The following is a 132,716-nucleotide window of genomic DNA, read 5'->3' as shown; positions in this document are numbered from 1 at the left end:
ATGTTAGATAGAATATAAGCGATTACAAAACAAATCAGAATAAAATAGTTAAAGATGAGATACAATCAACACAAAAATTATAAAATATGCTCAAAGTGTCTTTAAAACCAAAAGTACCTAAACATGTACATATTATCCTAAATTTAACCAAACATATTATTGCTAAAAAATAAGATAGAACAATAGGTCACACAAAAATTAAATTATTTAACAAGCCTAGAGGTAATGCACAAAAAAATAAAAATAAAAAATAAAATAAAAAATAAAAATAAAAATTAGACAACAAATTCAAAATGTCTAGAACACATGAAAAATATCATAGGGTTCCAAACATACACCAATTATCCCAGATTTCACTAAACATCTTATTGCTTAGAAATAAGACAAATAAAAAAGTCATGCAAAATGAAATTATTTGACAAGCTTAAATATAAGATAAAATTAAAACAAAAATTACACAACACATTCAAAGGGTGTATAGTATAATAAAATTTTATATGAGGCCTAAAAATGCATCCATTATCCCAAATTTTGAAGAACATTTCACAATGCGAGATTCAAGTCAACACAACAAGTAAGAAAAAATGGAATTAATTCTCAATCTTGGAAGATGATGAGTGAAACCAAAACATAAAACCTCATTTAAGAACTCTAAAATACTGAAAAAATAAAAACCCACGAGTTAGGATTGATTTGTAAAAACGTTTTCGGTGTAAAAAAACAATATAGGCTTTGTATAATTGGAAAAACCAATTTATTTAACAAGCTTAGGAAGGACTTTTTCAACCAAAAAAAAAAAAAAAATTCTTTAATACATTGAAGAAGTCTAAACATCATCCAAGTAAAAAAAGTAAAAGAAATTTATAACAAGCTGAAAAATCTAGATTTAGAAAAACATTTTTGGGGTAAAACACAGAGTAGTAAGTAAGCAAGTTTTGAAATAAAAAAAGGTGGGTCTTATTAATGCCCAAATTAATTTCTATGGATTAATCCACATCTCCAACCTTCTAATGATTAGGTAAGAAAGTTCATGAGGACTAAAGGTGATCTCATTAAATTAAAAATTTTGAGACTTATCCATGTTTCAAAAATCAAGAAAATATGAAAATTATAAGTTTAAAAAATGAGTGATGTAGACCAAAGGAAAGAGCCATTGATCAATCCACTGGGCATTCAATCATTTCCAACACTAAAATGAGTATGAATTTGAACTTATAAGAGACATGGGGGGTTAAATTAGCACTCACACATGAAAAAAGGGATGAAATTCTAAAAAAAAAAAAAAACACCCATAGATGAGGATATTCTAATATGAAATCATGTATTATGTACCAAAGAATATGAACACTATTTATTATACTTAAAATGGCCACAAACTTAAGCCTCAAATGACCATGAAAGAAGGTTCAAATGGGTTGAAAATGATCCTTTAAAATCAGTTTGAAAAACCTTTAAAAAAATCTTAAAAATCATGAGAGCAATTATCAATTTTCTTAAGCATAAAAATAAGGTCAAAGCTTATGGAAGGAGGCTTCACCTTGGGCTATAAAATTAGTCATTAAAATATGCTTGAAACTCAACCAAAGAAGGTGTTTGTAAATAGGTTGTACAACTAGATTTGAAAAAAAAAAACCCAAAAGGATAAAAAAAAGGCTTTAAAAAGTCATTTTTATGGAAATCTCTTTGGTAAATAAACAAATAGTTGGTGGCTTTCAAATTTGATTTTAAAATCAATCAAAAAGACTTCCAAAGCCATTAAAATGAAGGGGAGAAAGCTCTCAAAAGAAAAATAAAGATTTTAAATCTAACAAAGCCTTATTTCATGATTTGATCAATGAATTTGAAAAAGAGTAAAATAACTCAAAAGAGAATAAAACCAAATAAGTGAAATCATCAAAACCCATTGTACAACCAATTATTCAAGGGATCAAGTAGTTTCTTAAATAATCAAGGTGAACAAAGTGAATAAAAGAAGGAGTTCCATAGATGAAGAACAAAATATCCAACAATCAAGTTCATGACCTCCAATATCCACACCCAACAAATAAATATCCTCAAATAAACTATGAATGAAAGTAATTAAATGAAATTAAACCATACTTACAAAGTTTCTCCTTATAAGTGACCAAACTTGTTCTTCAAGTAAGCTTCCCTTCTTCTCCAAGCCACACATTTCTTCCAATCTTCAAAATTTTTCTTCCCAAAAATCTAGCAGAGTTTCCTCTTCCAAAATGATAAAAAAACTCTATTAAATGAGCACCCCAAGACCTCTTTTTATTGGTCAAGGAATGGTGGAAATTTGGATACTTGTCCTCATTTCCTCCAAAGGTTAATTCTCTTTAAAATCCTTTTAAACCAAGCCTAAACTTCCAAAATGCAATAACCTAAGGTTAAGACTCATAAAAACACTATTAAACTAAGTTTAGGAAACTCTAAAAAAAGGAAAAAAACCTAGGGTGTTACTAAAGTCACGCCATGGTAAAAAAAACCCTTCTAAAAGGTATCTAAGAGTGGCTCAAAAGTCAATGTGAAAGCCAAATAACAAGCAAACCACTAGGGAGTGCAAAGAAAAGATATTCCTAAAAGCATCCTATGAACGCATTATGTAAGGGAATGAGCCAAGGAGCACCAAATATGATCAAAATCTATGCTATGGGGACAAAATAAAGGGTTTGAATATATGCCCCTCTTTGATAAAGATCACAAATGTAAGGAATGTGAGCACGAAAGCACAAATAATGGGTGAACTATACTAAAGAACAGAAAGACAAGAATTTTGTCTTAGCACATGCCGTAATAAGCTCAATGGTTCATCACATACAATAAGAAAGGTGAAACTCTAGATAAGGGTGATGAAGCCATATGAGAAAGTGGATGCAATGACCAGTTGTGGGCTATGGATACAATGAACAACTTTGAGCTATGATGAATGCAATGAATAATTCTAGACTGTGATGCAATGAACAACTTAGGGCCGTAAAGAATGCAATGAACAACTCTGGGTTGTGAGCTTTGAACATCAATGTTGTGGGCTTTGAACACCTTAAAGTTGATCGAAAAGGGAGATTGTGACTTGAAACTCCAAGTCAAACCACTTAAGGGTGACTGAAATGATATTCCAATTCATGACGTCGGGTCAAGTCACTTGAAGGTAATTGAAATGATGAGAATGAGATGTAATGAACAACTTTGGGTTGTGATGGAATGAGCAACTTAGGGTGTGATGTAATGAACAACTCAAGGTTGTGATAGAATGAACATCTCATAGGATTTGAATGTCTCAAAATCAATCAAAATTTGCGATTCAAAATTTTGGGTCAAACCACTTAAAGGTAACCAAAATGATAAAAGACTTAAGTCTATGATGGAATGAATAACTTCAGGTTGTGATGTAAGTGATCGCTTAATTTTTCGTCATTTATTGGATCAAAACAAAATTTATAACCTAATTTACTATTCTAAAGTAGCTTGTACTCGATCAAAAAGTGGTTTTAATACAAACTACTATAGTATAGTGGTTTTTAGGTGTCGTTCACTAGGATAGATTGTTCTCGGTAATTAAGACTTGAATGAGAGGATAAGAAATGATTGTAATCAAGTGAAATTGATTTGAAAATTCATAGTGAAAAATCAATGTAACAATGACCTCAAATTGAGAAGAAAAATAAAATGTAAAATAAAAGAAAATTAATAGGAGATGAAATTCTCGGAGTTAGGATTTTCTAGAAAACAATCACCATGGTGAATAGATGTTGAGATATAATTTTCATCAAATTAGATTGAAAACCTAAATTTTCATTTAAACCGATTTTTGATTTAACTTTAGATCTAGATATAATTTCTCTTCAAATTAGGTCATTTAATCCAAGAGATCAATTCAAATCATATATTCAATTCATCTTAAATTATCTTCCAATGATTCACACAATGCAACTATTCAATCTCATCAAATCTAGCTTTAAGAATTTGATGAATCTACCTAGTTTGCATTGTAGTAATCATCCAAGACAATTTGAAGAGAAAAATCATCAAAATTCAATTAATCAATCAATTGAATCAAATTACCTTTGCAATTCAAGCTCATTTATCTAATTTACCATAAATCTTGCCTTTAGATCCTCACTCCTCCGAGAAAAACAAGATTTAGCCACTCATGCTTGGAGATTTGGTCTCATAAGACATGTTTGGCTAGCGAGAAAATGAGAGAAAATGAAGAAAAGTAGAGAATTCTCTAGAGAGAGGAAATATGGAGAATTCTACAATTAGAAATGTCCAAAAGCTCTAAGAGGTCTTCCGAAGGCTTCTTACCAAGAAATATGGAGTTTAGTAATAAAATGGCCATTTCGCACGAGATCCAGCAATTTCACATGATTGTGCGAAGTAAAAAAGCATCAACACTAATTTTCGCCTTCCTGGAGCATTTCACATGACTGTGCGAAATTCACATGGTCATGTGAAATTAGCTTTGAGATTTCCTTTTGATTTACAACAAAAAATGCCTGCTGGTCCATTTCGCATGACTGTGCGAAATTTTCACATGATCATGCAAAATGGAAATACATAATTTTTCAACTCTTTTTTGTTATTTTTTTCATTTATTTCTTTCGAAAGCACCTCAATCACCTCCAAATCCCTGTCTAAACCAATTGCATTACTTATTTCATTATGCATTTGAATCTTCATCAACTTTATTTGTTCTCTTCAATTTGATTCATCTTTTTTGTCACCATTTTATCAAAATCATACCTTAAAATGACTCCAAAACTTCATAAAACTTGTTAGTAACTCTTGCAAGGGCAACAACATGTTAATTGAGTGTTTTAAGCATAATTATTATTCAAAAGATGTGAAACTCATGATAATTATTATTTAAAATATGCTTTTTTTGGGTAGTAATCAGTAAGCCTAAGGGAGATCATGAATCATGGCTTCGAGTCAAACCACTAAAGGGTGACTAAAAATGAGAGGATTTAATGATCTCAAGGAGGAGGCGTACCTTAGATAAAACTCAACTAAAAGGCAATATGCCCTAGATGAAAACTCAACTAAATAGACTAGACAAAATTAAAATGATGACAAACTTAGGGCTAATAAATAATGAACGACTCTAGGTTATGGGCTTTGAATGGTGGAAAACTGTTGAAATGGAGGTCATGATCTGTGACTTCAGGTTAAACTGAGCAAGAGCGACCAAGGATGAAAACTATTTGGTAATCTCAAGGAATGAGGGTATACCCTAGATTCAACTCAATTGAATGGGGAGTGTCCTAGATGAAACCGAGTTGTCAATAAACTTAAGACTAAGATACAATGAATAACTCTAGGCTATGGGCTCCAAATATCGAAAAACTGCTAAAAGGGAGGTCGCGATCCATGACTCTAAGTCAAACCATTCAAGGGCGACTAAGGATGAAAACGATCTAACGATCTCAAGGAATAGGGGTATGCCCTAGATGAAACTCAATAAATAAGGCGGATGCCTCATATGCAACTTAATGAATGGAGGGATGCCTTATAAAACTCGATTGAATGAGAGGATGCCCTAGATAAAACTCGATGAATGAGAGGATGCCTTGAATGAAACCCGATGAATGAGGAAGTATCCTTGGTGAAACTCAAAGTTAAACCACTAAAGGGTGATTGAAATGGATGAAGAGGCTCAAAGGCCTAAAGGTGAAACATAGACTATAAATCTCTAGAGTGAAGGAAAAAAAGAAGGAAAAAAGTCATATGCACTTCTGTCATTGCGGTGCCCTCTCCACCCAAGCTTTCTATTTCTCCTCAATGTTGGGTCGTTTTCTTTGTTGTAAAAGTCATATTCTACACTTCCATTTCACCATCATTGCGATGCCCTCTCCACCCAAGCCTTTCTTTTCTAATCATCGTCGAGGTGTCTTCATCGTTAGCGTTGTGTCCTCGATGACATTTTTAACCTCATCTTTTCATCATTTATTGAATACTTGTAATTTTTCCATTTAAATGTGAGAAATCTTATTTTCTATGACTTCACTTTCTAGGGCTTATTTTGGTACTTGTTTACATCGATTTGAATTTCTAGGGTTTTGACCCACCAAGGTTATGTTATGTTACGGTTTACGATAAGATGATTGTCAATGTTGCGTTGGTATTATTCAACAATAATCATGGAAAGACATTTTTTTTAGTATGTTCAATAAGTTTAAAACTTCAAACTTATATAAGTCAAATATCAAATTCAATGGAAGTTCAAAACCAAGGCTTTAATGTGAAAACACACAAGTTCCAAAAAATGGAAGTTCACAAAAATTTCAAATGTTAAAAAAAATTAGTTATTTAGAAATATGGTTGCAGAAGTGCTAAGTCAGTGTTGACTAAGGCAAGATGAAATTATCGTTAGAGGTTTGGGAAATAATTATGAAGGGGTTTGGTGGGTCTATCAAAGATTAGGGTTTCAAAAAGAGATTTGACTAGTGGGGAATTCTTTTATTTATTTATTTCTTTTGAGTGACTCTCATCATGAAGAGAATATATATTTTACTTATTATAGTTATAAATTTTTATGTGGGAAATGTCCTTAGTTAGGGAGGAAGTAATGTGAATCATTTATAAGTTAAATTGGAATGAGTTGTGTTTATTTTTGTTTATTTTTTCTTTTATTGTTTAAAAAAGTTATTTAGTCAAAGTTCAATTGCCCCTTAGGTATTCCATATTTATTGTTGTTGTTGTTGTTGTTCTGAGGATATGGTGGATACCCGGTTGCTAGCTTTTATTGGTACCATCGTTGCCATGATCGTGCATCTCCGTAAGATTAGTTATATAACATGTATCCCAAAAAATGGGTCTTACTCCATGTGTATAGGTATGAGAATGTTTGGTTGATTTTTTTTTTTTCCAGATTTGAATGACTTCTTTTCCGTTCATAATTTAAACAAAATAATTTTCCTCCATAGTTGAATTGTAGTAAAGGAAAATTGTTCCAATGAAGGGTTTAGCGATTTTTTTGTTATCCTAAAATAATTAAATGGGAAGCCTCAAAGAACTTGCAACATTGGGTTACAGTTTTGCCATATGATTATAGCTTCAAGTTGTCATATCTTTTAATTTTAGCAACTTAGATTTACATATACCCTTGTTGTTGATTTCTTGTTTATGTATATATAATTTTGTGCACATCACTTGGAATGCACTTAATATGTAGATGAATGTTTTTGCCATATGATATAGTTTCAAGTTGTTATATCTTTTAATTTAGCAACTTACGTTACACATGCCTTTGTTGTTGATTCTTGTGTTTATATATATATATATATATATAATATATATATATATATATATATATATAATTGGTGCACATCACTTGGAATGCACTTAATATGTGGATTGAACATCTTTTCCAATGATTATAGTTTCAAGTTGTCATATCTTTAATTTCAACAATTTGAGTTTACACATGCCCTTGTTGTCGATTTCTTACGTTTTATATATAATAATAATATAAATTCACTTTCCTCATAATGGAAAACTATTTGTTGTTATTTATTTATTTATTATTTATTTTTTTCTATCTTTATGCATGTATTCATTTTTGCTTGTGCTCTAGTTTGCCAAATAGACTTTAAACAAGAAATGTTATGAAATTGTAGTATTATATGTCGTATAATCTCATAAAAGTTTGTTTTTCCAAAACTTTCAAGGTAAGAAATAAATAAGGGTGCGATAGGAATGTCCACTTACAACATGAGTACACTAGTAATACAATATATTACAACACCTTATATATTGTAGTGTGAATGGAATTCTAATATGAATCACTAATAATGGTTATTGGAAATAAATAAGGGTACAACACAAATGCCTTACACACAACATAATTACACTAGCAATATAATAAATTACAACAAAACTATATGTATTGTACCTTTGAAATTTTGAATGAGGCTAATCAAGTTCTAACTTAATTTAAATTTTATACCTAGTTTTTATAAATTATATATGATTGAGAAGGTTGGTCATGATGAACATTAACAATACATACGTCATTGGATTATCATGCATCAAACATCCTAAACTTAGTTCCCTAGTAGTACATTGACTTAGTGTGTTTACAATAGTGTGAATGGAATTCCAATAAGGATCACTTTTAGAGGCTGTAAGAAATAAACAAAGGTACAACACAAATGCCCTATACTTACAATATAATTACATTAGTAATACAACAAATTGTAACAATACTTTATGATTGTACTTTTGAAATTTTGAATGAAATTAAATGTTCTCAACTCTCTGTCCATTTACCTAACAAGGTTTATGCCATAAATGGATATTAGAGGGCAAATTAAGTTTTAACTTAATTTAATTTGTATACCTATTTTCATCTAAAGATAATTACTTATATTAATCGCATTCATGGGGTAACTTGCTTCCATACATTTATGATGCATGGATTCAAATTGGATTTGAAATTTGCATCTTAAATATTAATAATCCTTTCGATTAACCTCATTCAACTAGGTCACCACCCTTTTAACGAATTATTTTGTATATAAGTAGAAGACAAACACCCTAAACTTGTTCTCCAATTGTACACTAGCTTAGCATATTTGTAGCAGTGTGAATAGAATTCCAATAGGGATCACTAACACTATCTATAAAAAATAAATGAAGGTATAACACAAATGGCTAACATTTAAAATATAATTATATTAGAAGTACAATAGATTACAATAATACTTTATGTATTGTACTTTTGAAAATTTTGAATGAGGCCAAATCAAGTTTCAACTTAATTTAAATCTCATATCTAGTTTATATAAATATATATGATTGAGAAGGTTGCCCAAGATGAGCATTAACAATGTGTACATCGTAGGATTACCGTCAATCACCTTAAACTTGTTCTCCAATAGTCCACTAGCTTGGTATGCTTATAACAGTGTGAATGGAATTCTAATAAGGATCACTAATAGTAGCAAAATAAATAAGGATACAACAACAAATGCCTTATATTTACAATACAATTACACTAGAAGTACAACAAATTACAACAATATTTTATGTATTGTACTTTTGAAAATTTTGAATGAGGTCAAATCCAGTTCTAACTAAATTTAAGGGCTTGTTTGGTTGCTGTTTTCAAGAACTGTTTTCTGTTCTTGAAAACAAAAAACACTGAAAATGTGTTTGAGAAAGGGGGTGATTTTTGTTTTTGGTGTTTTCTGTGTTCTCGAGAGGCCTCTTTTTAGAGAACAAAAAAAGTTTTTTGGTTGTTTTCTTCACTGTTCAAGGAAGAATTTTCTCCGTGTTTTCTTCTCCTGCTTTTTGTGTTTCCCTACGTGTGGTTTCTCCTTGAGCAACAAGAAATGAAGGTTGTGGAGAATGAAGATGACAACCATGTTGGATGACTATGGTGGTCTTGGCGTGAGTGAATGGTTGTGGGTGTGAAAGACATCGACGACCGTGCGGTGCTTTGAAAGGCAAGGCCACAGAGTGCAGTGCTTTGAAAGGCAAGGCCACAGGTGGAGATGTCGTGAGTGATGATGCGTGGCAGCAGGGTGGAAAACAGTGGTGGCAGGATTCAAAATATCGGTCGAGTCCTTCCCGTCTCGACACTGACCACGCCAAGTCCGATGCTAGGTACGATGAGTCCGATTTCGAGATTCTCAAATCCCAATTTCAAACCATCAATCTTGTCTGTCATGAAGATTAAAGACGAAGAAGAAGAACTATTCTAGTGGATAGTGACTCATCATCACCGATGCCGAGATTGAACTTAAGATTCCTTCTCCAGCTTTGACGACCGTCGACTGTGATTAGGATTTGGGGGAGAGCTTTGGGTTTGGGGATTTGCTGGTGGTTGTTGGGATAGGGAGAACCATATTTAGTAAACTTGTAATTTTATAATTTATAATGCAACATCAAATTAATATTGGGTAAAGTTATATTGGTAATTTATATGTAGCATCAGATTTAATATTTGGTAAAGTAATATTTAGTAGTTGATAATTTATAAATTATAAAAAAAAACTTGTAAATTTTATAATTTATATGTAACATCAAATTAATATTTGGTAATTTATATGCAATACATATTTAATAAATAATAACATGGTTTGTATAAGATACATTATATGTGATCAACTTCTGACATGATTATATGGTAAATAGATTATATTTACATTTGAATCATTTTAATTTATTATATCATGTAATTTTTTTTATCTTAAAATATTTTAAATTGCATTAGGAAATCAATAATTATTTTTAAATGTATAAAAATTATATTTATATTTGAATATTTTTTATTTTATTAATTTTTTACCTTATTTATCTATATCATATTCTATGTTCATATTATCTACTAAAAGTAACAAAAATTATAATTGGTGTAAATAAATTTGAGAATAATTTTTTTAATTTTAATAAAATGTGAATTTAAAAATTATTTATATGCTTACGATATCAAGTTAATTGAAGAAAAAAAACCTTTAAATATGTTTTTATTTTACTGTTCTAAAAAACTTTTTTTATTAACTCAACCAAACATGTTTTTTTTTTTGTTTTTGTTTTTTGTTTTTTTTTTTTGTTTTTGAGAACAAAAACTGTTTCTAGAATCCAATTCCCAAACACAATTTTGTTTCTGAAAACACCAAAAACTGTTCTTAAAAACTATTCTTAAAAACTGTTTTCTAGAACAGTTTTCAAAAACAGCAATCAAACAGGCCCTAAATTTCATACCTAGTCTTTACAAATTATATATCTTTGACAAAGTTACCCATGATGAGCATTGATAATTTGTTTCAAATTCTATAATATAGTTATTACATGACACATGGATTGTAGGAAAACAATAAAGTGATACCACCAAGTTTGAATATTCTTTTAATTAGTACACTTTATTTTCACTGTATTAATGTTTGACATTACTGTTTAATCTTACTATATTAATTTTCATTGTATAATTCGTTTATTTACTTTATAAGAGGTGAAGATAAATAGTAGATGTTCCACAAAAAACTTAGACATCTAATTGGTGATATAAGTGATCTAAGTGATGGGGCAAATACTTAGGGGTTGCTCTTATCACTTCCTCTATGACACAAGTCCTTCTCCTTGCCTATATTAAAGGTTAACTTGAACACTCAACATTTGCACAATGATTGTCTTTTTGTTGTCCATATTTGTATTTGTATTTGTATTTGTATTTGTATTTGTATTTGTTTATCCTCCTTAGGTGCAATCCCCCCTCCTTCATGAATGTAACCATAAATGGAATTTCCTAAGTCCAGTTACAAATGGAAAAGTAAGTCTTCTTTCATCAACAATCGAATCAATCTATTTCACAATATTACAACCAAGGTAAATTTTACAACAAATAGAAAACAAATTAATAAAAATCATAATTAATTGAAAAATATCTTATATCATAAAGAACAATATTTATAGTACATTAAACATGTTAGGGATATATCGAACTAACCCACAACTATCGAGTTTCATAAGAAATTTCAAAATTATATCTTATTGTAATGTTTCATAATGTTATTGTATTTGTACTATAAGTGTAGTTTATTTTTATTTTACCTATGTATTTTTTTATAAAAAAATTAATTTTATAGATGTCTATTTATATATCATTGGATTATGATCATCAATTTCATGTGTTGAAATTACTAACTATTTTTTTTTTAAAAAAAAACATAAAATCATTGTGAATTTGTATTACTACTCCATTTGACTTTCAAAGTTGCTTTATAACATTGAACATACTAGGAATACAACATAATAGCCCACAAATGTCAATTGAGTAAAAAACAGTTCAATATTTTGTCAATTGGATATGTTGTAATGTGTCGTAATGTTAATGTCTTTATATTGTAATTGTAATACATTTGTGTTATGCCTGTATTTTATAACAAAATAATGGTTTACAAAACCTTCAAACTAGTTGCATTCAACATATTACACCAATATAATACTTGTACAAAAGGGTCACAAATTCATAATAAAAATATAATGGTCCTAACTCTTTAACAAATTCATAATAAAAGACAAAGTAGTCTCATACAAAGTGATTTCACTTTTCAATGATAATTTCAATATGTTCATAAATTCACAAACAAAGTGGTCTCAAACAAGTATGAAACAAATGATTTTTTTTCTATGTCATTTCATGCTAATCCCAGCAACAAAGTCAAAGTGAAAACCTTTTCAATGAGAATAAATAATAATCATATCAAACAACCAAAAAAAGAAAAAAAAACCTCCAACCAATACACTCAAAATTACCAAAATCATATTAAACAATCAAGAAAAAATTGACAATATTTTACATAAAAAATAACATTTTTTTCCCTCAAAACATCCTTCAATTTATTAGATCTAATCTCTCTCTCTCTCTCTCTCTCTCTCTCTCTCTATCTCTCTCTCTCATATATATATAGATATTGTTAAGGTAATTGACATTTCATTTCTTAATACAAGTTTTAAACTATTTTTTTTTTCAAAAAAAAAAAAAAATCTTGCATAGGGTAAGGTAATTTTGTGTTTTATCGGTATTTAAAAAAAATATTTCTTCTTACATTTGATAGATTTCTTGCTAGATTCATACAAAAAAACATTTTTTTTTTGGCAAAAATTGAAGTTTATGGACCTAAGGCTTGATTAGAGTGATTTTTCTCTTTGTTTTTATCCTACTTAGTACAACACAAGTAAACAATTCACGAATGCTCTTTTTTTTTTTGTTTTTAAAGGTTGTTTTTGCAATTTAATAAAAATTGGCCTTTGGAGGAATTTGTACAATTTCTCCTTACTCTTCAAAGGACTTATCAAATTGGGTAACCTTTCGAGGTCGTTTTCACCCCCAACCTATCCTATTGGGTAATTCTCCCTAAACTTATTTCATCTCTTTTTAAACTTTTATATTTTGTTTATATTTTAAATATTTTTTAAAATAAACATATTTAGTAGATAAATAAATAATTTACATTTTTATAATTTATTTTATTTGAGAAGTAGATTTGTTATTATTTTATATATTAAAGAAGAAATTAATTAATTAATTGATTAAATTATTTTTAAATTTAAGCATATATATATATATATACATATATATATCAAAGGTGGTTGAGATGAGGTAACACTAAAACTCATCGTAAACCCGCCTTAGGTTTTTTTTTTTTAAAAAAAACTAAAATATGCTTTTAACTAATTTATCTTTATTCCAAATCTGTTCTATTAGAGACAAGTTGGACAAATATTCCAAAAAAATTGTGATCCCTGTTTTTCACCATCTTTGTATTAAAAAAACTAAAATTGGCAAATTATGCATGTATTAGAAATAAAATTATTTTCTTTTATTTTCTTTGTTATGTTTTATTTTATTTTATTTATTTTCTTTTTTACACCTTTTGCATAAAATTTATTGTTTTAATTTTAATAGTTGATAATAAAACTAATTATATTAGTGAAAAATTGCTACTTAAGTAAATTAATACCCAAAGGCAAGAGAATATCAAATAGTTTCATCACTTAATAATGACCTTGATATTTATTATTTGTTTATTGTAGCTTTTCTACTATAATTTGACAAAAAAAAAAAAAACATAGACACTCATTTATTTAAAATTAAATTTATTTATCAAAATGCCATTTTCCCGTTGTGTGAGAATAATTTCAAAATAAACTCACTCTTTACCTTGGCTCATATAAAGAGAGGTGTAGACTCTAAAATTTGTCATAATTTTATTTTTATGATTAATTTTGAGCCCAATTTTATCCTTAGATTTTAAATCCCGATTATATGTGATATTTTTGGCCCACTCACCCTTTAATTCTTAGTTTTTATTATTTTGTAAATTGTTTTATTTATTTATTTATTATTATATTATATATATATATATATATATATATATATATTTCTCTCCTCTTCTTCCTCCCCCTACCCTCACCTACCCCCTATACCAGAGGGCCATACCCCCACGTCCAACCCATACCCATGCTCCTCACTTTCTTTATTATTATTATTATTTTCTTATTCTCTTTCCCCCATTCCCAAGGTGGCTGGCTTCCCATCTCATATTTTTTTTCTTCCTCATGCTAACTCCCACACACTAGTCGAGGGGACTCTTCATTTTTTCCCATTTTATTTTTATTCTCCCTTCAACCCAACACCCACGCTCCATGACCACTTCCAATACACACCAATTACCCCCATTTTTTTTTTCCTTTTTTTTTTTTTTTTTTTTTTTTCCACTTTCTCTTCTTCCTCCACACATTGCCACACACCCACTCATTTCCTTCTTTCCATTTTTTTTTTTCATTTTTTTTCCATTTTTTATTTCCCAAAAATCCATCAATCTCTTATTGCTGTTGGCAGGACCACTGGTCGGTTCACCACTAGCGATCATCTCCCTCATCTCCCACTTTTCTTCCATTTTCTTTCTTTCCCACAATACTCAAACCGACTCCAAAAATTGAGTTAAATTTTTTATTTTTATTTATTTTGTTATTATTATTATTATTGTTGTTGTTGTTGTTGTCATTATATTTATTATTGTTTGATTTATGCAGTAGTGGTTTGGGTATTTTGAGTTTGCTTAATTTATTTAGTTACTTATTTATTAAATTGTGTTTGATTTTGATTGTAAATTGAGATTAGCATAAATTGGGTTGATCTTGATTGTGGATTTAGGTTTATATATTAAATTAGGCTTGGATTATGGGATATTAAATTTAGGCCTAATAAAATTTATTTTAATTTATCATATTTTAGGTTTGATTAATTGAGCTTATATTTTGGCTATTAATTTGGAAATTTTAGATTAGGGCCTATGACATGTGATATATTTTTGTTGGGTTATATTTACTAATTTGGCCCCATTTTGATTGATGAAATTTATCGGACTAATTTGAAGTTTGGATTTGGACTCGAATATTTGTTTTGGACTTTGTACATTTTTTGATATTTACATTTGAGTTATTTTTGTTTTTGCATGGACCCATTATGCAATTATGTTGGCTGAGTACGAATTTATGACATGTGGAGTATGAAATTTCATGAAAGAAAGTGAGACTCGAAAAGTTGTAGGAAGATATTGAGTTTGTTGTAAGCTTATTTGGGTACACGTTTTATTACCTACTTTTATTTTATTTTAATTTTAATGGTTTCTGTAAATATTTGTTTGTATATATTTATTTGTTGTGTACATAATTGGATATCGAACAATAAGAAATTTTGTTTAAATAAGAGGAACAATTTTAAAATATTCTTCTTAATAAAAGAAAGTTTTTTTTTTATTAATAAAATTCAGAAAAATGCTTTTAGAAAAATCCAAAAAAATTGTTTTTAATAGAATTTGAAAAATTGATTTTAATAATGATTGTCTAAAATTTTATTTGTTTAATAAAAATTGTCCAAAATTGTTTTGTAAATAAAGTTGTCTCAAAAATTAATTTTAATTAAAAATTCTTTTGCAAATAAAGTTGTATTTTTTTTAATAATTCGTATAAGTCACTTTTCTTAAATGAAAACAAATTGAAATACTTTTGTAAATAAAATTGTAAAAATTCATTCTTTTCTAGTAAAAGCAAGTAAAAATAATTTTTGTGACCAAATTTTATGAAGGATGTACCAAGGGTTTCAAAGTGCGTTCCGAAGTACAGATCAACCCCAAATCACTTTGTTATGGGGTTTTAAATGAAATTATGGCCCATCTATGCTCAGATGGGGGTCTCGGAAGCACTAGGCTTGGATGTACCAAATTTAATGAAGGGTGTACCAAATTTTGTGAAGGATGTACCAAGGGTCCGAAAGTGCGTTCCAAGGTGGGGATCGACCCTCAATCACTTCCTTATGGGTTTTTAAATGAAATTATGGACCATCCATGTTGAAATGGGGGTCCCGGAAGCACTAGGATCAGATGTACCAAGGGTCTGAAAGTGCGTTCTGAGGTGGGGATCGGCCACCAATTACTTCCTTTTGGGTTACTAAATGAAATTATGGACCATCCGTGTTGAAATGGGGGTCCCGGAAGCTGTCAGATTGGATGTACCAAATTTTGTGAAGGGTGTACCAAGGGTTCCCAAGTGCGATCCGAAGTGGGGATCGACCCTAAATCACTTTGTTATGGGTTTTTAAATGAAATTATGACCCATCCATGCTCAAATGGAGGTTCTTGAAGCACCGGGCTCGGATGTACCAAATTTAATGAAGGATATACCAAATTTTGTGAAGGATGTATCAAGGGTTCGAAAGTTCATTCCAAGGTGGGGATCGGCCCCCAATCACTTTCTTATGGGTTTCTAAATGAAATTATGGACCATCTATGTTGAAATGGGGGTCTCAGAAGCTGTTGGATCGGATATACCAAATTTAATGAGGGATGTACCAAATTTTGTGAAGGATGTACCAAGGGTTCCAAAGTGTGTTCCGAAGTGGGGATCAGCCCCAATTTGCTTTGTTATGGGTTTCTAAATGAAATTATGGACCATCCATGTTGAAATGGGGGTCCCAGAAACTATCAAATCGGATGTACCAAATTTAATGAAGGATGTACCAAAGGTTCCAAAGTGCAATCCGAAGTGGGGATCGGCCCTAAATCACTTTGTTATGGGTTTCTAAATGAAATTATGGCCCATCCATGCTCAGATTTAGGGGTCCCGGAAGCACTAGGCTTGGATCTACCAAATTTAATGAAGGATGTACCAAATTTTGTGAAGAATGTATCAAGGGTCCGAAAGTGCGTTCTGAGGTGGGGATCGGCCACCAATCACTTTGTTATGGGTTTCTAAATAAAATTATGGACCATCCATGTTCAAATGGGGGACCCGAAAGCACTAGGATCAGATGTACCAAATTTAATGAAAGATGTATCAAATTTTGTGAAGAATGTACCAAGGGTCCGAAAGAGCGTTATGAGGTGGGGATCGACCCCTAATCACTTCCTTATGGGTTTCTAAATGAAATTATGGACCATCCATGTTAAAATGTGGGTCCTGAAATCTGTCGGATCGGATGTACCAAATTTAATGAAGAATGTACCAAATTATTGAAGAATGTATCAAATTTTGTGAAGGGTGTACCAAGGGTTCCAAAATGCGATCCGAAGTGGGGATCAACCCCAAATCACTTTGTTATGGGTTTCTAAATGAAATTATGGCCCATCCATGCTTAGATGGGGGTCCCGGAAGCACTAGGCTCAGATGTACCAAGGGTCTGAAAGTGCGTTCCAAGGTGGGGATCGATCCCCACCACGGAATGCACTTTCGGACATTTGGTACATCCTTCACAAAATTTGGTACATCTTTCATTAAATTTGGTGCATCTGATCCTAGGGCTTCCGGGACCCCCATTTCAATATGGATGGTCCATAATTTCATTTAATAACCCATAAGTAAGTGATTGGGGGCCGATCCCCACCTCGGAACGCACTTTCAGACCCTTGGTACATCCTTCACAAAATTTGGTACATCCTTCATTAAATTTGATACATCCAAGCCTAGTGCTTCCAGCACCCCCATCTGAACATGGATGGGCCATAATTTCATTTAGAAACCCATAACAAAGTGATTTGGGGCTGATCCCCACTTCGGTACGCACTTTTGGACCCTTGGTACATCCTTAACAAAATTTGGTACATCCTTCATTAAATTTTGTACATCCAATCTGACAACTTCTGGGACCCCCATTTCAGCATGGATGGTCCATAATTTCATTTAGAAACCCATAAGGAAGTGATTGGGGGCCGATCCCCACCCCAGAACGCACTTTTAGATCCTTGGTACATCCTTCACAAAATTTGGTACATCCTTCATTAAATTTGGTACATCTTATCCTAGTGCTTCCGGGAACCCCATCTGAGCATGGATGAGCCATAATTTCATTTAGAAACCCATAACAAAGTGATTTGGGGCCGATCCCCACTTCGGTACGCACTTTCGGACCCTTGGTACATCCTTAACAAAATTTGGTACATTCTTCATTAAATTTTGTACATCCAATCCGACAGCTTCTGGGACCCCCATTTCAACATGGATGATCCATAATTTCATTTAGAAACCCATAAGGAAGTGATTGGGGGCCAATCCCCACCTCAGAACGCACTTTCGGACCCTTGGTACATCCTTCACAAAATTTGGTACATCCTTAATTAAATTTGGTACATCCTATCGTAGTACTTCTGGGACCCTCATCTGAGCATGGATGGACCATAATTTCATTTAGAAACCCATAACAAGGTGATTTGGGGCTGATCCTCATTTTGGAACGCACTTTGGAACGCTTGGTACATCCTTCAATAAATTTGGTACATCATTCATTAAATTTGGTACATCCGATCCGACAGCTTCCGGGGCCCCCATTTCAACATGGATGGTCCATAATTTCATTTAAAAACCCATAAGGAAGTGATTGGGGGCTGATCCCCACCTCGGAACGCACTTTTAGACCCAAGGGTACCTGAAAAATTATCAACAAATAGGAATGAGCTCAAAGCCCAATAGGGAACATTAATGCAATCCATGGATCAAACATTTCAAAGTCACTTGCAAAATAGGAGACATTATAACTAATTATTCACATAAATCTTTTGAGTCAGTTTTGCCAATACATTCAAAACTTTTAACTGTACACTTTCAATTCTGATTCAAACATTTTCATATCAAATTCAATCAAAACATTCAAAACATTTATTTACTTTGGTCATCAAACATCAAATAGTGCCCAATTAGGTGGAACTTTTCAAATAGGTGGCTAGCCTCAAATTGTTCCTTTAAGGTGGACGGAACTAAACACTACTAATAGTAACCTTTAACCAAACCCCTAGAGTCTGGGATCCAAATCAATTACATTCCCCACCAAGAAATGTAAAGGTCAACTATTATATCCCGTTGACAAGGGCCAAACAAACCAGAGTTAAACACTTATTTCAATTATTCAAATTTGCAAAACATAATATCTCCACATTTCTTTGTTGTAAATAAAATATGGTTTTAACATACTTTTCATGCAAAACATATTTGATCCATGCATAAAACGAATAATAACTCAAAATGTTCCCAAATGATGTATATAAAAATTTGTTTCTAAAAAAAATAATAACTGCATTAATTTCCCTTACCTCAAAAGAAGTCCTCAAAAACTTTGGAGAAAAATAATCCTAAAAATCTACTCTTCATCTAACAAAATATAAGAGAAATAACCATTACTATTTATCTAAAATTATAGGTTTGTCAATCCTAAAATTTTAGGTATTCAAATTAATGTTTTTAATTATGAAAGATAATTTAATCTATTCATATTAAAAAAATTAATAAATTTTTAATTCATATAAAACTTAATTTATTTTTTGGGACACAACTTAATTTAATTAAACTATAATTTATTTCACTAATTAATTTCTATGTTATTTATTAACTTACACTCATCATTAGTATAATTATAATACCAAAAACTTTACTTTCTTTTATTTAAAACTTCTATTCTCTCACTTTTTTTTTTCAAACATAAACTTTATCCCCAATAATTCTTCATTATTGCCAACATAATATATATATATATATATATATATAGATTAACTACCAAACACCATCCATCCGTACACATCTTCTCTTATTATATATATATATATATACATTAACTACCAAACACCATCCATCCGTACACATCTTCTCTTATTATTTATATATATATATATATAATTTTTTTTTTTTACCATTCTCCAACTTTCTTAGGTGTGCACACGCGTTCCTTCCTCTTTTTTTTCTTTTTTCTTTTTAAATATTTCTAATCCCTTAAGCCACAAATAACAATATATTTATTTACTCTCATTTTTTTTTCATCTAAAAACTTAAGATTTCCCAATTTCCAACAATAAATCAAAATCTTAAATTTTCACTATTTTGATATTAAAAACGAAAAAAAAAAATAAACTAACCCTAATCTAGATTTGGGTTTTCCAAAAAATATCTAATGTGCTTAAAATTAACTAATAAATCTAAAATATTAATTTAGGGGTTAGAATCTTACCTACAGAGATATGTTCTTCAAACCCTAAAATTCGACTCCAATCTTATGTTCTCTGGAACTCTCTGCGAACAGGAACGCGTTTAAGAAAAGAATAGGAAGAACATAATTCTTAATTTATACCTAGGGTATTTATTCGTAAAATTACCTTTTCACCCGTCTTCCATTTTATTAAATTAATTAATTAATTAATTTAATATTATTAATATTTTCCTAAATTGCCCCTAAAAAAAAAAAAACTTGGGCATTACACCTTCATCCAAGGGTAGACCCTTACTATGACTACTACACACATAAACAAAACAAATTTCATATTTGTGGTTGTGACCATTAATTTTGAACCTAAGGCTCTACTACTATTTTCCCTAATTCCCACATAAATTCATGTCCGCTTTACTAAATTTGTTTTATTTTCTTCTTCAATTCAACCCTCATTCATTACAAATTCAAAACTTTTATTAAGAAATTTATTCAAACTTTAATCCCAATCATTTTTAAAATTTATACTCATCTACTCATGACTAAACATGAATTCTTTTCCCATGCATTAGATTCACCAATTAACAACTATAAAAAATCACTCAAATTACTCATTTTGGAATCCCATATAAACAACAAAACATCTCGAATCCCATATAAACAACATTAAACAACAAATTGTTTGAACATTCCTAAAAATTGTATTCCCTTCTCATGCAATAGTCATATTTTTCTTATCTTTTCCGTATTCTTCCCAATAACCACATACAACACAAATACAACAATTTAGCTATAAAACAAAATCAATATAGCTTACCACCATCTCATTTTCCCATCATTTATCAAATTTTAAGTCATATTTCATTTCAAATAAACCCTAAATAAATTAAAATATAAATTTAGATACAGTATTAATGAACTTTGAACATGTAGAAATATGCAATGTAATCAAATTTAAATCATAAAATTGCACAAATCACATAATTATGACATTATTCAAATCTCAAAGAATCAAAATGACAAATCAAAATATAAAGTTATTACAAAATTTAATAACACATATATATCACCTGGAAAAACCCTTGCTTTAAAAGTTAAATGCAACTCCAATATTTTTATTCTTCGTTCTCCCGTTCTCTCAATTGCTTTCTTTCTCCTTCTTCGATGTAAAAGCAAAATAGGAAGTACAACAAGGAGAAAAATGACTGTCGGTCCTAAAATGAGAAGAAGGAAATGAGTTTTTTTGTCTACCTGGCCTTTGTTAAGGGGTTCACACTTGGACTTTTGTGTTTCAGATTGATGTTTAGTGGGAAAATGAAGATGTCGTCTTCCTTATGGTGATGGAGGAGAAACAAAATAAGAGATCAAGTTTGGAGGTTCATTTGGGGTTGATGGGTTATTGCGATTTGAGAACCTACCAGATTTTTTATGGATCCTTTCGCCTTGTGATGAGTTGTGCCTGTGAACGAACAAGAAAGAACATGGGTTTTTGGTGTTAGGGTTTGGTTGAAGAAAGAAGAAGACATTTGGGGGTAAATATTTTTTAAAAAATCAATCCATGTGGAGTGTCTAGTTGGCCGGTGACATGTAAATGAGCCATGTCATTGGCTTAAGTGGACAACTGATTTAGACCTTGCTTATATAGCTTTTCCAAGCAACTTATTCAACTAGGAGAGATGTCAAACTATAAGAGGGTATTTTTGGAAGGGCCTCAACATCACTATTACAGTGTATGAAAGGTTGTTTATTTTCCACAAAATCCACTGAATTTGAAAAGTAAAAAGTAAAGTTTCTAAAAGGTAAAATTTTGCCCCTTGGTGTATGGTTACATAAATTCCCCTTGATTTTATACTTACTAGTTTTAAAAAAATCTCAAATTTTATCAAAGAAATTATTAAAATCTTAAAAAATAAAAAAAGGATTTTTTTATGAGATTATTAAAAATTTTCTATTCACATTTCTTATCATTTTTAATTTTTCCTTTTTTTTCTATGTTTTTGGGACATTAGTGGTTTAATTCTATAATCATTTAATTTGTTAAACGATAAGGACAATAATAACTACCTTTTGAATATATCGCCAACTTATTATAATTTATATAGGTAGCCCGTAGCTTTGGCCCCCAAATTGTTAAAACTCTACCAAGGTTCGATTGAATTTTGCCTGTTTTATGGTATTTTCACCTAATTAATACCCTGCAACCCGCATGATCTTGTTTCTTCTGTGGCAGTGGACAATGCTAAAAATGATATTAAAGGATGCCCATGCTCAACGCTCAACTCAACTAGTCTTTCATCGAATTCAGAACCCAGGTACAAGCCCTAGGTCTAGAGGCTTGTTACAGGATCCACTCTCCAACTCCATTGTCTCATCTTTCCCTTCATAGGAGGCCTTGGTACTTGCAATTTTTTCACTCAAGCATGCTGGAAAACTAGCGTTTGAAAACATTTGAAAGGTTCATGGAACCATAATCAAATTTCATACGTTTTCATGCCCAGAAATATGAGCTCTGAGATTGAAGTGATGATCGAGCTAAGCATTGCAGGTGCATGCTAGATTTATGTGGCTGGTAGCCGGTAGGCACCTCAAATTATGGGTTACTCTCCTTCCAAGATGGGACTCAGTCCTCTGGAAATTTGAGGATTAGGTTCATGGAAGATTTGCTGGAGCATGGAAATAGGCAGTCGAGAATGCAGATGAATTGGACCTTTTAAGGCATAGAAAGGATTAGAAGAAAACTGATAAAAGAACGCAAGGAGGGAACACTAAGTTGGAGCTGGGTTGCAGTAGGTTCCCAAGTTTGTAAACTTCTAGTTATTGCCAACTTGCATGCAGTGATTGCTTTTAGGCCTGCATTGACTGCAAACATAGCAGGTCATTGGATCATAGAGGATCTGAAAGTAAGCCATTGATTGACAAATAACTCTCAGGAACTGAACTCGGATCCATCAATTCAGAGGTGGCTTTGGTCCCTGCAAAAAGTATTGGTGAAGAGTCATGAAAGTAATCCCCATTCATTAGGAAATATTAAAAAAATCAGAAACCAAATGTTAAGGTAAAAAACCTCGGTAGCAGTAGAAGAAAGGATTTTCAGCTACCTTCCCATGTCCAAAGTTTTGGTAAGATGACACAGTGAAGCCTGGTAAAAAATGTCTTAGCTATATCCTTCACAGATTCTCCAAGTGAGATGTAGGCTCAATGTTTGGAAACAAAGAGTAAGAGCATATTTCATTCTCCAACTGAGATCTAGGTTCAACATCAGGAAACAAAAAGTAACTGCATATGAAATGGATCATCACCTTTTTGTCCATCAGCTCCTCTGAATGAGGATGCTTAAATGGTTTTGCTATCATAGTTTAGAATGATATTAAATGATCATGTTGTAATGTGTCAGATAAAAAGTTACAAGCATGCAAGTACACACTGGAAAACCATGTATACACAAATTGCATTCTCAGAGAAATTCTGTTGTAAGAAGTTAGTAACCGTCTGATCCCAGTGTGAGTATTCCAATTCCATGTACAAAACATAATCTTGGAGAAGGGATGATTTTGCATGCCCTTCTACTCAAGAAACCAAACAAAAATAGAGTAGACAGTCTTGTATCACCATATGGCACCTCCTTGTCTGCCTCAAAACTGAATATTAAGAAAGAAACGCAGAAACCAAGTATTAAAATGGAAAAACAGAGCCACTTGAACCTGTTAAGTTTTTATGAATTAGAGGGTCTATTTGTTTTAAGGAAATCTCCCTAGTAGATCCAAGTCCACAAACAGATATATTATAACCTCTATAATCAGGAATATTGGCAAAATCAGACTTGGATTCCAAATTTGTGAACTTTAATTCAGTGCTGGTGCCTCCTTTTCTTGGCATCATCAATGTGGAACATAAGCTGCAAAATAACCAAGGCCCTCAATGTTAATAAACCCCAACTAAAGACCCAATGCTTGGGTATGTCATATAATTTACCTTTGTTCCCACATAAAATGTTACAAACATGCCGCCCAGAATTGGAAGTCCTGTAAACATTCAAATTGCTTCAACTTTGCATCTGCATGCATCTAAGAACATAAAAGAGGAATGGGTAAGAAAGATACTGCATACCTTCTTTCTGAAGGAACCGAGAAATAAACCAATTAATGCCTGATGGTCCAATGACGTAGCCAACAAGATTGGCAACCTGTAGAACAAAAAATGAAAAAAAACTTATAAGGTATGTATGCTGATTGTGGAGGTATACTTCTTACAGGACTCCCAGACTGAAAATACTCAAATTCAAGAATGCATGCATGAATACCTATTTGGGCCTGTGTTTAGGATTTCTCTTTCATTCCATTTGAATTTTTTTTTTTTTTTTTGTGTTTTTGTTTTTGTTTTGAGTGGTAACAGGAGGGTGGAAGCTAGTATTTTGGAATTTTTGGTAGTCCATGGAAATTGAATCATTCAAATTTATATGGAAACATAATGATGAATCCATAACTTTGTTGTTCTCTATGTTCTTCAATTTTCTCCCTGTTTTGGTTCCAAGGGGTGAAAGCCCTCAAAACTAAGGGCAGCATGCACACTTGAGTATCGTCCTTAATGATCAACTACTCCCAAGGAGCAGTCCTTGAGGCAGAGATTTGCAAGCCAACTGATAGGTAGTTCTGGTCTCATTAGGTATGGACAACAAGCAGTTCTGTTCTTTGTTAAGAAAGCCTGATGGCTAAAGTTAGTGACCTATGACGATTGAACTCTGAGGGACATTTTCTGATGGGACGATGCTGGAGATAAAGTTAGATGCGCTCACCACCCCTTTTAGGTCTGCACTTCCAAAATCCAAAGACCCAATAGTATAGGTACAAACATCAAAATAGGTCTTTAAGAATCCACCCTTTTGGTTCCACAGTTTAATCATAATTCTCAATAGTACAGGTACTAAGTGATATTACTAGGAAACTAGAAATATACCACCAACATAAGAAATATTAGGTCTTTTTTCCTTTCCCCCTCTTTTTGCCAGGAAACATAAATATCATAATACGCTATGAATTACAAAGGAAATTAAATGCAGATAATTAATTCTAACATAAAATTATTGCTCCAAGTATAAGAAAAAGGGCAAACCATGAGGCAAGTGATTGTGACAGCACCAGCAACTGCACTAAGTTCACGGAAAATAAATTCCCCAAAAGCACTCTCAGCCTGAAAATAAATAAAAAAAGATTACTGCAGTGTTAGTTGAGGAGATGTAAAAAAGACTCTGAAACTAAAGACATGCTGTTTCAAACCTGTCACAGATAGTTAAATATCATGTCATAGCAACTTATCATAAAGGAAGCTGCATAAAACTATGCTACGAAAACATTTAAAAAGATCACTAGCAGCATGCACCATAAACTATAAAACCCAAAAGAACACAAAAAAGCAAAGGAATACTCTCTCTCTATTCATATATCTTTTGGTGATAAAACCTTTAGTCAGAGGATCTCAAGGGCAAGGATGTGCAGTTTGTCTAAGTGGGGTATCTGTGGGTGGGTAACTGTTGATGGGAGATTGGATGCCGGGACTGGATTAGCTGGAGAAAGGGCCCAAGTAGCCTATGGCTATGTTTGGTTCCTGGAAAATTTGAAGGAAAATGCCAGAAAAAGAAAATAGAGAGAAAAAGTAGAAGGAAAAAAAAGAAAGAGTGAAGGAAAATCAAAAAAAGATTTAAGGTCAATATATTATTTTAATATGCTACTTCAAACTCATTTCACAAATGTCAACTCCTCTATATAAAAATTAAATAATTTAATTATGAAAATATTTTTAATTATATTTTATTTTCTTTTGTATTTTCATAATAAAATCTAACATAAGAAAATCATTTTTTTTAATATTTTTTTCTTTCCTTGATACTTTCCTTGAATCAAACATAGTGTAGTGGTTGATGTTATCCATTAATTATGAGAATCCTATGATTATTATTATTATTATTATTATTATTATTATGATTAACTCCTCTATATAAAGATTAAATAATTTAAAATACAAATATTTTTAATTAAATCTAACATAAGAAAATAATTTTTTAAGCATTTTTTTCTTTCTACTTTCCTTGGATCAAACATAGTGTAGTGGTTGATATTATTAATTAATTATTAATTTTTTATTATTATTATTAGCCCAACCATTATTTTGATGAGTAAAGCAAGAGGATGCCATAAAAAAAAAAAAAAAACTCAACAGGGTGCCTTAAAGTACACATGAAGTATACAACGGACACCTAAAGATGCCTCCAAAAAAATAAAGGGGTAACAAAAAACATCACCCTCCTCAATAAGAGTCCAATTGATCAATGCAGGGTGCCTTAAAGTACACATGAAGTATACAACAGACGCCTAAAGATGCCTCCAAAAAAATAAAGGGGTAACAAAAAACATCACCCTCCTAAATAAGAGTCCAATCAATCAACAAAATCTACCATAATAGGAAGACCAAAACATAAAAACAACTTAGGCCAAGCTCATAGATATCATAGAAAATAGTGTTTCAGCCCTTGTACAGAATTCTCCTCATTTTCAAATGATTCACTGTTTCTTTCCTTCCCAATTGTCTAGAATAAGCATAAGGGAGTAGCCCACTGCGCCTTTTTCCACTTTTTACCCACAGAAGAGTCATGCGACACATGCCATCCTACTAGCATCTCTTTGACTATAGAGGGAAGCACCCAAGACATGCAAAACACGGAGAACAATAAATGCCAAAAACCCTAGTCTTGACACAGTGAATAAAGATGTGATCAATGGATTCTTCCTCTAAATGATAAAAGAAACATCTGTTAGCCAAAAACCACTCACTCTTCTTTCAATGATCCAAGATTAAAACCCTTTTCCAATTAGCCTCCCAAGCAAAAAAACCCACCTTCGATGACACCCAAGAGTTCCAAATAACACTTGCCAAAAAAGAAATTGTACTTCCCGACTCCAAAGCCGAGTATAGGGCTTTAACAGAAAACCTACCATTCTTCAACCCTATCCAAATCACTTTATTTTCCTCTTCCCTGCACACCCTCCTCCCTTGCAATCTCAATAGGAAGTGCTCCATAATTTTCACCTCCCAATCATTTAGGAGCCTAGTGAAGCGAAGGGCCCAACAACCCCTTTCATATGATAGTTTCCAAACATCCACCACCCAAGCCTTCTTTGAAATAGCAATAAATGGAGAAGGGAAGGTAGTACATAGTGGTTCATCACCGTACCACTTGACCTTCCAAAATCTCACCCTCCGCCAATTACCAACTAAAAAAGCAACTCTACTAGCCAAAGATTCCAATCCTTTCTAATGGTTTTCTATAACCCTACCCTTATCTTTCTCTCACTTCCTGAAAGTGCCACCCTCCTTTTACCCCGTAATTTCCATAACCCTACCCTATGCAGATTATAGGTCTACATGACTACAAATTTAGGTAAACAACCTATTTAGCTCACTGGTGCTTTTAGGCTCTTAAGCACAAGATCCTAAGTTGGTGGCATATCCTTACTTGTTTCCCTCTTTCCCTACCTGATAAATGCATAATATGCTAACACAAGCACACCCATGTCTCATAGAAGCCAATCCAATGCAAAAGGACATGGTCTAGGGTAAGAATTAGACTTGATTACCTTTGGTTTAGACTAAGTTAAGGTTGAAGCACAGGAGAGCATTAGGTTATTTGGGGATCAAGCTTTGTTGGCCACCAATGTACTCAACTCACACCAGGTACATCCCCAGTCACAACTATGTGGATTTAATTACAATATCGACATTCATTAGCTGCAAATTTATGGTGACAGAATTGGTTCAATCAGAACCTAGTAAGCAAGATAAAACGTTCATAATCAGAGGGAAAATGAAGTAAATTAGAGTAAATAGCAACTCGGAAAATACACATCACCTGAAATGCATTTGCCAATGATTTCAGTATCATCTCTGGAACAAAGAATAAACATGTTAACCATGCCCATGAAAGAAGCTTCCTAAGGTCAAAACCAATACACTGTCAGCTGAGGAATGGGATTTAAAAAATTCATACTTCTTTTTCACTGTCAAGGAAAAAGTGACATTGGAAAACTTGAAAAAGCAAGTAGTACCACTCTAAGTCATGCCATACAGCAACAAATGTGAATATAACCCATATGTTCAGAAGCTTTCTCTGAGAGCCCCCAAGAGGAATGTACATGTACCTAAAAACAAATTTTGCAAGAATACAATAACTATAACCCATATATTCAGAAGCTTTCTCGCAGAGCCCCCAAGAGGAATGTACATGTACTTAAAAACAAATTTTGTAAAAATAAAAATGACAGGAATACAAGATGTGCTAAATGTGAAAAAGTAGAAAGCGTACCTGACAAGCCATTTGTTGAAGGAAGCATGCCAGTTCTTCCAGAAACTTTCCAAATTGTAGCAATTATTGATACACCTTGGCATATTCTCAGGGGCTTCAATGCCACAAATCTACAATCACATAATTATAGAGGAAAAAAATTCTTCCCATGAGTGTTCAGACACCAATCTAAAACTCAAAGTTTGTTACCACTGAAATTTCAGATAAATCTGATCCAATAATAGTCCATCCACAACACAGATTTAATTAAAAACAAAATAAAAGAAAATTATACACTTTCAATGAACATACCAGTGACCATAATCGAAAGTAGCGCCACATCAAAAAGAACTTTAGCCACATGAAGTTTAAAACCTAGAACAAAATAAAAATATACATAAGAGGAAATTCTTATTGCAATGCCACAACTCAAATTTCAGATAAAGTAAGGCCTGCCAGGAGTTTCATCAACAACTTCCAAAAATTAAGGCAGGAATTTCACCAATTTGAAAGGAGTATGCAACACAGAATAGCATGGTTGCCAAGTTTTTGTAGAATTTGAGTGATTGAGACTGATTCCTCAGAGCCTTTGGCATTTGTACACATTCAGAGTTTTCATGTTGTGGATAGAAGTTCCTCACATGTCTTTTGTAGATAGATCCTTACTTCTTGGAAGTTTTGCAGATTTTTATTCTTATCACCAATCCTTTTGGAGTTCTCCATTCCTACAGAAGTAGCAATCTTTTGACAGAAAAGAACATTTATGATCATCCACCAATTCATTGCTGCTTCTACTGAAATAGGGTACAGTTTCTTCCTCACTTATATAATAGATGTGTCATGTCTAAGATACCTGTTTGCATAGTCCATTAAATTACTAGAAATTTAACCTCAAAAGGCATTTTTTATGAAGACGTTGCCATTAGCCACAAAATATGGTTCATTTAAAAGGAGAGGAATCTGAGGGTCAATACAAAATATGGTATTAGAACTTCTAAAAGGATTGTTATAGATATATTACAATATAAATTCTTGAAACTTTTATACATTTATAGAGGTTTCATTTTCAGATTTTCAGAGCCCATGGCTCTGTAATTTCGTCTTACTCATGGTCATTATTCAATCTCCTTATATATTTCCTGCAAATGATTTGTCATTTCTACCCTAAAGTAAATAGATACTCATCTCATTTATTCAACGATCTTAGTTCAACTAATGAAAATAAAACCAACACACTAACATTTAATGAATGCAAACATGTAATATTTTAAAGATCACCTCTTACCCCATAACCAATGATGAAAACATCCATAGGAGACAACTGTTTCCACAAGCCACTGAACAGTGGAATAAAGAGATTCAATCACTGAACAATACATAAAAAATTCACATGCTATGGCGTAGTATTGAGTTTATAACAGTCTTACCTGATAGCAAAGGCATTGTAATAAAACAGATGTGTCATTAGTTCCATTAAGAAAAGACTAAAGAGCCAGCGTGACCCATACCAAGACACATCTCTCACTGAGTAATTATTCTGAGGCACATCTAACTGCAAGAACAGCAAAGGTAAAATTGATGAGGTTCCAAAGGATCATATTCATAAGGATTGAGACATTCAGCATAAACAAAAAATGCAAGTCTGTTAATACTTTAGAATAATAGAGGTATTCACTTTAATGTGGGAAAACAAAAACAAGGCAGTACTGAAGAAAATGGGAGTAATTCACCACAGTTCAGAAGTAATTTCGGACAATCTTACCAATTAGAACAATATTGCTTGGGAGCAATTCAATTTAGAAATGCTCAGAGAATATTGGACTATATTTACTTTTCAATAATCGATTCTAGATCCCCAAGTCATTTGACAAACATTACCCAATGTCAAAGAAATTAAACACATTTTCTATAATAAGTTCTAAACATCATAAAATCAATCACAACCTCCAAAGGAAAAATTATAACCTACAGTTCGTTTTAAACAATCATTTAAAGCAATAACTTGATTCCTATGATACTTGGATCATGCAATTTCATCCAATATACCCATGTCAACATGACATGATATGGGTGTGGGTATGAGATCTTTGTTGCACACTCCTACTTTACTTTGGGTGTAGCTGTTTGATTTTTTTCATTTATATCCTTTTATTCTTTCAACTTTCTTAGCAATAATTACATTAGAGAGAAAGAAGAGTTCACTGAAAAGTGCATTTTTGTAAGAACATTAAGAGATAAGAGGAAAAAAGGGAATTACAGGGAAAAGATGGGAGCTTTCAAAAAGGATATCTTCACTTATATTTTTTTAATTGATTTTTTCACTTACATTTTTTTTAATTGATTTTTCTTTTATAATTCTGTATCCCTGCACCCATGCCCCCTTTTTTGATTCCTTTTAGCAAAGTCCTTGTATCCCAAAATTTGGGTTGTGAAGGATTTGACACTTGGACACATACCTGCATCCAACACTCATAACCAACCCATGCAACATAGCTTGAACCATTCGTGCTTGTTTCATCCCATAAATGCAGGGATTCAGTAACATCTAATAGAAGACTATGAACTTGGCCTTCAAACTACAGCCTCAGTCCCAACATTTAGGAAACTGGAAAATAAAAGTAAAACTATTTTACTGGTTCTAAAAGTAAAAATTAACAGATCTCTAACATCATTGTCTGGATTGTCACCATCAAAACAACAGGAATGGGCTGGGTGGTGGGTTGTGGAGAAGCTCCACACAGGAACAAGAATAATACCAAAACCTCTTTATGCAGACTATTATTGGCTATACACTTCAAATGAAACATAATTATTCAAAAGTAAAAAAGAAAAGAATTCCAAAAGAAATGAACAGACCTGTGAAGCAAAAGCATTGAAGCTGATAATTGGGCCAGCAATGTAAAGCGGTGCATACACCAAATAGCACAAGTATATGCTAAAGGAGAACTTGTCATTCTGGACACTTCTCTCCTGAGGAAGCATAAAAAATCTTCTTAAACAGCCAATATCGTTCCTCACACATACTAGTTACAAGAAGGATACAGCAGCTAACCTGTAAATGCAAGTAACATGCTTTCCCTGCTTTACAAATATGGCAGCGTTGAATGTGCTTCTGCAATCACCAGAAAGGCAAAATATTAGCAACCTAGTATCTAAATAATAAATCCCTAAACAATGGGAGGCTACATGCAAGCATAAAGCAATAAAGAGATTAGCCCTTGGATGAACTTAACCCCCAAAGGGTTACAGGTGGAAAAATGTTTAAAAGACCAAAATACAGGCAAAAATCTATCAATTGATGCAAAATGTGGTCCTAGGATACAAAATGTTAGAAATAAAATAACATAAGCATGAAGTTAACAAGCATGCAAACCTCAACTCAGAAAAACAAATTAGTCTGCTATCAAAGAATAGAAGCATAATCTAATGACAGGATATAAGCTTCAAAGAGATTAGAAGCATAATCCACCAGACATTGGACACAAGAATCAATGTCAGCTTCCTAAAAATGGCTTGGTTACAAAATAGTCTGCTATCAAGGAATAGGAGCATACTCTAATGATAGGATATAATAACCTTCAAAGAGATTAGAAGCATAATCCACCAGACATTGAACACCAGAATCAATGTCAGCTTCCTAAAAATGGCTTGGTCTGTGATACATTTTAGGGAGGGTAAATCCTGACTTTCAGCCTCAGAACAATCTAAACCAACTTTATCTAGCTATAGGTTGTCATTTGTCTCTCTATCTAAATATACTTCCCTTATTTCCTACTCATAAGAACTTCCACATGAATTAGCACATAAGCTAAAAAATAATAACAAAATATTATCTATCTTTTCAAATTTTGGCAGTCTACTACAAATTTAACATAGAATATCTTTTTCCCAAAAGACTACTGATAAACCGTTATAATATAATAATTTTTATCCTAACGTTACATGGACAGTTCTATCACATTTTGCTTTTGAGAAGGATAGCTCATCCTTGTTTTTGTATATTCTTGTGCAATTCAATGATATATAAATTATTTGTTTCTATTTTAGAAAAATAAAAGATAAATAATAGGAAGAAATTCATGAAATATCTCTGATATCTTGAAAAAGTTTCTACAATATTTTTGAAAATTTCCAAAAACTTGCTCTCCAGGGCATAGTTCAATGGTTCTACCCTCTAGCGATGAACCTAAGGTCTTGAATTCAAACTCCCTGGTATTTAGGTGGTGTAGGATAGAGGGGCAAGCCCATGGGTTTGCTTCTTGACATTTGGTATAAGTATCTCAGTAAGAAACTAGGAGAGAAATGTTTGAGTGAAAATGGTATTTCATTGATACTGAGAATGATACATACATACACTACTTATAGGCTATAAAAGACACTAAAAAAGGAACATAATAACTATACAACTTTCCTAATTTATAAAGTTGACATAAAATACAACTAGGTAATCCTTATAGATCAACAATAAATCTCAGCTGAATATTCTTCTTTCCAACAACCTCATTGTTGGGATGGATTCCCCATTATCAAATAAATAAATAAAACATCCAAAATCATAAGATTCATTATTTCTCTCAAAAATTTCAAATTTCTCTCCATGCGGTACCAATGTATTGACTTGCTTTATATTTTATGATATTATAGTATTAAACTATATAATTATCCATCAATACGTTGACTTGACATATGTTTGTTCAAGTTAAAAACACTTCACCTCCTCAACCTTTGGCGTGTTTTACATTTTGTTCCCTCACATTCAAAACTCAACAATTTACCCCCAAAATTTGTTAAAGAGAAATATTTTACCCCCCAAAATTATTAAAAAGTCAATGAACAATTTTTTAAATGGAGAAAGAAGGTTGAAATGCAATGAAAAACATCTATTGTCCAAGTTCGAAGTTGTCACACTTCACAATTGAATTCGAAAATCACAAATAGCCATGCAAACATTTCTCTAAAATCAAAAAAAAAATTGGTAGCTACTATATTTTGAAGACTTATGGGAAATTCCATTTCAATCCTACTATTTCAAAGTTTGTTCTACCCAAGTTCAAACTAGTGTTCAAACTACAATGCAAAAAAGAGTAATCCCTTCAATAATTTTATGGAGGGTTCGTAATTGGGGGCAAAGTGTTGATCTTTAACAAGTTTTGAGGGCAAAACATTGGGTTTTAAATATAAGGGGGCAAAGTGTAAAACTTGCTAAAGGTGGAGGGGATAAAATGTATTTAACCCTATTTGTTCAATGATATTTAGACTCCAATAAGTGTAGTTGACTGAATTCCTAAAGTTTCGTTCCAAAGTATCAAGTTTTGGTGGTATTTTTCATGGGAAACAAACAAGCAAATCATTAATAATCAGAAAAAGTGTAGGAAAGATAAGCTAACATTCTGGCCAAAATAAAGAGAAAGAACAAACAAAAATGAAGTAAATACACCAAAAATGAAACCTACAAGATATCTTTTCAAAAATGTTCTGGTATCGATATTTTCTCAACATTTACTCATATCCAAACAATTGACATTTCCATTTATATTGATATTTTGATCCTCAGGTTAAGATTTGGCTATGATCAATAACTTAATGATGTCTGCGAAAAATTAATGAAGTCTCCCCATTAAAAATTGAAATATCTCTGGAGAGTACTTTTTCCTTTTTGATGAGTATAAGATCAAAAGGCATTAAAACATCACAAGGGGCTATAACCCAAATACAAGTACAGTAAACAAGTTATACAGAAAAATGAAGCAGGAGATGAAAAGGAAAGGGAAAAAAGGTGAAATGGAAGCACTATAAAAAACAAAAAGTACCCTGCCCTCATCCTCAACTCAATCTATCCACAAAATGTAAAGGAGAGTAGCTACAAGGTCAAGTATGCAAACAAATAGAGACAAAAAAATATATCCCTCAGTTTCAAACTGGGCAGTTCTTCATCCTGAAATAGACTCCTCCATTTCCCTCCACCTTCACTCTCTTTGTTAACTTTCATCCTTCGTCATCTGCGCTCTCTTTGTATCTCCAACCGTTAACTGTTCTCACAAAATCATCAGCCATATCCATTTGCCAATCTTGGAAATTCCTAATGCACCTTGGATTCAAACACCTTTCTGTCTCTTATCAACATACCCACTTGCATTCTCCTTTCCTACAATACTAAATAAGTCCAACGCTGAAAAGATTTTCTAATACTCAAAAAACACTATGCATCATGCCATAGCCAACTCTATGGCAAGTAAATTTTGAAATATCCTCCTATCCTCTCCTTATCCCTTTCCAAAGCCCTATCCCATAGGAACTTCAATTTCCTTTAATGCAAACCCTCCTCTCTTCCCATACTTACCTACCACCACTCCCTGCCAAAGGCTTTGCTATCACAGGAATGGGTTTTAGGCAAGGACATATGATAAATTATGACTTATAGAAATAGAACACAACACATCAGATGAAGGTTTAATCTTCTATGTGCAATTTGATATATGGAAGCAAAAAAAGATTATTTTAAAGGTATTAGCCAAAATGGCTTCCCATGCAAAAAAAACCCACTTTGGGATGCACATATGGACTCCATATGATACTCCTCGAAAAAAAGACTGCATTTCCAAGCTCCACTACATTGTATAGAGACTTAACAAAAAAAATCCCACCTTTTGATGGTTTCCAAACCATCTTATCCTCCAAATTTGCGCTTACCCTTTTCCTTTGAATTGTGAAGAGGAGCCATTCCACTAAGTCCACCTCTCAATCATTGAAAGGCCTAGACAAACGAAGACTTTCCTCTCTTCACTGAAGGGTCCCACGCCTCCGCCACCCACTCCTCTTTGGATGCTGCCAAAGCATACAAAGAAGGGAAAGAGTCACACAAAGCCTCATTCGCACACCATTTATCTTTCCAAAATCTAACTCTTCTACCAATACCAATGGAGAACACTATGTTGTTGCTCCACAAAGAACCTTCCCTCCTAATCTCCTTCCACAACCACACCAAACCCTTCTCTCCCATCCCGAGTATGCCATCCCCTTCTTCAACTCCATACTTCCTCCTAATAACTTGCTTCCAAAGAGCCTACTTTTCTTCCACGAAAGGCCAACTCCATTTACACAAGGGGACCCTATTAAGGTTGAAAGGTGTCTAGCTCCCAAACCTCCCTTACTTTTCTTTGAGCAAACAACCTCCCACTTGACAAGATGAGTCTTCCACTCCAAAGCCCCTCCTCCTCGAAGGAATCCCTTTGAGTTTGCTCAAGTCTCAATCTAATTGCTCTAAGCATACGCAAAAGAGACATGTAGTAGACAGGCATGTTGGACAAAGTACTCCGAATGAGAGTGAGTCTTCGTCCTTTACAAATAAATTGCCTCTTCCACAAGGCTAATATCTTCTGAAACCTCTCCTCCACCCCATCCCAAATTGCCACTGATTTATGTGGTGCACCCAAGGGAAGCCCTAAATAAGAGGAAGGAAGCGCCCCCATCTTGCACCCAAGCTCAAGGGCTAACTTCCCCAAATTCTCCACCCTCCCCATTGGTAGAATCTCACTTTTGTCCAAATTAATTCTCAAACCAGAGCTAGCTTCAAACCACATTAAAAATCAACTCAAATAAGCCAACTAGTCCTTGGTAGCTTCACAAAAAATCAGCGTATCATCGACATACAGCAAGCGAGTGATTTGAACCCCCTCATCACCCCTCCTTTTAACCCACCAGCCTGTAAAAAATACCCCAATCTCTACTCTCTTGATGAGGCAGCTTAAAGCCTCCATTCCAATCACAAAAAGATAGGGCAATAGGGAGCCCTCTTGCCTCAATCCCAAAGAGTTGTGAAAGAACCTTGTCGGAGTGCCATTAATCAAAATCGAGAACATGGTAGTAGAAATGCACATTATCCAACCTGTCCATTTCTCACCAAACCCCATTTTTTGCATTACTTGGAGCAAAAAATCCCAATTTAAGTGATCATATGCCTTCTCTATATCCAGTTTACACAATATTTCGCTCTCATTGTTTTTCAACAAAGAATCTATAACCTCATTCACAATCAACGTAGCATCCAAGATTTGCCTCCCCTCAACGAAAGCATTTTGGCCCGAAGATACCCCTTACCCACCACCTTCTTTAACCTATTAGCTAACACCTTTGCCACAAGCTTATACAGCCCACCCACCAAACTAATAGGTTTGACGTCTCTCAAGTCTTCAACTCCTCCCTTTTTTGAGACCAAAACCAGGAAGGTAGTATTGAGGCTTCTTACAAACCAACCGTGCTTATAAAATTCTTGGAAAAAACCCATTACCTCCTCCTTCACAAACTCCCAACTGGCTTGCTAAAAAGCTAAGGGGTAACCATTCGGCCCCAGAGCTTTGTCACCACTCAAATTAAAGAGAGCAGAGACTATCTCTTTGACAAGGAAAGCCTCCTCCAACCTTGCAGCATCCTCCCCTTCAATTATTTCAAACACCAACCCGTTCAAGCTTGGCACCAATCACCAGGATCCATCAACAAGTCCTAAAAAGCTCTGGTTATGCCCTCGTGGATCTCATGCTCTTCAACTAACCAGGTTCCATTAATTTTGATATTGGTAGACAATTCCTCCTTCTATGGCAGTTAGCCATCCTATGGAAAAAACTCTGTATTCCTATCACCTTCCCAAAGCCACGCTTCTTTAGATTTTTGTCTCCAGGAGATTTCCTCCATTAGGACCCATGTTTTGTACTCCTCCCTTGCCTCCTTTCTTGCCTCCATCTCCTCTGCTGACAATACTCTAGACCTCTCCAAATCATCCCAGAAATTTACTTGTTATAGTGCCAAACTCTTTTTAACCTCCACCTTCCCAAACACATCCTTATTCTAGGTTTTCAAATTGTTCCTTAGAGCCTTCAACTTAGCCGCCAATATAAAACTGGAGGAGCCACTGAAATTAAACCCCTGCCACCAACCTTTCAACAGTCCTTGAACCCCTCCTTCTTCAACCACATATTCTCAAAACGAAAAGGGGTGGGGCCTCTCCTCACCCCTCCCCCATCTAATAAAATGGGGCAGTGACCAACACCGGTCTAGGGAGAATGCTTTGCATCACCCCACAAAATGGCCCTCCCAATCTTCAAAAACCAAAAAACGATCCAATCTCGACATAGATTGTCCGTTCAACCCTCCATTCTAGGTAAACATGCCACCCTATTGCAAGCATCCTCCCACCTCTACTGCATTCGCTAAAAAATCTTATCACATTAAAGTCTCCTCCAATGCACCAAGGTCATTCCACAACCCACGAATGACCCTTAAGTCCTCCCAGAACAACCCTCTGCTTCTCTTCAAAGTAGGGCCATAAACCCCCGTAAAGACCCAACTAAAACCATCCTCACAATTTTTAAACGACAAGACTCGAAAACCGGCCCACCTCCATGCCAACCAACTCTAGCACTCTATTATCCAAGAAAACAACCACCCACCAACTACTCCCCTCGCATTTACTGCCCCACACTCCAAAAATCTCCCCACACCAAGGGTTCGTACCACCCCGATGGACATTTCCTGGATTTTAGTCTCTTGCAAACAAACCAAGTCCACCCTTTGAGCCCAAATTAAAGCCTTAATAACTTTCCTCTTAGTGTTGTCCTTAGCCCCTCTTACATTCCAAGATAATAATTTTAACTTCATTTGCAACTCAAGACACTTTACCCCTCCTCCTTTGGCCAACTCACTCTCTCTTGCCCCTCCATTATAATTAATCGACCACTCTAGCTTTTTCAGTTCTCGATCGAACCTTGTAGTCAAAGAAAGACACCTCCTTTGACCATATACTCTTCTATTTTTATCCTCTAAAGCAAGCTTAGAATTTCCCCTTCAAACCCTTCTATGGAGAATCCCAGGAATTTGCTGAACTTCGCCAGACTACCATCCTCCCACCGATCACAGAGACCTCCTGCTTCCTAGCTAACCCGGTAGCTGCAGTCCTCTCTTCAAAATCCCCCACCCACCAACAACCAACACCTCATCCCCCCTATCACAACCTCCCACGCACAGTCTAAACCATCACAATTCACAACAGATCTTGGAATCTTTCTTCTTCCACCACGACCAACCCTCCCAGGCCTGAGGACCTACTCTCCAACAAGGCCCGACCAAAATCAAAAGAAGAAAGGGTAGAAAAAAGAGTGTGAGAACCCACAGAGCCAAGAGGGGGATCATCATACCTGGAAGCTTCATCCAATAGTGCTTTGTTGGTGATTGCAGCCCTAACACTCCCGACATGATTTGCCTTTGCCATGGCAAGCGACGGGTCCAAAGCTAGCATTGGGACCCCCTCGAAGGTACCATCACTGGGCTTTCCTCCTCCATTGTTGCCAAACTGGAGATCTGTCTGAGCCTAAGCTTCAATCGCAGAAGCAGGAGAAGCTACAGCTTCTAAAGGGCCCTCATCTACTAGACCCACCTTAATAGGCTCATCTCCCCCTCCTAACTACTCCTCTCAGCCCACTAAAGAGCTCTTTAAAGCAATGGGCTCAGCAACAAAACCATTTGGGCCCCCCATCTTCAGACAATCTGCACCTCCATTAGCCCAACCCAGTAGGCTCACTCCTTTCACCACTCTACCCACTAACACACCCAAAATGAGGCTTAGAAAAAGGCATGTCAGCCCCTACTCCTCCCCCCTACTCTCAAGGATCACTTCCCCGCCCCCCTTTTCAGTCCCTCCAACAGACGCCTTAGCAGAGGAAGCAGCAGAAAAGGTAGCAATTCTCTTGTACTTCACCTAGAACCACAGACTGCACCTCCCTTCCTCTTTGGAAACCACAGGGAGCAGCACATGGACTTACATCTTCTTCTTCCCTATCCCCTGCAACACCAAACACACTGCTCCCTCTCGTTGGCACCACCTGAACAAACCATGGTGGCATTTTCCACCATAACTGAACAAAAAAACATCCCAACCCCGCCACTATCTCCAACGAACTGGGTAACTCTTTACTAGCCAACTTCACTAAAATCCTGGCCCACTGTAACTCAAAAAAGAATGTTGTATCTTCGTCCAATGCAATAAAACCACCGCAACCATCACCAATTTTTTTGAACACCTCTCAACTCCACAGGTGAAGAGGAAGACCCACCAACCTCACCCAAGCCTCCTTGGCACAATTTCCTTGATGGAAACACCCCACCTCCAGGTTCCATTTTACCAGATGCAAAAAATTCTCCTTAATCCTCCTTTTCCCTCTAGCAAGAACCTGCTTAGCTTCACACAAAGACTCAAACTCGAACAGCAATAACCCTCTTCCCAGCCAGGCAACCTTCAACCTCCCCTTTAGAAACCAATGGTGGATTGCCCATTTCCTCAAAAACTCCAGCTCAGGGAAAGGGACAGAAACCTCACCCCACCAGCCCACCAAACACCGGTCCAACTGTTCCCCCCTCCCCTGCAACTCCCTTTCCCCCAATTCCAGCCAAACTGGATCTCCTATCCTCCCTGTCCTCGGCTTTGCTACCTCTGTGAAAGTCTTTGACATCGACCCCTTCTTCCCTAGAGGAGCCTCTTGATCTCCAGAGACCTGGAACCCTATAGAGGAAACCACTCCAAGGCCTCGCATTTTCTCCACTAGAGTGTTCCAACCTCCAACCAGTCCCTTCCCTTCTCAAGATATCTTACTGAACATAGTAGGAACTATCCCACCTCATTTGAACGACGCTTCAACTTATATTTCCTTCCCCCATCCTCCCAATCAAGAAACCACCTTCTGTTTCCATTCTCTCTACAGCAGGATTCAGCTCCATCTAACAACCGACTTAAACTAACTTCCCCAAACCTTATCCAGGATGAGACTCCTCTACATCTCTCCCAAATGCACCCTCTCAACTTCCCACCCACATCCTCAACCAGAAGTTCAAGAGACTTGCACTCCACTGCAAACCAGCTTCTTCCACACCTACAAACTTCACTCATCTTCTCATCCAAGAAACTTCTATAGTCCTTTCACCTAGACGCTGAGTTCCTGCGACGATGACGAGCATCTCTCCAGAAAGATTGTTGTTGATAAGTCAAAATTTCTGCCGCCAAAAGCCTAGCTTAAAACATTTGCACTTAAAACATTTGCAGTGTCAGTTTCCTAATACACAAGTTACCAAAACTTAAAAACCAGCAGTTGTTTAATTTGGCCAGAATCTAAGCAATCCCTCATACACTCGAGACATTGAGAGCATGAAAGTCACAGCAAAATGAATACCTTCTGATCAAAATGAGAACCTTGATGAGCCCAACAGTAATCATATCCAAAGCTTATCATGCACAAAATAACCGTCATGTAAAATAAACCAGAAACCAAACATGAAAATTTACAAGTTGAAATTTTTTAACATCATGCTTTCCATCTCAAAAACAATAGTTGTATTTTCCAGAAACTTTGAGCATGTATCAGCTACAAGCACAGTTCTTTTGGCAAAAACATTGATGAAAGTCCAAAGCCATAAACCTTATTACTAGTAAATTGTATTTCATATTGTCAAATCTGATAAGAATCATGATTCAGGGTCTAAAATCTATAAGGACTTTCAACAAATTCAGTCTTGCTAACATACTGTCATAGAGTTTCTTGCTGCTCTACTGCCCATCTGAATTAGGAGATCATTTCCTTGTTCAGCAGCTATCTCTGCTTCTTTCCTTATTTTTTTAACAAATTATGTGGCTTAGCATTTTAAGTAATAGGTACTAGATAAACATCCCAATAATTAAAATTGAACCCATGAAGGTGCTATCGAGTTTTGACTAGCAAATATCTCATAAAGCAGGATAGCTATTCAGAATTTCAGACACATTCAACCCATCCAGAAGGCAAACATATTACCTAGAAGCACAAATGTGTGCAGAAAACATCATTATTTATCAATATTCTAGCTTTAGAGAATGAGCAAAATTGTTAATCAATAACACCCTCATCCAAGGAATAAGATCTCAATATCTAATACATCTAATACATGTATTCAACCCCATGATCAAAACGATCCTTGATCTTAGTATTGGTCTAGGTTACAACCATTTGATGAAAAAATTTAAAATAAAATGAAATATTGCTCTCATGTTTCATCATACAAATCCATGTAACTAAAAATAAGTATATATGAACTTAACAAAATAATGAGATCAACACAAAATTATAACAGGAAAAGGGGGCCATGCATCAATGTGAAGCATATCAATTGAAGTGACAACTTTGTTACTAAAAATAGATAAGAACATTTTACATTTTTTATCAAACTCTCATTGTTCACAAAGAAATTTAGCAACAAAAGTACATTCATTGAACTTCAGAAATAAATGAAGTAAAATTTGAAAATAAGGGTTGTTCACACAATGTTGTTACTTTATTAACTAACTCTTAAGTCAAAATCTAACTACAGTAATGGCTAAATTCCTAATACTCTAATTCTTACAATGTTAATGTTACCTCTGGAGAAGATTGATTGGCTTGTGCACCCAGAAAAGATGGCTGATATACTTTGAGATACTGGGCCTAGTTTTTGCTATATTCTTGAGGCACAGGTGAGAGAGACATTTGGCATGAGTATGAGGAAAGATATTAGAAAAGGTTGGAAAGATTTCTGCTATAGGATAGTTATTGGTGTCAAAATGGTAGATGGACAAAATTTTGGTGGGGAGAATCAGTTGAAAGAAGCATTTCCTTTATTGTTCAAGCAAGCTTCTTCTAAGAAAGCTACAGTTGCTGATTTGTGCGAAGGAGGAAACGGAGGCCAAGGATTGGAGCAATTCAAAATTCCCTTCGAAGATTAGGAAGTGGAGGGTGTGACCTAATTGTTGGAGTTTATTTATTTAGTGAGAATGCAAGATAAAGGAGAAAACATCTTAGTATGGAATGAGGATAGGAAAGGAAGTTTTAGAGTGAAGCCATATTATAGTTCCTTGTGCTCTAAAACTAGAGTGGATTTCCCAGCCAAAGAAATTCAAGGCTCTCAAGCTCCCTTGACAATGCTTTTTTTTTCACTTGGGAAGCAATATCAAGGGAAGATCTTAACCGTAGAAATGTTAATGAAGAGGGAGTGGATGATGATCAATAGATGTAGTTTGTGCAAAGCAAGTGCAAAGTCAAATAACCACATTTTGATTCATTGTGAAAGGAGAAGGCAGCTATGGACATTTCTTTTAGCAATCTTCAGCCTGAAATGGGTGTTTCCAGCTCTAATAAAAAATCTCCTCCTCAAGTGGAAGTTTAGACGCCATGTTTGGCAAATGGATCCCCTATGTCTATTATGGTGCATATGGAAAGAGCAGAACCACAGAATTTTTAATGGAGAAGAGCTTTTAAATCAAAGATTAAAGAAGAACTTCATTAAATCACTTTGGGAACGGCCCCATGTTTCATTGAAAATGGGAAATTTTTTACCGATGGAATTCTTAAATAGCCTTAACAGTGGATAGTTTGGGTTTTTTAAGGTAACTTTTTTGTAGATGCCTTTCGGTATTTTTTTTGTTCTATTGTTTTGTTTATACTGCCTATATACATAGGGTTAACCCTTTTTCCTAGGCATTCTTTATTCATAGATGTATATATATATATGCTTGAGGCAACTACAACAATCATATTGCATCCTGTGTACTGTTATACCCATAAGATGCTGTCACATGTTCTTTCCTACTACAACAACCATTTCCTCTACCACTACTACCATCTCAACCTCCTTTGCCAGCATTGGTGCCATATAGATCTCAAGGGGGAAGGATGATACACTGACAGTTTCTTGACAATTTTTTTCCTCCCTCAAATATTGGAATAAGTCGATTGAAATATAAAAGGAGGATCTTTCCCAAGAATAAGAATATGAGGGCATCCATATTCTGGATATCGGGACTACAAACTCACAGATATGATCCTACTCAATAATCTTTCTGCAGCCTTTTGCACTGGGTAAGACAAGAAGAGGAAATCAAGCCACTGGGAGGTAACCTAACTCCTCCAGCAATAATTGTATCCTAGTAAAATGAGGTGATGTATTATCACATTTTCCACATTGATTGATATTCTGAGTCTCTGACAAAGCAAGAATCATTCAAGCTATGTTCCCCATTTGGGATCAAGTATCAGTGATGGCATCCCAAATCTCCCAAGCAGCCTGCAGTCCTTAGAAGGTGAAAGGTACTTCTACTTTCTGGATGAATATGGAAATGCAACCAAGATATTTTCTTGTTACAGAAGCCCACAACCTTAACATCATTTTTTCCTAACAAATATGGATTTCAGGAAAAAGAGGCATTACGAATTATCACCTGTAGCCACAAAAATAACATGATTGGTGAAAGACTTTAACCTTCAATCTAAAAATTCTCAACTGAATGTGATTTTTTGGAAGCACAAAAGGATTATGCAAGATGTGGTGGCCTGAAACAGATTGGTTTTACTGGAAAACACAAAGCCATTATTCTGGGATTTGAATGGAAATTGTCCTTCATAAACATTGAAATTGGTAAAATGAGCCTGCCTTTATCAGAAGCTCAAAATGTTGGAAATCCAGTTTCCTAATAAAAAGGTTTTAAAAAAATAAAAAATAAAAAATGAAGTAGGCATTTAGTGGGGGTAGAGAGCAACCAATCCCTAAAAATACTAATAGATGTTTAGAGAAAGAAAGTCACAGAAAAATGAATACCTTCTGATCAAAATGAGAATCTTGATGTGCCCAATGGAAATCATATCCAAAGCTTATCATGCGCAAAATAACTGTCATACAAAATAAACCTGAAACCATGCTTGAAAAAACAACCGTCTAGACAACCGTCTAGAGAAGTAATATTTGTTGTTCTCTAAATTTACAATTTGGAAAAACTTTAGCAAAATGCTTCCATTTGAATAGCAGAAGTTCTCCAGCACAAATTTTTAAGTAAAAATCAGCTAGAAGTAGTGTTCTTCTAGGAATGCATTTTGATGGAAGTCAAAAATCATAAATTCTTTAGCAATAAGACAAAGCAATGCATAGAGTTGATCCCATTGGAATCATGATTCAGAGTACCAAATCTATCCTCAGGCATTTTTTCCATTTCTGTTGTTGTTCTTTAAAACAGATTCATTCATGCTAACAAACTTTCATTCAGTTTCTTGCCACTCTATTGCATCTCTAGCCAGAGGAGAAACTTTCTTTATTCATCAGCTACCTGTGTCTCTTTCTTTCTTTTTTTTTAACAAAATATTTATCTCGCCACTTAAAGAAAAATAAGCTTGTCACATCCTAGGTAACAGTGAAATATCAAATAGTTCATGAAGATAGCAATGAGGATGCTCTTGAGTATTACCAGCAAATATTAGATAAATCAAAATCAAGTTATCACTGCAAACATGTGAACACTCATTAGAATGAGTCAAAGACCCAGAAGGCAGGCATATAACGATGGAGCACAAACATATTGACATAACATCATGATTCATCAATGTTCTAATCTTAGAGAATGAATTCACAACTCAACAACTGCAGAAGATCAAACATGACACAATCTAGTCAACATAACATGAATTCTTTTATGCAATTCAAATCCATCTAGTGCCATCTTTCATTAAATTCTGAGAAATTTTCTAGGGTCCACAGTCATAAGGAGAGGTTATACTTTGAGATTGTAACCTAATCTCTACCTTTAACATCCCACTTCTCTACGCTTGAGACAGTGTGAAAGATTTGACACCAAACACAACACATGTGGAGTTACTAGTAATAATAATAATAATAATGAAGGCTATTGAGCCCTTTCATTACTCACATTTTGAAGTTACATCATACATATAATTTCTTATTTAAAAAGAGAGAAAAAAAGAAGAAGAAGAAGAAGAATTGAGAGACAGATATAACTTCATCTGTGCATGTGGTGGATAAAGCATTGTGAATACGAACTAGAATCCCAACAAATAAAAGAGGGAAAGGAAATACCAAAGTTGAAACAAATATGCCACCTAAAGGTACCCCGGAAGTTGTCCAAATAAGCCCAATGTTGCCTATGCAAAATAAGCAATTACAATCACAAGTAAGTAGGCATGGGTTGAACATCTGACTACTCAAAGCAACCAAGAATTTGTATCCTAGCTTAGAGAGCTCACCCAAAAGTGCAGAATGAATATCCTTCATTAATACGATTATACATAAGAAAAAATAAGTTGAAAGTCCAAAGTACTAATGAGAAGTACTTTGTTCGTGCAAATATCTGCAGAAACATAAGTCTGGTAAATTAATGTAAGGGAATTGCACAATAACAACATCAACAATGATGTATAACAACAACAACATCAATAAAGAAATAGTGACACATCCAAAACTTTCATGAGACCCACCTTTACGAGAAGAAAATTAGCTGAAGCAATTGATAGGACAAATATGATGCTACCAAAAAGGGGAAAAAAAAAAACATTAAGTAAACAGAAACAGTCCATAAAGGAATTCAATGAACACAGGAATAGATCGTATACCAGGCTCCATGTAGATATGCTAGGTAAATCAAAGATATCAAAAGCCAAACTACCGCCATTCCCCTTGCTTTTAATTGACAATATGCCCTCAACATATTGGCCACAAATGCAAAAATTCCAAAAACAACAGTAAGAATAGGCAAGTTCCCCCGAAAGTTTCTCCATTGAGCATCAGAGACATCCTACAGACAAAAAGGCTACTTTAATCTTACCATTAATAGTGCAAATACTGTCATGGCACTGAATTACAATAAACTAACATTCACATGAGGCCCCAATTAGAATTTAAAATTTTATGGGCCTTTCACTAATTATTTTCTGTTTTCTAAAACAGAAAAATGAAAATGACACAAAATATTTGATACAACAATTTCAAGAAGAATTATAAAAATAAAAATTAAAAATTAAAAAACTTAGAAAATAAGGCCTTGTTTGGCAACTATTTTCAAAAACAGTTTTTTTGTTCTCCAAAAAAAGAAGAAAGGAAAACATTTTTGGCAATCAAAAAACTGTTTTTGTTTTCTGTTCTTCAAAATGGAAAAATAGAGTGTTTTCAGATAATATATTTTAATTTTTTTCAATTGTTTTTACTTGTTTCCTCAAGACTGTTTTAAAAAATATTTATACAAACATAGAAAATGATTAAAAATAAAGCAATAGATATAAAAAAATATATTTTTAAAACATTAACAAAAGGTTAAAAACATTTTAGGTTCTCCAAAAGACTTTTATTCTACAAAACATTAGAGAACAATTTTTTAAAATTGTTTTCAAAAATGTTTTAAAAAATGGTTACCAAACAGACACTAAGCCATTTTTTTTTTCTTAATTTATAGGCTCTTGAATTTGAGTCATTTGTGAAAACATTTCCTCAAAACCAGTTATTTTGCCAAAGGATTTTCTGAAAATGAGTCCTTTTGATCATATTTCCAAAAATGGATCATCTTTTTGGTGACTTTTCCTGAAAATGGGTCCCTTCTGCAAACATACAAAAACCCAATCAAAACAGAAATTGAAACACAAAACTGAAAGTGGTTCAAACACAACTCCTTTGGAAGATATACTTTTTAACATCAAAACCACAAACCTAACAACCTAATTCCCAACAAAATAAATAAAATAAAATAAATCCCAATAGACAAATGAATTAAGGCAAAGACAACATACATTGAGCTGATCAGCAACCCACCCAGGACGCAAACCCAAGACCTTGCGATAATAATCTGCAAAACAACATATAAATATGAGAAATTGTAATTGAAAAGTGAAGATTTAGAAGTCTACCCAGAAAGTACCGCGAGAAATTTGAAGGGAGCGCCGAATGATGACAATGTAGAAAAGGAGAGCATAGAGAATCAGAAATGTGAGTTCTCGTTTCTTCCAACAACTCTTCATGGCTTTTGCCCTTTTCTGTACTACAAAAAATCTGAACCCCTCTTCCTCCTTAGGAATTGCTAGAAGGAAAACAAGAAAGATTTTTTTTTAAAAAATAATAATAAACAAATAGAATCCAAGATGAAAATGTTAAATCTTTTTTATTTTTGAATATATAAATATTAAAAATTGGGGTTTTTAGAAATATTCAAATAAAATAAGAAGGATGAATAATCCTTTTGAAAAAAGATCAACCTCAAAACAAAACATGGATAAAGAGAAATAAGCTATCTAAACAAAAGCTACAAACCTGAGAAGGAAGAAATACCCTACAAAAGACTCTTAACAATTTTGCACAATCACAAATCTAATTTCCATGGACTGCAATTCCCATAAGATACCCATGCTATCACCAAAACCAAGTGTCTCTCTACCATGAGGTTGATGAGGCCCAATCTGCTTGCAATGCATAGGCCTTCTCCCAAAGCAAGGATCTCAGCTTCAAAGACCAATCCCACTCTAGCAAGTTTGGAAGATGCTCTACTCATATGTGCTCTATGTTATCTAAAAACAACACCAATCCTAGTTGTCCTGCATTGCCTACTTACGCTCATCAAGAAATTCTCAATATGCTTCCCCATACTAGGCCACTCATATCATCAATTTCTAGGTTCCTAACAATTGGAAATATGCTGCATGGTTTTCTTTTCCTTTTTGGATAGGAAATAAGCAAACCGCAAGGTTGTTTCCATGGTTTAAATGTGTTTAAATTTCCTGCAACTTGGTAAAGAAATCCCCAACTTGTCCATCTTGATTTCAAATAATCAATAATCCCAATCTCATTCATCACCATGTCACTAACAAACAATCCACCTTTCACTGAACACCACATGGCTATCACAAAAAATCCACATAAAAGTATTTGGAGCATGCATATGCTTGCACGTAAGCAATACCATCACTCTCAGTCTGTGCCAAACCTTCTTGTCAAGATCTCCTATACATTTTAGTTTTTAATAAAGAACTGCAACTGCTAGAAGAAAACCTTTAATATGACTGATTACAACTTATAAGATCATCAACAAAAGAAAGACCCATGATTCTCCATATGCGATTTTCCAGTAAATTGGTTGCTTAATAATCCTTCAGGAGGGGCAAGGAATATGCCCAAATGTCGCTCCATAGATGCAATCCATTGACTTGCATGCTATCTAGAGGGAGATACTCCACTCAACTGGACATAATAGGCTGAAAACTCTGGATCACAAGATAGACCTCTAACTAAACTACTCTAAACAAGGGTGAAATATTCCCCTTCCTTCAAATTTATATGATTTCTTAATAAAAGGGGGAAGGTGAAGGATAAAATGGCCCCCACCCAAAATATTAGTCTTCCATTTTATACAACTAGTAAGTGTACATGTGCCAAAGATCGTCAAAGAATATGAAAAAGGTCAAACAAAAAAATTAGCATGTGAATTTATTCTTTCAAGACTTCCATAGAAATTAAGTAGAGATTCAAAATCAAATAATTGAATTAAACATGAAACCAAATTAAAAAAATAATTAGGATTAGATATAAATAAGATTACACTTTTCGGCACTAAATTTTATCATAATAAAATTATTTTTTAACCAATTTTCTTAGATTAAAAAAATAAATATCACCTTGATCCTTGGCCATAACATTTACCAATTTTAATTTAAACACATTGTTTATTTCTTTTACACTAAATTTGTAAATTTTTTTGTGTTAATTATTTTATGCATAGTTTAAATACCTTTTTCCTTTTATATAAGAGCTTTTTAATAAAAATAAAAACAAAAATGAATTAATTTGAGCAAGAAATTTGTGGATTAAAAAAAATTCTTTAAAAAAAAAAAAAAATCTCAAACCGATAGCATTGTCAGACAGAATCCATTAGAAGAGTTGAAGAGAAAATTTTGAAAAGAATAGAGAATGACAAAAAAAGAGAAAATTTTTGCTTTTCTTCTCTTTCCTTCACTTCTCTCTCCTATTTTCCCTTGCTTCTTCCAGGAATTAAGTATGAACCAGATATGGTGGAAAGCAATAAAAGTAGGGATTAATTTCTAATCTATTGCTACTTGAGAAAACCCACTATCAGACATTATTTCACTTCTTTTCTTCTCCCTTCACTTCCCTTCTTTATTTTCCATTGCTTCTTTTAAGTAACGAACCAAATATAATAAAAAGCAATAAGAGCATGGACTAATTTCAACTTAACTATTCTCTTCATTGCAATTTGAGAAACCCACTATCACAGACTCGTTCTCTAATACATCCAGGATGCTACTATCTTAGGTAGACAATAAAGAAAAATCTATGCATCCAAGAAACCATGCATTTTGATATAGAAGACACAAATGCCCCATGGGAAGCACAGAAACACCCAGGGCTTGTTTGAAAACATTCTTAAAAAGAGTTTTTTGAACAATTCCTAAAAACAGTTCTCAATTGTTTTCAGGAATTTGGAAACTCAAACTTAAAAAACAGTTTTTTTTTTTTACTTATTCTTCATGAAGGTATTGTATTCTCCATTTTTCAATGGTTGCTTAGAAAACTCTATCAAAAACAACTGTTTCAAAATTATTCTAAGAAACAACTTATTATCAAAACAAATTTTGGAAAAAAACTTTTATTTATTAAAAGTTTGCCAAATGTGTTTTCTAAGCAAGACAAAGGTTTTTTTTTAGAAGACCGTTTTCAGAAATACTTACCAAACATGCCCGTATTTTTGTACCATAATCAACTTAAACCAGCTCGAATTCTTTCTGTGACAAATGCCTTCTTTTTAGTCCAAATTAAGATTCAAGATTACCACTTTCGACATATACTATTGACCCAACTTTCTGACAAATTCATGCTTTAACCCAAAGATCCATGTTTCTATTTCACCAATATGCCCTTGTTTTAGCTAATAGAATTAGGCCAAATACACTTGAAACAACATCTATTGATGCTCTAGGAATCAGAACCAATGCTTCACCTAAATATCTATTTTGCAATGGAAAAGATGTCAATTTGGCCATATTTTCTTGCTAAACTACAACTTCCCAGATATGTCCTCACAAAAGCAAGCTTTTTTTTGGGGTGGTTTTGGGCCAGGAAATGCAACCCTTTGAATTTGACCTTGCCTTTGATATTTTTGGGCCAAAAGAGACTTCAATATTGGCTTTGAGCTGCCAAAATTTTGATAAAAAAAAAAAAAAAAAAAAAACCTCCAATACCTAAAACCAATTAAACCATTTCACTTACTTGAAATAATAGTTTTAATTTTTCATGACAATTTAGGAAAAACAGTACTCAAAGTTTTATTTGTTTACTTTCTCTTTCCCTGTTTCTTGAAAACCAATAGAGCCAATCCCCTAAAAGAGATTTGGAGCATATAGGTTCCCATAGTGTTCAACACAAATTACATTAACAATGATCATATCAGAGTTGCAGCCAGCAATATAGCTTTTGGATAACCATTGGATTGGTCAATTCTGTGATTGGAGCTAGCTTAGAATAAGACTCACACTAACGTCATTAAGTCTCAACCCATTGGAGAATACAGTTGGCAGTCTCTTATTTGGTTTCTAATGGGCTTTAGATCATCGCTCACTTGCCTAATGCATACATACAGATTATTAAATCCAGCCCTTAACTGGTTTTATGCAATCCCTCTTCAATCTAATGGCAATCAGCAGTCAAAAGGGGCATGGATGCAGATGACAGCCTATTAATGTCCTGAAACAACTTTGATGAATTGCACCTCTAAAACCAAACTTTTCAGCCTTTCAAAAACCAAGAAGTGCCTTCTAGGTTGCATTCTAAAACTAAAGCACAAAGACCTATTATGCTTAAACTCCAGCTTGCAAGTACTATCTGCAAATGAGTATTCCTCCTTTCACCCCATTCTCTAAGTTTACGAATTGCATGAACCTAACTGACTGAGGGGGAGAGAGAAAGAGAAGGAGGCTCAATCAAGTTAGCAAGTAAATGATCCAGCATCTCTATACTGATATTTCATTTAGTAGAATAGAATAGGATTTGGGCTACTGAACAAACTCCCCAGACCGAAATTGAAAGAAAAGAAAGGAGTTAAGCTTAGCAAAACTCAAGCTCCTGCACCAGCCAGCATTTGATTCTAATTTCCACCCAAAAGGTGGGCCCCACGTGGAAACATGTCAACAAAATTTTACCTCAAACTCTCCGCCTGCCTTGAATGTCCGCCACTTATTATAAGGAAGCAAATTTGATTTCCAAGGAGAATCAGCAGATGGTTTTCTGACCTGCAAAGGGGCAGAATTTACCTCGACTGTCATGGCACACCAACAATAATCAATTCTCAAGAATCCATCATTCTTGTGGTTCAACTCTTGCTTCCAAGTTAGCAATCACCAAATTCCTAAACTTTCCTGGTTTATAGTATCAAAGGCCACAATTTTCCCTGATCAATATAAGAAAATTGTGCTCAAGGGCCCAAAGTTGGTCTCCATTAAGAAGGAACAAGATTCAGTGGATTGCCAATCATTTATCAGACAGCAAAGAGACCAATATGTCCACCCTAGACAAGAAAATGCATAGTATCAGTCCAAAAGACCCTTATCCCTGGAGTGTCTCCTCGCTTTGAAAGGGGCATCACACAACTCTATTCTAGGACTTAAACTTCTAAGCAGAGGACATAAGTTCATGAACACAAACTAAACCCAGATACGCGGGAATGACACTTTCCTCAATTCAACACCAATCTAGTTGGGGAAGATCCCTGGAAACCCTTCACATAGCCACCATGCCTTCCATAGCAAGAAAAGCAAGGCCCCCTGAAGCTTTGATCAATCTCAATATGTGTGTATAGTAAATCATCACCCAGTGCCTAATATAAAACTAAATTCCACACTTCTTTGATGCAAATATGCAAAGATTGTTTATGATTTTCAACGTTTATTATCAAATCCAATCTCAACCTTCAAAAATCCATAATCATTTTCTATATGCCATCCTTGTTTAATTACACTTTCTAAAGCAAATAAACCAATTCAAATCCAAAAACGCAAACTTTAACAAAAACAAAAGCCAACAATGTCCCAAATTCTCCAATCAATCCCAGAAGAAACACCTTCATTTCAGTTAATCAGTCTTGAAAACCAAAAGGAAAATAAATAAAAGAAAAAGATAATAGATTGGAAAAAAATTCGGTGAAATCAGATACGAAACCCTAGTGGCTGCTCTTCACTGACCTGAGAGAATGGAGAGTGTTTGTGGGAGTTCGAGAGAAATCTTGTTGAAGAAGATGCACACGTGTGGAGGTTGTGCTCTCCCCAAAATGACCTTCAAATGTTCCTTTATTATCATTTATGTCACTTTCTTCCTTTTCATTCCCCGACTAATTATCGAAAATAAAAATATTAGGGTACGCACATCAACACAGATAATAAAGTTAATTTGAAAACAGTATTGAAGAGTAATAATTGATAAGAATATATTTCCTAATTTTAAAAACACAATAAATTATTATATTATTTTTATTTCTACAAACTATAATTTTTAATAATAATTATATATTAAAAAGGGAAAAGCGGATTTTGATTTACTAGAATGAAAATATATAAAAAAAAGAACCCCAAATTTTTTAAATTGGTATTATATTCATCCATTTAAAAATAAATTAAAATACATGCACATTCACTTTTTAATGAATCATCTAATTATTTCTTAAAATATCTTTTTTACTTATCATATCATCAAATAATTTGATTCCTTCACGTAAATATTTTTCTTCCTTTCAGATATTATTATTATTATTTTGGATTTTTTTTCCTCTAAAAACAAACACTCATAAAAAAAGTTAAGACTTTTTTTTTCATAAACATCCCATGACAAAAGTAATATAGTTTGAAGAGTGTGAACATTAAAAATAATGAAACATTAAATTTTTGGTCATTGCAAACCGGTCATTAGACATGGTTCACATTTACTAGTTGATTTGAGAGTTGACCACTTTTGGTCATTGCAACGAAAAATGGGGATGGATGTTACAATTTTTTGAGGAAATCCATTCTCCAAAATGGAGGAGTGGCTTTCTTTCATTCTCTTATTCCTTTATTTACCAACGTGGAGGAAGGACAAAAAGGGGATGGATCCTTGAACTTTTTAAGAAATCCATTCACGATAAATGAGTTTCCTATCATTTAGAACAAGAATATGATTTCCACAATAAATCAACCATTTTGTCTAATTTTATATTTTTGGTTTTAGTTAAAAGTTAAACTTGAACAAAAAAAAAAATCATAATTTTTAAAAGAAAATATTAGTATTATAAAATTTTATTGAATAAATTTTTTTATATAAGCCAAAATACAACCTTTATAATTTTTCTTTGTTTTATGACTTTTACATTAAGTATTTTTTTTAAGTACGGAACAAAAGTAATTAATTATATATAAAAGCTCTTATTGAGCTTATTTTTATTTTTATTTTTTTTTAGAATTCCATCAATAGGGCTCACATGGTTTGATTGCCTTTGATTTAGAACTATGATTGAGAGAGAATTGAGTGGCTTTTTTATTAGTATTGAAACCATATCTTGACTTCCCAAATAAGGACTATTGGAGAAGAACTAAAGAGAGTCCAACTTCTCTGTGAACCCTAAATCCTCCATGAAAAATAAAGCCAAACAAAGGCCACAAATCTAAACAAACGAAAGTTTTAATAATTCATACCTGATTTGAAGACATGAATTTGAATACATTCATTGGATTTGAAGAATGTATTTCATCCATGGGAACTCGATTTGAAGAGCACATTTCATCCATAGGAACTTGTGTGCCTGAAGAGAGTAAGTTGTCGAGGGCATTGGAAGGTGGTCAAAGTGATGTTGATAGTCCTTGAAAGGGTCGACAATGATGAGAGCCATAGCGAGACTCAATGAAGATGATATGGTGAGCCCAATAAAATTTCCCCAAATTTTTCTCTTCCCTTTCTCTCCTATTTTCCTAATATATATATATATATATATATATTGTCATTTAGGTATTTTAGCATTGAAGATAATAGAGCTTAATAAAACACTTTGAACTATAAATAATAATAACTATAAAACTTTTATTAACTACTTATATTTTTACCTAAGGTTACATATAACTCCGTTAAAAATTTAATAAGCAAGACATTTGTATTCTAACAATGGTATCACCCTTATATTATCATATAATAAATAACTTTTTAAGTAAATGATCTCATCATTTTCAATTGATTTTATAATTGTTTGAAAAAATCTCAAATTTTATCAAAGAAAGGATTAAAAACCTTTTAAAAGGTTTTTTTTCTAAGATTATTAATAATTTTCTATTCACATTTCTTATCATTTTTATTTGTTTTAAATTTCTCTTGATTTATTTTATTTTATTTTGTAAAATATACTACATTACAAAATTTTATTTGTTTTATTTATTTTATTTTATTTGTTTTATTGCTAGTTTAAGTTTATAATCATTTAATTTGTTAAACAATAAGGAGGATAATAATAATGTATATAGGTAGCCCATAGCTTTGGCCCCAAATTGTTAAAAGTCTACCAAAGCTCGATTGAATTTTGCCTGTTTTATGGTAATTTCACCGAATTAATACCCTGCATTGTCTTGATCCTTTGTGGCAGTGGACGATGCTAAAAATGATATTAAAGGATGCCCATGCTCAACGCTCAATTCAACTAGTCTTTCATCAGATTCAGAACCCACATCCCAGGTTCAAGCTCTTGGTCTAGAGGCTTGTTACAGGATCCACTCTCCGATCCCATTGTCTCATCTTCCCTTCATCGGAGGCCTTGGTACTTGCAATTTTTTCACTCAAGCATGCTGGAAAACTGAAGTTTGAAAACATTTGAGAGGATCATGGAACATAATCAAATTTAATGAGTTTTCGTGCCCACAAATATGAGCTCTGAGTTTGAAGGGATGGTCGAGCTAAGCATTGCAGGTGCATGCTAGATTTATCTGGCTGGTAGGCACCTCAACAAGTTATGGGTTACTCTCCTTCCGAAGATGAGACTCAGTTGTTCGAGAATTAGGTTCATAGAAGATTGATGGAGCATGAAAATAGACAGTTGTTCGAGGATGCAGATGAATTGGACCTTGTATGGCATAGAATGGATAAGAAAACTGATAAAAGAAGCCGAGGGAACACTGACTAGGGTGGAGCTGGGTTGCAGTAGGTTCCCAAGTTTGTAAACTTCCAGCTATTGCCTACTTGCATGCAGTGATTGCTTTTAGGCCTGCATTGACTGCAAACAGAACAGGTCATTGGATTATAGAGAATCTGAAAGTAAGCCATGATTGACAAATGACTATCAGGAACTGAACTCGGACCCATCAATTCAGAGGTGGTTTTCGTTCCTGCAAAAAAAATTGGTGATTAGTCATGAAAGTAATCCCCATTAATTAGGAAATATCAAAAATCAGAAACCAAATGTTGAGGTAAAAAACCTTGGTAGCAGTAGAAGAAAGGATTTTCAGCTACCTTCCCATGTCCACAGTTTTGGAAAGATGACATAGCGAAGCCTGGTAACAAATGTCTTAGCTATATCCTTCACTCCACAGACTCTCCAAGTGAAATCTAGGCCCAACTTTAGAAAACAAAGAGTAAGAGCTTATTTCATTCTCCAACTGAGATCTAGGTTCAACATCAGGAAACAACAAGTAACTGCATATGAAATAGATCATCACCTTTTTGTCCATCAACTCCTCCGAATGATAATGCTTAAATGGTTTTGCTATCATAGTTTAAAATGATATTAAATAATAATGTTATAATGCATCAGATAAAATGTTACAAGCATGCCAGTACACACTGGAAAACCATATATACACAAAACGCATATAAAACACATAATTTTGGAGTTAGTAAGCGTCTGATCCCAGTGTGGATATTCCAATTCCATATACAAGACATAATTTTGGAGAAGGGATGATTTTGCATGCCCTTCTACTTGAGAAACCCAACAACAATAGAGTAGACAGTATTGTGTCACTATATGGCACCTTCCTTATCTGCCTCAAAACTGAATATTAAGAAAGAAACACAGAAAGCAAGTATTAAAATGGAAGAACAGAACCTCTTGAACCTGTTAAGTTTAGAGGGTCTATTTGTTTTAGGAAAATCTCCCTAGTAGCCTCTATAAATCAGCAATATTGGCAAAATCGGACTTGGATTCCAAATTTGTAATCTTTAATTCAGTGCTGTTGCCTCCTTTTCTTGGCATCATCAATGTGGAACATAAGCTGTGAAATAACCAAGGCCCTCAATGTCAATAAACCCTAACCAGAGACCCAATGCTTGGATATGTCATATGATTTACCTTTGTTCCAACATAAAATGTTATAAACATGCCGCCCAGAATTGGAAGTCCTGTAAACATTCAAATTGCATCAACTTTGCATCTGCATGCATCTAAGAACATAAAAGAGGAATGGATAAGAAAGATGCCGCATACCTTCTTTCTGAAGGAACTGAGAAATAAACCAATTAATGCCTGATGGTCCAATGACGTATCCAACAAGATTGGCAACCTGTAGAACAAAAAATGAAAAAAAAAATTATAAGGTATATATGCTGATTCTGGAGGTATACTTCTTAGGGGACTCCCAGACTGAAAATACTCAAATTCAAGAATGCGTGCATTAATTCCTACTTGGGCCTGGGTTTTGGACTTCTCTTTCATTCCATTTTAGTTTTTTTTTTCGTGCTTTTGTTTTTGTTTTGAGTGGTAAACAGGAGGGTGGAACCTGGTATTTTGGAATTTTTGGAAGTCCATGGAAATTGAATCATTCAAATTTATATTGAAACATCACACTGTTCTTCCACTTAGTTTACTTGTTCTTTACCATTACATCAAAAAAGGTCAATCTAAGTTTCCAATTAATGATGACTCCATAACTTTGTTGTTCTCTATGTTCTTCAATTTTCTCCCTGTTTTGGTTCCAAGGGGTAAAAGCCCTCAAAACTAAAAAGACAACTATGAGGACAGCATGCACACTTGAGTATGGTCCTTAATGATCAACTACTCCCAAGGAGCAGTCCTTGAGGCTGAGATCTGCAAGCCAACTGATAGGTAGTTTTGGTCTCATTAGGTATGGACAACAGAGCAGTTCTGTTCTTTGTTAAGGAAGCCTGATGGCTAAAGTTGGGGACCTATGAGGATTGAACTCTGAGGGACATTTTCTAATGGGGCAATGCTGGAGATAAAGTTAGATGTACTCACCACCCCTTTTAAGTCTGCACTTCCATGAGTTAAAAGTGAAAATGCCACTATGACAGATCACTCCCAAAATCCAACAGCTCATTTCATCTCATTTTACCTCCAAAACATGAGGCCTGGATTACCAGGGAATCCTAATTCCATGTTCAGTTTCATGTGAGATAAAGAGGCCTGTATCGCCAGGGGATCCTTATTGTGGAGGAGAGAAGTTGGCAACAGGGTGACTTGTTTCTTGATGTTCAGAAGACCCCAATGAGCTTTCCAAAGGTGAGGTGCCATGGGATTCCTCTGCGACCCTTTGAGTTTTCAATTAAAACTGAGGTCAATCCAGGCAGTCGGATCAAGGAAAAACAAAAAAGAGGTCGACAATTGGAGGGAACATGGTTTGACCAAACTTCTTTTGCACATGTACAATAATGCAACATTGAAAGTGTCTTCCTCCACAAGGTAGCACTATATGAACCTACCATTCCAAGTGAGATTGAGAACCTCATCTGATTTCAAGGAAACAGTTATGTCAAAAAAGTCAAATGAACATTCTAAATATGCATTCAAATGTTGCTCATAATGCAATGGGAAGAAACAACAAGATATGTACTTTTTGGCAACACTATCCCAGCATAGTGGAAACAGCATTCAGATGAGGGCAGGTGGCAAGAAGATCTACCTCCCTTTACTTTATATTGGTATGAGTATCCAGTTCTGGTCTATGCATTTGCAAAGTAATGGCACAGACAATGTATTTCATTGCATTCAATCACTCAAAATGTTTCTTAATACCTAAGTGTCCAAGAACTACAAAGTAGAATATTGCAATTAACTTGCTAGCACATTTCAACTTCACCACTCAGAAAAGGCAAAAACAAGGTTTCTCCTTAATTTATGTTGAAAAAGGAAATAGTGTAGCTTGTTTATCTTAATTTGAATATATAAACTTCATCAAGCTCTTCTTTTTATTTTTATTTTTGATTTTTGATTTTTTACAAATGTCAAAATAGGTCTTTAACAATCCACCCTTTTGGTTCCACAGGTTAATCATAATTCTCAATAGTATAGATACTCAGTGATATTACTAGGAAACTAGAAATATGCCACCAACATAAGAAACATCAGGTCTTTTTTACCTTCCTCTCCACCCCCCCAACCTTTTTGATAGGAAACATAAATATCATAACATCATATGCTATGAAAGATTTCAAAGGAAATTAAATGCAGATAATTAATTCTAAGATAAAATTATTGCTCCTTAAACTATAAGAAAAAGGGCAAACCATGAGGCAAGTGATTGTGACAGAACCAGCAACTGCACTAAGTTCACGGAAAATAAATTCCCCAAAAGCACTCTCAGCCTGAAAAAAAAAAAAAAAAAAAAAAAAGATTAACTAAGAACTTTAATTTTGAACCACAGTGTTAGTTGAGGAGATGTAAAAAAGATTGAGAAACTAAAGACATGCTGTTTCAAACTTGTCATAGATAGTTAAATATCATGTCATAGCAACTTATCATAAAGGAAGCTGCATAAAACTATGCTAGGAAAACATTTAAAATGATCACTAGCAGCATGCGCCATGAACTATAAAACCCAAAAGAACACAAAAAAGCAAGGGAATACTCTCTCTCTCTAGTCATATATATTTTGGTGATAAAACCTTTAGTCAGAGGATCTCAAGGGCAAGGATGTGCATCTGAGTGGGGTATCAGTGGGTAGGTAAGTGTTGATGGGAGATTGGATGAAGGGGCTGGGTTAGCTGGAGAAAGGGCCCAAGCAGCCTATGGCTATGTTTGGTTCTTGTAAAATTTGAAGGAAAATACCAACGAAAGAAAATAGAGAGGAAAAGTAAAATGAAAAAAAAAAAAAAAAAAGTGAGGGGAAGTCAAAAAAAGATTTAAGGTCAATATATTATTTTTATATGCTACTTCAAACTCATTTCACAAATGTTAGCTCCTCTATATAAAGATTAAATAATTTGAAAATGCAAACATTTTTAATTAATTTTAATTATATTTTATTTTCTTTTGTATTTTTCATAATAAAATCTAATATAAAAAAATCATTTTCCTTAGCATTTTTTTTTTTGTTTACTTGATACTTTCCTTGAATCAAACATAGTGTAGTGGTTGATGTTATCCATTACTTATGTGAATCCTATGTAGATTATTATTATTATTATTATTATTATGACTAAAGCAAGAGGATGCCATAAACAAGAAAAGTTAGCAGGGTGCCCCAAAGTACACAGGAAGTATACAACAGGAATCTAAAGACGCCTCCAAAAAAACAGAGAGGCAAAAAACATCACCCCCCTCAATAAGAGTCGAACCAGTCAACAAAATCTACCATAAAAGGAAGACCAAAACATAAAAACAACTTAGACCAAGCTCATGGATATCAGAGAAAATAGTGTTTCAGCCCTTGTATAGAATGGTCCTCATTTTCAAATAATCCACTGTTTCTTTCCTTCCAGATTGTCTACAACAAGCATAAGGGAACAACCCGCCATGCCTTTTTTCACTTTTTACTCATGAAAGAGTCATGTCATCCTACTAGCGTCTCTCCGACTGTAGAGGGAAGCACCTAAGACATGCCAAACATGGAGAACAACAAATGCCAAAAACCCTAGTCTTAACACAATGAATAAGGATGTAATCAATGGATTCTTCCTTTAAATGACAAAAGAAAAATCTATTTGCCAAAGACCACTTTCTCTTCTTTAAATGATCCAAGGTTAAAACCCTTTCCCAATTAGCCTCCCAAGCAAAAAGGCCTACCTTCAATGGCACCCAAGAATTTCAAATAACACTTGTTGGAAAAGAAATTGTACTTCCCGACTCCAAAGTCGAGTATAGGGCTTTAACAAAAAACTTACCATTCTTCAACCCTATCCAAATCACCTTATTTTCCTCTTCCATGCACATCCTCCTCCCTTGCAATTTTGATATTAAGTGTTCCACAATTTCTACCTCCCAATCATTTAGAAGCCTAGTGAAGCGAGGGGCCCAACAACCCCCTTCATATTACAGTTTCGAAACATCCGCCACCCAAGCATCCTTTGACGTAGCAATAGATGGAGAAGGGAAGGTAGTACATAGTGGTTCATCACTACACCACTGGACCTTTCAAAATCTCACCCTCCGCCAATTACCAACTAAAAAAGCAACTCTACTAGCCAAAGATTCCAATCCTTTCTAATGGTTTCCATAACCCTACCCCATATCTTTCTCTCACTTTCCGAGAGTGCTGCCCTCCTTCTACCTTGTACTATCCATAACCCTACCCTATGTAGCTTATAGGTCTACATGACTACAAATTTAGGTAAACAACCTATTTAGCTCACTGATGCTTTTAGGCTCTTAAGCACAAGATCCTAAGTTGGTGGCATATCCTTACTTGTTTCCCTCCTTACCCACTTGATAAACGCATAATATGCTAATGAAAGCACACCCATGTCTCATAGAAGCCAATCCAATGCAAAAGGACATGGTCTAGGGTAAGAATTCGACTTGACTAACTTTGGTTTAGACTAAGTTAAGGTTGAAGCACAGGAGAGCATCAGGTTATTTGGGGATCAAGCTTCGTTGGCCACCAATGTACTCAACTCACACCAGGTACATCCCCAGTCACAACTATGTGGATTTAATTATAATATCGACATTCATTAGCTGCCAATTTATGGTGACAGAATTGGTTCAATCAGAACCTCATAAGCAAGATAAAATGTTTATGATCAGAGGGAAAATGAAGTAAATTAGAGTAAATAGCAACTCGGAAAATACACATCACCTGAAATGCATTTGCCAATGATTTCAGTATCATCTCTGGAACAAAGAATAAACACGTTAACCATGCCCATGAAAGAAGCTTCCTAAGGTCAAAACCAATACACTGTCAGATGAGGAGTAGGATTTAAAATTTTCATACTTCTTTTTCACTGTCAAGGAAAAAGTGACATTGGAAAAATTGAAAAAGCAAGTAGTACCACTCTAAGTCGTGCCATATAGCAACAAATGTGAATATAACCCATATATTTAGAAGCTTTCTCTGAGAGCCCCCAAGAGGAATGTACATGTACCTAAAAACAAATTTTGTAAGAATAAATAACTATAAACCCATATATTCAGAAGCTCTCTCAGAGCCCCCAAGAGGAATGTACATGTACTTAAAAACAAATTTTGTAAAAATAAAAATAACAGGAATACAAGAAATGCTAAAAGTGAAAAAGTAGAAAGCGTACCTGACAAGCCATTTGTTGAAGGAAGCATGCCAGTTCTTCCAGAAACTTTCCAAGTTGTAGCAATTATTGATACACCTTGGCATATTCTCAGGGGCCTCAATGCCACAAATCTACAATCACATAATTATAGAAGAAAAAAATTCTTCCCATGAGTGTTCAGACACCAATTCTAAAACTAAAAGTTTGTTACCACTGAAATTTCAGATAAATATGATCAAATAATAGTCCATCCACAACACAGATTTAATTAGAAACAAAATAAAAGAAAATTATACGCTTTCAATGAACATACCAGTGACCATAATCGAAAGTAGCGCCACATCAAAAAGAACTTTAGCCACATGAAGTTTAAAACCTGGAACAAAATAAGAATATACATAAGAGGAAATTCTTATTACAATGCCACAACTCAAATTTCAGATAAAGTAAGGTCTGCCAGGAGTTTCACCAAAAACTTCCAAAAATTAAGGCAGGAATTTCTCCAACTTGAAAGGAGTATCTGACACAGAATAGCATGGTTGCCAAGTTTTTGTAGAATTTGAGTGATTGATACCAATTCCTTAGACCCTTTGGCATTTTTACACATCCAGAGTTTTCATGTTGTGGATAGAAATTCCTCACATGTCTTTTGTAGATAGGTACTTACTACTTGGAAAGTTTTGCAGATTTTTATTCTAATCACCAATCATTTTGGAGTTCTCTATTCTTACATAAGTAGCAATCTTTCAACAGAAAAGGACATTTATGATCATTCACCAATTCATTGCTGCTTCTTCTACTGAAATAGGGTACAGTTTCATCCTCACTTCTATAATAAATGTGTCATGTCTAAGATACCTGTTTGCATAGTCTGTTAGATTACTAGAAATTTAACCTCAAAAGGCATCTTTTATGGAGACGTAGTTGTTAGCCATAAAATATGGTTCATTTAAAAGGAGAGGAATCCGAGGGTCTTTATATGGAATTAGAACTTCTAAAAGGACTGTAATAGACATATTACGATATAAATTCTTGAAACTTTTATACATTTATAGAGGTTTCATTTTCAGATTTGCAGAGCCCAAGGCTCTGTAATTTGTTCTTACTCATGGTTGTAACTCAATCTCCTTATATATTTCCTGCAAACAATTTGTCATATCTACCCTAAAGTAAATAGATACTCATCTCATTTATTCAACGATCTTAGTTCAACTAATGAAAATAAAACCAACACACTTAACATTTAATGAATGCAAACATGTAATATTTTAAAGATCACCTCTTACCCCATAACCAATGATGAAAACATCCATAGGAGACAACTGTTTCCACAAGCCACTGAACAGTGGAATAAAGAGATTCAATCACTGAACAATACATAAAAAATTCACATGCTATGGCATAGTATTGAGTTTATAACAGTCTTACCTGATTGCAAAGGCATTGTAATAAAACAGATGTGTCATTAGTTCCATTAAGAAAAGACTAAAGAGCCAGCGTAACCCGTACCAAGACACATCTCTCACTGAATAATTATTCTGAGGCATATCTAACTGCAAGAACAGCAGAGGTAAATTGATGAGGTTCCTCAGGATCATATTCATAAAGATTGAGACATTCAGCTTAAACATAAAATGCGTCTGTTAGTAATTGAGAATACTAGAGTTATTCCCTTTAATGTGGGAAAACCAAAACAAGACAGTACAGAGGAAAATGGGAGTAATTCACCACAGTTCAGAAGTAATTTGGACAATCTTAGCAAGTAGAGGAATATTGCTTGGGAGCAATTCAATTTAGAAATGCTCAGAGAATATTGGACTATATTTACTTTTCAATAATCGACTCTAGATCCCCAAGTCATTTGAAAAACGTTACCTGATGTTAAAGAAATTAAACATATTTTCTATAATAAGTTCTTAACATCATAAAATCAATGACAGACTCCAAAGGAAAAATTATAACAACCTACAGTTTGTTTAAACAATCATTTAAAGCAATAACTTGATTCCTATGATACCTGGATCCTTCAATTTCACCCAAAATACCCGTGTCAACATGACATGACATGGGTGTGGGTATAAGATCCTTGTTGGACACTCCTAGTTTACTTTGGGTGTAGCTGTTTTATTTTTTTCATTAATATCCTTTTATTCTTTCAACTTTCTTAGTAATAATTACATCAGAGAAAAAGAAGAGTTCGCTCAAAAGTGCATTTTTGTAAGAACATCTATGGATAAGAGGAAAAAAGGGAATTAGAGGGAAAAGATGGGAGCTTTTAAAAAGGATATCTTCACTTCGATTTTTCTTTATAATTCTGTATCCTAGCACCCATGCCCTATTTTTTTGATTTCGTTCAGCAGAGTACTTGTATCCTAAAATTTGGGTTGTGAAGGATCCAAAACCTAGACACATACCCGCAACCAACACTCATAACCAAACCCATGCAACATAGCTTGAATCATTCATGCTTGTTTCCCAGAAATGCAGGGATTCAGTAACATCTAATAGAAGACTATGAATTTGACCATCAAACTACAGCCATTGAAACAGTATAACTATTTTACTGGTTTAAAAATTAACAGATCTCTAACATCATTCTCTGGATTGTCGCCATTGAAACAGCAGGACTGGGCTCAGTGGTGGGTTGTGGAGAAGCTCCACACAGGGACAAGAATAATACCAAAACCTCTGCATGCAGACTATTATTGGCTATATGCTTCAAATGGAACATAATGATTCAAAAATGAAAAGGAAAAGAATTCCAAAAGAAATTCACAGACCTGTGAAGCAAAAGCATTGAAGCTGATAATTGGGCCAGCAATGTAAAGTGGTGCATACACCAAATAGCACAAGTATATGCTAAAGGAGAACTTGTCATTCTGGACACTTCTCTCCTGAGGAAGCATAAAAAATCTTCTTAAACAACTGATATTGCTCCTCACACATACTAGTTACAAGAAGGATACAGCAGCTAAAGCAATGCTCAAACTCATGCTTAAACAACAGCTAACCTGTAAATGTAAGTAACATGCTTTCCCTGCTTTACAAATATGGCAGCGTTGAATGTGCTTCTGCAATCACCAGAAAGGCAAAATATTAGCAACCTAGCATCTAAATAATAAATAATAAATCCCTAAACAATGGGAGGCATACATGCAACATAAATCAATAAAGAGATTAGCACTTGGATGAACTTAACCCCCAAAGGATTACAGGTGGAAAAATGTTTAAAAGACCAAATTACAGGCAAAGATCTATCAATTGATGCAAAATGTGGTCCTAGGATACATAATGCTAGAAATAAAATAACATAAGCTTGAAGTTAATAAGCATGCAAACCTCAACTCAAAAAAACAAAATAGTTCGCTATCAAGGAATAAAAGCATACTCTAATGACAGGATATAAGCTTCAAAGAGATTAGAAGCATAATCCACCAGACATTGGACACCAGAATCAATGTCAGCTTCCTAAAAATGGCTTGGTTACAAAATAGTCTGCTATCAAGGAATAGAAGCATACTCAAATGACAGGATATAAGTTTCAAAGAAATTAGAAGCATAATCCACCAGACATTGAACACCAAACTCAATGTCAGCTTCCTAAAAATGGCTTGGTCTGTGATTCATTTTAGAAAAGGGTAAACCTTACTTTCAGCCACAGAACAATCTAAACCAACTTAATCTAGCTGCATTGTAGTATGGGTTGTCATTTGCCTCTCTATCTAAATCTAGTTCCCTTATTTCCAAATAAATTAGCACATAAGCTAAAAAAAATAACAAAATATCATCTATATTTTCAAATTTTGGCAGTATACTACAAATTTAACAGAGAATATTTTTTTTCCCAAAAGACTACTAATAAACATTATAATATAATAATTTTTATCCTAACAGCCTTTTCCATGGACAGTTCTATCACATTTTGTTTTTGGGAAGGATAACTCATCCTTGTTTTTGTATGTTCTTGTGCAATTCAATGATATATGAATTATTTGTTTCTAATTTAGAAAAATAAAAGATAAATAATAGGATAAGATCAAACCCTTCATAAAATTATAAAAGGGATTACTTTTTCGCACTCTAGTTTGAATACTAGTTTGAACTTGGGTAGAACTAACTTTGAATTAGCAGCCTTGAAATGGGATTTCCCAAACGTCTTCAAAATATAGTAGCTACCAATTTTTAACAAGTTTAGAGGGCAAAATGTTGGGTTTTAAATATTAGGGGGGCAAAGTGTAAAACACACCAAAGGTTGAGGGGGTAAAATATATTTAACCCTATTTGTTCAATAATATTTAGACTTCAATAAGTGTAGTCAACTGAATTAAATTTTGCTAAAGTTTCATTCCAAAGTATCAAGTTTGTATTTTTCATGGGAAACAAACAAGCAAATCATTAATAGTGAGAAAAAGTACAGGAAAGATGAGCTAACATTCTGGCCAAGATAAAGAGAAAGAACAAACAAAAATGAAGTAAATACACCAAAAATGAAACCTACAAGATATCTTTTCAAAAATGTTCTGATATCGATATTTTCTCAACATTTACTCATATCCAAACAATTGGCATTTCCATTGATATTTGATCCTCAGGTTAGGATTTGGCCATGATTAATAACCTAGTGATGTCTGCGAAAATTTAATGAAGTCTCCCAATTAAAAAATTGCAAAATCTCTGAAGAGTACTTTTTCCTTTTTGGTAAGTATAAGATCAAAATACATTGAAATATCACAAGGGGCTATAACCCAAATACCAGTACAGTAAACAAGTTATACAGAAAAATGAAGCAGGCAATGAAAAGTAAAGGGAAAAATGGTGAAATGGCAGCACTATAAAAAACAAAAAATACACTGCCGTCATCCTCTACTCAATCTATCCACAAAATGTGAAGGAGAGTAGCTACAAGTTCAAGTATGCAAACAAATAAAGATAAAAGAAATATGTCCCTCAGTTTCAAACCAGGCAGTTCTCATCCTGAAATAGACTCCTTCATTTCCCTCCACCTGCACTCTCTTCGTTAACTTCCATCCTTTGTCATCTGCACTCTCTTTGTATCTCCAACTGTTAACTGTTCTCACAAAATCATCAGCCACATCCATTTGCCAATCTTGGAAATTCCTAAGGCACCTTGGATTCAAACACCCTTCTGTCTCTTATCAACATACCCACTTGCATTATCCTTTCCTACAATACTAAATAAGTCCAACTCTGAAAAGATTTTCTAATACTCACAAAGACACCACACAGTGCCATAGCCAACTCTATGGCAAATAAATTTTGAAATATCCTCCTATCCTCTCCTTAACCCTTTCCAGAGCCCCTTCCCATAGGAACTTCAACTTACTTTAATGCAAACCCTCCTCTCTTCCCATACTTACCTACTACCACTCCCTGCCAAAGGCTTTGCTATCACAGGAATGGGTTTCAGGCAAGGACACAAGATAAATTATGACTTATAGAAATAGAACACAACACATCAGAGGAAGGTTTAATCTTCTATGTGCAATTTGATATGTGGAAGCACAAAGATTATTTTAAAGGTATTAGCCAAAATGGCTCAGTTCTAAGGGAAATAGAAGCTATTAATCTAAAGATCTGGATGAAAATTGTTCTCTAGAAAGATTGTTGTGGATAAGTCAAAATTTCCGCCGCCAAAAGTCTATCTTAAAACATTTGCACTTAAAACATTTGCAGTGTCAGTTTCCTAACACACGAGGTACAGAAACTCAAAAACCAGCTGTTGTTTAATTTGGCCAGAATCTAAGCAATCCCTCAGATACACTCAAGACATTCAGAGCATGAAAGTCACAGCAAAATGAATACCTTCTGATCAAAATGAGAACCTTGATGAGCCCAATGGTAATCATATCCAAAGCTTATCATGCGCAAAATAACTGTCATGTAAAATAAACCAGAAACCAAACATGAAAATTTTACAAGTTGAAATTTTAACGTCATGCTTCCATCTCAAAGACAATAATTCTATTTTCCAGAAACTTTGAGCGTGAATCAGCTACAAGCACAGTTCTTTTGGCAAAAACATTGATGAAAGTCCAAAGCCATAAACCTTATTACTAGTAAATTGTATTTCATATTGTCAAATCTGATAAGAATCATGATTCAGGGTCTAAAATCTATAAGGATTTTCAACAAATTCAGTCTTTCTAACATACTGTCATAGAGTTTCTTGCTGCTCCACTGCCCATCTAAATGAGGAGATCATTTCCTTGTTCAGCAGCTATCTCTGCTTCTTTCCTTATTTTTTAACAAATTATGTGGCTTAGCATTTTAAGCAATAGGTACTAGATAAACATCCTAATAATCAAAATTGCAGCCATGAAGATGCTATTTAGTTTTGACTAGCAAATATCTGATAATGCAGGATAGCTATTCAGAATTTCAGACACATTCAACCCATCCAGAAGGCAAACATATTACCTAGAAGCACAAATGTGTGCAGAAAACGTCATTATTTATCAATATTCTAGCTTTAGAGAATGAGCAAAATTGTTAATCAATAACATCCTCATCCAAGGAATAAAATCTCAATATCTAATACATGTATTCAACCCCATGATCAAAACGATCCTTGATCTTAGTATTGGTCTAGGTTACAACCATTTGATGAAAAAATTTGAAATAAAATGAAAAATTGCTCTCACGTTTCAATAGACAAAGCCATGTAACTAAAAATAAGTATATATGAACTTAACAAAATAATGAGATCAACACAAAATTATAACAGGAAAAGGGGGCCATGCATCAATGTGAAGCATATCAATTGAAGTGACAACTTTGTTACTATAAATGGATAAGAACTTTTTACATTTTTTTATCAAACTCCCATTGTTCACAAAGAAATCTAGCCACAAAAGTACATTCATTGAACTCCAGAAATAAATGAAGTAAAATTTGAAAATAACACAATGTTGTTACTTTATTCACTAACTCTCAATCAAAATCTAAGTACAAGAATGGCTAAATTCCTAATACTCTAACTCTTACAATGTTAATATTACCTCCGGAGAAGATTGATTGGCTTGTGCACCCAAAAAAGATGGCTGATATACTTTGAGATACTGGGCCTCTAGTACTAATAACCTTAGCGGACTTAATGACAGAAGGATGAAACTTGGGAAGCAAATCCCAACAAGTTTCTGTAATATTCTTGAGGCACAGGTGAGGGAGACTTTTGGCATGAGTATGAGGAAAGATATTAGAAAAGGTTGGGAAGATTTCTGCTATAGGATAGCTATTTGGGTCAAAAATGGTAGATGGACAAAATTTTGGTGGGGAGAATCAGTTGAAAGAAGCATTTCCTTGGTTGTTCAAACAAGCTTCTTCTAAGAATGCTACAGTTGCTGATTTTGGCAAAGGAGGAAATGGAGGCCAAGGATTGCCGCAATTCAAAATTCCCTTCCAAGATTGGGAAGTGGAGGGTGTGACCCAATTGCTGGAGCTTATTTATTTAGTGAGAATGCAAGATAAGGGAGAAGACATCTCAGTATGGAATGAGGATAGAAAACGAAGTTTTAGTGTGAAACCATATTATAGTTCCTTGTGCTCTAAAACTAGAGAGGATTTCCCAACCAAAGAAATTTAGGACTCTCAAGCTCCCTTGACAATGCTTTTTTTTCACTTGGGAAGCAATATCAAGGGACAATCTTAACCGTAGAAATGTTAATGAAGAGGGAGTGGATGACATTCAATAGATGTAGTTTGTGCAAAGCAAGTAAAAAGTCAACTAACCACATTTTGATTCATTGTGAAAGGACAAGGGAGTCATGGACATTTCTTTTAGCAATCTTCAGCCTGAAATGGGTGTTTCCAGCTATAATAAAAAATCTCCTCCTCGAGTGGAAGTTTAGACGCTATGTCTGGCAAATGGATCCCCTATGTCTATTATGGTGCATATAGAAAGAGCAGAACCGCAGAATTTTTAATGGGGAAGAGCTTTCAAATCAAAGATTAAAGAACTTCATTAAATCGCTTTTGGAATGGTCCCATGTTTCATTGAAAATGGGAAATTTTTTAATGATGGAATTCTTAAATAGTCTTAACAGTGGATAGTTTGGGTTTTTTAAGATTATTTTTTTGTAGATGCCTTTTGGTATTTTTTGTTCTATTTTTTTTTGTGTATACTGCCTATATACATAGGCATACCCCTCTTCCCTAGACATTCTTTATTCACAGATGTATATATATATATATATATATATATATATATATATATATATATATATATATATATATATATATATATTGAGGCAACTACAATTATCATATTGCATCCTGTGTACTGTTATACCCATTAGATGCTGTCACATGTTCTTTCCTACAACAACAACCATTTCTTCTACCACTACTACCATCTCAACCTCCTTTGCTAGTATAGGTGCGCTATAAAGACCTCAAGGGGAAGGATGAGACACTAACAGTTTCTTTACAATTTTCCTCCCTCAAATATTGCAATAAGTCCATTGAAATATAAAAGGAGGATCTTTCCCAAGAATAAGAATCTGAGGGCATCCATATTCTGGATATTGGGACTACAAACTCAAAGATATGAGCCTACTCAATGATCTTTCTGCAGCCTTTTGCACTGGGTAGGACAAAGTTTCTTGACAATTTCCCTATTTCAAATTTTGCAATAAGTCCATTGAAATAAAAGAAGGATCTTACCCAAGAATAAGAATCTGAGGGCATCCATATTCTGGATATCAGGACTACAAAATCAAAGATATGAGCCTACTCAATGATCTTTCTGCAGCCTTTAGCACTGGTTAGGACAAAAAGAGGAAATCAAGCCACTGGGAGGTGACCTAACTCCTCCAGCAATAATTCTATCTGAGTAAATGAGGTGATGTATTATCACATTTTCCACATTGATTGATATTCTGAGTCTCTGACAAAGCAAGAATCATTCAAGCTATGTTCCCCATTTGGGAACAAGTATCAGTGATGGCATCCCAAATCTCCCAAGCAGCCTGCAGTCCTTAGAAGGTGAAAGGTACTTCTACTTTCTGGATGAATATGGAAATGCAACCAAGATATTTTCTTGTTACAGAAGCCTACAACCTTAACATCATTTTTTCTTAACAGATAGGGATTTCAGGAAAAAGAGGCATTATGAATTATCACCTGAAGCCACAAAAATAACAGGATTGGTGAAAGACTCTAATCTTCCATCTAAAACTTTCAACCGAATGTGATTTTTGGAAAGCACAAAAGGATTATGCAAGAGGTGTTGGTTCGAAACAGATTGGTTTTACAAGAAAACATAAAACTATCATTCTGGGGATTTGGATGGAAATTGTCCTTTAGAAACATTGAAATTGGTAAAATGAACCTGCCTTTATCAGAAGCTTAAGATGTTGGAAATCCAGTTTACTAATAAAAAGGTTTTAAAAATTTAGTGGGGGTAGAGAGCAACCAATCCCTAAAAATACTTATAGATGTTTAGAAAAAGAAAGTCACAGAAAAAAGAATATCTTCTGATCAAAATGAGAATCTTGATGTGCCCAATGGAAATCATATCCAAATCTTATCATGCGCAAAATAACTGTCATACAAAATAAACCTGAAACCGGACTTGGAAAAACAACCATATAGAGAAATAATATTTTCCGTTCTCTCAATTTACAATTTGGAAATCTTTAGCAAAATGTTTCCATTTGAATAGCAGAAGTTCTCCACAAATCTTAAGTAAAAATCAGCTAGAAGTAGTGTTCTTCTGATAAACCAGGAATGCATTTTGATGGAAGTAAAAAAATCATAAATTCTTTAGCAATAAGACAAAGCAATGCATATAGTAGATTTCATTGGAATCATGATTCAGAGTACAAAATCTATCCTCAGGTATTTTTTTCCGTTTCTGTTTAAAACAGATTCAATCATGCTAATACACTTTCATTCAGTTTCTTGCTGCTCTACTGCATCTCTAGCCTGAGGGGAAACTTTCTTTGTTCATCAGCTACCTGTGTCTCTTTCTTTCTTTTTAACGAAATATTTCTCTTACCACTTAAAGAAAAATAAGCTTGTCACATCCTAGGTAACAGTTAAATATCAAATAGTTCATGAAGATAGCAACAAAGATACTCTTGAGTATTACCAGCAAATATTAGATAAATGAAAATCAAGTTATCACTGCAAACATGTGAACACTCATTAGAATGAGTCAAAGCACCCAGAAGGCCGACATATAACAATGGAGCACAATCATATTAACATAACATCATGATTCATCAATCTTCTAATCTTAGACAATGAATTCAACACTCAACAACTGCAGAAGGTCAAACATGGCACAATCTAGTCAACATAACATGAATTCTTTTATGCAATTCAAATCCATCTAGTGCCATCTTTTATTAAGTTCCGGGAAATTTTCTAGGATCCAGAGTCATAAGGAGAGGTTATACTTTGAGATTGTTACCTAATCTCTACCTATAACTTGCCACTTCTGTACGCTTGAGACAGTGTGAAAGATTAGACACCAAACACAACACATGTGGAGTTACTAGTAATAATAATAATAATAATAATAATGAAGGCTGTTGAGCCTTTTCATTACTCGCATTTTGAAGTTACATCATACATATAATTTCTTCTTTAAAAAGAAAAATAAAATAAAATAAAAATAAGAAGAGAGACTGATATAACTTCATCTGTGCATGTGGTGGATAAAGCATTATGAAAATTATACGAACTAGAATCCCAACAAATAAAAGAGGGAAAGGAAATACCAAAGTTGAAACAAATATGCCATCTAAAGGTACCCCGGAAGTTGTCCAAATAAGCCCAATGTTGCCTATGCAAAATAAGCAATTACAATCGTAAATGAGTAGGCATGGGTTGAACATCTGACTACTCAAAGCAACCAATAATTTATATCCTAGCTTAGAGAGCTCACCCAAAAGTGGAGAATGAATATCCTTCATGAATACGATTATATATAAGAAAAAATAAGTTGAAAGTCCAAAGTGCTGATGAGAAGTACTTTGTTCGTGCAAATATCTGCAGAAACATAAGTCTAGTAAATTAATGTAAGGGAATTGCAAAATAACAACATCAACAATGATATATAACAACAACAACAACGATAAAGAAACAGTGACACATCCAAAACTTTCATGAGACCCACCTTTACGAGAAGAAAATTAGCTGAAGCAATTGATAGGACAAATATGATGCTACCAAAAAGGGGAAAAAAAAGCATTAAGTTAAAAAAAAAAAAAAGCCCATAAAGGAATTCAACGAACACAGGAATAGATCAAATACCAGGCTCCATGTAGATATGCTAGGTAAATCAAAGATATCAAAAGCCAAACTACTGCCATTCCCTTTGCTTTTAATTGACAACATGCCCTCAACATATTGGCCACAAATGCAAAAATTCCAAAAACAACAGTAAGAATATGCAAGTTCCCCCGAAAGTTTCTCCATTGAGCATCAGAGACATCCTACAGACAAAAAGGCTACTTTAATCTTACCATTAATAGTGTAAATACTGTCATGGCACTGAATTAGAATAAATTAACACTCATATGAGGCCCCATTTAGAATTTAAAATTTTATGGGCCTTTCAGTAATTATTTTCTCTTTTCTAGAACAGAAAAATGAAAATGAGACTAAAAATATTTGATACAACAATTTCAAGAAAAATTCTCAAAAAAAAAAAAAAAAGAAAAAAACCTTAGAATATAAGGTCTTGTTTGGCAACAATTTTCAAAAACTGTTTTTCATTCTTCCAAAAAAAAAAAGAAAAAAGGAAAACATGTCTGGTAATCAGAAAACTGTTTTTGTTTTTTGTTCTTAAAAATGGAAAATAGATTGTTTTCAAATAATATTTTTTAATTGCTTTCAATTGTTTTCACTTATTTTCTTAAGACTGTTTTAAAAAATAATTATACAAACATAGAGAATTATTAAAAATAAAGCAATAGATATAAAAAAAATATTTCTAAAACATTAAAAACAAGTTAAAAACATTTTAGGTTTTCAAATAGACTTTTATTCTACAAAACATTAGAGAACAGTTTTTTAAAATTGTTTTTCAAAACTGTTTTAAAAAACAGTTACCAAATAGACCCTAAGTCATTTTTATTTTTAAAATTTATAGGCTCTAAAATTTGAGTCATTTGTGAAAAAATTTCCTCAAAACCAGTTATTTTGCCAAAGGATTTTCTGAAAATGAGTCGTTTTGATCATATTTCCAGAAAATGGATCAACTTTTGGTGACTTTTCCTGAAAATGGGTCCTTTTGCAAACATGCAAAAACGCAATCAAAACAGAAATTGAAACACAAAACTGAAAGTGGTTCAAACACAACCCCTTTGGAAGACGATTTTTTACCATCAAAACTACAAACCAAACAACCTAGTTCCCAAAAAAATAAATAAAATAAAACAAAATAAAATAAATCCCAATAGACAAATAAATTAAGGCAAAGACAACATACATTGAGCTGATCAGGAACCCACCCAGGACGCAAACCAAAGACCTTGTGAGAATAATCTGCAAAACAACATATAAATATAAGAAATTGTAATTGAAAAGTGAAGATTTAGAAGTCAGCCCAGAAAGTACCATGAGAAATTTGAAGGGAGCGCCGAATGATGATAATGTAGAAAAGGAGAGCATAGAGAATCAGAAATGTGAGTTCTCGTTTCTTCCAACAACTCTTCATGGCTTTTGCCCTTTTCTATACAATAAAAAGCTGTGAGTATGATGATGGATTTGGGTCAGTTTGATTTTTCAGTGGAAATCCTGGGAATGTCTTGTAGCAAAATCTGAACCCCTCTTCCTCAGGAATTGCTAGAAGGAAAAGAAGAAATAATTTTAAAAAAAAAAATAGTAATAAATAAATAAAATTCAAGATGAAAATGTTAAAACTTTTATTTTTGTATATATAAATATTAAAAATTGGGATTTTTAGAAATATTCAAATAAAATAAGAAGGATGAATAATCCTTCAGAAAGAAGAGCAACCTCAAAACAAAACATGGATAAAGAGAAATAAGCTGTCTAAACAAAAGCTACAAACTTGAGAAGGAAGAAATACCCTACAAAAGACTCTAATCAACTTTGCACAATCACAAATCTAATTTCCACGGCCTGCAATTCCCATAAGATACCCATGTTATCACCAAAACCAATACCATGAGGTTGTTGAGGCCCAAATCTGCTTGCAATGCATAGGCCTTCTCCAAAAGCAAGGATCTCAGCTTCAATGACCAATCCCACCCTAGCAAGTTTGGAAGATGCTCTACTCATATGTGCTCTATGTTATCTAAAAACACCACCAATCCTAGTTGTCATGCATTGCCTACTTATGCTCATCAAGAAATTCACAATATGCTTCCCCATACTAGGTCACTCATATCATCAATTTCTAGGTTGCTAAAAATTGAAAATATGCTGCATGGTTTTCTTTTCCTTTTTGGATAGGAAACAAGCAAACTGCAAGGTTGTTTCCATGGTTCAAATGTGTCTAAATTTCCTGCAATTTGGTAAAGAAATCCCCAAGCTTGTCCATCTTGATTTCAAATAATCAATAATCATAATCCCGTTCATCACCATGTCACTAACAAACAATCCACCTTTCACTGAACACCACATGGTATCACAAAAAATCCACACAAAAGTATTTGGAACATGCACATGCTCATGCGTAAGCAATACCATCATTCTCAGTCTGTGCCAAGCTTTTGTGTCAAGATCTCCTATTCATTTTAGTTTTTAATAAAGAACTGCAACTCCTAGAAGAAAACCTTCAATATGACTGGTTACAACTTATAAGATCATCAACAAAAGAAAGACCCGCGATTCTCCATATGTGATTCTCCAGTAAATTGGTTACTTACTAATCCTTCAGGCAGGGGAAGGAATATGCCCAAATGTCGCTCCATAGATGCAATCCATTGAATTGCCTGCTATCTAGAGGGAGATACTCTGTCACTCAACTGGAAATAATGGGCTGAAAACTCTGGATATGATTTCCCTTCAAAATTTATATGATTTCTCAATAAATTTATATGATTTCTCAATAAAAGGGGGAAGGTGAAGGATAAAATGCCCCCCACCCAAAACATTAGTCTTCCATTTTATACAATTAGCCTTTATTCTAAGAGGAGCCTCAGGACCAAGCAGCCACTTTGAGAGGCCAGCATTTTGGATCAAAATAGTGCAGTTCAAGCACAGCAGAACAAACACAGATAACAGAGCCCCAGGAATCAGCAAGCCATCCTCCAATCCCATCAAATCCTCAAAGCTCTGCTGAGACCAGAACAAGCTCTACTGAGAATTGCTTATAAACATGCAGTCCTCCAGCCAATTAGGATTCTCAGCAGCAAAAAAGGTGCTCCCAACCAATAGAGCTCACTACTTGCCACTAACCCTACCAATTTCTACCCTATTCTCCATCCTTCTGGCCCGAAAAGTCATTTCTCTGCCCAGGGATAAAATACGTGTGCACATGCAGATATGATAAATTTATAATTTACAAACAACTTCTATTTCGAGTTCTATTTATAGCAAGAATAGAAGTAACAAGAAAACAAAAATTGAATCTTCAATAAAATCAAGTAGACAGATGAACTTTAGAAAATATATAAGATGATACAAACATGCATTCAAGGCAATTTAACATTCTCTCACAGAAAAATTAAAGATATTTAAAAAAGGCACCAATCAATGAAACCTAACATTAAAAGAAAACCTTAATCACCTTATCGATTGATAAAAAATAATGTGATAAAGGAAATATAACCAAGGCAGTATGCATTGGAGAGATATAGAGGGAGAGGGGAGGGAGAGAGGGGGAGACAGACGGAGCAAGAAGATTGGTAACTTCTCTTTGAGCTCTCAGTTGTGCATCAGGGTGGCTCTTATTGGTTTCCTATTTCTGATTACACTAATATATATGCACATATGTGGGCATCTGTATCCACATGCAAGTGTGTGAGCACGGAATTGTGTGAGAATGCATCGTGTGCGCACACACTTAACCCAATAATGGAAGAAGATTAATTTGACATTTCAATTTAAAACCTGATAGTAAGGTAAATTAGTAAATCTAAAAAGGCAAGGAATTGGTTAGAAAACACCTCTTAACACTAACCACACAAAATCTCCAAGCCCACTATCCAAAGTTCTAACATTTTCTTATAGGTGAATTGGAGATATATTATTAAAAAGACAAAAAAGCATCAGTTAATGAAACCTAATATTAAAAGAAAACCCTAATCACATTGTTGGTTGATTAAAAATGACCTCATAAAGGAAAAGATAACCAAGCGAATATGCGTTGGAGAGAGATAGAGAAAGAGGAGGAGAGACAGGGAGAGGGAGAGGGAGAGAGGGAATGACAGAATTGGGTGCTTCTCTTTCAGCTCTTAGCCATGCAATAAGGAAGCTCTTATTCATTTCCTATTTCTAATTAAACTATATATAGATATGTATGTGTACATGTACATGTGGCCAAGTACACACTTGCATTGTGTGCATTCATGTACACACACCTAACCCAATAGTGGAACTTTTCTAAGGGTAATGGAAAAGGTAAAGAGATACCAAGGATGTTCCTATGATAATCAATTGCCCAAAGAAGGCTAACTTGATGTTTTAACTTAAAACCTCATTAGGGGATAAATTAGTGAATCTAAAAATAGATGAGATTGCTTAGAAAAAGCTTCTTAATGCAAACTATAGAAAATCTCAACACACACACATACACACACATATATATACACTATATAAAAGTATGAAGAGTTTGTAGATGTTTCTTTTCCCTAAATACCTTATTATATCACTTACTTCCCCTCATTGCTCAAATCTTTAATATTTGATCGTAACAATCATAATAAATTCACCTCTCTATTATTTATTAGTTACAATTGATAAAATTAAATCCATTTTGCTTTTTTGCACTTTGAAGTTCTTCCTTGTCTTTTTTGAAGATAAGAGTATTTACATTGGGATTCATTGGCAAAGTAGTGGGTACCATTTATGTTTCCATGGTAAAATCAGTGAGCATTAATTCAAGACAAATCCTTTTTTATATATAATTGTACAAGATGATGTTCCCACATAGTTAATTTTATAAAAATTCTAGCTTCAGCTGAAGTCCAAAATGAAATCCAATTCAAAATTTTTATCAATGACAAATTAATAGTTCCAAGAAAATAGAGGGAAAAAAAGTAATAAAATTTTTCAGTTGTACCTTATATCTCATCTTTTGCTTCCAAAAAAACATCCGATTCTATGTAAAGAGACATTTTTCTGTACTCTGGAAGGAAAATTTTACAATTCAAAATTTTAATTACTTCTCATATTTTCCCCGCACATAAACTAAATCTAACTTCATACAAGAAAACATTCTCAAATGGCAAAGACGGTCAGTCTAACAAAAATTTCGTTGTAATACAAACTTGGTTCCACAGGTTTCCAAAGAGAAACTTTAGAATTCAAAACTTCCAGCAATAGCATTCCCGATTTATAAAGCGTTCAGAGTGAAATCCAAGCCCGCTGTTTGGTCACCAAGAAAATGAAGAAAGCTAAAAGAAAACTAAATCTTGATACCCATGTTATCTCTCACACTTTGTTCGAGGCCAAAAATCCAAAACAAACAAACCAAAGAGTCGTATGAATTATAGATAAAGTTCCATTTTCTGTATTCTGGAGCCCCTAGATTGTGAAATTTTACATTCAAAATTTTGTTTCATTTTCTCATTGTTTTCTCAGCATCCAAACGATTGTATGTAAACTAATTCATTGAATTGGGAGTAGAGATTGGAGCAGCACCTTGATCTCAGAATCGATTGACGTGCTGCGTTTGGAGAAGAAATGTTTGAATGATTTTGCGTAGATCGGGCCCCTGGTCCTGCTACCAAACTGCAAACCTTGAATCTGTCTCTGCAACGTGGGCTTACAATCAGTCCAGCTGATAATGGCCTGGACCTGGACCTGGACCGGGCCATTTCGAACTATCGTTGGGAATGCAAGTTGGGTGGGCTGGGCAGGTTTGGGCAATGATCTTCAATACTCGGGTTGAATTGGGTTAGATTTTTTCAACCCACGCTTAATTTGGGTTGGGTTCAGGCTAATGTTCGAACAACCCAAGCCTAGCTTGAGCCTAACCTCTCCTATATAATAATATTCATCTTCTTTTTCTATTTTTAAGAAAAATATCATATTATATTGTATTATATGTTTTTCATTATTTTTAAGAAAATTATAAATTTATATTTATTTTTTTATATTCATATAAATACATTAAAATAATATCATAAATAAATTTTGAATTATACAACTCGAATTTAATCCGATCAACCTAAGTTTAACTTAAACAACCTGAAATCAACCTGAGTTTTATAAAATGAGATTGGGTTGGAGTTGGGTTAAGTACCTCATGTTAGAGTTTGGGTTAATTATTTTTTAATTCGAGTTGAGCTAGGGTTAGTCATCAACCTAACTGATCGGCCCAAATTGCAGCCCTAACTATTGTACATCATTTCCAATGCATGTCACAAACCTCTTGATCAAATGTTGCAAATTGGATTGTATAACCTCAGGAAAAACTAAGTCAACTTGGTAAATGAGTTTTAGGTTTCACAAGTTTGGCAAATAATAACTATTTTTTTTCCAAATTTATACCTCTTATATTCATTATAATTAAGTATACCCCAATGGATTGTTATTACTCAAATTTATATTATTTTATTTATAGTATAGTAGACATCAAAAGTTTAGTGGATTAAATTACCACTAAATTGATCATAAAAATTTATCACTTTTCGTTTAGTAAAATTTGGGATTGATAAGTAATAAATCTTACACATTGAACATATGATATACAGTTTAAAAGATGACACGTGATGAAATTTGGAAAGTTACAAAATCAAGTCTTGTGAAATCAAACAAAATTAAATAATTAAAGTCAAAAGAAAATTTGTCATGTTGGAAAATTTCATAAACGAAGGAATTAAATTTTTTAATTAAAGTTAAAAGAGAATTAAAAATAAATATTTTCTTGTTGGCAAATTTTTTAAATAAAAAGAGATAAATTGTTAAAATTAAGAAACCAAATTCTTTGAATTCAACAATCAAATTTAGAGTCTGATTGATAGTAATTTTAGAAAGTACTTCTAATACTTAAAAAATTTTATCATTCAAGTGTTAGAAAAATTAAATATTAAAAATATTTTCTAAAATCAATACTAAATGCACTCTTAAATCCCATTTTGCAAGTGATTCTAGAAAGCGTTTTTAATATTTCTAGTACTTGAAAATTTTTATCATTCAAGTGTTAGAAATATTAAAAACACTTTCTAGAACCACTCTCTAACGTACTTTTAGTTCTCCAACTTCACCTATATATAATGATGACTTTTTTCGCTAAAAATGATTTAAAAAAAAAAAAAAAAAAAAAAAAACCTTCATAGAGAAAAAGGTTTTACAAAGAGAAAAATATTTCATAAGATATCCCTACAAGTCCAAAAAATCACAAAAGCACTACACACGTGTTTTTCAACATTCAACGAAAATCATTCAAGAACAAGTCACTCTTGATAAATTTCCTAAATAAAGGAAAAAAGTCTCCTAAATGAAGTCAAAAGAGATAAATACTCTCTTGTTGATCAATTTTTTAAATGAAAAAGATAAGCTACTCAAAGTGAAAAACCAGATTCTTTGAATTAAATAATCAAATCCTAAGAATTCTAAAATTAAATTCTCTAACTTCATTTATAAATAATATGACTTCCTTTAATGGAGAGGATTAGGAAAACAACAACTTCCTATAAAAAAAAAAGTAGAAGTATTATATATACATTCTTCATCATTCAACAAATTCATTTGGAAACTAGTCATTCTAAACCTTCAATCGATCTTCAACCCCAAAAAAACACTTTTATGTCCTTTAAATTGTAATGAAAATGACTAAATCGAAGGAAATAAAAAATATTATCACAAGGATTGTACCATATGATTATTTTAATAATAAAAAAAATTGTTTACATATTTTTCCTATAATTTTGTTTATTTTGCTAAATTTTCCAAAATTTGTGCCTACAAGTTTCAGGCTATTCTAGATATTTTACCCATATTTAATACATTTTTACTAAAAAAGAAATATTATTTAATTACATTCATCTCATTTCAAAATCGTATCTAATTTATATCATTTTATTTAAAAAACCAAAATCTTCATTTTTACATCTTTAAATTATATTTTTGTAAATATATAAAAAAAATACTTTTATAATTTTACATTTATATTATAATAAGATTTAATTTATTATGTATTAGTCCTTTCATTTTTATTCCAATAATTCAAATTTAATTTTTTATTGATTTAATAATTCAAATTTTAAACTAACCCCATCATGTTAAAGTAATTGTTTTAGTTTAATAATTATAGTTTTAAATATTAATATAAATATATAAAAATTATTTTGATAATAATTATAAAATTATTATTTTTGTGTTAATTCTTGTACTAAGACCATCACTCTAAATGCATAAAGTATTATAAAATATTCTATTTATGTCATTAATTCTACTTCTCTTTATTTTGATTTTAACTATTAAAATAAAAAATTTCATTAGTACAATTTTTTCATCTTCCTGAATTTCATTTGACGTGAATAGAACACTTAAAATGCTAAGACCGCCGTTTTTGCGGTTTTAGATTTCTTTTCTTTTTCTTTTTACATATTATTGCAATCCTCTATTACTATTACTTAAAGTAATACCCATTTCTACGTCTTCTTTTCTTCTTTTATGTTTACACTTTCCTATTCATTGTAATGAGTATTTTTTTTCTCCTTTCTTTTTTTTTGAATTTTTCTTTTTACATTTGTTATTGATATGAGAGATTTTTGTGTTTTGAAGTAGTAAGGGTTTTTTTTTTTCTAGTGTTTACCCTTTACGAAGGACTATTTCTCCAGTTTGATTCCTCTTTCTTTTTTTTTGAAATTTTTTTTAGATTTGTCGTTGATATAAGAGAGATTTTTGTGATTTGAAGTGTTAATCCTTAAAAACAAACAAAAACAAATTGTGGGTTGTTATTCTTGCTTTTTGGGTGAAGAAAAATGGTACATCGACAAGTTTTGTTGAGAAAAGTAAGGAGAATTTGTTGTCTAGGAAATGTGGATATCAGAGTTTGGGCTAAATATCAGAGATGAAAGCAAGGTTGCGGCAAGACTAGGACAAGTGGTATAATGGCAACAATTTGCCTTGTGGTCATCCTAAGAATTATTCAACCTTTCATTTTATTATATTTACCATTGTCCAACCTATAATAGGAAAGTAATGGCACTTTAGTAGATATTAAAAAAAACAAAAATAAAAAACTTACAACAAAACCACATTCCAACTTTTATAGTATAAAGATATTCCTTGCACAAGGTATGATAAGTATTTATTCTTCAATTTTTATTTTTTTTTGTTAGTGTGGAGAGATAACTATGGTTTCTAAAGTAAGTTTTGGTCCCATGACTTGGAGTAGAGTAAAAGCTATTTCATTTCCTAAGACAATTATGGTTTTTGAAGCAACTTCTCTCAACAATACAAGATTCTCCTTATAACTCTTGAGGGCAAAGAAAAACATGGTTGAACAAGATGAATCACACCTAGCAAAGTCTCAGGAGGCAACTCTAAAGCTTTCTTATGTTAGAAAAGACAATGAGTCTAGCAGTTGATCTACACCAGCATGTCCACATAAAACTTTAAATAGTTCATCATGTTACTTCTTTTGATTCCAACATGTTTGTCATGAAGGCAAATTCAATTCAACTAGAAGAGTGGATTGCTCAAATGATCAAACAAATTGATATCCTTACAAAAACCACAAACTAAAAAAAATGCTCAAATTGCTCTCCTCATGGGCAAAATCAAAAGTATGAAAGAATCAAGCTAAATGATTGTTGAACCATCAAAAGAAAATACTTCTCATGGTGCAGAGCATTCTAAGCACAAGAACTCTTTGCAAATCTTCAAGTTTTTCCAGAAAGATCAATTTTTGCTAATCAATTAACATAACTCATCTTTTAAGCTCTTAAAAGTAAAGATGAAGGTAGTGTTTTATCTTCTCATACTTACGCTAAGTCTTATTCCTAGAGAACTGAGCAATTAAGAATTCTTATAAGCTTTCAACCATCAAAATTTCAACAATTTGATGGTAAAGAGAACCCAAGACAACATGTCACTCATTTTGTGGAAACCTGTAACAATTCAAGCACTCAATGGGATCTCTTAGTCAAACAATAAGTTTGTTTTTTAAAGGGAAATGCCTTTAGTTGGTATATTGACCTTGAACCTAGCTCTGTAGATAGTTGAGAGAACAACTTGAGCAAGAGTTCTTTATGTAGGGAAATTCAGATATCTTCATTCCTTATCTCAAGACCAAGTTAGCTACATGAAAACTTCCTAAGGTTTCTAAATCCTAAGCAATAGAAGCAAAAATAACAATTTTAACAATCAAAGAATCTAGATGTGTGCATTAGAAAACTTTACCTTTGATTTGGATGTTCCCAAATCAATTGATTACATTGAAAATGTAAATTAAGGTAAACGAAAACCTCATAAACTCACGATCTTCCGCCTAATGACTCAACCTCAATCCTTGGCACTCAACTAGTGGGGTGCTTGAGAAGGTGGATGCTAAAGCTGTTTTTACTTTATGGATAGTGAAAGACGATTAATTGGAAACATTTTAACCCCTAAAGGGGTATTATAAGGCTCCCCACTTGGCTTAAGTGACTTGAACCCATTCAAGGCTTAGGTCATTTAATCTTGCCCCTTTAATTGATTAATTAACCCAATAAGGTTGTCTAATTAATCAATTAGCCCCATCTAGAGATACCATTCGTTAATCCATATGCAACTTTACGTTCCACATGGATATCATGGTACCTCTATTGAGAATATATGTTCCACCAGTCTCCATCAACAATGACCTGATCCATAGGAACATATGAATACATTAGGGTCTCATCCATAGGTCAAAGCCTCATGTGGATTTTGGCAAAAACTCAATATCCTCTCAAGCTTAAGAGTCCATATAGTATTGTAGTTTGGTGAATCATGACAATTGATAGTCTTATGTCATGATTCACTGTATGTTTCATCCAATGTGTAACCATACACGTTAGTGCACTTAACATGGAAAACTCATCTTGACAACAAAGATAAATCATTTTTTTAATTAGGAGGTAGTGCACTACAATCTCTACTAGATTGTCAAAATTCATGACCCTATTATAAACAACTTATCATCTTACAAGGAACACATGATTTGCATCTTTTTTGCAACACTTAATGTGTCTAAGTCATGTGCAATGCAAGTGATATGGGTGTGTATGCTTAAATAACCAATTAATGCAAATGAGATAATAAAGTAAACAAAAAACATAAATAAAGAAATTTAATTATTATTAAAAAAATGGGAAAAAAAAACCTATTACATCATGTCATGTTTTCCAATGCTATATCCCAACACCTTAATTGTTTTTATAGTACATGACACATTGTAAGCATGATAGAGCTCCCAAATACTAGCCAATGGAAGGATGAACCTGTTATTGACTATATCAATAGATGGAGAAACCCAATTCTTAATTATAAGGATAGGTTAAATGAAGCCTTAGCTATTTAGATGTGTACACAAGAAATACATTGAGGTTTACTTTATATTATGGAATAAGACTAAGAACCTTTGAAGAGTTGACAACACAAGCTCATGACATTAAACTTAGCATTACTGCTAATGGAAGCATGGAAAAGCAAGGAGAAGCTTGACACCCACAAATGAGGCAAGGTTTCTCTTAAAACTAGTAGTAAAGAAACTATGACAACAAATATAGCTCCAACCAAACTTCTAAGTATAAAAAATAAAAGAGAGAATGAATGATTATACTAGTACTAAAAATGATGGAGGTAAGAGGAAATTTACTTTAAAAGAAATGTAAAAGAATAAATATCAATTCCTTGACTTTAATGTCCCTGGAATACTTAAAAAGACCTCTTTAAGTTAAAGTTAATTAAACTTCCAAAAATAAAGTATCCTGAGGAGGTTGGTCAAATAGATGATCCAAAATATTGTAAATATCGTTCACTTGTTAGTCACTTTGTTGATCATTACTTTGTTCTAAAAGATAAGATAATAGAATTAGTTCATCAAGGAAAGATTGACCTTGAAGAGGATGTAGTGAATTCTAACTTCATATTAAGAACTTTTTCATATTCTTAGCAAAGAAATCAATCCTACTTACTCTATGTCTTTTGAAGTTCCTCACGTTCTAAACAACATACAAGAACATATTACGATAGGTTTATAAGAAAAAAATATTTGTCAAGATTTTGTAGGTAGATAACAATCTACTCATTAGAAATGATGTAGGGATATTGTCATAAATCAAGATCGGTTTGTCCATGCAATTCTAAATGGAATCTAGAAGATGCGCCATATTTTCTTGGGTTTAAGGTCTTTTAGGACCACAAGAATAGGAAAATTGTACTATGTCACCTATACCGATGAGCATTTGGTCAAGTGCGTAATAAAGGACTACAAGAAAGGTTTGCTACCCCTTAGGTTTAAAGTTGCTATTTCTCAAGATCGATGTCTTTGGACATCTAAGGAGAAAGATCGTGTAAGGCGTTACCCTATGCTTTTGCAATGGTAGCCTTATGTATATGATGTTATGTGTTAAAGTGGATATTTGCTTAATTGTAAGCATTGTGAATAGATATTAGTCAAGTCTAAATCCAAAACATTAGACAGTTGCCAAGCATATACTCAAATATCTTAGGAAAAAAATGGATTATGTGTTTTTGTTTTAAAAGTAGTATTAAGATAGATCAAAATGATGACTTAACATTTTGATAGTTGTCTTCTATGAAAAACCTAGCAAATCCATTCACCAAGACATTAATTGATTAAGAGTATTTAATGATCATAGGGATAACATAGGTTTTAATTGTGTATCTAGAATGCTTTAAGGCATTATGATTTGAGGGACTAGTGAGAAAATATTATAATAGAGTCCTCAAAAGCATGACATGATGTACCAGATTTTGAATTCATTATTCGTTAATGATATTTCAGGTTCACTTTTATATATTTTTATTTCATGCATTACACTTTTGAGTACTCTACCCCAACATTTCTTATATTGTACATAAATTAGGTGCATTAGGGGTAGCATGAAAGATCTAAGTCATGGGTTCTTTGTAAATAAATGATTTGTTCACATCCGATTCATGGAATTAAATAATCTATTTGACGTTGTAGTGCACCACCTCCAAATTTGAGAAAATAATGACTAGTCTTGACCATTGAGATGAGGTTCCCATAGTGAGTGTACTAGTGTGTGATGTGTTGGCTCACAAGTATACGAATTGTTCAAGTAATATAATTGTACCTAAGTACGGATATCAAACCCACAAGGACTATTCTACTAATTACTAAAATTTATTATTTCTACTACTATTTGATCAACCGAATATTTAAAGTTGTAGAAGAAAGCAACTTAAACAATTAAAGAAAATAAATTCAAACTCTTATGATTTAAACGATCTAGGGCTTTTGATTTCACTACAAACACTTTTCATCCAATTGATTGCTTAACCTAATTCCTATTATGCTTTATTTGGAGATTTAATTCCCTAAGCCAACCAATATTTTCTCTCGAAATATATCAGATTGCTCCTTAAATTACTAACCCAACATATCTCTATGTGAATTTAAGTCTAAAGGAGTAATTAAGATCTATGGAATTATTATAGGATTAACTATTAATATCTTAGAACATGGTAATGTATCTTTACTATTCATTCATTCTAACGTAATCTATTATATGGATCTAATTTAGATTCTAACTCTCATTATCAACCTAAATCAAAAAATCAATCCAAACTTGGGCCTTTAAGAATTGAGAGCATTAAGCACAGAATAGATACACAAATAAATTGATGCAAAACAGAGAATTAATTTAAACCAATCAAAAACATAAATCATGATTGAGCTACATCTCATCCCTAAACAAAAGAAATTAGTTCATCTTAAGATGAAGAATAAACATCCTGAATTACAATCATAAAGAAAATGGAAGAATAAACCAGAAAAATAGAAGGAAATCTGCAAATCCCCTTCTTGTTCTCCAAGCTCTTTCTTTTCTTAGGTCTTCAAGATCCCCAAATAAACCCTACTTTCGTCTATTTATAGCCCCTGTATCATAAATTGGCATCCCACCTAATTCGAATCTGAACAAAATGAGATAAGGACGAATAATTTTCAAATTTTAAATATCGGGTCGTGGCACTTAGTGTCTCCCGCCGCAGCGCTTTAGTCTCGGGTCCCAGGATTTCTGAAATTCCTTCGAGCGCCACGGCGGACAAGCTCCTCCAACCGCAATGGCTTTATCTTAGGTCCCCAACTATGATTTTCCACATGCGTACGCCGCAGCGCTAAAGTCCTTCCCGCAACAATGCTTTCCTCTCGGGTGAGTTAGCAAATTGTCACGTAAAAGGTCATCGTGGCGCTTGAGAGCTCCTGCCATGGTAGTTTTCACATTTTCGCCGAACTTCATATTTTTCTTCCAATTTTGCCTTATATTGCTCATTTTTCATACTCTTGGCTATTTAAGACCTAAAATAATAAAAATAATGATTGTTGAGATAAAATTACTCTTAAACTAATGAAATATCAAGTTAAATCATAGATAATAAGTCGCTCTAAATCGACTTATCAGTGTGTATGGTTACACATGAATATAACTTATTGTGAGTCATAACATAAGATTATTAGCTGTGATGATTTCACCAAGCTGTTATACTATATTGTCTCTCAACTTTGAGAGAATAGTAAGTTTGTGTAAAAGTTAGCAATAACTTTGACGGATGGATGAGATCATAAGTTGATCATATATTCCCTATGAATTGGTATTGTTGATGGAAACTAGTAACAATATGTATTTTTAATAGAGACTCGATGATATCTCATGGACTTTAAGGCAATGTGTCTCCTTGAGTGATCCTAAGGACGTGTGATCATGAAATTTGTGGGTCCGTAGTAATTCATTTCGTGGAATTTGACATATCCTCTTAGTGAGTTAGAGCATGTCATTTAATTACATAATAGGGCTTATACTCACTTTTCTCATATTTATATCCTTGTTAGAAGTAAAATTATGGAATAACACCAGGTAGACGAGTTCTAATGAGTCGTCTACAATTTCAAAATCTTCATCTACATCTTCCTCGGCTTGGAATTGATCATCTCGGAACACTCAAATCAAAGGTATATTCATTACTTTTCTAGATTTGTATTATTTTATGGTTTTTGTTGTCATAGTTTTCGTTATAATAGATTTAGTGAAGCCTAGGATGCTAAAACATGTATCCTATAGGATCCAGGGTCAGAGAAAACAGTAATATGGAGTTCCCACCACCAAGATCCATGAAGGGAAAGATTGGGTGGAAGATCATTGGGTAGATAAGATTTATGACGACTACCGTGGTTTTGGAATATTCATTGGATGGGATTCAATATGAAACATCCAAATCACATAGATGATTTCCTATCTCTAGATCTATCTCTATTATGGCACTAGAAAAAGAATGCTTAGATTACCTAAGAAAAAAAAATACACATCATGTTCTCATTGTTGATTACACAGTGGTAGATTTCACCAATTATGATAGATAGATTTTAGGCCCTCTTTTGTAATACTTTACAAGGTTTTCAACAAATAAGAAAGTTAAATGATGAGATTGAACTTACCTTAGCTTCAGTTGCAAGGTTAGTTATGCAAACTAGTAGGAGGTATTACCTCTTTATATGTTGACTCTATTATCACTTTGCCAAGAAATGAGAATAATCAGATCTCGAGAATGAACGTAGGTAATCTAAACATAATCCAAATATTGGTTGGATATATTTATTGAAATTAAGATGGAATTTGATAACCCATTAGGTAAACATATCAATGCACTTCAATTAGATTGAGGTAGTATGTCTAGTAGGTTTGATTCTTTCCATAGAAGTATAGGATTATATCCCAGTTGTATGCACCTAGGACTTTATTGCATAATCAATTAATGGAAAAAAGAAATAGAACTTTGATGGACATATTGAGGTTAATGATTGGTTTCTCATCACTGCCCACACTCATTTGGGATATTCATTGGAAACTGTAACTTACCTTCATTACTAGGTTGGTACCTTTGACTACTAGAGAGATGTGGACAGGCTACAAACATGCCTTATGACATATCCATATATGAGAATATCCAGCACTCATGTTAAACACAAAGGTAGACTTGTTGGAATTAAGGTAAGAGGTATATCATTTATAAGATATCCAAGAGGATTTTTGAGGTTATTACTCTATAGTCAAAATAATCAAAAGGTGTTTGTTGTTAAAAATACTAAAATTTTTAAAAAGACTATATGACAAGTAATAAGGCAAAGAGTGATATAGACTAGAAAAATGCTAGAAAATAGTCCTACAATGCATAAGATACATTGGATTTAAAGATATAGCAACATATCATTCCTATTACTTCTAGTACACGAGTGTCTCATCATGGTAGAAGGTTTATATCCCATGGATTATGATGAAACAATGAGCGTGTTAGTGCTCACAATGTGGCAAGGAGCTATGAAGGGATAATTAGAGTCCTTGTGATTTTAATTAGTCTATTTTCCTGTAGAAGCACTTGAAGGGATAAAATTCATAGATGTAAGTTGGTCTATAAGTGAAACAAAGGAGTAGATGGAAGGGTTGAAATTTATGTGGTTAGGTTGTAACAAAGGATATAGTTTGAAACATTGTTTCAACTGTAAGAAACCTTTTCACTAGTGGTCGTACTCAAGTCCATCAGAGTACTCCTATCCATGGTAGAGCATCTCATTTATGAGATATAACAATAGGATGTCAAGATAGCATTCTTGAACGATTATCTTTGTATCAACATCTACATGATGTTAGCATACATTTTCACAGCAAAGGGGCTAATGTGTATAAGAAGGCGCAGGAAAGCATGGTAGTGCTCTCAAATCTTGTTAAGGTAGATGACAATCCACTCATTAAGAATGATGTTAAAATATTGTCATCAATCAAGACCAATTCATCTACTCAGTTCTTGATGGAAATCTAGAAAATGTATAATATATTTTTAGGTTTAAGGTCTTTTAGAATTGTAAGAATAGGAAAATTGTGTTATATCACTTATACTGATAAGCATTCGGTCAAGTGTGTGATGCAAAACTCTAAGAAAGGTTAATTATCCTTAAGATTTGAAGTTGTCTTTTCTCAAGATAAGTGTTATTGGACATCTAGGAAAAGAAATCACATTAAGACAGTACGTTATGCCTCTATAATGGGTAGCCTTTTATATGTTATGTTATGTGCTAAACTATATATATATATTTTTTTATTCTAGGTATAGTAAGTGGATATCAATCAAATCCAAGTCTAGAATACTGGACATGTATCAAGTCGATACTCAAATATGTTAGGAGAACGAGAGATTATGTGCTTGTGTTTCAAAGTGTTGAAATAGTTTAGAGGGCTGATGTAACGATTGGAAAGATACCCTCTAAAAAGAACTTGACGAATCCCTTCACCAAGACATTGATCGAGAAAATTTTGTTGGTTATAAGGACAACATAAGTTTCAAATGATTATTTAGTATGCTTTGAGGGCTAGTGGGAAAATGTTATAATAGAGCCCTTAAAAGCATAACATAATGTAACAGATTAAAAATTTATTATTAATTTAATGATATTTCAATTTCACATTTTTCTATCCTTATTCCATGTGTTATACTTTATGATCATCACTTAGTATCTCTTGTATTCTACATGACTTAGGCGCATTAGAAGTCGCATGGAAGATCCAAGGCATAAGTTCCTTGCAAGCAGATGATTTGTTCATAAATGGTTCATGAATTTAGGCAATCCATTTGAGGTTGTAGTGCACCACCTCCTAATTGGTGGGATGACTAGTCTTGGCCATTGGGATGAGGTTCCTATGGTAAGTGCAATAGTGTGTATGGTTACGCATTTAATAGGACCTATGGTGAATTATGACATAAGGTTATCAGGTAGTCGTGATTTCACCAGGCTACTATATTGTATTGTCTTTCAACCTTAATAGAACATTAATCTTATGCAAAAATTAGAAGTAGCTTTGATTTATAGATGAGATCCTAAAGTGATCATATATTCCTTATGGATTGGGTTACTATTGATAGAAGCTAGTAGCAATAAATATTCTCAATAGAGGCACCATGATATCTCATGAACTTTGAGACAATGTGTTTTCTTGGGTGATCTTAAGGATGTCTATTCATGAAATTTGTGGGCTCGTAGTAATTCCTTTAATGGAATTTAACACATAATTCTTAGTGAACTAGAGTATGTCATGTGATTACATAATAGAAGGATTTGTAACTCAAAGATGGTAAAAGTAGTCTTGAAAGGCTAGTAGTTTTCACTTTGTTAGACTATGGATGATCAGTTCATGGGAAGACTATATACAATAGATAGCAAGTTACGAATCCGAGCACTTGATGTCTCATTATAATACACATATGATATTGGAGTGTAGTTAACTTTTTATAATGGGATATTGACTCAACTTCAAATTTGGATTCTGAGAGAGCCAATACTTTAATGGAATAACATATATCTTTGATGGAGGTCAAACTTTGATAAGCATTTGCTTTTATATAATATAGTTCAACATAGAAAATTTTTTGTAATCTTATGATGCAATGATATATATATATATATATATGATAAAAACCCAAAAAAGAATGCAAATGAGTAATCTACTTGCTTCTCTATATAAGTTCTCTTCCATGATCTCAAACAAGAATGAAGATAATTCCTCTTTAAACATCACTAATGAAAAACAAATATATATATATATATATATATGAGAGAGAGAGAGAGAGAGAGAGAGAGAGAGAAAGAGATAATGAAAATGAGTCATCTACTTTCTTCTCCCTAAGTCCTCTTCCATGATCTCAAACAAGAAGGAATGTTATTCCTCTTTAAGCATCACTAATGAAGAAGAAATAAAAATAAAATAAAAGACATATATATATATCCAAAACAAAAAAATAAGCAATTCTAATTTTGATGGGAGAATGAAAATAAGTCATCTACTTGTTTTTTCTGTAATTCCTCTTCAATGATCTCGAATAAGAAGAAATATACTTCTCATAATATTTATGAAGAGGAATTGATGATGAGTGAATATAAAAAAAAATGGAGAAAGAATATATATTCTCTTTTCCCTTCATTGATCCCGTATAAAAAAGAATAAATAATACATGAGAACATTAGAGCAAGGTTGAACTCTAGATCTTGAAATATTATAATATTAGATTTTGTGTTTTCATCCCTTAATAGAAAAAGAAAAGAAAAAAAAGAATAATTTCATATATATATATATAGAGGAGAGAGAGAAAAGTTTTGGAAGAAAAAATAAGGGCTCGTTTAGGAATTATTTTTTAAAATAGTTTTATGATCTCCAAAATAAATAAATAAATAAATAACATAAGAAACATGTTTGACAATCAAAAGCTGTTTTTTGTTTTTAATAACAAAAAACATAGTATTTTTAGAAAACATCTTTTAATTATTTTTTTTTTCACTCATTTTCATAAAATTATTTTAAGAAATAATTATACAACTACGTAGAATGATTAAATATAGAACATTGTATATAAAAATTATTTCTAAAACATATTTAAAAATATTAAAACAAATTAAAAATATTTTAAATTTTTAAATAGATTTTTATTTTACAAAAATTAAAAATAATTTTAAAAACTATTTTTAAAAACTATTTTGAAATTATTTTCAAAAACAGTTACAAAGAGAGTGTAAATTACCACTTGGCGTGTTATCTACCATGTGGGAATGGGTAGGAATGGGAAAAGAAGGGAAGGGGTTGAGGTGTGAATCCATGAAAGGGACAGTGTGCTATGAAGCATGTGGTATGCCTAGTGTTGGGGAAAGGTGGACCCTCCACACTCCTGCCAAATCTACTTTTTTTTCAAAAAACTTTTGGCATTAAGCATATCATTCACTCCCTCCTCTTCAATTGCTCCCACTTTTCCATCCTCAACCAATTACCCTCCCCCCTTTCACATTCTTCCACTTTCATCCCTTAGGATTTTAGCCTTTTCATCATTCCCTTCCCTTTGCATACGGGTCAGCGAAGGGCTTTTTTTTTTTTTTTTTTTTTTTAATAACATTTTCAAAAATAATTTTTTTTTTAAATGAAAATTCAAATATAAGAAATAATTTTCTCTATTTATGAAATTGTGATATATAATACAAATATTTTTAAATATTCTCTCTATTTTTAATTATTCTTTAAGACACTTAAAAAAAATTATTGAAAGTAGCTCAAATTTGTTCTCAATAATAATCTATTTTTAAAACAAATATTTTAAAATATATTTTTAAAAATTAAGGAATTAATCTCTATTTAAAAAAAAATTCTAAAAGGACTTTTGCTTTTTTAAAATATTTATAAAATTAAAAATATTTATATTTATTTTTAAAAAAAATAATTAATAATATTTATTTATTTTTATATTCCTCAACATCCCAACTATTCTTCAAATATGGAAAGCGGATAAATCACTCTACAAAACTTAAAGATCAGCTAGAAATTAAAATTACTTAATAAAAACAATAAAAAGGTTCTTTTATACCTTCAAAGCAATTGAGAAAAAAAAAACCCAAAAAGGGGATAGATAGTGAAGTGGATACGACAAGATCATACATTTGGTAATACGAAGATTTGTGTTAACTGATCGTATTAGTGTTAGCACAGAGTTACTTGTATTTAGTGAGAATATTTTCAGTTGCGAATTGAATAGGTGAATTTTAAGTTCGATAATATAAATAGTATATTTTTTAAAAATAGTTATTTACAAAATCAAGGATGATAACAAGACGAGTTTAAGATAGGTCGCTTTCATCCCAATTCTGTCTTGTTTATTCAAAATTATTATTATTTTTATCATATTAAAGAAAATAAAACAAAACAGGATGGGATGGAGTGGAACAGGTAGGATTTTTTTCATACATGTCCGGCCTTGTTTAATTTATATATATATTATATTACATTAAATAAATATAAATTATTATATTTTTATAACTTATTTTATAAAAAGTATTTATTAATATTATTATTTATGTATTAAAAATAAGAAAATAAAATTAAATTATATTAATTTTATATATAATGAGATGAGCAAGGATAGGGTAATACCCGAATCAGTCTCAAGTTAAAAAACAAATCACAAACTCATCTCAAATCTATTTATTTAAATTTCAAACCCGCTCCATTAGCTTCCAAATAGGGTGGATTCCCGAAAAAACATTTCTCATTATCATTCCACTTATTCTTTCTCAATATCAAATTTGATTATATAAAATGATTTCAAGTGTTAAGAGTGAGGAAAGTTGTAGAATACGATGGTTGACCACAGGCCTGGAGTTGGGGCCCACACTCTTACACGTGTCCCATGGCATCACACGTAGGGAGGAGTATGTAGGAGTAAGCCAAAATGTGTAGTAGTAGGCTAGTAGCACACTACTACGGCCGCCTAACTTGTGGGTTGCAGTACTACACACATGTGAAAAGAGTTCGTTGTTTTATCAAAATAATTATTACTTTTGTTTCCTTATTTCTTTCTTCTTTTAGAAAAATTTATTTCAACAACCTTTTTGAAATTTTGTGAAATTGGATGAGAGGATTTACGCCCACCTTAAATTGTCTCTTAGAAAGGGATTTTCTTTTTTAAATTTTTAAATATTTTAATAAAAAATTATATTTTAAAGAAGTTTAATAGGTAAATATCAATAATATTTATTTTTATAAAAATTTAAATTTGTGAGAAAATTTATTTCATATTAATAAAAAAAAAATTATGGTGATAAATTATCCCTTTCATTTCTAGTTTAAGCCAAGATAAAAGGTATTCTAAAAAAAAAAAAAAAATCATTTCAACTTTGCACAAACCCTTTTTGAATAATTTTGTTGGAAAACCTTGTGATCTAAAAAATATATATTATTATTACTTTTAAATATGGGAAGATGATTTGATTCAAGTTGCTCAAAATTCGCATTTTTTTCCTTCATTCAAATGGGAAAAAAATTAAAATTAAAATTTTAAATTTATGAAATTTTATTGGTAATATAATTATTCCCAAAAATATTAATTTAATTTGAAATTTGTTCAAAGACATGTGTTAACACTTAGCACCCTAACTTGGACGATGACGCGGGTGTCTCCTTGCACCAATAAGTGCCCATTGGGTCAGACAAGGTGATACCCGAGGCTTACAAGGGATTATGCAAAGGTTTGATAGTTTCTTGAGATGTAACTCACATTATTAGACAACACATGTGGACATGTCCAAGATCAAGTGTGAAATTTTGGTTGGCAAGAAAAGGCCTTAAGATGAAGTTTCTAATAGAATTTTGATTTTTCATTTTTTTTAATTTTTTAAAAGAAAATATCATTATGTCTCATTAAGCACTTATATCTCCTCTTAGCATTTAGGAAATGTCATAAAATGTTTTTTTACAAAGAGCGCATGCATGACTTAAAAGTGATGATGGTGGCATCAACAAAGAACACAACATAAGGGGCTTTGGACATGGGTAAGGCATGTTGGTGAGCTTTGCTAATACATACACATAAGCGCAATGTCATGGGATGGATGCAAGTCATGGACATAGCTGTAGTACAAGGATGAACATGGTTGCCTTTTTTGGAAAGATTGACATGATTGGCACACACAAATCAACATAGCAACACGATATCACAAGTAAAAAAGAGGGCTTAACCGCATGGGTTGCCTAAATATACAAGCAACATGCTAGACACACAAAAGGCTAATTGACACTTGAGTGGGCTCATGATCACGGGGTCAACAAATAGTATGGGCTAATACTATGCATAGACTCCTTAGCATTGGGATAAGTCGAAGCAAGGGGCTTTTGACATGTGATAGGTTTACCTAGGAGTTGAGATAGAAAAGCACTCGACACAAAGTTTTTCCAAGAAGCACCAAGGGTAATGTATATGTACATGTACAAGAGAATAGTTTTACGATGGTGGCAAGTAAATGGTGACCTATTAAGGAAGGATAGGTGGCACTAATAAGAGGCAAATATGGCATGTTTCCAATTAGTGGTAGGAGCAACTAGAGGCTTTGAATCTATCAAGAGACATATAAAGGACATTTGAGATTAAAATTAGAGTTTGAATTTAAAAGAATTTGAATTAAAATTCAATCGTTTGTTCCTAAATATGCAAGAAGTTATTGACAAAATTATTTAATAAAAATAAAAGTCAAAAAAGAAAAAAAAAATCACTTTAACATATGATTTGTTGTCATTTCTATTGAGACAAACATACATAATGTAATGTCATTAGAATTAGGAATATTTATTTTATTATGAAATATTCGGGTGGGTCAAAATTAATCCACGTTTATAAAACTATTTCTATTATTATAATCAACCACCTTGGATATATTATTAAATTAATTACTTTCCAAAGTATTCTAATCCCAATTACCTAATTTAATATTCTAATCCAACGGACACTCCACGTTGACCCGCATCCAAATCATCAGAACCCAAATACAACATGTTAAAACGTTTCTTTATTTCTATTTATTTTATTTTCATAACTTTTTTTTCTCAATAATGAGGGGCAATGAATGATTAAAAAATAGGAAAAAACATCTATCAAAGTTGTTTGATAAAACTTAATACTTATTACTTAATAATTTTATTAAATTTAAGTTAAATTATATTTAAGTTATTGATTTCAAACTTATTACTTAATTTTTATTTTAAGTATTAGATTATTGATAAAATTAATTTAAATTTTCTAATCATCAAATTGACATATTTATCATTATAGAAGATTGAGTATCAGTTGAGGTTGTGACAGCAAAGGAGATCGTGAAAGTAATTATGAGAAATAAAAATATATATAAATAAAATATGAACTTAAGAATAAGTTAATTATTTTTACTTGTTACTTAAAATTGTTTTGAATTTAACTTATACATTAAATTATTTTATTAAACATATTTAATTTACTTAATAACTTAAATTAAGTTATTTAGTCATTTAAGTTACTAAGTTGGTTGATCGAAAACTCATTTAATGTTTTGTAAAATAAATGGTTTCTTGCAATAGTTTAATTAATTTTATTTTACATTCCAAAAGTGTAGACTTAAAATAATTAAAATAAAATTATTTGACTATTTTCAAAAAGATTCCATTAAAATAAAAATCAGTTTATTCTTATTAGATTTGAAAATTAAACATGAGTCTTCTAACTTTTTCAAAATCTTTCTAATATTTGAAGATAAAAGTTTTCAAATATTAAAAAGATTATAACACTTCCTAAAATTACTATCAAATGTAAAGAAATAAAAATGTTATGGTGTTGAAATATTATAATATTTCCTAAATTCACAATCACACGTATTCAAAGAGTAATTTAGTAGTATTTTTACTCAAAACATTTTCAATGAAAATGTTTTTTAAAAGTGTTTTTACAAGTATTTCTTAAGTTTTCCCAACACCTAATTTTTTTTTCAAAAAATAAATTAAAACACTTTCTAAAATTACTACCACTAGCATATTAGAACCCTAAAATATACTGTATATTTCAAATAAGCTAAATTACTTTTAATAGAGAAAAAAATAAAAAATAAAAACAAACAATATTATGCTTTGAAAAAGTTTCTATATGCAAAAACAATTGCATAATTTTTAAGAATATTTAGAAATAACTATAATTTTTTAATATCATCCAATTGAATATTAGAGAGCAAATAAAATTTTATATTATCTTAAAATAAGAAAATCAAATTTTTATTTAATTAAAAATTTTAAAAATATCATAATAATTTGATCCTATTTGATAATTCGAAAATAATCTAAAAGCAATTTTTTGAAAATTATTTAATAATTTTTTATAAAACAAAGACCTTTTAATCATTTTTTAATATTTTTAAATAAGTTTTAAAAAATAAATTTTATTTCTAATGTTTTTTTAATTATTTTACATATTTGTAAATCTTTTTTAAAAAACAATTATAAAAAAATAAAAATAGTTAAAAGATGTTATTTGAAAATATCTTATTTTTTATTTAAGAATAAAAAATAAAAAATAAAAATAATTTTTTTTAAATATATATATATATATATATATATATAATATATATTCATATTTTTTATAGTAAAGTTATTATTTTTATTATTTTTAAATTAAATTATTTGTTGACGTGATGGGCGATCGAAAAGTGATAACAAAAATTGTATGTTTGCGAGATAAATAAGACGTTTGCGTGGAGATAATGCCGAGAGTACAGAGGAAATTAGAGGGAAGAATTTGTGGAAGTAATTAATAATTAAATAAAAAAATTAGTAAATAATTAAGAGAGAGGGTTAGGGTTAGGGTTAAGGGGACGTTATCTGGAGAGAGGCTTAGATGGCAGGCCGCCCATCCAATCAGGGCATCGTCGGTGCTTCCTTTCTCTCTCTACAAATGTCTCTCGCTCTAAAAACTCTTTCCTTTCTCTCTCTCTCTCCCCCTTTCTCTTTGTGCTACCAACCAACCCACACTATTAATAATTGGGTAGGGCTTTGTGCCACCTCCTCTTAACATTAATTTTCCATTTCCCAAACTGTCCCTCCCCCCTTTCTAAACTCCACATTTTTATGTTTTTCTTTTTTCATTTACATAATTGCCCTTTCCATTTGAAAAATAATAATTAGAGGAAACTACCAAAACACCCTTGAAAATTTTTATATTATCTCAAAGAAGTTGAACAAAAAGTTGTTGTCTTCTAATTGAGCATTAATTATATAGAATCTAAAGGGAAAAACAAATCTTGAGAAAGTGGTTGTTTGGTGAGAAATTAGCATTAATTTGAATGATAAATATGGTAAAATTTCTAGGGTTCCATGGTTGTGGCCCATATGTGTGCATAGAGAGGAGGGGTAAGGAATGGCAATTAGGTTAAACTACTAAGATTATCAAAGAAAAAAAAAAGTGTTAAGAGGAAAATAATTTTTTAAAATTATAATATCATGAAAAAGGGTAAAAGAAATGTTAAGGAAAATGGAGGGAAAATACCACATTTTCTCATAAATCTTCTTTTAGAAAATATAAGTAAAATGATATTGCTTAGGTTATGTTTGGTTCGAAGGAAAATATAAGAAAAAGAAAATAAAAAGGAAAAGTGAATAAAAATTAAAAAAATAGATTTAAAATCAATAAATTATTTTATATACTACTTTAATTTTTTTTTATTTAACCCTTCTGTATAAATATTAGATAATTTAAAATATAAATTTTTAATAATTTTAATTATATTGACTTTCTTTCATATTTTTCATAATAAAACAAATATGAGAAAATTATTTTTTTTAATATTTTTTTCTTTCCTAGTGTTTTCGGAAACCAAACATAACCTTGGTGTTTATTTGTATATATTTTTTATTTCCTATTTTAAAAATAAAATAATATCTCCACATTCATTTAATATGATTTTTTAAATAAATAAAAAAAACAAAATATCCCATGGGATCTTTATTTATAAATTTTATTGGTGACTATTAGGAGAGATGTGTCCTTAGAATACTAAATTAGTCCTTTAGAAGAGGTTGTGTCTCTAAAATACAAAATACTTATCTATTAAGAAACATGTCTTCTGAGAGGAAAAAAAAAAGTCTTAATTTCCTTTCATATGTATATAAACATGTGAAATATAATGCATATATAATTTCTCCATTGAAACTTACTTTTGAATTAGTAAAAAAATTTTGATCCCTCAAATTTTTAATTGATTTTAGAAACTATTATTATTATTTTTAAGGTAAATCTCGTAGGGTTGTTACATTTTTATAAATTTTTGTCTTCAAAAACTAAAAATAAAAAATATCCAATAACTATTTAATAAAAAATTTCATTCACTTCAATGAAAATCAAATAAATATGAGAAAATTATTTTTTTAATATTTTTTTTCCTAGTGCTTTTTGGAAACCAAACATAACCTTGGTGTTTATTTTGTATATATTTTTTATTTTCTATTTTTAAAAATAAAAATAATATCTTCACATTCATTTAAATTATGATTTTTTAAATAAATAAAAAAACAAAATATCCCACGGGATCTTTATTTGTAAATTTTATTGGTGACTATTAAAATAGATGTGTCTTTAGAACACTAAATTAGTCTTTTAGAAAAGGTTGTGTCTTTAAAATACAAGATACGTATCTATTAAGAAACATGTCTTCCCAGAAGAAAAAAAAAAGTCTTAATTTCCTTTCACTTATATATAAATTATAGCATGTGAAATATAATGCATATATAATTTCTCCATTGAAACTTACTTTTGAATTAGTAAAAAAATTTTGATCCCTCAAATTTTTAACTGATTTTAGAAACTATTATTATTTTTTTTAAGGTAAATCTTGTAGAGTTGTTACATTTTTATAAATTTTTGTCTTTAAAAACTAAAAATAAAAATATATCCAAATAACTATTTAATAAAAAAATTTCATTCACTTCAATGAAAATCAAATAAAATATTAATAATTTTTTCTTACCCTTTTCCTTTTTTTAATATATTTTTATTTCTTTTTTTCCTCTTTTTTTTCTTCCAAAACATAGCATGACATATGAATTCCATCCAAGCTATTAATCATTTGTTAGTGTAACTTCTTTATTTTTTTATTTTTTATTTTTATTTCTTTGCTTTCAATTCTAATAATGATAAATATCCATTTCTTTGTTTTTTCAAATGCTAATAATGAAATTGTAAAATAAAATAAAAAATTATTCCTATTAAATATTAATGATAAAATTAACTAAAATAAATTCCTCTTATTCCCAATGACATTACAAAAATATATCATTTGACTATAACATCCTTTTTTTAAAGCATTTATTTACCTATAAGTTATAACTAATTTATATGAAAATTGTAACTACATTTTTATAACTTAACATTAAAAAAAAAAATGTTGTATTTAAATTCATAAAAAGCAACCCATTTCAAAATTTGATATTGTGCAAATTTTAATAAAAAATCTTATATTCATGATTGCCAATATTTTTCTTCTTTTTTTATTTTTTATTTTTTTTTTAATATTGTCCAAAACATTCACTTTCAATATTGATTTTCATTTTTTCATTGTAATAATCCTCAATCTTTGGATGATCTTTTCTTCAAGTTCCCATTTTAAGTCCCAATTTTCTAATAAAATTGCAATAATTAACTATTTGAAATTGAAGTGTAAGATTTGTCTTGTCAACTATATATAGTCACAATAAATTCAAATTTGAGTAATTAATTTATAGGAATCAAGGCTTAATAGCATTATTGTACCATTATTTCCATTTTTTTTTCTAGGAATTTTTGTTTTCAAATCATATAATTTTTTTATACCTATGATTTATTGGGAAAAAAGAAAGTATCCTCAATTGTAATCACCCATATAAGACAATAACAAAAAATGGATGAAGTTAGAGTAGGTTTCACGGGGTTTTTATTTGAACTACTTTTAAAAGAATCACTTATAAAATATTTCTCCATAAGTGATTATAAGTGATTTTTCAGATTTTTAAAAATATTTTTAAAATTTTGTCAAATACTAGTCTCTATTTAGTAACTGTTTTAAAAAATAGTTTTTGAAAATAATTTTTGAAAGTCTAATGTTTTGTAAAGCAAAAGTATGTTTGAAAACATAAAATATATTTAATATATTTTAAAAATAATTTTTATGTCTAATGTTTTATTTTTAATCATTCTACATGTTTGTATAATTATTATTTTTAAATAGTTCTTAAAAAATAAGTGAAAACAATTAAAAAATATTATCTGAAAATACCATGTTTTTTATTTTTAAAAACAAAAAACGGTTTTCTAATTATTAAAAGTGTTTCTTTTGTTATGAAGAACAAAAAACTATTATCGAAAACAGTTATAAAACAAAGCTTTAGTTTCTTTTCAAAAAAAAACTTTTTAAGTTAAAAGTGATTCCTAAAAATATTGCGAAACTCTCTCTTATTTTCCTTGTGTTTGCAAATAAGAGGAGGATGAGGGCAATTTTCTTGTGGACCTCACATGGAGTAGCTAGGGTTGCCTGCATTATTGTGACAACCTCTCACATATTGACTCAATAATAATGTGGAAATTGAGGGAGATGTTGACAAGTCCATTAGGTCTTTAATTTCCACATCAAACAAAAATAAAGGGTGACTCATAGTCAAATAAATTTTCTATTATTCAACAATAAAAATATGTATTTTATTCCCAATCTTAGATGGGTCCATCCCTAAATAAAACCTATCTTTAAGTAAATTTCAAAATTACAATATGAAAAATCATAATGAAGTAATTTTTAAAATATTGTTTTAGTTACTATAAATTAGACAAATTTGTCTCATAAGATGATATATTTTCCTCCTAAAATTAGAAAATTTAATCAAAAATTAATTTTTGGTGCACAATTTTTACTCTAATAACATTATGATACTATAACAAAAAATTTACAATTACTCATTTTTTTTATTTTTTTATTTTTTTATTTTTTTATTTTTTTATTAGATTTTGAAGACTATTGGTAAGGATGGTTGAACTAATGAATTGTAGTTGGGATGCCTAATTGGGTATTTAAAAAGAAAAATCAATGTTGACTGCCTCAAGTTTAGGGCAAGTGGCACATTCCCCAATCAAAATTTGTAAATTTTTGTTCCCTAAACCCTACATAAATATCACACATTAACCAATAATTAAACCCTTCTAAATATCAGGGTAGAAGAGTAATTTCAACTCTAAAAAAAAATGTTTATGACTATTATCTTTTGGGAAAGTTGTGTTTTCATGGCCCAATTTGGTAATAATATTGTTTTTGGAACCCAGGTTTATGAAATAGGAAAAATATTTTTCAATGTGGAAACTTATATGGGTTTCATGCACTATGAGCCGGTTGTATTTTTTCTACCGAAATTGCCCCTCCAGGTATCCACATCAGCAACCCATCTCAGCACGGGCTGAAACTGAACCGGTTCAAACTCCAAAATCAAATGTTGAGCTTCCCACAAAAATACCCTAGCCGACGGTTCTTTCTTCCCTCTTTCTCATTGTTGTCTTCACTCCGTCACCAAGGCGATTTGAGCTTCCCAGAAAAACGGTGCAGGCTACGCTTCAAGACCCTTGCCGACAGTTCTTTCTTCCTTCTCTCTCATTCGATATATTGGTATTATTTCTTTATCATTAGGCTCTGTTTTGTTTCACAGAAAATAGTTTCAGTACGAGTTTTCTTTCACTAGGAGTAATGTGCTTTTATTTGGAGGGTTGATGCGCGACTCATATAATTTATGATCAAATGATTAGAGGGAATTTGTCTGAGCTTTTCTCTCAGTTTTTCATTTTTCAAGGAGATATCGATTTCTCTCTATTCATTTTTCTATCAACTTAGTTTGTGGTGTTCATAGTTTAGATCTTTCTGGCCTTTGGGGCTTGCTATGTCGATTTTGTTACTTTTCTGCTGTGTGGGATTCAACTAAGAATTTCACAACCTGATTGTTGGAGTTATATATTTTCCCTTGAATATGTCTCTGATTTGAATTCCGGTTTCTGCTTTATTAGAATTTCTTTTCTTTGTAGTTTCTTGGAGCCTACTTTTTGAAGTGTTGTTAGAGATCATAAAACACAAATTTCATATTTTCTGTTGGGTTATATGGAACCCTTATCTCGTAATTGGAAGTAGGCATAGTTTACCTTGTATGGTTTGTATCGCTTGTGTGGTTTGTGACTGATTTTTATGTTGTAATTGCATACACATGCACACAGAATCCATCAGAGATTCTACTGGTACTAAAAAAATGATATTAGAGTTTGCGCCAGTGCACAACAGATATTCATCAAAGTTAAGATTGGCGAAGATTTCAGTGCTATGGTTTGAGAAGATCCAATGAAAAGGTTTGTAGAATGATGGAGAATTTGAAGGCAAGGCAACACAAAAAGAAAAAAATAAGGAAAAAAAGGAAGAAAAAAAATGGAGATTGAGCGTTGAAAAGTTAGAATCTTCCAACTTTGACTAGGGGGAGATTTAAATTATGAGACTGGAAGGTAAAGGTCAGAACATATGCCCTTGAGGGCTGATCAAGTGACAAGGGTTAGGGTGGAGAGGTGGGAGGTTCCAAGTTCAAGCCCCAACAAGGACCAAAAATAGATATCTTACCTGTTGAAAAATGATCTAGAATGCATGATACAATTGCAAAAGAGGTTTTTTTGGTTGAAGACCATAAATAGAATATTATCCATCCCTACTATTGGTCTTTGTTATGACTTTCACTTATCAATCCCAATTTAAATGCAAACATTTTTGGAAGCCTGATACTTAAGCATAATTCTTTTTGCTAATGGTATAAGGTTGGTCTCTGCTTAGGAATGGCTGGATCATTAATGGTCCTTCTAAAGAATAAAATAGCAAATTGAGATTGTTATGCTGTGGGTTACTCCTTCCTTGGACAAAAACTTATGGATAAACAAGCTTTAAATAGTTTGGATAGATAGGATAAGGTGGTGCCTTTTGAGTTCCATTTCATTTTTTCTAGGTTGTTTTGGAGGTTGACTTCTGTTGAATGTGGCCTTTGTTGCATAATAAATGGCCAGTTTGAAGAAGAGTGAGCTATATAGGAAATAGGAAATGCTATACAGGAACTATTTGAACTCATACGTGTCTCATTTATCTATGGCAATCAATCAAGCATTGCATGCATATAGAATTCATTATGGACGTGGATGTCTCGACTTTTGTGCATGTCCAACCACACCTTGTGCAAACAACTGAATGGGTAAATATTCATATATTCTAACCAAAACGGACATTTGAGGTGAATTTTTTTTTCTTAGATTTCTATCATCTACATGACAAGCCTAAATGTGATGTGTTATAGGTTCGACTGTGGTATCCTTGCACCTAAAGTTCATGGAATTTTGGAATGGGGCGACCTTAACTACTTCAGTGGCAGAGGTTAGAGCTGGTTTACATCCTAATTGTTTTGTTTTTTTTTTTTTTTTAAAAAAAAAACAGTATGAACTAAGTTTTTCCCATTTCTGTAGGACAAGCTGAACATGTCAGACTCCAGCTAGTTGTGGAACTATTGCTCAATGAACGCAACACTGTTAGAGATAAAATTATGGGCCTCTGTCATTTTTGACTTTATGGTTGATGATAAGTTTTTTTTCCTATCTGATGCTACTTACCATATAAAGCAATACTTGATTGTAGTTTGTCCACAAATGACTGAATTCATATCCTGTTATGTGATGATGTGATTTTGTTCCCATTCTAAACCATTATTTATGTTCTATATTTATTGTATCTTATTAATTATACAACATCCCATTGTAACAGTGACAGTATGGGTGATGCTGAATGTCAGGACTTTATGTACACCAATGGGCAACGCGTAAGGGAAAGAAAGACTGCATGGTGATGCTGTTGCTATAGCTTACGAGAGGGAGTAATATCAGAATGAGTCATATGTTATCCTTTTTGTTCGGATTGTATGAAGCAAACTTGGTTTACCATATGATCAAATTAGGGTTGTTCATTAATGTGAAATATTGTATATGAAAGGGAGTAGGAAAGGAGTTGTTCATTATTCTGGGCATCTTATGTCAATGTCATAGGTAGGTTGGAGGTTTCTTTGTTTGTTGACTATATTAGAAACATTTTGCTGATGTACAAATTCCAAGGACTATGTTTGTGTTTTGTTTTATACAGGAAATCCTAATAGAGATAAGGCATTTGTTGCATATCCTTTCAATTTTTTAGATTGGCATGTGCTGAGATAATTCTTTGTTACATATCACGATTTTTTTTTTCTTTTAGTTAATAAAAATCTGATAAAATCGTCTAATGAAAAATAAAGACAAAAGTTATAACAGGGTTCCAAAATGCTTTTGCATGTTGCTCATGTTTTGCTTCCAACAATCTACAGGTTGTGATAGGAAAATAAATATATGTTACCAAACCTCAAAAAAAGTGGTTTACATGATCACATTCCATATCCAACCACAACCATTTCAAAATGTAGATGAAATACCAAAATGGGAAAACAACTGTTTACTTAAATAAATAGTCACAACAAAATATTGACAAAGAACAACATTTCTCGAATGTCCAGTTAGGTAGTACATGAGGTACATTAAGGTAGTACCTCATGGTCTTAAGGTAGTACTATGTCCATTAAGATAGTACCTTAAATTTATGATGATTACATAAGCTATCGAATGAGTAACCACGAATAAATATAATAATGGCATGGTGGGTAATATGTAATACAATGAACTAATTCTGAGTTAAATCACAGAAGAGCATCATTTCTCCAAGGTGCCTTAAGGTAGTACCTTAGGTACATTAAGGTAGTACCTCATGTGCATTAAGGTAGTACCTCATGTGCATTAAGGTAGTACCTTACATTTTTTATGATTACATAAGCTACCGAATGAGTGAGCAATAAGAATATAATAATGGCATGTTGTAATATGTAATGCAATGAACTAATTCTGAGTTAAATCACAGAAGAGCATCATTTCTCCAAGGTGCCTTAAGGTAGTACCTTAGGTACATTAAGGTAGTACCTCATGTGCATTAAGGTAGTACCTCATGTGCATTAAGGTAGTACCTTACATTTTTTATGATTACATAAGCTACCGAATGAGTGAGCAATAAGAATATAATAATGGCATGTTGTAATATGTAATGCAATGAACTAATTCTGAGTTAAATCACAGAAGAGCATCATTTCTCCAAGGTGCCTTAAGGTAGTACCTTAGGTACATTAAGGTAGTACCTCATGTGCATTAAGGTAGTACCTCATGTGCATTAAGGTAGTACCTTACATTTTTTATGATTACATAAGCTATCGAATGAGTGAGCAATAAGAATATAATAATGGCATGTTGTAATATGTAATGCAATGAACTAATTCTGAGTTAAATCACAGAAGAGCAACATTTCTCCAATGTTCCTTAAGGTAGTACCTTAGGTACATTAAGGTAGTACCTCATGTGCATTAAGGTAGTACCTCATGTGCATTAAGGTAGTACCTTACATTTATTATGATTACATAAGCTACCGAATGAGTGAGCAATAAGAATATAATAATGGCATGTTGTAATATGTAATGCAATGAACTAATTCTGAGTTAAATCACAGAAGAGCAACATTTCTCCAATGTTCCTTAAGGTAGTACATGAGATACATTAATGTAGTACCAGGGTCATTACGGTAGTACATCATGATCATTAAGGTAGTACCTTAAATTTCTGATGATTACATAAGCTACCAAATGAGTGAGCAATAAGAATATAATAATGGCATGTTGTAATATGTAATGCAATGAACTAATTCTGAGTTAAATCACAGAAGAGCAACATTTCTCCAATGTTCCTTAAGGTAGTACATGAGGTACATTAATGTAGTACATCAGGGTCATTACGGTAGTACATCATGATCATTAAGGTAGTACCTTAAATTTCTGATGATTACATAAGCTACCTTAATGATCATGAGAAATTTCAGGTACTACCTTAATGCACATAAGTACTATCTTAATGGTCTTAAGGTACTACCTTAATGTACTAGGTACTACTTAATGTAGGTACTACCTAGGTACTAATGTACCTCAGGTACTACCTTAACGCACCTGTGAGAAATGTAGCCATTATGTGGCTTCGGATTTTTATTAGTTAATTTCATTACCTATTGCAGCATGACACTACCATAAACAATATTCGATAACCTGTTTATAATGTAGTAAATCAAACCAAACAAACCTCCCAACTTACCAATAACATTAACAGAAGATGCTATGTAAAAGCTTACACAATAACTACATATGAAAGGAAAGCCGTGAAACAAATTGCTAATGTCAGTATAGAAGGATAAACTGAAACTGCATCAGTGTACAAACAAATAGGATACAGTCTATGTTTGTTGTTTCTTATGAAATTAGTACCATACCCCATAATAAACCTATCACTTTGGATCACATCTTACAATCACAGTTGTTGTCCAATCAGTCGCCAATACAACACTGACCAACACCATTAACTATAATAAAAGAACAAATACTGAGTGTTGTCCATGTTCCTACTCCCTTCCTTTACAATATTGAAGGAAAAATGAACAGCCCTATTACATTGCGGTTACTGCATCCCATATGCTCCAGCAGTAGCATTAGCAGGTACTCTTCTTTTCCCTTACACGTTGGTCATTCTTGTACATAAAGTCCTCATATTCAGCATAACCCAACTGCCACTGTTACAAGTGGAACAAATCACATCAGCACACAACATGATATGAATTAATAAATTTTTGGACAAACTACAATCAACCCTTGGTCATTTTGGTACGTAGCAGCAGATAGGAAGAAACTTATCATGAACTATGAAGTCACAAATGACATGCGGCCATAATTGTATCTCTGACACTGTTGCGTTCATTGAGCACTAGTTGCAGCACTAGCTGGAGTCTGTACATGTTCGTCTTGTCCTACGCAAATGGGAAAAAATTATTCCATGCGGTTGGGAAAAAAACAAAGAAAAACAGTCCAAGTTTGACAGTGTAAACCAACTCTAACCACTGCCACTGAAGTAGTTAAGGTCGCCCCATTCCAAAATTCCATGAACTTTAGTGCAAGGATACCACAGTCGAACCTATAACACATCAGAAATGTGTTAGATGATAGATATCTGATAAATCAAATTATTTAGAAATGTTTCTTTTCGTTGGAATATCTGAATGCTTTACCCATTCAGCTGTTGGAGAAGGTGTGGTTGGACATGCACAAAACTTGAGACATCCACATCCATATGGATTCTATATGCATGCAGTGCTTTGTGGAGTGCCATTGATAATCGTCGTGTTGCAGCACTGATGTTGTTGCCCCGCCTTAGGGGCAATGACGAAAGTATCTCAACTCTTCCAGCTGCAAAATTAACAACATGCACGTGCCAGTGATTATTCTCGCAAACCGGGATGAACATCTGCATAACAATTCAAGAGTTATTAGCTTTTATGTCATTACTTTATAGTCATTCCCAATACCCTTGCATTTATTACTATGGAATTGAACTTTAGATATGTTCATTTACCATGTCACATGAACTAAGATCATGGCCCAATGTGTCAGGATCCAGATACATAGCGCATCTTTCCAGGATGACTTGCGTGGTTGCATTAGATTTGAGGTTGCTTAGAACAACCTGTTCAAAAGGGTGAGGTGAATCAATACAAACATCAATATCTACTCTTCTAGTTGCAAACCAAGTGAATTTAGGATATTAGAGGGCTAACCGAGAACGAAGGCTCAAAAAAATGTGCGCGAGGTGGTGGTGCTTGTTGTCTATTCATCATGCGAGAGACAATCGCAACATCTGTCAAAGTTGTGTAAAATAACATATTTTACAACCTCCATCAACACTTTATCGATTCAAATGACTTATTAATTGTGAATTTAGTAAGGCATAAGGATAAGTAACCTACCATTGAATTAACCCACCGCCTGCATTTAGACAAGAAAGTTCCTCCGTCTAATGTACATCCCATACATGTCGCACAAAATCTCACTACAATGACATGAAAGTAAATTTTCATTATGATGTACAGTTATTGACCTATAAAATGATTATAAAAATGAGTTTAGAATCTTAAGTGTACCTAGGATCACCCATTCAGCAAAGCATAATCTGCTACTACCCGATCTGCATGAGGTATTTTTGGGAATTGTTTTACACATTGGGCGACAAACGGACTTTTGCAACGGGAGGACGCTTGACAATCCTCTTAGCGGTCTGCTTATATTCTTCATTGATGAAGGTTTAGGGGCTTGGGTGCCACTCCCACCGCGTCTTCACCTTCTTCCGCATCCTCTACTGTCACTTCAGCTGGAAGGGATGCCTGTGCCTGAGACTGTGGGACCAGTGGCTCGGAATAAGTGGGAGCTGGTGATGGTCCCATTCCAACTGGTGAATGAGGGGTTGGTACGAGGCTGTCTTCTGGTTCAATTTCTCAGCTATGGCTGCCTCACTGGTGTTGGCCGCAATGGTTGATCTTTAGTGTGGTGCTCTGTGATGGGCAAGGGACGGAAGAATTCCCCTCTGATCCACCGGCCCGGCAACGTAATGCACCCACATCCCGACCAAAGACAAAGCTATCTAAGCATAGTCTCTGATGTCTCACTGATGCGGGCTTCAATAACCTGTTATAAAGGAACAAAAAATATTATAGCATAGTATTGTATGGAGTCTGTATGGAAAACATGTATGAGTGGTTAGTGGCTATGCAATACCTCTGTAGCATCGTCACCGGCTGTGGAGGTTGAGGCTACTGATGGTAGCATATGTCAGGTGTGCTTTGTGGCTGTTCCTGTGCTGCACAATGCACCATCAGTTGAATTAGAGAAGCAACAAATTGGGACTGACTTGAATAAGCTACTATGGTCATTTTACTATTACGAAAAGCTATGTTCATTTATAGCATACATCCACATGCCCATATCCACCGAAAGTTGATATTTCAGCCGCTAAGCGGCGCTTTATGACATCGTCACTCCATGCAGCAGCAAGCGGCCTGGTCACTCAACAATAACTGATGGCATATAGAAGAATGCCATATAAAAGAGCTGTACAAGGGTAGTATACGAAACAATAAGCATTAAATTATGGAATTGTAGTAACAATGAGTTTAAAATAAAATGTAAACAAAGTTGAACCTAATTGCAGAATACTGTGTACCCTTGACTGTACCTGGAGGAACATGAGGCAGCCTCGGATGTAAGTAGGCTGCTTTGCCGATATTCCTTAATGCCGTCCTCTAAGTGTTGCAGCAGAAACTTAGCCCAATTCATTTGGACACCAAGATCAGAATCCCATATGGTGTCCATAGGTCATGGCTTCCTTCAAGTTTGGAATTAGGTGCCAGCAGAGTGGCACAAGAAAAAATTAAAATGATTTTAAAAAATCATCACCAACAGGCAGATTGTCAAGGTTTTGCTCCAAAACCTGAGAGTGTATGTGCGGTTGGAGGGCCTGTTCTCTTAACAATAACCAAGTCTTCCCCGGTGTTAGGGATGCCCATGACTTGGCTGACATGTTGTTCATTAACATTGACAGCACTGCCAGTTGCCATTTTAAGCCTGTGGTAAGTAAAGTCATATTGAGATATGAGCCACCCGCACAGCTCATATCTCAGCTCTCGACAGGCAAATTTTAACAGGCCCCAAATCCATATCTGTGATGGCTTGGTGTTTTTCTGGTGGTAAGCGCGCAATCACAGTGATGAATTTCCTTCCAGAACACCGGGACTTTGGGAGCTTTTCCTACAATTAAAATTAAATATTGGTCAGTGATAGGAAAATATAATATATGGAAATATGCATTAAAGGTGAAATTGAAGATTCAATGCATTGTTGAATGAAATCCGTGTTGCCGACATCTGCACATGTTGCAGGGACATGTTCTTCTTTTCCTCCTTTCTGTTGCCATGCCTAGAATAATGGAAGCGTAATTAATTAAACCTGCAAAGTAAGAACTGTTAGCGTACAGTTGTGGCTGGTATTGGACAAGCCATGAAGAAGTGTGGTGAAAAATAAATTTTCTTAGAGTGCATGGGAACACAAATGATGCCACTCATTCAAAGTATTTATTTTCAGATAATTAAATGATGCCACCAAATGATACATGGGAACACAACTGCAGTATGGTTAAAATGGCTTAAGCAATGTATCTTAGCAAATACATGGGATTTGAGTAAATACCATTAAAACAAGATGTGGTGCAAACATAGTTCGGACTTTGTGAAAGAACTGAATCAGCAGAGAATATAATGTAACTCAATGAACATTGCAGGTGAATGGAAAGGCACAAACATTCAAATAGTAACGATGATTGGGTGACAACCAGTTAGTTGGAATAGAGTAATACAAAATCAGCATAATGCAATAAGTAGACAAATATGCATTTAAGGCAAAGGATTTTTGCAGGTTTTTCTATTGTGGCCGGACATATGACAACGAGAGCAATAAACAGTTCGTTTATCTTGAAATTGAGACTCAATGCGCTTCTTCCTTGGCCTTCCGGGAGGGCGCTTTGTATGTGGAGGCTTTAGCGAGAAGAACACCTCCCCGGTGATAGATCGAACCAAACCATCATCGTCCACAGTAGGCATGTCATGGGTCTCTATGCCGGAGAAAGAACCCCATATATCAACTCTTGCATTGGGTATTGTAGCAATCATCGACGAAATCAGTAACATTTTGACCAATGGAAATAATGACGGCTGTGGCATGCTCACAAGGGATTCCAACATTTGCCAACCCCTACAAGTGCATGTACGGTTCAGAATGTCTACATTTAACAAGGCTCTCCCGATACATACCCAAATACTCCATTCTTGAACGGTGTGACTGGATACACTGCACCCTTTGCAATATTTTCCTGCACTTAGCTTCAATTTTTGGCCCTATACACCCTTTCCAATTCTTTGACTCTTCTTCATGCTTCACAAGCATAGAAGCTAACTTGGACATGTGCTCCAATAAAAAGTTACAAATAGAGTGATGTCTTTCAATCCGTAACCAAGCATTAAATGACTCGGCAAGATTCGTAGTCATTTTATCCATCTTTGTTTTGGGAATTTTGACATGGCCCAATGGTGCGGCGCATTTTCTTCAACCCATATGGCTAAAGCCTCGTTGTATTTTTTAGTTCAAACATGGAAACATTATAATCATGTTCTAACCTTCCATACGCAATGCTATCTAGGAATTGCAATGCATTTTCTTTACCCTTATTCCCTCGTGTGTTATGCTTGGACAAGAAACTACTAAAATTCTCCTTCAGGTGACGGTAGCAATAAGCATGGTTTTCAATGCCAAACACCTCAGGGACACTACGAAGCAAAGCGGGATGTCTATCTGATATAATAATAACTTCCTTGTTTCCCACAACTATCTTCAGTTTTTCCAAGAACCATAACCAATCTTCATAATTTTCCGAGCTCATCACTCCAAAGGCTAAGGGGAACATGGAGTCATTAGCATCGTAGCCGGTGGCTGAAAATAGAGCACCGCCATAAGGCCCACTCATATGGGCCGAATCAATTGCAATGATTGGTCGACACCCCTTTACAAACCTTCGATAGATATTGAATGAGCAACAAAAAGCTTCTCAAAATGGTCGTCATTGGAATAACTCAACTCAACACTCGATCCCGGATTTGTTGCAAGCATTCTTTCACACATCCATGGCAACAATTTGTAATAATTCTTGGGTTGTCCATAAATGCGCTCCTTAGCCTTCTCCTTCATTTGCCATGCTTGTAGGTAAGTTAACTGGATGCCATGTTGCCTTACAAAGTCCTTACAAATTTGGCGTGGTTGGTATTCAGGAGTAGATCGAATGACATCATCAATGACCAACGATGCACGAGTGGATCTCACTAAAGGCTGAGACAAGACAACATCTTCCAAGCAATGGTTATGCACATTTCGGAATGTGTGTACTTGAACAATGTTTGAATCCCCTATTGCACGCGCAGTGATTTTCCAAGGACAATCTTCAATTGTGCATACTACGGTCATGTGTTTCGGACTATTCCTTTTGTAAGAATATCGAAATTTTCCAGCCAAAGACATCAAATAGATTGCATCTCGAAACTCCGACGCATTTGGGAAGGTATGTCCACTACCTACAATTGAATGTTCGAACCGGCTTGGTTGAAGTTGAACGGTATTTGTCATAGCACATCTTTGGGAAAACCCAAATGACTGAATTGTGGGCGACTCATTAGAGATGTGTAATGGGGGCTCGCCAATAGAGGAAACATGAGCTGTGTTTGAAGCAACAATGGGGGTTGGGGCACTGCAAAAAACATAAAGAAAGAATTTGATCCTCCATCAATCTAAGTGTGAAAAGCAATTATACAAAAGGGAACATTATTGTGGAAGGACATTAGGTACTAGTAGGGGAAATGAGGTCATCACCACATTCAGTACACTGGGAGATGTAGACATGACAAAACATGTCGTTGAATTTGAACATATTGACTATGTCGCCATCATTATGCAGTGGTAATAGACATGATGGGTCAAACTTGACTGTGAATTCCAATTTAATGGAATTGGAATCCAAGTTCAGTTGACCACATACTTTTGAAACGAATTCAGATTGTGAGATATTCTTGCTAACAACACTGCAATTGGTCCGACCTCCCTTATATTCGACGGACCCAACAGCAGTCTTAACAAGCTCACCACCTTCATGAATGTAACAAAACATCTCCTCTTCCATTTCCTTATTGACATAAAGATTTGTTAAAAACAATACAACAACGAAAGATTGAGGAATTATGCATGTTGATTCCAAAGACTTTAAGGTTCAAACATGCTAATTGGCCGATGCAAACAAGTAGTGTGCAAGTCCAACTACGGTAGTACCTAAGGATATCTAACCTAGTACTTAAAGATTACTAAGGTTAGACCTAAGGTTAATTAAGATAGTACCTATGGTACAGTCTCAAGTAAAGGTAAGTGGAACCAACTGAGCAGAGTAGTTAATGTATGTGGAAGTGAATACAATTTAATTTATGCATGACTTGAAAACAGCCTGTAGGTCCTATGTTTGACAAAGTGAACCCCATTGGGTTAACAATAAAGAAACTTTTATTCACATTTGAATTATTTGAATATTAAAAAATGAAGTTTCCAGTCGTCACACAGCTTGTACCCAAGGTTGGCTCAGGTAGTACCTGATGTTGACTAACGCAGTACATACAGTCGATTAAGGTCATACATTCAGAAATAATGAGGTAGTACATAAGCTTAACTTACCAGTACAATAAGGTTAACCAACTGATCACCAAAAGAAACAATATATAGATAAAAATGCATTTCATCCATTCTGACCAGCATTCCCTATTTTCTATTTATGTTATGAAGGGAATTAAACCAATGTATGGATACCAATAGTTCCTATATAGCCTTTCCTATTACCATCTTCTAAAACGGATCTCTGAATCAATATCAATTACTAATCAACAAGAACATTAACATATAGTAACCATACACATGTAACTATATGTTTGAAGAAATGGGACGTGATTTGAAACTATACATATAAACAAAAACAAAATACACAACGAAAACTTTAGCACCCATCAACCATCAATATCACAAAAACCCAAAAAACTGAGTAATTTGGAACAACTTTCCCATCTAAAAATCACCATTTCTTAAGAACTTTTTTCGCTCTCAAAATGAAAACTTCATCCCGAAAAATGTTCCCTTTTGGTCATCCACTGCATAGCTCAATCCAAAAACACAATCCAATAAATGGGTTTCACTAAAAATGCATTGTTTCCCAATACCCAAAAACACCACTGGGAAAAAAAAATTTCCTTTTTCGCTAATCAATTCAAAATATGTTTTTCTCAGTTCTAAACCAAAACCAAAACAAATGCCTTTTTCAACGAAACAATTTCCAACCCATATTCTTGCCTTCACTTTATATCAAAACAACAGAGTTGCGATAATTTGTCAATCCAAATAAAACAGTACAAAATCAGATTTGAAAAAGACGATGATGATTCATTACCAACAGATTTAAAATTTCAGTACCAACTCCTAAATGCCAACATTTGAGCCACGCCTGGTTCAGAAAAAACCCACACAAACAGCAGATTTTTCATGAATGAGAATGCGAATGCAAAACACGGAACGAATGGCTTACCTCGACAGAGAAAATCTAAGATGTGACAAATCGGATTAAGCCCTTCTCAACTGAAATCTGCTTCGCCTCGGTGACAGAGTGAAGAAATATGAGAGGGATGGGTATCAAATGAGAGAGAGGGGAGAAAGAACCCTCGGCTACACTATTTTTATGGGATTTTCTGCTTCGCCTTGGTGACCGAGTGAAGACAGATGAGAGGAATGGGTGCCAAAATGAGAGAGAGGGAAGAAAGAACGATCGGCTAGGGTTTTCTTGTGGGTACCAAATGAGAGAAAGGGAGGATGAACGGTCGGTCGCCCAGGGTGTTTTTATGGGAAGCTCAATATTTGATTTTGCACAAGACAACCGGTTCAGTTTCAGCCCGTGCTGAGATGGGTTGCTGATGTGGATACCTGGAGGGGCAATTTCGGTAGAAAAAATACAACCGGCTCATAGTGCATGAAACCCATATAAGTTTCCACATTGAAAATATTTTTCCTATTTCATAAACCTGGGTTCCAAAAACAATATTATTACCAAATTGGGCCATGAAAACACAACTTTCCCTTATCTTTTCAACACATTTACGACATAGAGCCTGTTTGCAACATCATTTAAAAATAGTTTTTAAAATTTTTTAATATTGTTTTACTGTTGTTTTTTTTAAAATAAAATGAAATAAAAAATAATTTTTTAATAATAAGGATCCGTTTGACCATATTTTTAAAACTTGTTTTTAAAAACTGTTTTTTATTCTTTAACTTAAAAGCAGTTTTTAAAAACAAGTTTAAAAAAACATGACCAAACAGATCTATATTTTCTTTTTATTTTAAAAAAATTAATAAAAATAACTCTTACTTATTTTCTAAATATTGCTCTCTATTTCATTTTATTTCTAAAAATTATTTACAAAAAACAATGATTAAACAAAATAAAAAAAATTTAAAAACAATTTTTTGTTTTTAAAAATAGAAAATTATTTTTAAATCACACGATTCAAACAAGTTGTAGGAATTATTTTCACCAATTTTTAAAAACAAAAGAAAAATATGGGTCTATTTGGATATATTTTTTAAGACTTGTTTTTTTAAGTTAAATAATAAAAAATAATTTTTAAAAACGAGTTTAGGAGAATTTCGTCCAACCAGCTCAATATTTATTTAATTTTTCAAAATTTGACAAAATCATTCGATAAGTTTTTCATAAAAAATGATTAAAGAGACTGATTGATATATATATATATATATTTAGAATGCTCGAAAAAATAACATTATTTTAGTAAGTGATGTTTATTAAATAATATTATTGAGAGACTTTTGTAGCATGACTTGGTGATAGATAAGTGAAGGGCAAAAAGGTAAATTGAAGGGGGCCATAAAAAACCTAGGACGTGTTTGTCCTAGATGCGATATAAGAAGGGCGTAATTGGAAATGAAGAAGCTAAAGTACATAGTAGCGCATACGTTGCCTTTCTCAATTCAACCCTTCTCTCTCGCTTTGTTTTTTTGTTAATTCTCTCTCTACCATTACCACCACCACCACCTTCCTCTCTCTCTCTCCAAACAGGACATAATGAGATGATGAGAAATAACAACAAAAGGTGGTAGATGCATGAGCAACAATCTCTCTTTCTCTCTCTCTACAGCCTCACAACACCACCACCTTCCCTTTTTTCTTCACTACCCCTTCAGATTTCACCCCAACTCCCTCTGATTCTCCTCGGTTTCTACGCTCCCACAACCACCGTCACCGTCACCACCATCACCACCACCACCCTTGTCTCTCCCCTCTCAGGTACCCACCTACTCCTCTCACTTCAAAATGGTTGCCTTCTGCTTCTCTCTTTTCCCCTCTCTGATGCTCTTCTTGCTGTCCAATTGGTGGCTTGTAGTGGGACTCATAAAAAAGGCATTTTGCTTTCATGGGTTTGATGTTGTGCTTGTTTGGCTATGTGGGTTTCTCTTGATTTTTGTGTTGTGACTTTGTATTTGGAGTTCGGTCTTGTGGTTGGGCTTGTTTTTCTTGTTTTTGGCTCTCCGTTTTTGTGAAAGGTGGTAGGTTGGTGGGGTTGACTTGTTTTTCAAGGACTGAGATTGGAAAATTCTTCGCAAGCAAGGCTTTGGGTGTTTGTGTTACTGTCTTTGAGTTCCAATTCCAGTTGGCAGGATGAGTGAATTGGGGTTAGTTTATGCAATTCGTGAATGGGGTGTTTGGCTCCCAGAAAATGCAGAAATTTTTATGGGGTTTAAGGTTTTGTCACCCTGCTCCCCAACCCACGAATGCTCTGTAATTTTCAAGAATTTTGAATACAGATTTGCCCGAAAGGGAGAGGATATAATCGTTTTATGGAAGCTTTTGGGTGTTTGTACTAGTTTTTTTGTCTTCTTATTCCCATATGGACTGGTTTATATAATATTGGTATCAATGCCTTTTATTCTTCTGGCCCTTTTGCTAAATGGCATACTGAATCCGAACTGCTCATGTCTTTCGACACAGCTTTAAAGGGAAACTACTGTTAGGCTTCTAGCTATGTTTTCTGATATGGCTTGAGTTTGGTATGCATTGCTGCTTTTCTTTGTCATGAAAATCCCTGAATGCTCGTGAATGTTAGTATACCTCTTGTTTGTTTTGGCGAATTGAGATGCTCCGGGTGGTAGGAATTGGAGTTAAATATGCCTTGTTCAGTGATGAGCAGCACAGGGTTTTCATTAACCTGATGAGCTGCAATATCTTTATAAACAGTACTTCAGAAATCTACAGCTCATATTGCTATAACGGTTTTGAAAATGACCTACATGATTTCTTATTCGGGAACAGTTTTTGGTGTATGATCATAATTTGCCTCCACCAACCTTATCTGCATGATGCTATACCTGATTGGGTTTTCCATCACTGCCTAACTTCACTTTTGATGCACAATTCTCCTAATTGCCCGTATGTTCTGCTAAATCAAGGAAGTTATCTCTTCTGGATGTATGGCTTCGCCGTCAATAGGTAGTTCTCTCATTGACCCACATTTTTATCTAAATCAAGGAATTTATCTCACCCAATCATCCATCTACTGAAGCAAAGTAAATGCGTTTTTAATGCGGGTATCTGGTGATCTAGTAATGCAATTAAAGTCACAAGGGTACCACGTCTTTTTTATTCGATAGACAATCATGTCTTTCCTCATTCTCCCTTTGTTTATCCTCGAAAGATAATTTTGTTTACTTATCCACTGGTGTTATTTCTGTAATTATCTAGCATGGTTCTGTTCTTTATTTTCTTTTTTACATTTTTAAGTATTAAAATGGTAATATTTCATTGCACGATAGTTTTAAGAGTTGTTCCTGTGCTTCATATGAATCTTGCTTTCGCATGCCTTTCTGTTGTAATTGTTTATAATTCCTTAAGGCCATCAACTTAACCATTGTGCATTCTTATTACGAAGGTTGGGGTGAACCATGGTGAGCTTAAGGAGGCGCAAAAACCTGGGACTTTGTGCTGGTACACATACTATGAATTTTAGTTTTTGCGACATGATGAAGTGCTTTTTGAATTGTCCCCTTAATGAGTGGTTAAACTCTCTTAATATTAGAAATAATAAGATTCATGGGAAATATTGTTTATGGGTTTACCCAGCATGGGCATAAGAAGCTGGCATTCTCAGCCTGTTTCCTGGAAATGGCTTCTTAGAAAGAACAAAGAAGTGATTTTCTGTCATCTTGTAGATTGTTATCAAAAAGCATGTGTACTGTTGCTGATGCAAAGAACAGGAGAAGTTGGGGGTTTTGCCATTCAAGAGTCTATTTTATTAATTTTATTGTGTTTGTCAACTGTGCTTAACATATCAAAGGGGTCTTTGTAGGACGCGCTTCTTTTCTAGCTCCACTTCCTAAGTTTTCTGAGAATGGTAATGCTCCTGTTAATCATGTCCAACCGGCAAGACCATTCAGTGTGCATCCTGTGCCTTCTGATGATGCTAAACAACCAATAGTGGTAAGTACGGATTCTTATAGTTCTATTCCTGTTCATTTTATTACATCCTCTCCGATCTTTCCTGCTAATCTATCTTGCATTTTGTTAACATGCGTCACATATGTTAACATCATTAAGGTTTTTACATAAATCTGTTCATTGTGTGCCATCAAATGATACTTTTAGTCGATTGTAAGCTACTGAGGGAACATTTAGATGTCCCATGGAAAGTGAATTGGTCGTATTGTGGTAAGGGAGAACAGCTTGTACTTTTCCATTGAGTAATGCTTTGTAGGGAGTTTTCATTCCCATCTAAAGATATTTAGTACCATAGGCTTGCCCGCTCTTTGCATATAACCTCAAAAATAACATCTGCACTTGGATGGCTGGTTTAGATAAAATCTTGTAGCAGATAATCAAGTTTCAGGAGTATTATCATTTTTAATTTAGGCCTAATGCGAAAAAAAATAATATAACTTGAAAACTGTAACCTTCATATTATTACCACACCTCGACATTAACTGGCTTGTACAAGGAATGGTGATTAATCTTCTCTGAATGCATGGAATGTAATCATTATAATTTGATTTTGTGCTTGTTCAATGAATGCATTGGAGTTCCATGTTATCTCATTATTTATTTTTTTGGAGTTATCTCTTGGAAGCTTTACCAGCACTTGATTTGCTCATTTTTACTAGATTTGAGATTCTTCTAATCTACATATGCATGTCAGTTACCTAATTTTAAAACTTTTCCTTGCTCTTTGCTTGATTGCATCTTATCTCTCAGAATATGGGTTTGTCATTACTAAAATTTGTGAAGTTGGACTGGATTGGAGTGGTGATTGAGATGTGGAAGTTGTGAAGCTGTGTGGCTTTATTAATTTCTCCCCCATTATTCTTCCATTATTTTATTTTAGCTAAATTTTCCCTTTTATCTTGTGGGGTTGGGTGGGCAGAATTTGAAACTAACACATCAATGAGAGACTGTATAAGCTTATTGGATTTCTGTAGCACCATCTCATTTGTTTTGTCATTATCCAAGATCTCATTTAAAAGGTCTCAGGATTAAAAGGGGTGGATAGCCAATCTGCCAATACAGAATTGAATTAAGTAAATTTCAGTTGAATTTGAAGAGAATTTTAGAGAACATCAGTAGGAGTGGAGGATTACCAAAATACAGAGGGCTATTCAGAAGAACCGTAAAAACAAGAGCTGATATTTGCAAAACCTTCACTGGAGCCTTATTTGTTTGATGTAGTAAGGGGAGTGCATAGGTCAACAGCATTCTTCCTGTCGCCTATGATCAAGATTCATTTTTTATGGGAAGGCCCTGAAGAAAATTGGTATATTTTTATGAATCTGCATACATGTATTAGGGTGTTTCCTCAGCAATCCAAAAGGAAAGAAATTGGGCACTTGGACTTTTCACTTGTCCGTACTGAATACTAATAGAAATTAAGACTTTTATTTAGGGTATGATGTACAATATTTTAATCCTGTCAGATAATGTTCTGATTTCCCTTGAAAACGAATTTTCTTTGTTGTTGTTGCATAGCATTTTTTATGCAATCTCGCGTAGGGGAGGGAGTTGTTTTTTGTTTTTTTTTCTTCTTGTCTTTGCCTTTTGGTGCATTTGTAGGTACTTTGGCACTTCCTTGCTTGGCTCTATTAATTATACCCTTGCTTGCCTTGAAAAAAAAAAAGAAAAAGAAAAAACCAAAAAATAATTGCACTTAGGATGCAATCTTTATTTATTTATTTATTTATTCAAAGTCTAAAATGTGCATTATTTTATGTTCTGCGTTGCTTCATATTTGTGTTTGTGTGGGCATCCCATCTATGCATAAGCATGAATAGATGCATGATTAAGTAATTTATGATTATCATCTGTGATTGTTGAGGTAGTTTGTTCATGGTGTATCACGCACTTTCTTTTATTGAAGGTAGGAGAGGTAAATCTCCATCCTGAAAAGAGGTTGGGTGTCTCCATTCTGTGAAAGATTCTCTTCTTATTTGAACACTCACACATGGTCATGCACTCACACACACAAAGAATTGTATTTATAGTTTCTATGTGTAGTCCCTCATTTCTAAGGTGAATGAGGTTCAGGTTAACTTGATGAAAAAATAGGAGAGTATCCAACTGTAATAATTATAGTTTCTTTTCTAGATTTCCTTATACTTGATGGGCTTTTATAAGTTCAATCTGAATTTTCCAAGGTAGGAAAGTCATCAATGCATGTCATGAGAGTGCAATTCAAAATATGATGAATCTTTGGGTGCTGGCCTTTGGCAAGTCTAGTTCGAAGTGGGTTGGACATTGTTGGCCAGAAAGAAGGCTGATTATATAGACATGGCTTTTGATAGGCTAGAATGACACATCAGCATTGAGTCTCCAATCCTAAAAATTTCGGATGCAATTGATCATAACCAATGGTTAAACAACCATATACTATATTATCTGGTTTTATCAATTGGATAAAACAACAAAGAGTCCTATTGCACTATTCCTTCTCTCTCTCTCTCTCTCTCTCTCTCTCTCTCTCTCTATATATATATATATATATATATATAATGTATGTATGTGTATATTCTCCTTGGCCATTGATGTAAAAAACTGAGGCGCATTAAATTAATTGTTTCTTTAATGCAATGGTAGCCAGTCCTATTGCACTATTCCTGCTCTCTCTCTCTCTCTCTCTCTCTCTCTCTCTATATATATATATATATATAATGTATGTATGTTTATATTCTCCTTGGCCATTGCTGTAAAAAACTGAGGCGCATTAAATTAATTGTTTCTTTAATGCAATGGTAGCCAGTGAGATGCATGTGAACCATCTTATAATTTACACTTACATTTATATTAGTCGATGTTGTCTCCCAGGTAAATTCCGCGAAAGTAGGTCCTGGATCCTCGAATGTATCTGGTTCTAGCTCATCAAAAGAGCAGCATAGTAAGCCATTTTCAGGTTTGTCTTCCTATAGAATTGTTTTTATTACATTTAAATCATTTTGACCTTGTGTACTCAAAATTATCTATCAATAACCTCTATTATGACCTATGACATCTTTCCTCTGATTTTGTTTTCACTTACTTCTTTGTAACTGTCACATTGAAGAAGAAAAAAGAACTGTGGATGTCCATGCATACACACAAAAACTGTTTTTATTTAGTCTTTACAGATTGTTGGCGTAATATGATGGAAGCAGAGATTTTAAAAGGCAAAACCTGGGGACAATTAGAGAAAGGGCCACAGTACTACACTTGAATATGCCTGCAAACTTGGGGATCTCATTCTTTGAAATCATCTAACACCCACTAGATTGAAAATGCTGGTTTTACACTTAAAACAGTATTCTGTTATGGAATCATATCAGTCACAATCTTGCAATCCAACAGTGGCCTTTAATTGCTTTTCATGTTTGGACTTTTGGATTGCTTATTATTAGGAGATAGAAATGATATCTTGCAAGACATGCTATGACAATAAGAGAAGAACTTTAGGTATTGAGGATGTTCGAATGCAGATGATATGTTTAATTCAGAGATCATGTTTGTGAATGCTTTACTCAAGAGAAATCAGAAATATGGTCGCCTCAGGTTTATGAATGATGTAAAACCCTTACATTCAATTAATTTTTTGCCTGGTAGTAACATCAATTACTCCTCATCCAAAGTAGTAGCAAATCTGTGACTCTTTTTCAAAACTTATATCTACTGTGTTGGCTGTTTAAGAGAAAACCGAAGTCTTGATCCAAAAATCCTAGTTTTCTTTTACTTCCTTTGGCTTAAGATACCAACTATTCCTTGATTAAGCTTGGTCTTCGGAAAACCAATTGCTAAAGAGCAAGGACTAATCACTGCCTCGGGAAGTTAATTGGTTTGAACTGGAGCATAGTTCTTAGAAAATTTTGATTAAGCTCCAAATTTGTTGAATTAGAACCTAATTGAAAGTAATTGCAACATCTTATCAGCACCTACATAAGGCAGGTGTCAAAGTCAATCATGGATATCAAGTTCACTATTTTGGATGAATTCATGACATGCTTTAACAGTAATAAAAAGATCAAGCACTCTTGCAATTGGTTGATTATTCCAATCCAAAACTTCATTGATTTACAATCTAGTGGTAGCTGATATGGAAGGTCTCCTTAATTGCATAGATCTCATCTCATCATCATAGTTTACAGCAAGTTTAGATGCAGATGCACTCCTGTTTACATGATTGGCCTCTTTAAGCAGTATTCTCTATCCTGGAAACACCTTTCTTTGTCTTTCCTATTTAATTTAATCATCATGTGAGTTTCATACAAGTTGGTGTGCTTCATAGTCTGCATCCTTTTATCATGCAATGTGACCAGATCAAAATTCTGGCTTTAGCAATAGCCATGATAATGGACACTCTGTTTAGATTTCCTCTTCACAAACCATTGTTGAAGTTGGGATTTTACTGAATAGGTTTAGTAGCCTCTGCTTATGAGCATGAACATTTTATCAATTTACCGTGCGGATCCTTTTCTTATTTGTTTAGAGTTTGTTGCGAAGTTGTCATCAGTTTTTGGTTTGTTTTCTTAGCTTGCTGATTGTATAATGATCATGGATAGATGCTCTTATTTTGCTTCCTTAATACCTTATCCAGAGTTCCAGGAAATCGAGATCCATGATCAGCAACTACCATCTGAACAGGTCCAACCTAGCTATATGTTTGTGTCTGACCTAACATTTTCAAAGGAATTGTGTCAAACCATCAGGCTTTGTTTGGATCTTCCTTTGGGCGGGAACTCAAAATCCCCATACCTCCTTTATTTAATTAATTTTTTAAGAATTTCAAAATTATCCTCATTTTTAATTAAAAAATCATTTTTAAAATGTAGTTTCCAAACATAAAATTCAATGGCATAACAAAAGTAACGACTTCTACTTCTACTACCTAATGTAGAAGTCAAATGCTATCCCAAACAAGCCTTTCACAAGTTTTCCTAAATGATTCCAAAAGAGCAATCATGGTGTCCTGGAAGGTTCATTAAATATGAAGCACCTTCCCATATAAGCTCAAAAAGGGTTTCCGCAATTTGCAAACATTTTTAAAACCGAAGGCACTTTTATTAGAATCATCCAAACAGATAGAAACTACTAGTGGATCTAAAAATGAGCTTTTGCCTTCTAAAAACTCAATCTAAACAGGGTCTTGGAATTGAAAATCCTTTGTTCCAATGAATCTGAAGATAATCCTGTTATCCCTTCCAAGGTCAAAACATCAGAGAACATCATCATGTATCATCTGAATATGGTGGTTTAGTTTGAGAATGAAACCAAACCAAGAATAGGATTGCCTCTAAGATCATGCATACTGGGTGAAGCAGCTGAAATGAATATCTTACAGGATGAACACATCTCTCAAACGTATTCTAAACAACAAATAGATTAAGCTTCAAGATAAGTGGATGGCATTATGGTTTGTCGTAGAAGCACGTGACACAAATCAAACCTTCCTCTAGGATTTTGATTAATAAGGTTAATCTGTTGTTTCCAGCTGCAATACTTGGAGATTTACTATGCATGAACCCATCAAAAGTTAATATTTTTGTGTGGATGATGCTGATGCAAATGGGAGTAATTATTAGCAAACAAAGTAACATAATAGAATAATGATAAAGAAAAAAAAATGGAACAAGCAAACATGACTCGAGTTTTGTTTATGGGTTGTCAAATTCTATACAGGAATGAAAGAAAGGGGTAAACTGAAAAAGCTTGGAGATAGAAATCAATTAAAGTAAAATTGGTTCTATTTGTAATCAAAGATATCTCATATTCCATATCCCAGGAACCTTTTGTACAGGAAAGAAAGTAAGGCCCTAGTATCACATAAGCATACTCCAATAAAACATGCTTCTAGCAGATACGTTTTCCTAGAAATACAACTTTTATCTTCACTCTCTCTGTATACTCCCAGTGTACTGAGATTGTGCCCATTGTTGCTAGGCACTCTTTAATCTATCCTGTTTGCCTATCCAAAAAAAAAAAAGAAGAAAGAAAAAAGAAAAAGAGGATTTTCCTAGGACAGCAAGTAATAGAGAAAGTAAGGTTGTGATTCATAAATAATAAAGAAACAGACTCTAAAAGGAAACTAACGCATAGAATCTTCTAAACAAGCTTCTGGTCTAGACTCTCCCGTATTCTTCCCCATAAGATTTGAAGTATTATAGACCTAAAGGGCATGCAATGGAGCTCAGGTGTAGTGTCCAGTGCTTCTGGATAAGTGTTTGACAGTGGACCATGTGATTAGTAGGCTTTGGTTTATTTCCAGTGGATGTGTGTGGCATAATAAAATAGTAGTGGGTGGACCATCTCTTCCTTTATTGTCAGATGTTATTGGGTTTATAAGCATCAATTAGCATGGAGAAGAGCACTATGTTACATGGATGTACCAACACAGCAAAATCTTAGAAGCTTAGGAAACTGACATGGTGGGTGATGGTTATTCGTCTTTTGAACTTATCTTATTACAGGATGTTGTCAAGTGAATGAATATGTTGATTCCAAGAGGAAATGAGGTTAGCGCCACAGTATATATGACCAAATTGGCTAAAACTAAACTACAGAAGTTTTTGGATTAACCATATTGACATCAATAGTTAATTGTGAGAATGGAACTTCTCTTTAGATTTATAGAAATTAACACTCCTAAGTAAAATGCCTTCTTACCTCACCCTTCTAATTTAACATTCTTATCTTACTGCTACTATCAATCCATGTTGGTTACCTAATGGTGTTTACAAGGCAGATGTACAGGAAAACTTTGAATCCATACCAAGAATTTACACCAAGAATCTCTTTTAACTTAATTAATTATGTAGGATTGTTTATTTCTTGTCAGATCATCCAAGAAGCTACACTTTCTTGTGACTTTTTTTTTTTTTTTTTTTTTTTTTGATGCCTTTGTATATCTTTGTCTGACTAATGTTTTGGGTTTTATATTTGTAGGACAAGAAATTAAACGCAGAAAACGACACCGGAGAAAGCATTTTCAAGACCAGGAACCATGTGTAATGAGAGGTGTCTATTTCAAGAATATGAAATGGCAGGCAGCAATAAAAGTCGACAAGAAACAAATCCACTTAGGAACTGTTGGTTCACAGGAAGAAGCTGCCCATCTGTATGACAGGTATTTATAGTGAATTCCATCTTGCTTCTACCAATAGTTGGTACTTTTGACATACTGTTTGGGTTTTTATTAGCATTGCTAGTCTATGGTTGTTATATTACGATTAATTTCTGCAGAAACTTTGTTCAAAGGGTAAAAGTTCTTAATTGAAAGTTGCAGCTTGCAAAAATGTCTTTTTATTTGTCATGTATAAGCTGATTAAATGGAAGAAATATTCTCTTTTTTTTTTTTTTTTTCCTTTTGAGTGAAAAGGACACCTTTCCACTATATGTCTGTATGTGTGTTATTTCTTCTAACCGTCTCATCATTTGTTGTTACAAATATGTTTTGCTTTCTGCACTATAAGAGAAAGGCTTGTAACTGTGGTAAATGATTTGTTTTTTCATCCTGTATTTAACAAAAAAAAATCTAGTCGGGAGCATTTTTGTTGAACATAAGTAGATATTTTGATTGTATTGCAGAACACTGTCTGTAAATTGAACAAAGAAAAGGATGATAAAGGAATGTGCTTGTGTTTTTTGCCTGAAGAGCCATATAGTCTATTTCAGATCACTTTATAAGTTGCATTATAATTAATGCAACAAAAAATTCCCCATTAACATAACTCACAAAAACCTTACCCCTAGAATTGGGATTGACAAGATCTCCTTTTTTCCTATGTGCTTAATCTAGAGATTATCTGATAAGTAATTGGCCATCATGTCCCTTCTCAGTCTCAACTGCACTCTTTCTTTCTTTCTTTCCCTTTTTTTTTTTTTTTTTTTTTCACTTTTTAGCTGTTCTTTTGCCTTTTATTCAACTTGAAACATTTCTTTGTTTACACAGAAAATCCTTGCAATTTATTGGATCATTTACACCAAATTTGTACATGGTTAACTTATTTATAAGAGGCTCTATTTTGTTCAAGAGCTTCCACTAGAAAAGAAAATACCTGAGTGTGCTGGAACTGAACTTCAAGAAAGAATTTGCTAAAAATAGCCCTTAGTTATCAGCTTCAAACTCTGGTTCTACTTGATTTTCAAAGTCTAATTAACTAAAAAATTCACTGCAGGAATTATCTTAAATCAAGTGGAACTTTAGAATGGAAGAACATGGTAAAATGATGAAGAGGATTTATGAAAATATGTTGTCCAAAATCAATGATAAATGCAAACAAAGCTTTTGTTGACCAGCTTGACTACCTTAGACTTCCTCACTAGTTGATGTTTGTAACCTTCATCTTTCATCTGATTGGCTTCAAACTATCAATAGCAGTTTGGACTGGTCACTGGATTACAATGATATGTAATATTGGGTTCCGGGTTTTACTTAATGACTTGCACCATCCTAATGGATTTTTTAAGATTGAAATTTAAAGTAGTTTGATGTGTTTGTTAGGCTTTCTTTTTCTTTGATACACATGCAAAAAAATATTAGGAGATTCAAACCATAGGCATGTCCCAAATCCATATCAACCCCTCACAACATAAGATTTCGGGTGTTATGAACCATTTCTCTGGTGTCTTCCCAACAGTATGAGTTGATTCATCAAGTTTAATAAAAAACAAGGATTCACAAACAACTGATATGCCAATTGAACGAGATATAGTACAATACTTTGAAGAACAAAAAGGTGTATTTTTATGTGGATTGTGGATGGTAAAACGCCAAACTGCTAGATTATGCTTCCAAGAATCTTTTTATTATAACATTTTGCTAAGATGAGAATGAAAGTATAGTTACAGTAGACTTACACAACCAAATACCATAGAAAGAGCATCTCTAATCATGCAACCACCATTTGCATGTTTATTTTTGGTGTTTTCCTGAGCCATGGCAATCAACTGCCCACAAAGTAGAAAACCATTTTTCCTAATAGACTAGGGCTTCATGCTATGAGACTTTTGAAATGAATGGAGACGTTTAGAAGATGGGAAATACATAATACAGGATAATAAATCTGATTCAAAATAAAAAACGGCATCACCCATTTATCACATGAGCTCAACAATAGGGTGGGGATAAAGATTTTTGTCAGATGTATATGGACAATAGAAGGGGAAAAAATAGAGCATACCTTAATCTGTCAACTTAAAATGTGTTACAGTCATGTTTAATCTTGTTATTCCTCCTTGGTATATTTGCAGGGCTGCTTTTATGTGCGGGAGAGAGCCCAACTTCGAGCTTCCAGAGGAGGAGAAGGATGAACTTAGGCAGTTCAAATGGGAAGAGTTCTTGGAAATGACCCGTCGTGCAATCACTAACAAAAGTAATCTTTCTGTCTTGTGACTCACTATGAATGTCCTTAAAGAGTTTTGCCCCTAGATCTCTAAATGGAACTGCCTTAAACAAAAATTTCAGAACACAAGAGAAGGCTTGGGGCAGGGTTGCAGAAGCATTCTGAGCCTCCACAGCAGAATAGTGATGTGGAGGGCGATCAAGGCACAAATGGTTTCTCAGCTTCAGAAGATGTAGAGCCAGATACATCAGCCTCTTGAAAGATATGTGGTCTGGAAACAAGGCTAAACTGTCTGGGTTCAAACAGTAAAAAAGTCTTAGCTTCTCAGGCTCTTTGATTTTTTTTTTTGGTGTATAAAAGCCCCTATTTAGGGCAAATGATGATGGATTTGATTGTCAGATGGTAAGCAGATCCTTGGTAGTTTTGATCCAAATAAGGAGGTGAGTATAAGACCCAGTCAGAAGCACCATATTTCTCCATTCTATTACTCTCATGCTTCACTTCTTTTAAGGTGAATGCCTGAAGTGATTATTGTACTCCATATCCTTAAAATAGCTTTGTTTCCAAGATCTACAATAACTCTATGGCAAGCTTCTCAGTTTATATGCATCATTGTTTCTGTCCTCTTCACCATTTCTACCACACCACTCTCAGTTTGCTTCTCTGAACAAATACATCAGAATGATTTATGACATTTCTAAAATAGCTTCTATTTATTGAGCTACCAATTTTCCTTAAAGTTTAAGTTTACAAGATTTGGGTTCGGGTTCAATATGCATATAATGTTTTTTAACATCTTCTCTTACATGCATCCATACCTGCATGTGGAGAGCAAACATAGACAAAAAACTGCAAATTGTCCCTTACATGCGACCTTCTACCCACACGGAGAGAGCAAATAAAGACCAAGAACTGCAAATTGTCACTCACATGCAACTTCATATCTACATGTAAAGTTTAAACTTATAGGATTTGGGTTCATGTTTAATATGCATATAATACATTTTAACACCCTCTCTAACATGCAACCCCATACCTGCAAACTATTATTTACCCCTCAAATGCAACCTCCTACCCTCAGGTAGAGAGCAAACACGGACAAAGAACTGCAAATTATCCCTCATGGCCTTCTTCATATCTACGTGTAAAGAGCAAAACATAGACAAAGAACAACAAATTAAGGGAGACTACCAAAAAAACTACAAATTAAGAGATATTTTGAATGGGGGAAACAAATATGTAAATTACAGAGAAACGGCTTGAACTCAAGATCTCCCGTCAAACCAAGTTCTAATACCATGTTGAATTATTAATTTTTTAGAAGTTTAAACTCGTCAGATTTGGATTATATCATGCTCCGTATTACTATTTATTATTATTATTTATTATTATTATTATTATTATTATTATTATTTTCCAATTCCTATTTCTTCGTATTTAGCGAGTGCTAAGGTGAATGAAAAATAGAGAAAATAAGTTGATCCAAGGACAATTGTTGTGGTAAAGTTCATAATGGCAGAGGAATAATTAGCACAGGGGAGGGCAAGCCAATATGCTTCTATTTCAACTGAGATAATAATGTACCGGTGGAAAGCTTCTTAGTACACTTATATTTCATGGGACAATAGTTAAAATAAAAGCCTAATTTAAAGCATTCTATATCTATATGCAATAATTATAAACTTTACAATGTAGCGTTACATTAAATTAAATTTCACCAAATAATATACTTTCATAAATAATTTTCTTTTCTTATGTAAATGTTTGTCACCATCGGGACTTCAACTTGGAACCACTCACAACTGGGATTTTGAAAAAAATAAAATAAAATACAACAATTTAGAAAATTATTTTTATCAATATTTCTTAAATTAGATATTTATTATCTCTGTATTCATATAGTATTTATTTAAGCCTTTTCTATTTCTACTTTTGAAATAGTTAATAAGATATTAAGGGGTGTTTAGTAAAACTTAATACTTATTACTTAATGACATAAGTTGACTTTAAATTACGTTATACTTAAGTTGTTAATTTAAAATTTATTACTTAATTTTTACTTTAAGTATTGAAGTTGTTTTGATAAAATTGACTTAAATATATTTTAAATCATCAAAATGATATATTTATCCTCATAAATTATAATTAAGGCAAAAGAGGTTGTGTAATAATAGAGGTATTGGAAAAACAAAGAAAATTATGAAAGTAATTAGGCTATGTTTGGTTCCCGGAAAGTACAAAGGAAAGAAAAAAAATGCTAAGGAAAATGATTTTCTCATGTTTGGTTGTCCTATGAAAATATCAAAGAAAATCAAATATAATTAAAACTAATTAAAACTTATGTATTTTTAAATTATTTAATCTTTATATTGATGAGTTAAAATAAATAAAATGAGTTTGAAGTAATAAAAAATAATTTATCAACTTTTAATCTATTTTTTTTTTTTCCTTCACTTTTTCTTTCCTTTTACTTTTCCTTTGTATTTCTTTCCCTCGCATTTTCCCTCAAATTTTCCGGGAACCAAACATAGCTTAGGGAAAATGGGGTTAAAAATATAAAATAAATATATGAATTTAAGAATAAATTAAGTGGTTTTACTCATCACTTGAAGTTGTTTTTACTTTGAGCCATATTATAAGTTATTTTTACCAAATATACTTAATTCATTTAATGATTTAAATTAAATTATTAAATCACTTTAAGTTACTTTTAAGTTATAAACCAAACCACTAAGTGTTTATATAAAATATTTGGTACAAAAGTTCTTATTTTTTAAAAGAACTTTCAATCAAATAATTTTCTTTGCACTGATTTGAAAATATAACGTCTTATTTGACAACTATTTTTAAAAATATTTTTTTATTCTTTATTTTAAAAATAAATTAAAAAGGATGGTTTTATGGAACATATTTTGGGCGTTTTTAGACCTTTTTTTCTATATAAATTTTTTTAAGAAACAATAAAAAATACAAAGAATATTAAAAAAATTACATCCTATATAAGTTCATAGAGAAAATTAATTTTTATATTTAAATTCCTAAAATTAATTTTATTATTTAAAATAATTTAATTTACTTTTAAGATCTATTCCTAAAATTTTATCTTAAAAAAAACTTAATGATTTTAAAAATTATTTATAAAAAAAATTGATGTATTAAATAAATTTTACCCAACTTTAAAATATTTTTAAAGGTATGGTATAAATTTATACTTTTGTATGAAATATTATATTTTTATATGGAAAATTTATTTTTTATTAAAAAAAAAAAAAAAACCCTTGAGCCGTTCCTAAACAACAGTTAGTGTGAAATTTCTAGGACTCAGTACTTCTTCCAGCGACTGCAATGGCGTCAAATGAGAAAAACCTAGAATCCTCTTCCTCTTCCGATTCGTCTTCCTCATCTGAGTTTTGGAAGGAGCGCTTCTTCATCCCCACTCTTCTTGCAGGTTGATTTGTTTCCCGCACAACTTTGGATATTACGGTCTAATTTCTTTCTTTTTATTATTTTTTCCTTTTCCTTCATTTTCTCGGAGACCAAGCGGAGCTTAATTATCTGTGTTCCCATGGAATAGGGATTGTTGGTGGAGGAACTGGATTGGTATCCAAATATCGAAAAGTCCATGGACTCGCTAACATTTCTGCTACTTACGCTGCTAATTTTGCTATTGTCACTGGTTGCTATTGCGGTAAATTCCTATCCTCTTCTTGTGAAGTTTGAATCCCGTGGTTTCAAGTATGTTGTGCAATGTGTCTACTCATATTACACAACTTTCTTAAGGCAAATACAGTAGCATCATACACCTTAGGGATGGAAATTTGAAGATATGAACCGATTGGATTACTTGGGAATTTTGTAATTGGGACCCCTTTTGATTAGTTTTTGTTCAAGTCCAAGCATCATATTG

The 132,716-nt window shown here is 33.1% G+C and overlaps 4 protein-coding genes, 1 long non-coding RNA gene and 1 pseudogene across 19 annotated transcripts; 2 read left to right on the top strand and 4 right to left on the bottom strand.

The window, feature by feature from the left end:
• Positions 1-23,395: 23,395 nt before the first annotated feature.
• On the bottom strand, positions 23,396-52,445 carry LOC117917434 (putative membrane-bound O-acyltransferase C24H6.01c). Of its 11 annotated transcripts, XR_004651690.1 has the most exons (21): positions 51,332-52,359; positions 47,047-47,194; positions 46,919-46,974; positions 45,752-45,933; positions 45,617-45,665; positions 45,386-45,489; positions 45,219-45,283; positions 43,953-44,023; positions 31,363-31,422; positions 31,167-31,280; positions 29,738-29,862; positions 29,596-29,647; positions 28,623-28,685; positions 28,332-28,441; positions 28,075-28,167; positions 27,879-27,960; positions 25,088-25,165; positions 24,086-24,161; positions 23,951-24,000; positions 23,767-23,873; positions 23,396-23,616 (listed from the first exon to the last, which is right to left on the bottom strand). XR_004651690.1 is itself a non-coding variant. In XM_034833716.1 (20 exons), exons 2-20 carry the CDS (start codon positions 47,144-47,146, stop codon positions 23,826-23,828), a joined length of 1,578 nt encoding a protein of 525 aa, XP_034689607.1. In that variant the 5' UTR covers positions 47,147-47,205; positions 52,370-52,445; the 3' UTR covers positions 23,406-23,825. The 11 variants fall into 11 exon arrangements, 9 of the variants coding, with proteins under 9 accessions (XP_034689607.1, XP_034689610.1, XP_034689605.1 ...); XM_034833716.1 differs by lacking the exon at positions 51,332-52,359 and adding an exon at positions 52,370-52,445 and having other exon boundaries at positions 23,406-23,873; positions 47,047-47,205; XM_034833719.1 differs by lacking the exon at positions 51,332-52,359 and adding an exon at positions 52,370-52,386 and having other exon boundaries at positions 23,406-23,873.
• A 2,202-nt stretch (positions 52,446-54,647) lies between these two features.
• LOC117917438 lies at positions 54,648-55,859 on the bottom strand. Its single transcript, XR_004651695.1, has 2 exons — positions 55,647-55,859; positions 54,648-55,522 (listed from the first exon to the last, which is right to left on the bottom strand). It is a non-coding gene; the product is annotated as an uncharacterized LOC117917438 (long non-coding RNA).
• A 111-nt stretch (positions 55,860-55,970) lies between these two features.
• On the bottom strand, positions 55,971-78,489 carry LOC117917437 (putative membrane-bound O-acyltransferase C24H6.01c). 4 transcript variants are annotated; one of them, XM_034833724.1, is made up of 20 exons: positions 78,399-78,489; positions 74,184-74,411; positions 74,056-74,111; positions 72,876-73,057; positions 72,739-72,787; positions 72,508-72,611; positions 72,341-72,405; positions 67,419-67,489; positions 64,607-64,666; positions 64,376-64,489; positions 63,024-63,148; positions 62,882-62,933; positions 61,909-61,971; positions 61,617-61,726; positions 61,362-61,454; positions 61,166-61,247; positions 58,656-58,733; positions 56,620-56,695; positions 56,485-56,534; positions 55,971-56,407 (listed from the first exon to the last, which is right to left on the bottom strand). In XM_034833724.1, exons 2-20 carry the CDS (start codon positions 74,281-74,283, stop codon positions 56,360-56,362), a joined length of 1,578 nt encoding a protein of 525 aa, XP_034689615.1. In that variant the 5' UTR covers positions 74,284-74,411; positions 78,399-78,489; the 3' UTR covers positions 55,971-56,359. The 4 variants fall into 4 exon arrangements, 1 of the variants encoding a protein (XP_034689615.1); XR_004651693.1 differs by lacking the exons at positions 55,971-56,407; positions 56,485-56,534; positions 67,419-67,489 and adding exons at positions 57,388-57,878; positions 71,087-71,157 and having other exon boundaries at positions 56,653-56,695; XR_004651692.1 differs by lacking the exons at positions 55,971-56,407; positions 56,485-56,534 and adding an exon at positions 57,388-57,878 and having other exon boundaries at positions 56,654-56,695.
• A 29,232-nt stretch (positions 78,490-107,721) lies between these two features.
• LOC117917497 (putative ubiquitin-like-specific protease 1B) lies at positions 107,722-109,118 on the bottom strand. Its single transcript, XM_034833796.1, has 5 exons — positions 109,051-109,118; positions 108,849-108,959; positions 108,505-108,740; positions 108,335-108,410; positions 107,722-108,246 (listed from the first exon to the last, which is right to left on the bottom strand). The coding sequence occupies exons 1-5, from the start codon at positions 109,108-109,110 to the stop codon at positions 108,148-108,150; spliced, it is 582 nt and encodes a 193-aa protein (XP_034689687.1). The 5' UTR covers positions 109,111-109,118; the 3' UTR covers positions 107,722-108,147.
• A 7,826-nt stretch (positions 109,119-116,944) lies between these two features.
• LOC117917442 (ethylene-responsive transcription factor-like protein At4g13040) lies at positions 116,945-129,439 on the top strand. 2 transcript variants are annotated; one of them, XM_034833729.1, is made up of 7 exons: positions 116,945-117,254; positions 118,894-118,949; positions 119,311-119,441; positions 122,310-122,379; positions 126,411-126,591; positions 128,718-128,839; positions 128,932-129,439. In XM_034833729.1, the coding sequence occupies exons 2-7, from the start codon at positions 118,907-118,909 to the stop codon at positions 129,066-129,068; spliced, it is 684 nt and encodes a 227-aa protein (XP_034689620.1). In that variant the 5' UTR covers positions 116,945-117,254; positions 118,894-118,906; the 3' UTR covers positions 129,069-129,439. The 2 variants fall into 2 exon arrangements, with proteins under 2 accessions (XP_034689620.1, XP_034689619.1); XM_034833728.1 differs by having other exon boundaries at positions 116,948-117,254; positions 122,310-122,394.
• A 2,715-nt stretch (positions 129,440-132,154) lies between these two features.
• LOC117918060 overlaps positions 132,155-132,716 on the top strand; it is a 7,894-nt pseudogene continuing 7,332 nt past the window's right edge.

The sequence above is a fragment of the Vitis riparia genome, chromosome 7 (assembly GCF_004353265.1).
Source record: "Vitis riparia cultivar Riparia Gloire de Montpellier isolate 1030 chromosome 7, EGFV_Vit.rip_1.0, whole genome shotgun sequence".
Lineage (NCBI taxonomy): Eukaryota > Viridiplantae > Streptophyta > Magnoliopsida > Vitales > Vitaceae > Vitis > Vitis riparia.
This window is presented reverse-complemented; position numbering and strand designations above follow the sequence as displayed.

Bases quoted from the DNA above. Each gene is read 5' to 3' on its own strand.
- LOC117917497 (XM_034833796.1), bottom strand. From the start codon at position 109,110: ATGATGAATAGACAACAAGCACCACCACCTCGCGCACATTTTTTTGAG. The intron at 108,960-109,050 runs GTTAGCCCTCTA...CCTTTTGAACAG, and splicing joins TTTTTGAGCCTTCGTTCTCG to GTTGTTCTAAGCAACCTCAA. The intron at 108,411-108,504 runs GTAAAGCATTCA...GATGTGTTATAG, and splicing joins CTTCTCCAACAGCTGAATGG to GTTCGACTGTGGTATCCTTG.
- LOC117917434 (XM_034833714.1), bottom strand. From the start codon at position 51,454: ATGACAGTCGAGGTAAATTCTGCCCCTTTGCAGGTCAGAAAACCATCT. The intron at 46,975-47,046 runs GTACTTTCTGGG...GTTGTTTTGCAG, and splicing joins CTCCCTTCAAATTTCTCGCG to ATTATTATCGCAAGGTCTTG. The intron at 28,686-29,595 runs GTAAGAGGTGAT...ATTTTGTTCTAG, and splicing joins TTTTCATCATTGGTTATGGG to GTTTTAAACTTCATGTGGCT.
- LOC117917437 (XM_034833724.1), bottom strand. From the start codon at position 74,283: ATGAAGAGTTGTTGGAAGAAACGAGAACTCACATTTCTGATTCTCTAT. The intron at 72,612-72,738 runs GTGGGTCTCATG...ATGTTTCTGCAG, and splicing joins CTAATTTTCTTCTCGTAAAG to ATATTTGCACGAACAAAGTA. The intron at 58,734-61,165 runs GTGATGTGTATT...TTTTTTTTTCAG, and splicing joins CATTGGCAAATGCATTTCAG to GCTGAGAGTGCTTTTGGGGA.
- LOC117917442 (XM_034833728.1), top strand. From the start codon at position 118,907: ATGGTGAGCTTAAGGAGGCGCAAAAACCTGGGACTTTGTGCTG. The intron at 126,592-128,717 runs GTATTTATAGTG...GTATATTTGCAG, and splicing joins GCTGCCCATCTGTATGACAG to GGCTGCTTTTATGTGCGGGA. The intron at 128,840-128,931 runs GTAATCTTTCTG...CAAAAATTTCAG, and splicing joins TCGTGCAATCACTAACAAAA to AACACAAGAGAAGGCTTGGG.